The sequence below is a fragment of the Equus caballus genome, chromosome 6 (genome assembly GCF_041296265.1).
Source record: "Equus caballus isolate H_3958 breed thoroughbred chromosome 6, TB-T2T, whole genome shotgun sequence".
Classification (NCBI taxonomy): Eukaryota; Metazoa; Chordata; class Mammalia; order Perissodactyla; family Equidae; genus Equus; species Equus caballus.
Genome location: NC_091689.1, coordinates 33,673,788 through 33,810,511, shown reverse-complemented (window position 1 = coordinate 33,810,511; position 136,724 = coordinate 33,673,788).

Sequence of the window (136,724 nt, the reverse complement as noted above, 5' to 3'; positions counted from 1 at the left end):
GGGCAATGGAGCACACCCAGAGCAGAAGTCCTACTTCAGCGAGATCAGTCCTGCAAAGAGACTGCGTTTCACAGGCCTTTGGAAGAGATGTTCCCGGTAGGCTGTAAGAGCACTGTGCAGAGCGAGTTGTTTCTTAGCTTCCCAAAGAGCTGGAAGCAAGATGCTGTGGGGCCCAACTCGCCCTTTGGAAAGAAGCCTGCACGTTGTGCCTTTCAGCTCTAGGGCAATGGAGCACACCCAGAGCAGAAGTCCTACTTCAGCCAGATCAGGCCTGCAAAGAAACTGCGTTTCACAGGCCTTTGGAAGAGATGCTCCCGGTCGGCTGTAAGAGCACTGTGCAGACCGAGTTGTTTCTTAGCTTCCCAAAGAGCTGGAAGCAAGATGCTGTGGGGCCCAACTCGCCCTTTGGAAAGAAGCCTGCACGTTGTGCCTTTCAGCTCTAGGGCAATGGAGCACACCCAGAGCAGAAGTCCTACTTCAGCCAGATGAGGCCTGCAAAGAAACTGCGTTTCACAGGCCTTTGGAAGAGATGTTCCCGGTAGGCTGTAAGAGCACTGTGCAGAGCGAGTTGTTTCTTACCTTCCCAAAGAGCTGGAAGCAAGATGCTGTGGGGCCCAACTCGCCCTTTGGAAAGAAGCCTGCACGTTGTGCCTTTCAGCTCTAGGGCAATGGAGCACACCCAGAGCAGAAGTCCTACTTCAGCCAGATCAGGCCAGCAAAGACTCTGCGTTTCTCAGGCCTTTGGAAGAGATGTTCCCGGTAGGCTGTAAGAGCACTGTGCAGAGCGAGTTGTTTCTTAGCTTCCCAAAGAGCTGGAAGCAAGATGCTGTGGGACCCAAACTGCCCTTTGGAAAGAAGCCTGCACGTTGTGCCTTTCAGCTCTAGGTCAATGTAGCACACCCAGAACAGAAGTCCTGCTTCAGCCAGATCAGGCCTGCAAAGAAACTGCGTTTCAGAGGCCTTTGGAAGAGCTGTTCCCGGAAGGCTGTAAGAGCACTGTGCAGAGCGAGTTGTTTCTTAGCTTCCCAAAGAGCTGGAAGCAAGATGCTGTGGGGCCCAACTCGCCCTCTGGAAAGAAGCCTGCACGTTGAGCCTTTCAGCTCTCGGGCAATGGAGCACACCCAGAGCAGAAGTCCTACTTCAGCCATATCAGTCCTGCAAAGAAACTGCGTTTCACAGGCCTTTGGAAGAGATGTTCCCGGTAGGCTGTAAGAGCACTGTGCAGAGCGAGTTGTTTCTTAGCTTCCCAAAGAGCTGGAAGCAAGATGCTGTGGGGCCCAACTCGCCCTTTGGAAAGAAGCCTGCACGTTGTGCCTTTCAGCTCTAGGGCAATGGAACACACCCAGAGCAGAAGTCCTACTTCAGCCAGATCAGGCCTGCAAAGAAACTGCGTTTCACAGGCCTTTGGAAGAGATGCTCCCGGTAGGCTGTAAGAGCACTGTGCAGAGCGAGTTGTTTCTTATCTTCCCAAAGAGCTGGAAGCAAGATGCTGTGGGGCCCAACTCGCCCTTTGGAAAGAAGCCTGCACGTTGTGCCTTTCAGCTCTAGGGCAGTGTACCACACCCAGAGCAGAAGTGCTACTTCAGCCAGATCAGGCCTGCAAATAAACTGCGTTTCACAGGCCTTTGGAAGAGATGTTCCCGGTAGGCTGTAAGAGCACTGTGCAGAGCGAGTTGTTTCTTAGCTTCCCAAAAAGCTGGAAGCAAGATTCTTTGGGGCCCAACTCGCCCTTTGTAAAGAAGCCTGCACGTTGTGCCTTTCAGCTCTAGGGCAATAGAGCACACCCAGAGCAGAAGTTCTCATTCAGCCAGATCAGGCCTGCAAAGAAACTGCGTTTCACAGGCCTTTGGAAGATATGTTCCCGGTAGGATGTAAGAGCACTGCGCACAGCGAGTTGTTTCTTAGCTTCCCAAAGAGCTGGAAGCAAGATGTTGTTGGGCCCAACTCGCCCTTTGGAACGAAGCCTGCACGTTGTTCCTTTCAGCTCTAGGGCTATGGAGCACACCCAGAGCAGAAGTCCTACTTCAGCCAGATCAGGCCTGCAAAGAAACTGCGTTTCACAGGCCTTTGGAAGAGATGTTCCAGGTAGGCTGTAAGAGCACTGTGCAGAGCGAGTTGTTTCTTAGCTTCCCAAAGAGCTGGAAGCAAGATGCTGTGGGGCCCAACTCGCCCTTTGGAAAGAAAGCTGCACGTTGTGCCTTTCAGCTCTAGGGCAATGGAGCACACCCAGAGCAGAAGTCCTACTTCAGCCAGATCAGGCCTGCAAAGAGACTGCGTTTCACAGGCCTTTGGAAGAGATGTTCCCGGTAGGCTGTAAGAGCACTGTGCAGAGCGAGTTGTTTCTTAGCTTCCCAAAGAGCTGGAAGCAAGATGCTGTGGGGCCCAACTCGCCCTTTGGAAAGAAGCCTGCACGTTGTGCCTTTCAGCTCTAGGGCAATGCAGCACACCCAGAGCAGAAGTCCTACTTCAGCCAGATCAGGCCTGCAAAGAAACTGCGTTTCACAGGCCTTTGGAAGAGATGCTCCCGGTAGGCTGTAAGAGCACTGGGCAGAGCGAGTTGTTTCTTAGCTTCCCAATGAGCTGGAAGCAAGATGCTGTGGGGCCCAACTGCCCTTTGGAAAGATGCCTGCACGTTTTGCCTTTCATGTCTAGGGCAATGGAGCACACCCAGAGCAGAAGTCCTACTTCAGCCAGATCAGGCCTGCAAAGAAACTGCGTTTCAGAGGCCTTTGGAAGAGATGCTCCCGGTAGGCTGTAAGAGCACTGTGCAGAGCGAGTTGTTTCTTAGCTTCCCAAAGAGCTGGAAGCAAGATGCTGTGGGGCCCAACTCGCCCTTTGGAAAGAAGCCTGCACGTTGTGCCTTTCAGATCTAGGGCAATGGAGCACACCCAGAGCAGAAGTCCTACTTCAGCCAGATCAGGCCTGCAAAGAAACTGCGTTTCACAGGCCTTTGGAAGAGATGTTCCCGGTAGGCTGTAAGAGCACTGTGCAGAGCGAGTTGTTTCTTAGCTTCCCAAAGAGCTGGAAGCAAGATGCTGTGGAGCCCAACTCGCCCCTTGCAAAGAAGCCTGTGCCTTGTCCCTTTCAGCTCTAGGGCAATGTAGCACCCCGAGAGCAGATGTCCTACTTCAGCCAGATCAGGCCTGCAAAGAAACTGCGTTTCACAGGCCTTTGGAAGAGATGCTCCCGGTAGGCTGTAAGAGCACTGTGCAGAGCGAGTTGTTTATTAGCTTCCCAAAGAGCTGGAAGCAAGATGCTGTGGGGCCCAACTCGCCCTTTGGAAAGAAGCCTGCACGTTGTGCCTTTCATCTCTAGGGCAATGGAGCACACCCAGAGCAGAAGTCCTACTTCAGCGAGATCAGTCCTGCAAAGAGACTGCGTTTCACAGGCCTTTGGAAGAGATGTTCCCGGTAGGCTGTAAGAGCACTGTGCAGAGCGAGTTGTTTCTTAGCTTCCCAAAGATCTGGAATCAAGATGCTGTGGGGCCCAACTCGCCCTTTGGAAAGAAGCCTGCACGTTGTGCCTTTCAGCTCTAGGGCAATGGAGCACACCCAGAGCAGAAGTCCTACTTCAGCCAGATCAGGCATGCAAAGAAACTGCGTTTCACAGGCGTTTGGAAGAGATGCTCCCGGTAGGCTGTAAGAGCACTGTGCAGAGCGAGTTGTTTCTTAGCTTCCCAAAGAGCTGGAAGCAAGATGCTGTGGGGCCCAACTCGCCCTTTGGAAAGAAGCCTGCACGTTGTGCCTTTCAGCTCTAGGGCAGTGTACCACACCCAGAGCAGAAGTCCTACTTCAGCCATATCAGGCCTGCAAAGAAACTGCGTTTCACAGGCCTTTGGAAGAGATGTTCCCGGTAGGCTGTAAGAGCACTGTGCAGAGCGAGTTGTTGCTTAGCTTAGCAAAGAGCTGGAAACAAGATGCTGTGGGGTCCAACTCGCCCTTTGGAAAGAAGCCTGCACGTTGTGCCTTTCAGCTCTAGGGCAGTGTACCACACCCAGAGCAGAAGTGCTACGTCAGCCAGATCAGGCCTGCAAATAAACTGCGTTTCACAGGCCTTTGGAAGAGATGTTCCCGGTAGGCTGTAAGAGCACTGTGCAGAGCGAGTTGTTTCTTAGCTTCCCAAAGAGCTGGAAGCAAGATGCTGTGGGGCCCAACTCGCCTTTGGAAAGAAGCCTGCACGTTGTGCCTTTCAGCTCTAGGGCAATGGAGCACACCAAGTGCAGAAGTCCTACTTCAGCCACATCAGGCCAGCAAAGACTCTGCGTTTCTCAGGCCTTTGGAAGTGATGTTCCCGGTAGGCTGTAAGAGCACTGTGCAGAGCGAGTTGTTTCTTAGCTCCCAAAGAGCTGGAAGCAAGATGCTGTGGGGCCCAACTCGCACTTTGGAAAGAAGCCTGCACGTTGTGCCTTTCAGCTCTAGGGCAATGGAGCACACCCAGAGCAGAAGTCCTACTTCAGCCAGATCAGGCCTGCAAAGAAACTGCGTTTCACAGGCCTTTGGAAGAGATTTTCCCGGTAGGCTGTAAGAGCACTGTGCAGAGCGTGTTGTTTCTTAGCTTCCCCAAGAGCTGGAAGCAAGATGCTGTGGGGCCCAACTCGCCCTTTGGAAAGAAGCCTGCACTTTGTGCCTTTCAGCTCTAGGGCAATGGAGCACACCCAGAGCAGAAGTCCTACTTCAGCCAGATCAGGCCTGCAAAGAAACTGCGTTTCAGAGGCCTTTGGAAGAGCTGTTCCCGGTAGGCTGTAAGAGCACTGTGCAGAGCGAGTTGTTTCTTAGCTTCCCAAAGAGCTGGAAGCAAGATGCTGTGGGACCCAAACTGCCCTTTGGAAAGAAGCCTGCACGTTGTGCCTTTCAGCTCTAGGGCAATGGAGCACACCCAGAACAGAAGTCCTGCTTCAGCCAGATCAGGCCTGCAAAGAAACTGCGTTTCACAGGCCTTTGGAAGAGATGCTCCCGGTAGGCTGTAAGAGCACTGTGCAGAGCGAGTTGTTTCTTAGCTTCCCAAAGAGCTGGAAGCAAGATGCTGTGGGGCCCAACTCGCCCTTGGAAAGAAGCCTGCACGTTGTGTCTTTCAGCTCTAGGGCAATGGAGCACACCCAGAGCAGAAGTCCTACTTCAGCCAGATCAGGCCTGCAAAGAAACTGCGTTTCAGAGGCCTTTGGAAGAGATGCTCCCGGTAGGCTGTAAGAGCACTGTGCTGAGCGAGTTGTTTCTTACCTTCCCAAAGAGCTGGAAGCAAGATGCTGTGGGGCCCAACTCGCCTTTGGAAAGAAGCCTGCACGTTGAGCCTTTCAGCTCTAGGGCAAAGGAGCACACCCAGAGCAGAATGCCTACTTCAGCCAGATCAGGCCTGCAAAGAAACTGCGTTTCACAGGCCTTTGGAAGAGATGTTCCCGGTAGGCTGTAAGAGCACTGTGCAGAGCGAGTTGTTTCTTACCTTCCCAAAGAGCTGCAAGCAAGATGATGTGGGGCCCAACTCGCCCTTTGGAAAGAAGCCTGCACGTTGTGTCTTTCAGCGCTAGGTCAGTGTACCACACCCAGAGCAGAAGTCCTACTTCAGCCAGATCAGGCCTGCAAAGAAACTGCTTTTCACAGGCCTTTGGAAGAGATGCTCCCGGTAGTCTGTAACAGCACTGTGCAGAGCGAGTTGTTTCTTAGCTTCCCAAAGAGCTGGAAGCAAGATGCTGTGGGGCCCAACTCGCCTTTGGAAAGAAGCCTGCACGTTGTGCCTTTCAGCTCTAGGGCAATGGAGCACACCAAGTGCAGAAGTCCTACTTCAGCCAGATCAGGCCTGCAAAGACTCTGCGTTTCTCAGGCCTTTGGAAGTGATGCTCCCGGTAGGCTGTAAGAGCACTGTGCAGAGCGAGTTGTTTCTTAGCTTCCCAAAGAGCTGGAAGCAAGATGCTGTGGGGCCCAACTCGCCCTTTGGAAAGAAGCCTGCACGTTGTGCCTTTCAGCTCTAGGGCAATGGAGCACACCCAGAGCAGAAGTCCTACTTCAGCCAGATCAGGCCTGCAAAGAAACTGCGTTTCACAGGCCTTTGGAAGAGATGTTCCCGGTAGGCTGTAAGAGCACTGTGCAGAGCGAGTTGTTTCTTAGCTTCCCAAAGAGCTGGAAGCAAGATGCTGTGGGGCCCAACTCGCCCTTCGGAAAGGAGCCTGCACGTTGTGCCTTTCAGCTCTAGGGCAATGGAGTACAGCCATAGCAGAAGTCCTACTTCAGCCAGATCAGGCCTGCAAAGACTCTGCGTTTCTCATGCCTTTGGAAGAGATGTTCCCGGTAGGCTGTAAGAGCACTGTGCAGAGCGAGTTGTTTCTTAGCTTCCCAAAGAGCTGGAAGCAAGATGCTGTGGGACCCAACTCGCCCTTTGGAAAGAAGCCTGCACGTTGTGCCTTTCAGCTCTAGGGCAATGTAGCACACCCAGAGCAGAATTCCTACTTCAGCCAGATCAGGCCTGCAAAGAAACTGCGTTTCACAGGCCTTTGGAAGAGATGTTCCCGGTATGCTGTAAGAGCACTGAGCAGAGCGAGTTTTTTCTTAGCTTCCCAAAGAGCTGGAAGCAAGATGCTGTGGGGCCCAACTCGCCCGTTGGAAAGAAGCCTGCACGTTGTGCCTTTCAGCTCTAGGGCAATGGAGCACACCCAGAGCAGAAGTCCTACTTCAGCCAGATCAGGCCTGCAAAGAAACTGCGTTTCACAGGCCTTTGGAAGAGATGTTCCCGGTAGGCTGTAAGAGCACTGTGCAGAGCGAGTTGTCTCTTAGCTTCCCAAAGAGCTGGAAGCAAGATGCTGTGGGGCCCAACTCGCCCTTTGGAAAGAAGCCTGCACGTTGTGCCTTTCAGCTCTAGGGCAATGGAGCACACCCAGAGCAGAAGTCCTACTTCAGCCAGATCAGGCCTGCAAAGAAACTGCGTTTCACAGGCCTTTGGAAGAGATCCTCCCGGTAGGCTGTAAGAGCACTGTGCAGAGCGAGTTGTTTCTTAGCTTGCCAAAGAGCTGGAAGCAAGATGCTGTGGGGCCCAACTCGCCCTTTGGAAAGAAGCCTGCACGTTGTGCCTTTCAGCTCTAGGGCAATGGAGCACACCCAGAGCAGAAGTCCTACTTCAGCCAGATCAGGCCTGCAAAGACTCTGCGTTTCTCAGGCCTTTGGAAGAGATGTTCCCGGTAGGCTGTAAGAGCACTGTGCAGAGCGAGTTGTTTCTTAGTTTCCCAAAGAGCTGGAAGCAAGATGCTGTTTGGCCCAACTCACCCTTTGGAAAGAAGCCTGCACGTTGTGCCTTTCAGCTCTAGGACAATGGAGCACACCCAGAGCAGAATTCCTACTTCAGCCAGATCAGGCCTGCAAAGAATCTGCATTTCAGACGCCTTTGGAAGAGATGCTCCCGGTAGGCTGTAAGAGCACTGTGCAGAGCGAGTTGTTTCTTAGCTTCCCAATGAGCTGGAAGCAAGATGCTGTGGGGCCCAACTCGCCCTTTGGAAAGAAGCCTGCACGTTGTGCCTTTCAGCTCTAGGGCAATGGAGCACACCCAGAGCAGAAGTCCTACTTCAGCCAGATCAGCCCTGCAAAGAAAATTCGTTTCAGAGGCCTTTGGAAGAGATGCTCCCGGTAGGCTATAAGAGCACTGTGCAGAGCGAGTTGTTTCTTAGCTTCCCAAAGAGCTGGAAGCAAGATGCTGTGGGGCCCAACTCGCCCTTTGGAAAGAAGCCTGCACGTTGTGCCTTTCAGCTCTAGGGCAATGGAGCACACCCAGAGCAGAAGTCCTACTTCAGCCATATCAGGCCTGCAAAGAAACTGCGTTTCACAGGCCTTTGGAAGAGATGTTCCCAGTAGGCTGTAAGAGCTCTCGCAGAGCGAGTTGTTTCTTAGCTTCCCAAAGAGCTGGAAGCAAGATGCTGTGGGGCCCAACTCGCCCTTTGGAAAGAAGCCTGCACGTTGTGCCTTTCAGCTCTAGGGCAATGGAGCACACCCAGAGCAGAAGTCCTACTTCAGCCAGATCAGGCCTGCAAAGAAACTGCGTTTCACAGGCCTTTGGAAGAGATGCTCCCGGTAGGCTGTAAGAGCACTGTGCAGAGCGAGTTGTTTCTTAGCTTCCCAAAGAGCTGGAAGCAAGATGCTGTGGGGCCCAACTCGCCCTTTGGAAAGAAGCCTGCACGTTGTGTCTTTCAGCTCTAGGGCAATGGAGCACACCCAGAGCAGAAGTCCTACTTCAGCCAGATCAGGCCTGCAAAGAAACTGCATTTCAGAGGCCTTTGGAAGAGATGCTCCCGGTAGGCTGTAAGAGCACTGTGCTGAGCGAGTTGTTTCTTACATTCCCAAAGAGCTGGAAGCAAGATGCTGTGGGGCCCAACTCGCCTTTGGAAAGAAGCCTGCACGTTGAGCCTTTCAGCTCTAGGGCAAAGGAGCACACCCAGAGCAGAATGCCTACTTCAGCCAGATCAGGCCTGCAAAGAAACTGCGTTTCACAGGCCTTTGGAAGAGATGTTCCCGGTAGGCTGTAAGAGCACTGTGCAGAGCGAGTTGTTTCTTACCTTCCCAAAGAGCTGCAAGCAAGATGCTGTGGGGCCCAACTCGCCCTTTGGAAAGAAGCCTGCACGTTGTGTCTTTCAGCTCTAGGTCAGTGTACCAGACCCAGAGCAGAAGTCCTACTTCAGCCAGATCAGGCCAGCAAAGAAACTGCTTTTCACAGGCCTTTGGAAGAGATGCTCCCGGTAGGCTGTAACAGCACTGTGCAGAGCGAGTTGTTTCTTAGCTTCCCAAAGAGCTGGAAGCAAGATGCTGTGGGGCCCAACTCGCCCTCTGGAAAGAAGCCTGCACATTGAGCCTTTCAGCTCTAGGGCAATGGAGCACACCCAGAGCAGAAGTCCTACTTCAGCCATATCAGTCCTGCAAAGAAACTGCGTTTCACAGGCCTTTGGAAGAGATGTTCCCGGTAGGCTGTAAGAGAACTGTGCAGAGCGAGTTGTTTCTTAGCTTCCCAAAGAGCTGGAAGCAAGATGCTGTGGGGCCCAACTCGCCCTTTGGAAAGAAGCCTGCACGTTGTGCCTTTCAGCTCTAGGGCAATGGAACACACCCAGAGCAGAAGTCCTACTTCAGCCAGATCAGGCCTGCAAAGAAACTGCGTTTCACAGGCCTTTGGAAGATATGCTCCCGGTAGGCTGTAACAGCACTGTGCAGAGCGAGTTGTTTCTTAGCTTCCCAAAGAGCTGGAAGCAAGATGCTGTGGGGCCCAACTCGCCCTTTGGAAAGAAGCCTGCATGTTGTGCCTTTCAGCTCTAGGGCAATGGAGCACACCCAGAGCAGAAGTCCTACTTCAGCCAGATCAGGCCTGCAAAGAAAGTGCGTTTCACAGGCCTTTGGAAGAGATGTTCCCGGTAGGCTGTAAGAGCACTGTGCAGAGCGAGTTGTTGCTTAGCTTCCCAAAGAGCTGGAAGCAAGATGCTGTGGAGCCCAACTCGCCCCTTGCAAAGAAGCCTGTGCCTTGTCCCTTTCAGCTCTAGGGCAATGTAGCACACCGAGAGCAGATGTCCTACTTCAGCCAGATCAGGCCTGCAAAGAAACTGCGTTTCACAGGCCTTTGGAAGAGATGTTCCCGGTAGGCTGTAAGAGCACTGTGCAGAGCGAGTTGTTTATTAGCTTCCCAAAGAGCTGGAAGCAAGATGCTGTGGGGCCCAACTCGCCCTTTGGAAAGAAGCCTGCACGTTGTGCCTTTCAGCTCTAGGGCAGTGTACCAAACCCAGAGCAGAAGTCCTACTTCAGCCATATCAGGCCTGCAAAGAAACTGCGTTTCACAGGCCTTTGGAAGAGATGTTCCCGGTAGGCTGTAAGAGCACTGTGCAGAGCGAGTTGTTTCTTAGCTTAGCAAAGAGCTGGAAACAAGATGCTGTGGGGTCCAACTCGCCCTTTGGAAAGAAGCCTGCACGTTGTGCCTTTCAGCTCTAGGGCAGTGTACCACACCCAGAGCAGAAGTGCTACTTCAGCCAGATCAGGCCTGCAAATAAACTGCGTTTCACAGGCCTTTGGAAGAGATGTTCCCGGTAGGCTGTAAGAGCACTGTGCAGAGCGAGTTGTTTCTTAGCTTCCCAAAAAGCTGGAAGCAAGATTCTGTGGGGCCCAACTCGCCCTTTGTAAAGAAGCCTGCACGTTGTGCCTTTCAGCTCTAGGGCAATAGAGCACACCCAGAGCAGAAGTTCTCCTTCAGCCAGATCAGGCCTGCAAAGAAACTGCGTTTCACAGGCCTTTGGAAGATATGTTCCCGGTAGGATGTAAGAGCACTGCGCACAGCGAGTTGTTTCTTAGCTTCCCAAAGAGCTGGAAGCAAGATGTTGTGGGGCCCAACTCGCCCTTTGGAACGAAGCCTGCACGTTGTTCCTTTCAGCTCTAGGGCTATGGAGCACACCCAGAGCAGAAGTCCTACTTCAGCCAGATCAGGCCTGCAAAGAAACTGCGTTTCACAGGCCTTTGGAAGAGATGTTCCAGGTAGGCTGTAAGAGCACTGTGCAGAGCGAGTTGTTTCTTAGCTTCCCAAAGAGCTGGAAGCAAGATGCTGTGGGGCCCAACTCGCCCTTTGGAAAGAAAGCTGCACGTTGTGCCTTTCAGCTCTAGGGCAATGGAGCACACCCAGAGCAGAAGTCCTACTTCAGCCAGATCAGGTCTGCAAAGAGACTGCGTTTCACAGGCCTTTGGAAGAGATGTTCCCGGTAGGCTGTAAGAGCACTGTGCAGAGCGAGTTGTTTCTTAGCTTCCCAAAGAGCTGGAAGCAAGATGCTGTGGGGCCCAACTCGCCCTTTGGAAAGAAGCCTGCACGTTGTGCCTTTCAGCTCTAGGGCAATGCAGCACACCCAGAGCAGAAGTCCTACTTCAGCCAGATCAGGCCTGCAATGAAACTGCGTTTCACAGGCCTTTGGAAGAGATGTTCCCGGTAGGCTGTAAGAGCACTGTGGAGAGCGAGTTGTTTCTTAGCTTCACAAAGAGCTGGAAGCAAGATGCTGTGGGGCCCAACTCGCCCTTTGGAAAGAAGCCTGCACGTTGTGCCTTTCAGCTCTAGGGCAATGGAGCACACCCAGAGCAGAAGTCCTACTTCAGCCAGATCAGGCCTGCAAAGAAACTGCGTTTCAGAGTCCTTTGGAAGAGATGTTCCCGGTAGGCTGTAAGAGCAAGGTGCAGAGCGAGTTGATTCTTAGCTTCCCAAAGAGCTGGAGCAAGATGCTGTGGGGCCCAACTCGCCCATTGGAAAGACGCCTGCACGTTGTGCCTTTCAGCTCTAGGGCAATGGAGCACACGCAGAGCAGAAGTCCTACTTCAGCCAGAACAGGCCTCCAAAGAAACTGCGTTTCACAGGCCTTTGGAGGAGATGTTCCCGGTAGAGTGTAAGAGCACTGTGCAGAGCGAGTTGTTTCTTAGCTTCCCAAAGAGCTGGAAGCAAGATGCTGTGGGGCCCAACTCGCCCTTTGGAAAGAAGCCTGCACGTTGTGCCTTTCAGCTCTATGGCAATGCAGCACACCCAGAGCAGAAGTCCTACTTCAGCCAGATCAGGCCTGCAAAGAAACTGCGTTTCACAGGCCTTTGGAAGAGATGCTCCCGGTAGGCTGTAAGAGCACTGGGCAGAGGGAGTTGTTTCTTAGCTTCCCAATGAGCTGGAAGCAAGATGCTGTGGGGCCCAACTGCCCTTTGGAAAGATGCCTGCACGTTGTGCCTTTCATGTCTAGGGCAATGGAGCACACCCAGAGCAGAAGTCCTACTTCAGCCAGATCAGGCCTGCAAAGAAACTGAGTTTCAGAGGCCTTTGGAAGAGATGCTCCCGGTAGGCTGTAAGAGCACTGTGCAGAGCGAGTTGTTTCTTAGCTTCCCAAAGATCTGGAATCAAGATGCTGTGGGGCCCAACTCGCCCTTTGGAAAGAAGTCTGCACGTTGTGCCTTTCAGATCTAGGGCAATGGAGCACACCCAGAGCAGAAGTCCTACTTCAGCCAGATCAGGCCTGCAAAGAAACTGCGTTTCACAGGCCTTTGGAAGAGATGTTCCCGGTAGGCTGTAAGAGCACTGTGCAGAGCGAGTTGTTTCTTAGCTTCCCAAAGAGCTGGAAGCAAGATGCTGTGGAGCCCAACTCGCCCTTTGGAACGAAGCCTGCACGTTGTTCCTTTCAGCTCTAGGGCTATGCAGCACACCCAGAGCAGAAGTCCTACTTCAGCCAGATCAGGCCTGCAAAGAAACTGCGTTTCACAGGCCTTTGGAAGAGATGTTCCAGGTAGGCTGTAAGAGCACTGTGCAGAGCGAGTTGTTGCTTAGCTTCCCAAAGAGCTGGAAGCAAGATGCTCTGGGGCCCAACTCGCACTTTGGAAAGAAGCCTGCACGTTGTGCCTTTCATCTCTAGGGCAATGGAGCACACCCAGAGCAGAAGTCCTACTTCAGCGAGATCAGTCCTGCAAAGAGACTGCGTTTCACAGGCCTTTGGAAGAGATGTTCCCGGTAGGCTGTAAGAGCACTGTGCAGAGCGAGTTGTTTCTTAGCTTCCCAAAGAGCTGGAAGCAAGATGCTGTGGGGCCCAACTCGCCCTTTGGAAAGAAGCCTGCACGTTGTGCCTTTCAGCTCTAGGGCAATGGAGCACACCCAGAGCAGAAGTCCTACTTCAGCCAGATCAGGCCTGCAAAGAAACTGCGTTTCACAGGCCTTTGGAAGAGTTGCTCCCAGTAGGCTGTAAGAGCACTGTGCAGACCGAGTTGTTTCTTAGCTTCCCAAAGAGCTGGAAGCAAGATGCTGTGGGGCCCAACTCTCCCTTTGGAAAGAAGCCTGCACGTTGTGCCTTTCAGCTCTAGGGCAATGGAGCACACCCAGAGCAGAAGTCCTACTTCAGCCAGATCAGGCCTGCAAAGAAACTGCGTTTCACAGGCCTTTGGAAGAGATGTTCCCGGTAGGCTGTAAGAGCACTGTGCAGAGCGAGTTGTTTCTTACCTTCCCAAAGAGCTGGAAGCAAGATGCTGTGGGGCCCAACTCGCCCTTTGGAAAGAAGCCTGCACGTTGTGCCTTTCAGCTCTAGGGCAATGGAGCACACCCAGAGCAGAAGTCCTACTTCAGCCAGATCAGGCCAGCAAAGACTCTGCGTTTCTCAGGCCTTTGGAAGAGATGTTCCCGGTAGGCTGTAAGAGCACTGTGCAGAGCGAGTTGTTTCTTAGCTTCCCAAAGAGCTGGAAGCAAGATGCTGTGGGACCCAAACTGCCCTTTGGAAAGAAGCCTGCACGTTGTGCCTTTCAGCTCTAGGTCAATGTAGCACACCCAGAACAGAAGTCCTGCTTCAGCCAGATCAGGCCTGCAAAGAAACTGCGTTTCAGAGGCCTTTGGAAGAGCTGTTCCCGGAAGGCTGTAAGAGCACTGTGCAGAGCGAGTTGTTTCTTAGCTTCCCAAAGAGCTGGAAGCAAGATGCTGTGGGGCCCAACTCGCCCTCTGGAAAGAAGCCTGCACGTTGAGCCTTTCAGCTCTCGGGCAATGGAGCACACCCAGAGCAGAAGTCCTACTTCAGCCATATCAGTCCTGCAAAGAAACTGCGTTTCACAGGCCTTTGGAAGAGATGTTCCCGGTAGGCTGTAAGAGCACTGTGCAGAGCGAGTTGTTTCTTAGCTTCCCAAAGAGCTGGAAGCAAGATGCTGTGGGGCCCAACTCGCCCTTTGGAAAGAAGCCTGCACGTTGTGCCTTTCAGCTCTAGGGCAATGGAACACACCCAGAGCAGAAGTCCTACTTCAGCCAGATCAGGCCTGCAAAGAAACTGCGTTTCACAGGCCTTTGGAAGAGATGCTCCCGGTAGGCTGTAAGAGCACTGTGCAGAGCGAGTTGTTTCTTATCTTCCCAAAGAGCTGGAAGCAAGATGCTATGGGGCCCAACTCGCCCTTTGGAAAGAAGCCTGCATGTTGTGCCTTTCAGCTCTAGGGCAATGGAGCACACCCAGAGCAGAAGTCCTACTTCAGCCAGATCAGGCCTGCAAAGAAAGTGCGTTTCACAGGCCTTTGGAAGAGATGTTCCCGGTAGGCTGTAAGAGCACTGTGCAGAGCGAGTTGTTGCTTAGCTTCCCAAAGAGCTGGAAGCAAGATGCTGTGGGGCCCAACTCGCCCTTTGGAAAGAAGCCTGCACGTTGTGCCTTTCAGCTCTAGGGCAGTGTACCACACCCAGAGCAGAAGTGCTACTTCAGCCAGATCAGGCCTGCAAATAAACTGCGTTTCACAGGCCTTTGGAAGAGATGTTCCCGGTAGGCTGTAAGAGCACTGTGCAGAGCGAGTTGTTTCTTAGCTTCCCAAAAAGCTGGAAGCAAGATTCTGTGGGGCCCAACTCGCCCTTTGTAAAGAAGCCTGCACGTTGTGCCTTTCAGCTCTAGGGCAATAGAGCACACCCAGAGCAGAAGTTCTCCTTCAGCCAGATCAGGCCTGCAAAGAAACTGCGTTTCACAGGCCTTTGGAAGATATGTTCCCGGTAGGATGTAAGAGCACTGCGCACAGCGAGTTGTTTCTTAGCTTCCCAAAGAGCTGGAAGCAAGATGTTGTGGGGCCCAACTCGCCCTTTGGAACGAAGCCTGCACGTTGTTCCTTTCAGCTCTAGGGCTATGGAGCACACCCAGAGCAGAAGTCCTACTTCAGCCAGATCAGGCCTGCAAAGAAACTGCGTTTCACAGGCCTTTGGAAGAGATGTTCCAGGTAGGCTGTAAGAGCACTGTGCAGAGCGAGTTGTTTCTTAGCTTCCCAAAGAGCTGGAAGCAAGATGCTGTGGGGCCCAACTCGCCCTTTGGAAAGAAAGCTGCACGTTGTGCCTTTCAGCTCTAGGGCAATGGAGCACACCCAGAGCAGAAGTCCTACTTCAGCCAGATCAGGCCTGCAAAGAGACTGCGTTTCACAGGCCTTTGGAAGAGATGTTCCCGGTAGGCTGTAAGAGCACTGTGCAGAGCGAGTTGTTTCTTAGCTTCCCAAAGAGCTGGAAGCAAGATGCTGTGGGGCCCAACTCGCCCTTTGGAAAGAAGCCTGCACGTTGTGCCTTTCAGCTCTAGGGCAATGCAGCACACCCAGAGCAGAAGTCCCACTTCAGCCAGATCAGGCCTGCAATGAAACTGCGTTTCACAGGCCTTTGGAAGAGATGTTCCCGGTAGGCTGTAAGAGCACTGTGGAGAGCGAGTTGTTTCTTAGCTTCCCAAAGAGCTGGAAGCAAGATGCTGTGGGGCCCAACTCGCCCTTTGGAAAGAAGCCTGCACGTTGTGCCTTTCAGCTCTAGGGCAATGGAGCACACCCAGAGCAGAAGTCCTACTTCAGCCAGATCAGGCCTGCAAAGAAACTGCGTTTCAGAGTCCTTTGGAAGAGATGTTCCCGGTAGGCTGTAAGAGCAAGGTGCAGAGCGAGTTGATTCTTAGCTTCCCAAAGAGCTGGAGCAAGATGCTGTGGGGCCCAACTCGCCCATTGGAAAGAAGCCTGCACGTTGTGCCTTTCAGCTCTAGGGCAATGGAGCACACGCAGAGCAGAAGTCCTACTTCAGCCAGAACAGGCCTCCAAAGAAACTGCGTTTCACAGGCCTTTGGAGGAGATGTTCCCGGTAGAGTGTAAGAGCACTGTGCAGAGCGAGTTGTTTCTTAGCTTCCCAAAGAGCTGGAAGCAAGATGCTGTGGGGCCCAACTCGCCCTTTGGAAAGAAGCCTGCACGTTGTGCCTTTCAGCTCTATGGCAATGCAGCACAACCAGAGCAGAAGTCCTACTTCAGCCAGATCAGGCCTGCAAAGAAACTGCGTTTCACAGGCCTTTGGAAGAGATGCTCCCGGTAGGCTGTAAGAGCACTGGGCAGAGGGAGTTGTTTCTTAGCTTCCCAATGAGCTGGAAGCAAGATGCTGTGGGGCCCAACTGCCCTTTGGAAAGATGCCTGCACGTTGTGCCTTTCATGTCTAGGGCAATGGAGCACACCCAGAGCAGAAGTCCTACTTCAGCCAGATCAGGCCTGCAAAGACACTGAGTTTCAGAGGCCTTTGGAAGAGATGCTCCCGGTAGGCTGTAAGAGCACTGTGCAGAGCGAGTTGTTTCTTAGCTTCCCAAAGATCTGGAATCAAGATGCTGTGGGGCCCAACTCGCCCTTTGGAAAGAAGTCTGCACGTTGTGCCTTTCAGATCTAGGGCAATGGAGCACACCCAGAGCAGAAGTCCTACTTCAGCCAGATCAGGCCTGCAAAGAAACTGCGTTTCACAGGCCTTTGGAAGAGATGTTCCCGGTAGGCTGTAAGAGCACTGTGCAGAGCGAGTTGTTTCTTAGCTTCCCAAAGAGCTGGAAGCAAGATGCTGTGGGGCCCAACTCGCCCTTTGGAAAGAAGCCTGCACGTTGTTCCTTTCAGCTCTAGGGCTATGCAGCACACCCAGAGCAGAAGTCCTACTTCAGCCAGATCAGGCCTGCAAAGAAACTGCGTTTCACAGGCCTTTGGAAGAGATGTTCCAGGTAGGCTGTAAGAGCACTGTGCAGAGCGAGTTGTTGCTTAGCTTCCCAAAGAGCTGGAAGCAAGATGCTGTGGGGCCCAACTCGCCCTTTGGAAAGAAGCCTGCACGTTGTGCCTTTCAGCTCTAGGGCAGTGTACCACACCCAGAGCAGAAGTGCTACTTCAGCCAGATCAGGCCTGCAAATAAACTGCGTTTCACAGGCCTTTGGAAGAGATGTTCCCGGTAGGCTGTAAGAGCACTGTGCAGAGCGAGTTGTTTTAGCTTCCCAAAAAGCTGGAAGCAAGATTCTGTGGGGCCCAACTCGCCCTTTGTAAAGAAGCCTGCACGTTGTGCCTTTCAGCTCTAGGGCAATAGAGCACACCCAGAGCAGAAGTTCTCCTTCAGCCAGATCAGGCCTGCAAAGAAACTGCGTTTCACAGGCCTTTGGAAGATATGTTCCCGGTAGGATGTAAGAGCACTGCGCACAGCGAGTTGTTTCTTAGCTTCCCAAAGAGCTGGAAGCAAGATGTTGTGGGGCCCAACTCGCCCTTTGGAACGAAGCCTGCACGTTGTTCCTTTCAGCTCTAGGGCTATGGAGCACACCCAGAGCAGAAGTCCTACTTCAGCCAGATCAGGCCTGCAAAGAAACTGCGTTTCACAGGCCTTTGGAAGAGATGTTCCAGGTAGGCTGTAAGAGCACTGTGCAGAGCGAGTTGTTTCTTAGCTTCCCAAAGAGCTGGAAGCAAGATGCTGTGGGGCCCAACTCGCCCTTTGGAAAGAAAGCTGCACGTTGTGCCTTTCAGCTCTAGGGCAATGGAGCACACCCAGAGCAGAAGTCCTACTTCAGCCAGATCAGGCCTGCAAAGAGACTGCGTTTCACAGGCCTTTGGAAGAGATGTTCCCGGTAGGCTGTAAGAGCACTGTGCAGAGCGAGTTGTTTCTTAGCTTCCCAAAGAGCTGGAAGCAAGATGCTGTGGGGCCCAACTCGCCCTTTGGAAAGAAGCCTGCACGTTGTGCCTTTCAGCTCTAGGGCAATGCAGCACACCCAGAGCAGAAGTCCTACTTCAGCCAGATCAGGCCTGCAATGAAACTGCGTTTCACAGGCCTTTGGAAGAGATGTTCCCGGTAGGCTGTAAGAGCACTGTGGAGAGCGAGTTGTTTCTTAGCTTCCCAAAGAGCTGGAAGCAAGATGCTGTGGGGCCCAACTCGCCCTTTGGAAAGAAGCCTGCACGTTGTGCCTTTCAGCTCTAGGGCAATGGAGCACACCCAGAGCAGAAGTCCTACTTCAGCCAGATCAGGCCTGCAAAGAAACTGCGTTTCAGAGTCCTTTGGAAGAGATGTTCCCGGTAGGCTGTAAGAGCAAGGTGCAGAGCGAGTTGATTCTTAGCTTCCCAAAGAGCTGGAGCAAGATGCTGTGGGGCCCAACTCGCCCATTGGAAAGAAGCCTGCACGTTGTGCCTTTCAGCTCTAGGGCAATGGAGCACACGCAGAGCAGAAGTCCTACTTCAGCCAGAACAGGCCTCCAAAGAAACTGCGTTTCACAGGCCTTTGGAGGAGATGTTCCCGGTAGAGTGTAAGAGGACTGTGCAGAGCGAGTTGTTTCTTAGCTTCCCAAAGAGCTGGAAGCAAGATGCTGTGGGGCCCAACTCGCCCTTTGGAAAGAAGCCTGCACGTTGTGCCTTTCAGCTCTATGGCAATGCAGCACAACCAGAGCAGAAGTCCTACTTCAGCCAGATCAGGCCTGCAAAGAAACTGCGTTTCACAGGCCTTTGGAAGAGATGCTCCCGGTAGGCTGTAAGAGCACTGGGCAGAGGGAGTTGTTTCTTAGCTTCCCAATGAGCTGGAAGCAAGATGCTGTGGGGCCCAACTGCCCTTTGGAAAGATGCCTGCACGTTGTGCCTTTCATGTCTAGGGCAATGGAGCACACCCAGAGCAGAAGTCCTACTTCAGCCAGATCAGGCCTGCAAAGACACTGAGTTTCAGAGGCCTTTGGAAGAGATGCTCCCGGTAGGCTGTAAGAGCACTGTGCAGAGCGAGTTGTTTCTTAGCTTCCCAAAGATCTGGAATCAAGATGCTGTGGGGCCCAACTCGCCCTTTGGAAAGAAGTCTGCACGTTGTGCCTTTCAGATCTAGGGCAATGGAGCACACCCAGAGCAGAAGTCCTACTTCAGCCAGATCAGGCCTGCAAAGAAACTGCGTTTCACAGGCCTTTGGAAGAGATGTTCCCGGTAGGCTGTAAGAGCACTGTGCAGAGCGAGTTGTTTCTTAGCTTCCCAAAGAGCTGGAAGCAAGATGCTGTGGGGCCCAACTCGCCCTTTGGAAAGAAGCCTGCACGTTGTTCCTTTCAGCTCTAGGGCTATGCAGCACACCCAGAGCAGAAGTCCTACTTCAGCCAGATCAGGCCTGCAAAGAAACTGCGTTTCACAGGCCTTTGGAAGAGATGTTCCAGGTAGGCTGTAAGAGCACTGTGCAGAGCGAGTTGTTGCTTAGCTTCCCAAAGAGCTGGAAGCAAGATGCTCTGGGGCCCAACTCGCACTTTGGAAAGAAGCCTGCACGTTGTGCCTTTCATCTCTAGGGCAATGGAGCACACCCAGAGCAGAAGTCCTACTTCAGCGAGATCAGTCCTGCAAAGAGACTGCGTTTCACAGGCCTTTGGAAGAGATGTTCCCGGTAGGCTGTAAGAGCACTGTGCAGAGCGAGTTGTTTCTTAGCTTCCCAAAGAGCTGGAAGCAAGATGCTGTGGGGCCCAACTCGCCCTTTGGAAAGAAGCCTGCACGTTGTGCCTTTCAGCTCTAGGGCAATGGAGCACACCCAGAGCAGAAGTCCTACTTCAGCCAGATCAGGCCTGCAAAGAAACTGCGTTTCACAGGCCTTTGGAAGAGATGCTCCCAGTAGGCTGTAAGAGCACTGTGCAGACCGAGTTGTTTCTTAGCTTCCCAAAGAGCTGGAAGCAAGATGCTGTGGGGCCCAACTCTCCCTTTGGAAAGAAGCCTGCACGTTGTGCCTTTCAGCTCTAGGTCAATGTAGCACACCCAGAACAGAAGTCCTGCTTCAGCCAGATCAGGCCTGCAAAGAAACTGCGTTTCAGAGGCCTTTGGAAGAGCTGTTCCCGGAAGGCTGTAAGAGCACTGTGCAGAGCGAGTTGTTTCTTAGCTTCCCAAAGAGCTGGAAGCAAGATGCTGTGGGGCCCAACTCGCCCTCTGGAAAGAAGCCTGCACGTTGAGCCTTTCAGCTCTCGGGCAATGGAGCACACCCAGAGCAGAAGTCCTACTTCAGCCATATCAGTCCTGCAAAGAAACTGCGTTTCACAGGCCTTTGGAAGAGATGTTCCCGGTAGGCTGTAAGAGCACTGTGCAGAGCGAGTTGTTTCTTAGCTTCCCAAAGAGCTGGAAGCAAGATGCTGTGGGGCCCAACTCGCCCTTTGGAAAGAAGCCTGCACGTTGTGCCTTTCAGCTCTAGGGCAATGGAACACACCCAGAGCAGAAGTCCTACTTCAGCCAGATCAGGCCTGCAAAGAAACTGCGTTTCACAGGCCTTTGGAAGAGATGCTCCCGGTAGGCTGTAAGAGCACTGTGCAGAGCGAGTTGTTTCTTATCTTCCCAAAGAGCTGGAAGCAAGATGCTATGGGGCCCAACTCGCCCTTTGGAAAGAAGCCTGCATGTTGTGCCTTTCAGCTCTAGGGCAATGGAGCACACCCAGAGCAGAAGTCCTACTTCAGCCAGATCAGGCCTGCAAAGAAAGTGCGTTTCACAGGCCTTTGGAAGAGATGTTCCCGGTAGGCTGTAAGAGCACTGTGCAGAGCGAGTTGTTGCTTAGCTTCCCAAAGAGCTGGAAGCAAGATGCTGTGGGGCCCAACTCGCCCTTTGGAAAGAAGCCTGCACGTTGTGCCTTTCAGCTCTAGGGCAGTGTACCACACCCAGAGCAGAAGTGCTACTTCAGCCAGATCAGGCCTGCAAATAAACTGCGTTTCACAGGCCTTTGGAAGAGATGTTCCCGGTAGGCTGTAAGAGCACTGTGCAGAGCGAGTTGTTTCTTAGCTTCCCAAAAAGCTGGAAGCAAGATTCTGTGGGGCCCAACTCGCCCTTTGTAAAGAAGCCTGCACGTTGTGCCTTTCAGCTCTAGGGCAATAGAGCACACCCAGAGCAGAAGTTCTCCTTCAGCCAGATCAGGCCTGCAAAGAAACTGCGTTTCACAGGCCTTTGGAAGATATGTTCCCGGTAGGATGTAAGAGCACTGCGCACAGCGAGTTGTTTCTTAGCTTCCCAAAGAGCTGGAAGCAAGATGTTGTGGGGCCCAACTCGCCCTTTGGAACGAAGCCTGCACGTTGTTCCTTTCAGCTCTAGGGCTATGGAGCACACCCAGAGCAGAAGTCCTACTTCAGCCAGATCAGGCCTGCAAAGAAACTGCGTTTCACAGGCCTTTGGAAGAGATGTTCCAGGTAGGCTGTAAGAGCACTGTGCAGAGCGAGTTGTTTCTTAGCTTCCCAAAGAGCTGGAAGCAAGATGCTGTGGGGCCCAACTCGCCCTTTGGAAAGAAAGCTGCACGTTGTGCCTTTCAGCTCTAGGGCAATGGAGCACACCCAGAGCAGAAGTCCTACTTCAGCCAGATCAGGCCTGCAAAGAGACTGCGTTTCACAGGCCTTTGGAAGAGATGTTCCCGGTAGGCTGTAAGAGCACTGTGCAGAGCGAGTTGTTTCTTAGCTTCCCAAAGAGCTGGAAGCAAGATGCTGTGGGGCCCAACTCGCCCTTTGGAAAGAAGCCTGCACGTTGTGCCTTTCAGCTCTAGGGCAATGGAGCACACCCAGAGCAGAAGTCCTACTTCAGCCAGATCAGGCCTGCAAAGAAACTGCGTTTCACAGGCCTTTGGAAGAGATGCTCCCAGTAGGCTGTAAGAGCACTGTGCAGACCGAGTTGTTTCTTAGCTTCCCAAAGAGCTGGAAGCAAGATGCTGTGGGGCCCAACTCTCCCTTTGGAAAGAAGCCTGCACGTTGTGCCTTTCAGCTCTAGGGCAATGGAGCACACCCAGAGCAGAAGTCCTACTTCAGCCAGATCAGGCCTGCAAAGAAACTGCGTTTCACAGGCCTTTGGAAGAGATGTTCCCGGTAGGCTGTAAGAGCACTGTGCAGAGAGAGTTGTTTCTTACCTTCCCAAAGAGCTGGAAGCAAGATGCTGTGGGGCCCAACTCGCCCTTTGGAAAGAAGCCTGCACGTTGTGCCTTTCAGCTCTAGGGCAATGGAGCACACCCAGAGCAGAAGTCCTACTTCAGCCAGATCAGGCCAGCAAAGACTCTGCGTTTCTCAGGCCTTTGGAAGAGATGTTCCCGGTAGGCTGTAAGAGCACTGTGCAGAGCGAGTTGTTTCTTAGCTTCCCAAAGAGCTGGAAGCAAGATGCTGTGGGACCCAAACTGCCCTTTGGAAAGAAGCCTGCAAGTTGTGCCTTTCAGCTCTAGGTCAATGTAGCACACCCAGAACAGAAGTCCTGCTTCAGCCAGATCAGGCCTGCAAAGAAACTGCGTTTCAGAGGCCTTTGGAAGAGCTGTTCCCGGAAGGCTGTAAGAGCACTGTGCAGAGCGAGTTGTTTCTTAGCTTCCCAAAGAGCTGGAAGCAAGATGCTGTGGGGCCCAACTCGCCCTCTGGAAAGAAGCCTGCACGTTGAGCCTTTCAGCTCTCGGGCAATGGAGCACACCCAGAGCAGAAGTCCTACTTCAGCCATATCAGTCCTGCAAAGAAACTGCATTTCACAGGCCTTTGGAAGAGATGTTCCCGGTAGGCTGTAAGAGCACTGTGCAGAGCGAGTTGTTTCTTAGCTTCCCAAAGAGCTGGAAGCAAGATGCTGTGGGGCCCAACTCGCCCTTTGGAAAGAAGCCTGCACGTTGTGCCTTTCAGCTCTAGGGCAATGGAACACACCCAGAGCAGAAGTCCTACTTCAGCCAGATCAGGCCTGCAAAGAAACTGCGTTTCACAGGCCTTTGGAAGAGATGCTCCCGGTAGGCTGTAAGAGCACTGTGCAGAGCGAGTTGTTTCTTATCTTCCCAAAGAGCTGGAAGCAAGATGCTATGGGGCCCAACTCGCCCTTTGGAAAGAAGCCTGCATGTTGTGCCTTTCAGCTCTAGGGCAATGGAGCACACCCAGAGCAGAAGTCCTACTTCAGCCAGATCAGGCCTGCAAAGAAAGTGCGTTTCACAGGCCTTTGGAAGAGATGTTCCCGGTAGGCTGTAAGAGCACTGTGCAGAGCGAGTTGTTGCTTAGCTTCCCAAAGAGCTGGAAGCAAGATGCTGTGGGGCCCAACTCGCCCTTTGGAAAGAAGCCTGCACGTTGTGCCTTTCAGCTCTAGGGCAGTGTACCACACCCAGAGCAGAAGTGCTACTTCAGCCAGATCAGGCCTGCAAATAAACTGCGTTTCACAGGCCTTTGGAAGAGATGTTCCCGGTAGGCTGTAAGAGCACTGTGCAGAGCGAGTTGTTTCTTAGCTTCCCAAAAAGCTGGAAGCAAGATTCTGTGGGGCCCAACTCGCCCTTTGTAAAGAAGCCTGCACGTTGTGCCTTTCAGCTCTAGGGCAATAGAGCACACCCAGAGCAGAAGTTCTCCTTCAGCCAGATCAGGCCTGCAAAGAAACTGCGTTTCACAGGCCTTTGGAAGATATGTTCCCGGTAGGATGTAAGAGCACTGCGCACAGCGAGTTGTTTCTTAGCTTCCCAAAGAGCTGGAAGCAAGATGTTGTGGGGCCCAACTCGCCCTTTGGAACGAAGCCTGCACGTTGTTCCTTTCAGCTCTAGGGCTATGGAGCACACCCAGAGCAGAAGTCCTACTTCAGCCAGATCAGGCCTGCAAAGAAACTGCGTTTCACAGGCCTTTGGAAGAGATGTTCCAGGTAGGCTGTAAGAGCACTGTGCAGAGCGAGTTGTTTCTTAGCTTCCCAAAGAGCTGGAAGCAAGATGCTGTGGGGCCCAACTCGCCCTTTTGAAAGAAAGCTGCACGTTGTGCCTTTCAGCTCTAGGGCAATGGAGCACACCCAGAGCAGAAGTCCTACTTCAGCCAGATCAGGCCTGCAAAGAGACTGCGTTTCACAGGCCTTTGGAAGAGATGTTCCCGGTAGGCTGAAAGAGCACTGTGCAGAGCGAGTTGTTTCTTAGCTTCCCAAAGAGCTGGAAGCAAGATGCTGTGGGGCCCAACTCGCCCTTTGGAAAGAAGCCTGCACGTTGTGCCTTTCAGCTCTAGGGCAATGCAGCACACCCAGAGCAGAAGTCCTACTTCAGCCAGATCAGGCCTGCAAAGAAACTGCGTTTCACAGGCCTTTGGAAGAGATGTTCCCGGTAGGCTGTAAGAGCACTGTGGAGAGCGAGTTGTTTCTTAGCTTCCCAAAGAGCTGGAAGCAAGATGCTGTGGGGCCCAACTCGCCCTTTGGAAAGAAGACTGCACGTTGTGCCTTTCAGCTCTAGGGCAATGGAGCACACCCAGAGCAGAAGTCCTACTTCAGCCAGATCAGGCCTGCAAAGAAACTGCGTTTCAGAGTCCTTTGGAAGAGATGTTCCCGGTAGGCTGTAAGAGCAATGTGCAGAGCGAGTTGATTCTTAGCTTCCCAAAGAGCTGGAGCAAGATGCTGTGGGGCCAAACTCGCCCATTGGAAAGAAGCCTGCACGTTGTGCCTTTCAGCTCTAGGGCAATGGAGCACACGCAGAGCAGAAGTCCTACTTCAGCCAGAACAGGCCTCCAAAGAAACTGCGTTTCACAGGCCTTTGGAGGAGATGTTCCCGGTAGAGTGTAAGAGCACTGTGCAGAGCGAGTTGTTTCTTAGCTTCCCAAAGAGCTGGAAGCAAGATGCTGTGGGGCCCAACTCGCCCTTTGGAAAGAAGCCTGCACGTTGTGCCTTTCAGCTCTATGGCAATGCAGCACAACCAGAGCAGATGTCCTACTTCAGCCAGATCAGGCCTGCAAAGAAACTGCGTTTCACAGGCCTTTGGAAGAGATGTTCCCGGTAGGCTGTAAGAGCTCTGTGCAGTGCGAGTTGTTTCTTAGCTTCCCAAAGAGCTGGAAGCAAGATTCTGTGGGGCCCAACTCGCCCTTTGGAAAGAAGCCTGCACGTTGTGCCTTTCAGCTCTAGGGCAATGGAGCACACCCAGAGCAGAAGTCCTACTTCAGCCAGATCAGGCCTGCAAAGAAACAGCGTTTCACAGGCCTTTGGAAGAGATGCTCCCGGTAGGCTGTAAGAGCACTGGGCAGAGCGAGTTGTTTCTTAGCTTCCCAATGAGCTGGAAGCAAGATGCTGTGGGGCCCAACTGCCCTTTGGAAAGATGCCTGCACGTTTTGCCTTTCATGTCTAGGGCAATGGAGCACACCCAGAGCAGAAGTCCTACTTCAGCCAGATCAGGCCTGCAAAGAAACTGCGTTTCAGAGGCCTTTGGAAGAGATGCTCCCGGTAGGCTGTAAGAGCACTGTGCAGAGCGAGTTGTTTCTTAGCTTCCCAAAGATCTGGAATCAAGATGCTGTGGGGCCCAACTCGCCCTTTGGAAAGAAGCCTGCACGTTGTGCCTTTCAGATCTAGGGCAATGGAGCACACCCAGAGCAGAAGTCCTACTTCAGCCAGATCAGGCCTGCAAAGAAACTGCGTTTCACAGGCCTTTGGAAGAGATGTTCCCGGTAGGCTGTAAGAGCACTGTGCAGAGCGAGTTGTTTCTTAGCTTCCCAAAGAGCTGGAAGCAAGATGCTGTGGAGCCCAACTCGCCCCTTGCAAAGAAGCCTGTGCCTTGTCCCTTTCAGCTCTAGGGCAATGTAGCACCCCGAGAGCAGATGTCCTACTTCAGCCAGATCAGGCCTGCAAAGAAACTGCGTTTCACAGGCCTTTGGAAGAGATGCTCCCGGTAGGCTGTAAGAGCACTGTGCAGAGCGAGTTGTTTATTAGCTTCCCAAAGAGCTGGAAGCAAGATGCTGTGGGGCCCAACTCGCCCTTTGGAAAGAAGCCTGCACGTTGTGCCTTTCATCTCTAGGGCAATGGAGCACACCCAGAGCAGAAGTCCTACTTCAGCGAGATCAGTCCTGCAAAGAGACTGCGTTTCACAGGCCTTTGGAAGAGATGTTCCCAGTAGGCTGTAAGAGCACTGTGCAGAGCGAGTTGTTTCTTAGCTTCCCAAAGAGCTGGAAGCAAGATGCTGTGGGGCCCAACTCGCCCTTTGGAAAGAAGCCTGCACGTTGTGCCTTTCAGCTCTAGGGCAATGGAGCACACCCAGAGCAGAAGTCCTACTTCAGCCAGATCAGGCCTGCAAAGAAACTGCGTTTCACAGGCGTTTGGAAGAGATGCTCCCGGTAGGCTGTAAGAGCACTGTGCAGAGCGAGTTGTTTCTTAGCTTCCCAAAGAGCTGGAAGCAAGATGCTGTGGGGCCCAACTCGCCCTTTGGAAAGAAGCCTGCACGTTGTGCCTTTCAGCTCTAGGGCAGTGTACCACACCCAGAGCAGAAGTCCTACTTCAGCCATATCAGGCCTGCAAAGAAACTGCGTTTCACAGGCCTTTGGAAGAGATGTTCCCGGTAGGCTGTAAGAGCACTGTGCAGAGCGAGTTGTTTCTTAGCTTAGCAAAGAGCTGGAAACAAGATGCTGTGGGGTCCAACTCACCCTTTGGAAAGAAGCCTGCACGTTGTGCCTTTCAGCTCTAGGGCAGTGTACCACACCCAGAGCAGAAGTGCTACTTCAGCCAGATCAGGCCTGCAAATAAACTGCGTTTCACAGGCCTTTGGAAGAGATGTTCCCGGTAGGCTGTAAGAGCACTGTGCAGAGCGAGTTGTTTCTTAGCTTCCCAAAAAGCTGGAAGCAAGATTCTGTGGGGCCCAACTCGCCCTTTGTAAAGAAGCCTGCACGTTGTGCCTTTCACCTCTAGGGCAATAGAGCACACCCAGAGCAGAAGTTCTCCTTCAGCCAGATCAGGCCTGCAAAGAAACTGCGTTTCACAGGCCTTTGGAAGATATGTTCCCGGTAGGATGTAAGAGCACTGCGCACAGCGAGTTGTTTCTTAGCTTCCCAAAGAGCTGGAAGCAAGATGTTGTGGGGCCCAACTCGCCCTTTGGAACAAAGCCTGCACGTTGTTCCTTTCAGCTCTAGGGCTATGGAGCACACCCAGAGCAGAAGTCCTACTTCAGCCAGATCAGGCCTGCAAAGAAACTGCGTTTCACAGGCCTTTGGAAGAGATGTTCCAGGTAGGCTGTAAGAGCACTGTGCAGAGCGAGTTGTTTCTTAGCTTCCCAAAGAGCTGGAAGCAAGATGCTGTGGGGCCCAACTCGCCCTTTGGAAAGAAAGCTGCACGTTGTGCCTTTCAGCTCTAGGGCAATGGAGCACACCCAGAGCAGAAGTCCTACTTCAGCCAGATCAGGCCTGCAAAGAAACTGCGTTTCACAGGCCTTTGGAAGAGATGTTCCCGGTAGGCTGTAAGAGCACTATGGAGAGCGAGTTGTTTCTTAGCTTCCCAAAGAGCTGGAAGCAAGATGCTGTGGGGCCCAACTCGCCCTTTGGAAAGAAGACTGCACGTTGTGCCTTTCAGCTCTAGGGCAATGGAGCACACCCAGAGCAGAAGTCCTACTTCAGCCAGATCAGGCCTGCAAAGAAACTGCGTTTCACAGGCCTTTGGAAGAGATGTTCCCGGTAGGCTGTAAGAGCAATGTGCAGAGCGAGTTGATTCTTAGCTTCCCAAAGAGCTGGAGCAAGATGCTGTGGGGCCCAACTCGCCCATTGGAAAGAAGCCTGCACGTTGTGCCTTTCAGCTCTAGGGCAATGGAGCACACGCAGAGCAGAAGTCCTACTTCAGCCAGAACAGGCCTCCAAAGAAACTGCGTTTCACAGGCCTTTGGAGGAGATGTTCCCGGTAGAGTGTAAGAGCACTGTGCAGAGCGAGTTGTTTCTTAGCTTCCCAAAGAGCTGGAAGCAAGATGCTGTGGGGCCCAACTCGCCCTTTGGAAAGAAGCCTGCACGTTGTGCCTTTCAGCTCTAGGGCAATGGAACACACCCAGAGCAGAAGTCCTACTTCAGCCAGATCAGGCCTGCAAAGAAACTGCGTTTCACAGGCCTTTGGAAGAGATGCTCCCGGTAGGCTGTAAGAGCACTGTGCAGAGCGAGTTGTTTCTTAGCTTCCCAAAGAGCTGGAAGCAAGATGTTGTGGGGCCCAACTCGCCCTTTGGAAAGAAGCCTGCATGTTGTGCCTTTCAGCTCTAGGGCAATAGAGCACACCCAGAGCAGAAGTCCTACTTCAGCCAGATCAGGCCTGCAAAGAAAGTGCGTTTCACAGGCCTTTGGAAGAGATGTTCCCGGTAGGCTGTAAGAGCACTGTGCAGAGCGAGTTGTTGCTTAGCTTCCCAAAGAGCTGGAAGCAAGATGCTGTGGGGCCCAACTCGCCCTTTGGAAAGAAGCCTGCACGTTGTGCCTTTCAGCTCTAGGGCAATGGAGCACACCCAGAGCAGAAGTCCTACTTCAGCCAGATCAGGCCTGCAAAGAAACTGCGTTTCACAGGCCTTTGGAAGAGATGTTCCCGGTAGGCTGTAAGAGCACTGTGCAGAGCGAGTTGTTTCTTAGCTTCCCAAAGAGCTGGAAGCAAGATGCTGTGGAGCCCAACTCGCCCCTTGCAAAGAAGCCTGTGCCTTGTCCCTTTCAGCTCTAGGGCAATGTAGCACACCGAGAGCAGATGTCCTACTTCAGCCAGATCAGGCCTGCAAAGAAAGTGCGTTTCACAGGCCTTTGGAAGAGATGTTCCCGGTAGGCTGTAAGAGCACTGTGCAGAGCGAGTTGTTTATTAGCTTCCCAAAGAGCTGGAAGCAAGATGCTGTGGGGCCCAACTCGCCCTTTGGAAAGAAGCCTGCACGTTGTGCCTTTCAGCTCTAGGGCAATGCAGCACACCCAGAGCAGAAGTCCTACTTCAGCGAGATCAGTCCTGCAAAGAGACTGCGTTTCACAGGCCTTTGGAAGAGATGTTCCCAGTAGGCTGTAAGAGCACTGTGCAGAGCGAGTTGTTTCTTAGCTTCCCAAAGAGCTGGAAGCAAGATGCTGTGGGGCCCAACTCGCCCTTTGGAAAGAAGCCTGCACGTTGTGCCTTTCAGCTCTAGGGCAATGGAGCACACCCAGAGCAGAAGTCCTACTTCAGCCAGATCAGGCCTGCAAAGAAACTGCGTTTCACAGGCGTTTGGAAGAGATGCTCCCGGTAGGCTGTAAGAGCACTGTGCAGAGCGAGTTGTTTCTTAGCTTCCCAAAGAGCTGGAAGCAAGATGCTGTGGGGCCCAACTCGCCCTTTGGAAAGAAGCCTGCACGTTGTGCCTTTCAGCTCTAGGGCAGTGTACCACACCCAGAGCAGAAGTCCTACTTCAGCCATATCAGGCCTGCAAAGAAACTGCGTTTCACAGGCCTTTGGAAGAGATGTTCCCGGTAGGCTGTAAGAGCACTGTGCAGAGCGAGTTGTTTCTTAGCTTAGCAAAGAGCTGGAAACAAGATGCTGTGGGGTCCAACTCACCCTTTGGAAAGAAGCCTGCACGTTGTGCCTTTCAGCTCTAGGGCAGTGTACCACACCCAGAGCAGAAGTGCTACTTCAGCCAGATCAGGCCTGCAAATAAACTGCGTTTCACAGGCCTTTGGAAGAGATGTTCCCGGTAGGCTGTAAGAGCACTGTGCAGAGCGAGTTGTTTCTTAGCTTCCCAAAAAGCTGGAAGCAAGATTCTGTGGGGCCCAACTCGCCCTTTGTAAAGAAGCCTGCACGTTGTGCCTTTCACCTCTAGGGCAATAGAGCACACCCAGAGCAGAAGTTCTCCTTCAGCCAGATCAGGCCTGCAAAGAAACTGCGTTTCACAGGCCTTTGGAAGATATGTTCCCGGTAGGATGTAAGAGCACTGCGCACAGCGAGTTGTTTCTTAGCTTCCCAAAGAGCTGGAAGCAAGATGTTGTGGGGCCCAACTCGCCCTTTGGAACAAAGCCTGCACGTTGTTCCTTTCAGCTCTAGGGCTATGGAGCACACCCAGAGCAGAAGTCCTACTTCAGCCAGATCAGGCCTGCAAAGAAACTGCGTTTCACAGGCCTTTGGAAGAGATGTTCCAGGTAGGCTGTAAGAGCACTGTGCAGAGCGAGTTGTTTCTTAGCTTCCCAAAGAGCTGGAAGCAAGATGCTGTGGGGCCCAACTCGCCCTTTGGAAAGAAAGCTGCACGTTGTGCCTTTCAGCTCTAGGGCAATGGAGCACACCCAGAGCAGAAGTCCTACTTCAGCCAGATCAGGCCTGCAAAGAAACTGCGTTTCACAGGCCTTTGGAAGAGATGTTCCCGGTAGGCTGTAAGAGCACTATGGAGAGCGAGTTGTTTCTTAGCTTCCCAAAGAGCTGGAAGCAAGATGCTGTGGGGCCCAACTCGCCCTTTGGAAAGAAGACTGCACGTTGTGCCTTTCAGCTCTAGGGCAATGGAGCACACCCAGAGCAGAAGTCCTACTTCAGCCAGATCAGGCCTGCAAAGAAACTGCGTTTCACAGGCCTTTGGAAGAGATGTTCCCGGTAGGCTGTAAGAGCAATGTGCAGAGCGAGTTGATTCTTAGCTTCCCAAAGAGCTGGAGCAAGATGCTGTGGGGCCCAACTCGCCCATTGGAAAGAAGCCTGCACGTTGTGCCTTTCAGCTCTAGGGCAATGGAGCACACGCAGAGCAGAAGTCCTACTTCAGCCAGAACAGGCCTCCAAAGAAACTGCGTTTCACAGGCCTTTGGAGGAGATGTTCCCGGTAGAGTGTAAGAGCACTGTGCAGAGCGAGTTGTTTCTTAGCTTCCCAAAGAGCTGGAAGCAAGATGCTGTGGGGCCCAACTCGCCCTTTGGAAAGAAGCCTGCACGTTGTGCCTTTCAGCTCTAGGGCAATGGAACACACCCAGAGCAGAAGTCCTACTTCAGCCAGATCAGGCCTGCAAAGAAACTGCGTTTCACAGGCCTTTGGAAGAGATGCTCCCGGTAGGCTGTAAGAGCACTGTGCAGAGCGAGTTGTTTCTTAGCTTCCCAAAGAGCTGGAAGCAAGATGCTGTGGGGCCCAACTCGCCCTTTGGAAAGAAGCCTGCATGTTGTGCCTTTCAGCTCTAGGGCAATAGAGCACACCCAGAGCAGAAGTCCTACTTCAGCCAGATCAGGCCTGCAAAGAAAGTGCGTTTCACAGGCCTTTGGAAGAGATGTTCCCGGTAGGCTGTAAGAGCACTGTGCAGAGCGAGTTGTTGCTTAGCTTCCCAAAGAGCTGGAAGCAAGATGCTGTGGGGCCCAACTCGCCCTTTGGAAAGAAGCCTGCACGTTGTGCCTTTCAGCTCTAGGGCAATGGAGCACACCCAGAGCAGAAGTCCTACTTCAGCCAGATCAGGCCTGCAAAGAAACTGCGTTTCACAGGCCTTTGGAAGAGATGTTCCCGGTAGGCTGTAAGAGCACTGTGCAGAGCGAGTTGTTTCTTAGCTTCCCAAAGAGCTGGAAGCAAGATGCTGTGGAGCCCAACTCGCCCCTTGCAAAGAAGCCTGTGCCTTGTCCCTTTCAGCTCTAGGGCAATGTAGCACACCGAGAGCAGATGTCCTACTTCAGCCAGATCAGGCCTGCAAAGAAAGTGCGTTTCACAGGCCTTTGGAAGAGATGTTCCCGGTAGGCTGTAAGAGCACTGTGCAGAGCGAGTTGTTTATTAGCTTCCCAAAGAGCTGGAAGCAAGATGCTGTGGGGCCCAACTCGCCCTTTGGAAAGAAGCCTGCACGTTGTGCCTTTCAGCTCTAGGGCAATGCAGCACACCCAGAGCAGAAGTCCTACTTCAGCCAGATCAGGCCTGCAAAGAAACTGCGTTTCACAGGCCTTTGGAAGAGATGTTCCCGGTAGGCTGTAAGAGCACTGTGGAGAGCGAGTTGTTTCTTAGCTTCCCAAAGAGCTGGAAGCAAGATGCTGTGGGGCCCAACTCGCCCTTTGGAAAGAAGCCTGCACGTTGTGCCTTTCATCTCTAGGGCAATGGAGCACACCCAGAGCAGAAGTCCTACTTCAGCCAGATCAGGCCTGCAAAGAAACTGCGTTTCACAGGCGTTTGGAAGAGATGCTCCCGGTAGGCTGTAAGAGCACTGTGCAGAGCGAGTTGTTTCTTAGCTTCCCAAAGAGCTGGAAGCAAGATGCTGTGGGGCCCAACTCGCCCTTTGGAAAGAAGCCTGCACGTTGTGCCTTTCAGCTCTAGGGCAATGGAGCACACCCAGAGCAGAAGTCCTACTTCAGCCAGATCAGGCCAGCAAAGACTCTGCGTTTCTCAGGCCTTTGGAAGAGATGTTCCCGGTAGGCTGTAAGAGCACTGTGCAGAGCGAGTTGTTTCTTAGCTTCCCAAAGAGCTGGAAGCAAGATGCTGTGGGACCCAAACTGCCCTTTGGAAAGAAGCCTGCACGTTGTGCCTTTCAGCTCTAGGTCAATGTAGCACACCCAGAACAGAAGTCCTGCTTCAGCCAGATCAGGCCTGCAAAGAAACTGCGTTTCAGAGGCCTTTGGAAGAGCTGTTCCCGGAAGGCTGTAAGAGCACTGTGCAGAGCGAGTTGTTTCTTAGCTTCCCAAAGAGCTGGAAGCAAGATGCTGTGGGGCCCAACTCGCCCTCTGGAAAGAAGCCTGCACGTTGAGCCTTTCAGCTCTCGGGCAATGGAGCACACCCAGAGCAGAAGTCCTACTTCAGCCATATCAGTCCTGCAAAGAAACTGCGTTTCACAGGCCTTTGGAAGAGATGTTCCCGGTAGGCTGTAAGAGCACTGTGCAGAGCGAGTTGTTTCTTAGCTTCCCAAAGAGCTGGAAGCAAGATGCTGTGGGGCCCAACTCGCCCTTTGGAAAGAAGCCTGCACGTTGTGCCTTTCAGCTCTAGGGCAATGGAACACACCCAGAGCAGAAGTCCTACTTCAGCCAGATCAGGCCTGCAAAGAAACTGCGTTTCACAGGCCTTTGGAAGAGATGCTCCCGGTAGGCTGTAAGAGCACTGTGCAGAGCGAGTTGTTTCTTATCTTCAAAAAGAGCTGGAAGCAAGATGCTGTGGGGCCCAACTCGCCCTTTGGAAAGAAGCCTGCACGTTGTGCCTTACAGCTCTAGGGCAAAGTAGCACACCCAGAGCAGAAGTCCTACTTCAGCCAGATCAGGCCTGCAAAGAAAGTGCGTTCCACAGGCCTTTGGAAGAGATGTTCCCGGTAGGCTGTAAGAGCACTGTGCAGAGCGAGTTGTTTCTTAGCTTCCCAAAGAGCTGGAAGCAAGATGCTGTGGGGCCCAACTCGCCCTTTGGAAAGAAGCCTGCACGTTGTGCCTTTCAGCTCTAGGGCAATGGAGCACACCCAGAGCAGAAGTCCTACTTCAGCCAGATCAGGCCTGCAAAGAAACTGCGTTTCACAGGCCTTTGGAAGAGATGTTCCCGGTAGGCTGTAAGAGCACTGTGCAGAGCGAGTTGTTTCTTAGCTTCCCAAAGAGCTGGAAGCAAGATGCTGTGGAGCCCAACTCGCCCCTTGCAAAGAAGCCTGTGCCTTGTCCCTTTCAGCTCTAGGGCAATGTAGCACACCGAGAGCAGATGTCCTACTTCAGCCAGATCAGGCCTGCAAAGAAACTGCGTTTCACAGGCCTTTGGAAGAGATGTTCCCGGTAGGCTATAAGAGCACTGTGCAGAGCGAGTTGTTTATTAGCTTCCCAAAGAGCTGGAAGTAAGATGCTGTGGGGCCCAACTCGCCCTTTGGAAAGAAGCCTGCACGTTGTGCCTTTCATCTCTAGGGCAATGGAGCACACCCAGAGCAGAAGTCCTACTTCAGCGAGATCAGTCCTGCAAAGAGACTGCGTTTCACAGGCCTTTGGAAGAGATGTTCCCGGTAGGCTGTAAGAGCACTGTGCAGAGCGAGTTGTTTCTTAGCTTCCCAAAGAGCTGGAAGCAAGATGCTGTGGGGCCCAACTCGCCATTTGGAAAGAAGCCTGCACGTTGTGCCTTTCAGCTCTAGGGCAATGGAGCACACCCAGAGCAGAAGTCCTACTTCAGCCAGATCAGGCATGCAAAGAAACTGCGTTTCACAGGCGTTTGGAAGAGATGCTCCCGGTAGGCTGTAAGAGCACTGTGCAGAGCGAGTTGTTTCTTAGCTTCCCAAAGAGCTGGAAGCAAGATGCTGTGGGGCCCAACTCGCCCTTGGGAAAGAAGCCTGCACGTTGTGCCTTTCAGCTCTAGGGCAGTGTACCACACCCAGAGCAGAAGTCCTACTTCAGCCATATCAGGCCTGCAAAGAAACTGCGTTTCACAGGCCTTTGGAAGAGATGTTCCCGGTAGGCTGTAAGAGCACTGTGCAGAGCGAGTTGTTTCTTAGCTTCCCAAAGAGCTGGAAGCAAGATGCTGTGGGGCCTAACTCGCCCTTTGGAAAGAAGCCTGCACGTTGTGCCTTTCAGCTCTAGGGCAATGGAGCACACCCAGAGCAGAAGTCCTACTTCAGCCAGATCAGGCCAGCAAAGACTCTGCGTTTCTCAGGCCTTTGGAAGAGATGTTCCCGGTAGGCTGTAAGAGCACTGTGCAGAGCGAGTTGTTTCTTAGCTTCCCAAAGAGCTGGAAGCAAGATGCTGTGGGACCCAAACTGCCCTTTGGAAAGAAGCCTGCACGTTGTGCCTTTCAGCTCTAGGGCAATGGAGCACACCCAGAACAGAAGTCCTACTTCAGCCAGATCAGGCCTGCAATGAAACTGCGTTTCAGAGGCCTTTGGAAGAGCTGTTCCCTGAAGGCTGTAAGAGCACTGTGCAGAGCGAGTTGTTTCTTAGCTTCCCAAAGAGCTGGAAGCAAGATGCTGTGGGGCCCAACTCGCCCTCTGGAAAGAAGCCTGCACGTTGAGCCTTTCAGCTCTCGGGCAATGGAGCACACCCAGAGCAGAAGTCCTACTTCAGCCATATCAGTCCTGCAAAGAAACTGCGTTTCACAGGCCTTTGGAAGAGATGTTCCCGGTAGGCTGTAAGAGCACTGTGCAGAGCGAGTTGTTTCTTAGCTTCCCAAAGAGCTGGAAGCAAGATGCTGTGGGGCCCAACTCGCCCTTTGGAAAGAAGCCTGCACGTTGTGCCTTTCAGCTCTAGGGCAATGGAACACACCCAGAGCAGAAGTCCTACTTCAGCCAGATTAGGCCTGCAAAGAAACTGCGTTTCACAGGCCTTTGGAAGAGATGATCCCGGTAGGCTGTAAGAGCACTGTGCAGAGCGAGTTGTTTCTTAGCTTCCCAAAGAGCTGGAAGCAAGATGCTGTGGGGCCCAACTCGCCCTTTGGAAAGAAGCCTGCATGTTGTGCCTTTCAGCTCTAGGGCAATGGAGCACACCCAGAGCAGAAGTCCTACTTCAGCCAGATCAGGCCTTCAAAGAAAGTGCGTTTCACAGGCCTTTGGAAGAGATGTTCCCGGTAGGCTGTAAGAGCACTGTGCAGAGCGAGTTGTTGCTTAGCTTCCCAAAAAGCTGGAAGCAAGATGCTGTGGGGCCCAACTCGCCCTTTGGAAAGAAGCCTGCACGTTGTGCCTTTCAGCTCTAGGGCAATGGAGCACACCCAGAGCAGAAGTCCTACTTCAGCCAGATCAGGCCTGCAAAGAAACTGCGTTTCACAGGCCTTTGGAAGGGATGTTCCCGGTAGGCTGTAAGAGCACTGTGCAGAGCGAGTTGTTTCTTAGCTTCCCAAAGAGCTGGAAGCAAGATGCTGTGGAGCCCAACTCGCCCCTTGCAAAGAAGCCTGTGCCTTGTCCCTTTCAGCTCTAGGGCAATGTAGCACACCGAGAGCAGATGTCCTACTTCAGCCAGATCAGGCCTGCAAAGAAACTGCGTTTCACAGGCCTTTGGAAGAGATGTTCCCGGTAGGCTGTAAGAGCACTGTGCAGAGCGAGTTGTTTATTAGCTTCCCAAAGAGCTGGAAGTAAGATGCTGTGGGGCCCAACTCGCCCTTTGGAAAGAAGCCTGCACGTTGTGCCTTTCATCTCTAGGGCAATGGAGCACACCCAGAGCAGAAGTCCTACTTCAGCGAGATCAGTCCTGCAAAGAGACTGCGTTTCACAGGCCTTTGGAAGAGATGTTCCCGGTAGGCTGTAAGAGCACTGCGCAGAGCGAGTTGTTTCTTAGCTTCCCAAAGAGCTGGAAGCAAGATGCTGTGGGGCCCAACTCGCCCTTTGGAAAGAAGCCTGCACGTTGTGCCTTTCAGCTCTAGGGCAATGGAGCACACCCAGAGCAGAAGTCCTACTTCAGCCAGATCAGGCATGCAAAGAAACTGCGTTTCACAGGCGTTTGGAAGAGATGCTCCCGGTAGGCTGTAAGAGCACTGTGCAGAGCGAGTTGTTTCTTAGCTTCCCAAAGAGCTGGAAGCAAGATGCTGTGGGGCCCAACTCGCCCTTTGGAAAGAAGCCTGCACGTTGTGCCTTTCAGCTCTGGGGAAGTGTACCACACCCAGAGCAGAAGTCCTACTTCAGCCATATCAGGCCTGCAAAGAAACTGCGTTTCACAGGCCTTTGGAAGAGATGTTCCCGGTAGGCTGTAAGAGCACTGTGCAGAGCGAGTTGTTTCTTAGCTTAGCACCGAGCTGGAAACAAGATGCTGTGGGGTCCAACTCGCCCTTTGGAAAGAAGCCTGCACGTTGTGCCTTTCAGCTCTAGGGCAGTGTACCACACCCAGAGCAGAAGTGCTACTTCAGCCAGATCAGGCCTGCAAATAAACTGCGTTTCACAGGCCTTTGGAAGAGATGTTCCCGGTAGGCTGTAAGAGCACTGTGCAGAGCGAGCTGTTTCTTAGCTTAACAAAAAGCTGGAAGCAAGATTCTGTGGGGCCCAACTCGCCCTTTGTAAAGAAGCCTGCACGTTGTGCCTTTCAGCTCTAGGGCAATAGAGCACACCCAGAGCAGAAGTTCTCCTTCAGCCAGATCAGGCCTGCAAAGAAACTGCGTTTCACAGGCCTTTGGAAGATATGTTCCCGGTAGGATGTAAGAGCACTGCGCACAGCGAGTTGTTTCTTAGCTTCCCAAAGAGCTGGAAGCAAGATGTTGTGGGGCCCAACTCGCCCTTTGGAACGAAGCCTGCACGTTGTTCCTTTCAGCTCTAGGGCTATGGAGCACACCCAGAGCAGAAGTCCTACTTCAGCCAGATCAGGCCTGCAAAGAAACTGCGTTTCACAGGCCTTTGGAAGAGATGTTCCAGGTAGGCTGTAAGAGCACTGTGCAGAGCGAGTTGTTGCTTAGCTTCCCAAGGAGCTGGAAGCAAGATGCTGTGGGGCCCAACTCGCCCTTTGGAAAGTAGCCTGCACGTTGTGCCTTTCAGCTCTAGGGCAATGGAGCACACCCAGAGCAGAAGTCCTACTTCAGCCATATCAGGCCTGCAAAGAAACTGCGTTTCACAGGCCTTTGGAAGAGATGTTCCCGGTAGGCTGTAAGAGCACTGTGAAGAGCGAGTTGTTTCTTAGCTTCCCAAAGAGCTGGAAGCAAGATGCTGTGGAGCCCAACTCGCCCCTTGCAAAGAAGCCTGTGCCTTGTCCCTTTCAGCTCTAGGGCAATGTAGCACACCCAGAGCAGAAGTCCCTCTTCAGCCAGATCAGGCCTGCAAAGAAACTGCGTTTCACAGGCCTTTGGAAGAGATGTTCCCGGTAGGCTGTAAGAGCACTGTGCAGAGCGAGTTGTTTATTAGCTTCCCAAAGAGCTGGAAGCAAGATGCTGTGGGGCCCAACTCGCCCTTTGGAAAGAAGCCTGCACGTTGTGCCTTTCATCTCTAGGGCAATGGAGCACACCCAGAGCAGAAGTCCTACTTCAGCGAGATCAGTCCTGCAAAGAGACTGCGTTTCACAGGCCTTTGGAAGAGATGTTCCCGGTAGGCTGTAAGAGCACTGTGCAGAGCGAGTTGTTTCTTAGCTTCCCAAAGAGCTGGAAGCAAGATGCTGTGGGGCCCAACTCGCCCTTTGGAAAGAAGCCTGCACGTTGTGCCTTTCAGCTCTAGGGCAATGGAGCACACCCAGAGCAGAAGTCCTACTTCAGCCAGATCAGGCATGCAAAGAAACTGCGTTTCACAGGCGTTTGGAAGAGATGCTCCCGGTAGGCTGTAAGAGCACTGTGCAGAGCGAGTTGTTTCTTAGCTTCCCAAAGATCTGGAATCAAGATGCTGTGGGGCCCAACTCGCCCTTTGGAAAGAAGCCTGCACGTTGTGCCTTTCAGCTCTAGGGCAGTGTACCACACCCAGAGCAGAAGTCCTACTTCAGCCATATCAGGCCTGCAAAGAAACTGCGTTTCACAGGCCTTTGGAAGAGATGTTCCCGGTAGGCTGTAAGAGCACTGTGCAGAGCGAGTTGTTTCTTAGCTTAGCAAAGAGCTGGAAACAAGATGCTGTGGGGTCCAACTCGCCCTTTGGAAAGAAGCCTGCACGTTGTGCCTTTCAGCTCTAGGGCAGTGTACCACACCCAGAGCAGAAGTGCTACTTCAGCCAGATCAGGCCTGCAAAGAAACTGCGTTTCACAGGCCTTTGGAAGATATGTTCCCGGTAGGATGTAAGAGCACTGCGCACAGCGAGTTGTTTCTTAGCTTCCCAAAGAGCTGGAAGCAAGATGTTGTGGGGCCCAACTCGCCCTTTGGAACGAAGCCTGCACGTTGTTCCTTTCAGCTCTAGGGCTATGGAGCACACCCAGAGCAGAAGTCCTACTTCAGCCAGATCAGGCCTGCAAAGAAACTGCGTTTCACAGGCCTTTGGAAGAGATGTTCCAGGTAGGCTGCAAGAGCACTGTGCAGAGCGAGTTGTTTCTTAGCTTCCCAAAGAGCTGGAAGCAAGATGCTGTGGGGCCCAACTCGCCCTTTGGAAAGAAAGCTGCACGTTGTGCCTTTCAGCTCTAGGGCAATGGAGCACACCCAGAGCAGAAGTCCTACTTCAGCCAGATCAGGCCTGCAAAGAGACTGCGTTTCACAGGCCTTTGGAAGAGATGTTCCCGGTAGGCTGTAAGAGCACTGTGCAGAGCGAGTTGTTTCTTAGCTTCCCAAAGAGCTGGAAGCAAGATGCTGTGGGGCACAACTCGCCCTTTGGAAAGAAGCCTGCACGTTGTGCCTTTCAGCTCTATGGCAATGCAGCACAACCAGAGCAGAAGTCCTACTTCAGCCAGATCAGGCCTGCAAAGAAACTGCGTTTCACAGGCCTTTGGAAGAGATGTTCCCGGTAGGCTGTAAGAGCTCTGTGCAGTGCGAGTTGTTTCTTAGCTTCCCAAACAGCTGGAAGCAAGATTCTGTGGGGCCCAACTCGCCCTTTGGAAAGAAGCCTGCACGTTGTGCCTTTCAGCTCTAGGGCAATGGAGCACACCCAGAGCAGAAGTCCTACTTCAGCCAGATCAGGCCTGCAAAGAAACTGCGTTTCACAGGCCTTTGGAAGAGATGCTCCCGGTAGGCTGTAAGAGCACTGGGCAGAGCGAGTTGTTTCTTAGCTTCCCAATGAGCTGGAAGCAAGATGCTGTGGGGCCCAACTGCCCTTTGGAAAGATGCCTGCACGTTGTGCCTTTCATGTCTAGGGCAATGGAGCACACCCAGAGCAGAAGTCCTACTTCAGCCAGATCAGGCCTGCAAAGAAACTTCGTTTCAGAGGCCTTTGGAAGAGATGCTCCCGGTAGGCTGTAAGAGCACTGTGCAGAGCGAGTTGTTTCTTAGCTTCCCAAAGATCTGGAATCAAGATGCTGTGGGGCCCAACTCGCCCTTTGGAAAGAAGCCTGCACGTTGTGCCTTTCAGATCTAGGGCAATGGAGCACACCCAGAGCAGTAGTCCTACTTCAGCCAGATCAGGCCTGCAAAGAAACTGCGTTTCACAGGCCTTTGGAAGAGATGTTCCCGGTAGGCTGTAAGAGCACTGTGCAGAGCGAGTTGTTTCTTACCTTCCCAAAGAGCTGGAAGCAAGATGCTGTGGGGCCCAACTCGCCCTCTGGAAAGAAGCCTGCACGTTGTGCCTTTCAGCTCTCGGGCAATGGAGCACACCCAGAGCAGAAGTCGTACTTCAGCCAGATCAGGCCTGCAAAGAAACTGCGTTTCACAGGCCTTTGGAAGAGATGTTCCCGGTAGGCTGTAAGAGCACTGTGCAGAGCGAGTTGTTTCTTAGCTTCCCAAAGAGCTGGAAGCAAGATGCTGTGGGGCACAACTCGCCCTTTGGAAAGAAGCCTGCACGTTGTGCCTTTCAGCTCTATGGCAATGCAGCACAACCAGAGCAGAAGTCCTACTTCAGCCAGATCAGGCCTGCAAAGAAACTGCGTTTCACAGGCCTTTGGAAGAGATGTTCCCGGTAGGCTGTAAGAGCTCTGTGCAGTGCGAGTTGTTTCTTAGCTTCCCAAACAGCTGGAAGCAAGATTCTGTGGGGCCCAACTCGCCCTTTGGAAAGAAGCCTGCACGTTGTGCCTTTCAGCTCTAGGGCAATGGAGCACACCCAGAGCAGAAGTCCTACTTCAGCCAGATCAGGCCTGCAAAGAAACTGCGTTTCACAGGCCTTTGGAAGAGATGCTCCCGGTAGGCTGTAAGAGCACTGGGCAGAGCGAGTTGTTTCTTAGCTTCCCAATGAGCTGGAAGCAAGATGCTGTGGGGCCCAACTGCCCTTTGGAAAGATGCCTGCACGTTGTGCCTTTCATGTCTAGGGCAATGGAGCACACCCAGAGCAGAAGTCCTACTTCAGCCAGATCAGGCCTGCAAAGAAACTTCGTTTCAGAGGCCTTTGGAAGAGATGCTCCCGGTAGGCTGTAAGAGCACTGTGCAGAGCGAGTTGTTTCTTAGCTTCCCAAAGATCTGGAATCAAGATGCTGTGGGGCCCAACTCGCCCTTTGGAAAGAAGCCTGCACGTTTTGCCTTTCAGATCTAGGGCAATGGAGCACACCCAGAGCAGAAGTCCTACTTCAGCCAGATCAGGCCTGCAAAGAAACTGCGTTTCACAGGCCTTTGGAAGAGATGTTCCCGGTAGGCTGTAAGAGCACTGTGCAGAGCGAGTTGTTTCTTACCTTCCCAAAGAGCTGGAAGCAAGATGCTGTGGGGCCCAACTCGCCCTCTGGAAAGAAGCCTGCACGTTGTGCCTTTCAGCTCTCGGGCAATGGAGCACACCCAGAGCAGAAGTCGTACTTCAGCCAGATCAGGCCTGCAAAGAAACTGCGTTTCACAGGCCTTTGGAAGAGATGTTCCCGGTAGGCTGTAAGAGCACTGTGCAGAGCGAGTTGTTTCTTAGCTTCCCAAAGAGCTATAAGCAAGATGCTGTGGGACCCAACCTGCCCTTTGGAAAGAAGCCTGCACGTTGTGCCTTTCAGCTCTAGGGCAATGTAGCACACCCAGAGCAGAAGTCCTACTTCAGCCAGATCAGGCCTGCAAAGTAACTGCGTTTCAGAGGCCTTTGGAAGAGCTGTTCCCGGAAGGCTGTAAGAGCACTGTGCAGAGCGAGTTGTTTCTTTGCTTCCCAAAGAGCTGGAAGCAAGATGCTGTGGGGCCCAACTCGCCCTTTGGAAAGAAGCCTGCACGTTGTGCCTTTCAGCTCTAGGGCAATGGAGCACACCCAGAGCAGAAGTCCTACTTCAGCCAGATCAGGCCTGCAAAGAAACTGCGTTTCACAGGCCTTTGGAAGAGATGTTCCCGGTAGGCTGTAAGAGCACTGTGCAGAGCGAGTTGTTTCTTAGCTTCCCAAAGAGCTGGAAGCAACATGCTGTGGGGCGCAACTCGCCCTTTGGAAAGAAGCCTGCACGTTGTGCCTTTCAGCTCTAGGGCAATGGAGCACACCCAGAGCAGAAGTCCTACATCAGCCAGATCAGGCCTGCAAAGAAACTGCGTTCCACAGGCCTTTGGAAGAGATGTTCCCGGTAGGCTGTAAGAGCACTGTGCAGAGCGAGTTGTTTCTTAGCTTCCCAAAGAGCTGGAAGCAAGATGCTGTGGGGCCCAACTCGCCCTTTGGAAAGAAGCCTGCCCGTTGTGCCTTTCAGCTCTAGGGCAATGCAGCACACCCAGAGCAGAAGTCCTACTTCAGCCAGATCAGGCCTGCAAAGAGACTGCGTTTCACAGGCCTTTGGAAGAGATGTTCCCGGTAGGCTGTAAGAGCACTGTGCAGAGCGAGTTGTTTCTTAGCTTCCCAAAGAGCTGGAAGCAAGATGCTGAGGGGCCCAACTCGCCCTTTGGAAAGAAGCCTGCACGTTGTGCCTTTCAGCTCTAGGGCAATGGAGCACACCCAGAGCAGAAGTCCTACTTCAGCCAGATCAGGCCTGCAAAGAAACTGCGTTTCACAGGCCTTTGGAGGAGATGTTCCCGGTAGAGTGTAAGAGCACTGTGCAGAGCGAGTTGTTTCTTAGCTTCCCAAAGATCTGGAATCAAGATGCTGTGGGGCCCAACTCGCCCTTTGGAAAGAATCCTGCACGTTGTGCCTTTCAGATCTAGGGCAATGGAGCACACCCAGAGCAGAAGTCCTACTTCAGCCACATCAGGCCTGCAAAGAAACTGCGTTTCACAGGCCTTTGGAAGAGAAGTTCCCGGTAGGCTGTAAGAGCACTGTGCAGAGCGAGTTGTTTCTTACCTTCCCAAAGAGCTGGAAGCAAGATGCTGTGGGGCCCAACTCGCCCTCTGGAAAGAATCCTGCACGTTGTGCCTTTCAGCTCTCGGGCAATGGAGCACACCCAGAGCAGAAGTCCTACTTCAGCCAGATCAGGCCTGCAAAGAAACTGCGTTTCACAGGCCTTTGGAAGAGATGTTCCCGGTAGGCTGTAAGAGCACTGTGCAGAGCGAGTTGTTTCTTAGCTTCCCAAAGAGCTGTAAGCAAGATGCTGTGGGACCCAACCTGCCCTTTGGAAAGAAGCCTGCACGTTGTGCCTTTCAGCTCTAGGGCAATGTAGCACACCCAGAGCAGAAGTCCTACTTCAGCCAGATCAGGCCTGCAAAGAAACTGCGTTTCACAGGCCTTTGGAAGAGCTTTTCCCGGAAGGCTGTAAGAGCACTGTGCAGAGCGAGTTGTTTCTTAGCTTCCCAAAGAGCTGGAAGCAAGATGCTGTGGGGCCCAACTCGCCCTTTGGAAAGAAGCCTGCACGTTGTGCCATTCAGCTCTAGGGCAATGGAGCACACCCAGAGCAGAAGTCCTACTTCAGCCAGATCAGTCCTGCAAAGAAACTGCGTTTCACATTCCTTTGGAAGAGATGTTCCCGGTAGGCTGTAAGAGCACTGTGCAGAGCGAGTTGTCTCTTAGCTTCCCAAAGAGCTAGAAGCAAGATGCTGTGGGGCCCAACTCGCCCTTTGGAAAGAAGCCTGCACGTTGTGCCTTTCAGCTCTAGGGCAATGGAGCACACCCAGAGCAGAAGTCCTACATCAGCCAGATCAGGCCTGCAAAGAAACTGCGTTCCACAGGCCTTTGAAAGAGATGTTCCCGGTAGGCTGTAAGAGCACTGTGCAGAGCGAGTTGTTTCTTAGCTTCCCAAAGAGCTGGAAGCAAGATGCTGTGGGGCCCAACTCGCCCTTTGGAAAGAAGCCTGCACGTTGTGCCTTTCAACTCTAGGGCAATGGAGCACACCCATAGCAGAAGTCCTACTTCAGCCAGATCAGGCCTGCAAAGAAACTGCGTTTCAGAGTCCTTTGGAGGAGATGTTCCCGGTAGGCTGTAAGAGCACTGTGCAGAGCGAGTTGTTTCTTACCTTCCCAAAGACCTGGAAGCAAGATGCTGTGGGGCCCAACTCGCCCTTTGGAAAGAAGCCTGCACGTTGTGCCTTTCAGCTCTAGGGCAATGGAGCACACCCAGAGCAGAAGTCCTACTTCAGCCAGATCAGGCCTGCAAAGAAACTGCGTTTCACAGGCCTTTGGAAGAGATGCTCCCGGTAGGCTGTAAGAGCACTGTGCAGAGCGAGTTGTTTCTTATCTTCCCAAAGAGCTGGAAGCAAGATGCTGTGGGGCCCAACTCGCCCTTTTGAAAGAAGCCTGCACGTTGTGCCTTTCAGCTCTAGGGCAATGGAGCACACCCAGAGCAGAAGTCCTACTTCAGCCAGATCAGGCCTGCAAAGAAACTGCGTTTCAGAGGCCTTTGGAAGAGATGCTCCCGGTAGGCTGTAAGAGCACTGTGCAGAGCGAGTTGTTTGTTAGCTTCCCAAAGAGCTGGAAGCAAGATGCTGTGGGGCCCAACTCGCCCTTTGGAAAGAAGCCTGCACGTTGTGCCTTTCAGCTCTAGGGCAATGCAGCACACCCAGAGCAGAAGTCCTACTTCAGCCAGATCAGGCCCGCAAAGAAACTGCGTTTCAGAGGCCTTTGGAAGAGATGCTCCCGGTAGGCTGTAAGAGAACTGTGCAGAGCGAGTTGTTTCTTACCTTCCCAAAAAGCTGGAAGCCAGATGCTGTGGGGCCCAACTCGCCCTTTGGAAAGAAGCCTGCACGTTGTGCCTTTCAGCTCTAGGGAAATGGAGCACACCCAGAGCAGAAGTCCTACTTCAGCCAGATCAGGCCTGCAAAGAAACTGCGTTTCACAGGCCTTTGGAAGAGATGTTCCCGGTAGGCTGTAAGAGCACTGTGCAGAGCGAGTTGTTTCTTAGCTTCCCAAAGAGCTGGAAGCAAGATGCTGTGGGGCCCAACTCGCCCTTTGGAAAGAAGCCTGCACGTTGTGCCTTTCAGCTCTAGGGCAATGGAGCACACCCAGAGCAGAAGTCCTACTTCAGCCAGATCAGTCCTGCAAAGAAACTGTGTTTCACAGGCCTTTGGAAGAGATGTTCCCGGTAGGCTGTAAGAGCACTGTGCAGAGCGAGTTGTTTCTTAGCTTCCCAAAGAGCTGGAAGCAAGATGCTGTGGGGCCCAACTCGCCCTTTGGAAAGAAGCCTGCACGTTGTGCCTTTCAGCTCTAGGGCAATGGAGCACACCCAGAGCAGAAGTCCTACATCAGCCAGATCAGGCCTGCAAAGAAACTGCGTTCCACAGGCCTTTGGAAGAGATGTTCCCGGTAGGCTGTAAGAGCACTGTGCAGAGCGAGTTGTTTCTTAGCTTCCCAAAGAGCTGGAAGCAAGATGCTGTGGGGCCCAACTCGCCCTTTGGAAAGAAGCCTGCACGTTGTGCCTTTCAGCTCTAGGGCAATGGAGCACACCCATAGCAGAAGTCCTACTTCAGCCAGATCAGGCCTGCAAAGAAACTGCGTTTCAGAGGCCTTTGGAGGAGATGTTCCTGGTAGGCTGTAAGAGCACTGTGCAGAGCGAGTTGTTTCTTAGCTTCCCAAAGAGCTGGAAGCAAGATGCTGTGGGGCCCAACTCGCCCGTTGGAAAGAAGCCTGCACGTTGTGCCTTTCAGCTCTAGGGCAATGGAGCACACCCAGAGCAGAAGTCCTACTTCAGCCAGATCAGGCCTGCAAAGAAACTGCGTTTCAGAGGCCTTTGGAAGAGATGCTCCCGGTAGGCTGTAAGAGCACTGTGCAGAGCGAGTTGTTTCTTAGCTTCCCAAAGAGCTGGAAGCAAGATGCTGTGGGGCCCAACTCGCCCTTTGGAAAGAAGCCTGCACGTTGTGCCTTTCAGCTCTAGGGCAATGCAGCACACCCAGAGCAGAAGTCCTACTTCAGCCAGATCAGGCCTGCAAAGAAACTGCGTTTCACAGGCCTTTGGAAGAGATGCTCCGGCAGGCTGTAAGAGCACTGTGCAGAGCGAGTTGTTACTTAGCTTCCCAAAGAGCTGGAAGCAAGATGCTGTGGGGCCCAACTCGCCTTTGGAAAGAAGCCTGCACATTGTGCCTTTCAGCTCTAGGGCAATGGAGCACACCCAGAGCAGAAGTCCTACTTCAGCCAGATCAGGCCTGCAAAGAAACTGCGTTTCACAGGCCTTTGGAAGAGATGTTCCTGGTAGGCTGTAAGAGCACTGTGCAGAGCGAGTTGTTTCTTACCTTCCCAAAGAGCTGCAAGCAAGATGCTGTGGGGCCCAACTCGCCCTTTGGAAAGAAGCCTGCACGTTGTGTCTTTCAGCTCTAGGGCAATGGAGCACAACCAGAGCAGAAGTCCTACTTCAGCCAGATCAGGCCTGCAAAGACTCTGCGTTTCTCTGGCCTTTGGAAGTGATGTTCCCGGTAGGCTGTAAGAGCACTGTGCAGAGCGAGTTGTTTCTTAGCTTCCCAAAGAGCTGGAAGCAAGATGCTGTGGGACCCAACCTGCCCTTTGGAAAGAAGCCTGCACGTTGTGCCTTTCAGCTCTAGGGCAATGGAGCACACCCAGAGCATAAGTCCTACTTCAGCCAGATCAGGCCTGCAAAGAAACTGCGGTTCACAGGCCTTTGGAAGAGATGTTCCCGGTAGGCTGTAAGAGCACTGTGCAGAGCGAGTTGGTTCTTAGCTTCCCAAAGAGCTGGAAGCAAGATGCTGTGGAGCCCAACTCGCCCTTTGGAAAGAAGCCTGCACGTTGTGCCTTTCAGCTCTAGGGCAATGGAGCACACCCAGAGCAGAAGTTCTCCTTCAGCCAGATCAGGCCGGCAAAGAAACTGCGTTTCACAGGCCTTTGGAAGAGATGTTCCCGGTAGGCTGTAAGAGCACTGTGCAGAGCGAGTTGATTCTTAGCTTCCCAAAAGAGCTGGGCGCGTTGCTGTGGGGCCCAACTCGCCCTTTGGAAAGAAGCCTGCACGTTGTGCCTTTCAGATCTAGGGCAATGGAGCACACCCAGAGCAGAAGTCCTACTTCAGCCAGATCAGGCCTGCAAAGAAACTGCGTTTCACAGGCCTTTGGAAGAGCTGTTCCCTGTAGGCTGTAAGAGCACTGTGCAGAGCGAGTTGGTTCTTAGCTTCCCAAAGAGCTGGAAGCAAGATGCTGTGGGGCCCAACTCGCCCTTTGGAAAGAAGCCTGAACGTTGTGCCTTTCAGCTCTAGGGCAATGGAGCACACCCAGAGCAGAAGTCCTACTTCAGCCAGATCAGGCCTGCAAAGAAACTGCGTTTCACAGGCCTTTGGAAGAGATGTTCCCGGTAGGCTGTAAGAGCACTGTGCAGAGCGAGTTGTTTCTTAGCTTCCCAAAGAGCTGGAAGCAAGACGCTGTGGGGCCCAACTCGCCCTTTGGAAAGAAGCCTGCACGTTGTGCGTTTCAGCTCTAGGGCAATGCAGCACACCCAGAGCAGAAGTCCTACTTCAGCCACATCAGGCCTGCAAAGAAACTGCGTTTCACAGGCCTTTGGAAGAGATGCTCCCGGCAGGCTGTAAGAGCACTGTGCAGAGCGAGTTGTTTCATAGCTTCCCAAAGAGCTGGAAGCAATTTGCTGTGGGACCCAAGCTGCCCTTTGGAAAAAAGCCTGCACGTTGTGCCTTTCAGCTCTAGGGCAATGGAGCACACCCAGGGCAGAAGTCCTACTTCAGCCAGATCAGGCCTTCAAAGAAACTGCGTTTCAGAGGCCTTTGGAAGAGATGCTCCCGGTAGGCTGTAAGAGCACTGTGCAGAGCGAGTTGTTTCTTAGCTTCCCAAAGAGCTGGAAGCAAGATGCTGTGGGGCCCAACTCGCCCTTTGGAAAGAAGCCTGCACGTTGTGCCTTTCAGCTCTAGGGCAATGGAGCACACCCAGAGCAGAAGTCCTACTTCAGCCAGATCAGGCCTGCAAAGAAACTGCGTTTCAGAGGCCTTTGGAAGAGATGCTCCCGGTAGGCTGTAAGAGCACTGTGCAGAGCGAGTTGTTTCTTAGCTTCCCAAAGATCTGGAAGCAAGATGCTGTGGGGCCCAACTCGCCCTTTGGAAAGAAGCCTGCACGTTGTGCCTTTCAGCTCTAGGGCAATGCAGCACACCCAGAGCAGAAGTCCTACTTCAGCCAGATGAGGCCTGCAAAGAAACTGCGTTTCACAGGCCTTTGGAAGAGATGCTCCGGCAGGCTGTAAGAGCACTGTGCAGAGCGAGTTGTTACTTAGCTTCCCAAAGAGCTGGAAGCAAGATGCTGTGGGGCCCAACTCGCCTTTGGAAAGAAGCCTGCACATTGTGCCTTTCAGCTCTAGGGCAATGGAGCACACCCAGAGCAGAAGTCCTACTTCAGCCAGATCAGGCCTGCAAAGAAACTGCGTTTCACAGGCCTTTGGAAGAGATGTTCCTGGTAGGCTGTAAGAGCACTGTGCAGAGCGAGTTGTTTCTTACCTTCCCAAAGAGCTGGAAGCAAGATGCTGTGGGGCCCAACTCGCCCTTTGGAAAGAAGCCTGCACGTTGTGTCTTTCAGCTCTAGGGCAATGGAGCACAACCAGAGCAGAAGTCCTACTTCAGCCAGATCAGGCCTGCAAAGACTCTGCGTTTCTCTGGCCTTTGGAAGTGATGTTCCCGGTAGGCTGTAAGAGCACTGTGCAGAGCGAGTTGTTTCTTAGCTTCCCAAAGAGCTGGAAGCAAGATGCTGTGGGACCCAACCTGCCCTTTGGAAAGAAGCCTGCACGTTGTGCCTTTCAGCTCTAGGGCAATGGAGCACACCCAGAGCATAAGTCCTACTTCAGCCAGATCAGGCCTGCAAAGAAACTGCGGTTCACAGGCCTTTGGAAGAGATGTTCCCGGTAGGCTGTAAGAGCACTGTGCAGAGCGAGTTGGTTCTTAGCTTCCCAAAGAGCTGGAAGCAAGATGCTGTGGGGCCCAACTCGCCCTTTGGAAAGAAGCCTGCACGTTGTGCCTTTCAGCTCTAGGGCAATGGAGCACACCCAGAGAAGAAGTTCTCCTTCAGCCAGATCAGGCCGGCAAAGAAACTGCGTTTCACAGGCCTTTGGAAGAGATGTTCCCGGTAGGCTGTAAGAGCACTGTGCAGAGCGAGTTGATTCTTAGCTTCCCAAAAGAGCTGGGCGCGTTGCTGTGGGGCCCAACTCGCCCTTTGGAAAGAAGCCTGCACGTTGTGCCTTTCAGCTCTAGGGCAATGGAGCACACCCAGAGCAGAAGTCCTACTTCAGCCAGATCAGGCCTGCAAAGAAACTGCGTTTCACAGGCCTTTGGAAGAGCTGTTCCCAGTAGGCTGTAAGAGCAGTGTGCAGAGCGAGTTGGTTCTTAGCTTCCCAAAGAGCTGGAAGCAAGATGCTGTGGGGCCCAACTCGCCCTTTGGAAAGAAGCCTGCACGTTGTGCCTTTCAGCTCTAGGGCAATGGAGCACACCAGAGCAGAAGTCCTACTTCAGCCAGATCAGGCCTGCAAAGAAACTGCGTTTCACAGGCCTTTGGAAGAGATGCTCCCGGCAGGCTGTAAGAGCACTGTGCAGAGCGAGTTGTTTCTTAGCTTCCCAAAGAGCTGGAAGCAAGATGCTGTGGGGCCCAACTCGCCCTCTGGAAAGAAGCCTGCACGTTGTGCCTTTCAGCTCTAGGGCAATGGAGCACACCCAGAGCAGAAGTCCTACTTCAGCCCGATCAGGCCTGCAAAGAAACTGCGTTTCGCAGGCCTTTGGAAGAGATGTTCCCGGCAGGCTGTAAGAGCACTGTGCAGAGCGAGTTGTTTCTTAGCTTCCCAAAGAGCTGGAAGCAAGATGCTGTGGGGCCCAACTCGCCTTTGGAAAGAAGCCTGCACGTTGTGCCTTTCAGCTCTAGGGCAATGGAGCACACCCAGAGCAGAAGTCCTACTTCAGCCAGATCAGGCATGCAAAGAAACTGCATTTCAGAGGCCTTTGGAAGAGATGCTCCCGGTAGGCTGTAAGAGCACTGTGCAGAGCGAGTTGTTTCTTACCTTCCCAAAAAGCTATAAGCAAGATGCTGTGGGGCCCAACTCGCCCTTTGGAAAGAAGCCTGCACGTTGTGCCTTTCAGCTCTAGGGAAATGGAGCACACCCAGAGCAGAAGTCCTACTTCAGCCACATCAGGCCTGCAAAGAAACTGCGTTTCACAGGCCTTTGGAAGAGATGCTCGCGGCAGGCTGTAAGAGCACTGTGCAGAGCGAGTTGTTTCTTAGCTTCCCAAAGAGCTGGAAGCAAGATGCTGTGGGCCCCAAGCTGCCCTTTGGAAAAAAGCCTGCACGTTGTGCCTTTCAGCTCTAGGGCAATGGAGCACACCCAGGGCAGAAGTCCTACTTCAGCCAGATCAGGCCTTCAAAGAAACTGCGGTTCACAGGCCTTTGGAAGAGATGTTCCCGGTAGGCTGTAAGAGCACTGAGCAGAGCGAGTTGTTTCTTAGCTTCCCAAAGAGCTGGAGCAAGATGCTGTGGGGCCCAACTCGCCCTTTGGAAAGAAGCCTGCACGTTGTGCCTTTCAGCTCTAGGGCAATGGAGCACACCCAGAGCAGAAGTCCTACTTCAGCCAGATCAGGCCTGCAAAGAAACTGCGTTTCAGAGGCCTTTGGAAGAGATGCTCCCGGTAGGCTGTAAGAGCACTGTGCAGAGCGAGTTGTTTCTTAGCTTCCCAAAGAGCTGGAAGCAAGATGCTGTGGGGCCCAACTCGCCCTTGGGAAAGAAGCCTGCACGTTGTGCCTTTCAGCTCTAGGGCAATGGAGCACACCCAGAGCAGAAGTCCTACTTCAGCCAGATCAGGCCAGCAAAGACTCTGCGTTTCTCAGGCCTTTGGAAGAGATGTTCCCCGTAGGCTGTAAGAGCACTGTGCAGAGCGAGTTGTTTCTTAGCTTCCCAAAGAGCTGGAAGCAAGATGCTGTGGGACCCAAACTGCCCTTTGGAAAGAAGCCTGCACGTTGTGCCTTTCAGCTCTAGGGCAATGGAGCACACCCAGAGCAGAAGTCCTACTTCAGCCAGATCAGGCCTGCAAAGAAACTGCGTTTCACAGGCCTTTGGAAGAGATGTTCCCGGTAGGCTGTAAGAGCACTGTGCAGAGCGAGTTGTTTCTTAGCTTCCCAAAGAGCTGGAAGCAAGATGCTGTGGGGCCCAACTCGCCCTTTGGAAAGAAGCCTGCACGTTGTGGCTTTCAGCTCTAGGGCAATGGAGCACACCCAGAGCAGAAGTCCTACTTCAGCCAGATCAGGCCTGCAAAGAAACTGCATTTCAGAGGCCTTTGGAAGAGATGCTCCCGGTAGGCTGTAAGAGCTCTGTGCAGAGCGAGTTGTTTCTTAGCTTCCCAAAGAGCTGGAAGCAAGATGCTGTGGGGCCCAACTCGCCCTTTGGAAAGAAGCCTGCACGTTGTGCCTTTCAGCTCTAGGGCAATGGAGCACACCCAGAGCAGAAGTCCTACTTCAGCCAGATCAGGCCTGTAAAGAAACTGCGTTTCAGAGGCCTTTGGAAGAGATGCTCCCGGTAGGCTGTAAGAGCACTGTGCAGAGCGAGTTGTTTCTTAGCTTCCCAAAGAGCTGGAAGCAAGATGCTGTGGGGCCCAACTCGCCCTTTGATAAGAATCCTGCACGTTGTGCCTTTCAGCTCTAGGGCAATGGAGCACACCCAGAGCAGAAGTCCTACTTCAGCCAGATCAGGCCTGCAAAGAAACTGCGTTTCACAGGCCTTTGGAAGAGATGTTCCCGGTAGGCTGTAACAGCACTGTGCAGAGCGAGTTGTTTCTTAGCTTCCCAAAGAGCTGGAAGCAAGATGCTGTGGGGCCCAACTCGCCCTTTGGAAAGAAGCCTGCACGTTGTGGCTTTCAGCTCTAGGGCAATGGAGCACACCCAGAGCAGAAGTCCTACTTCAGCCAGATCAGGCCTGCAAAGACTCTGCGTTTCTCAGGCCTTTGGAAGAGATGTTCCCGGTAGGCTGTAAGAGCACTGTGCAGAGCGAGTTGTTTCTTAGCTTCCCAAAGAGCTGGAAGCAAGATGCTGTGGGGCCAAACTCGCCCTTTGGAAAGAAGCCTGCACGTTGTGCCTTTCAGATCTAGGGCAATGGAGCACACCCAGAGCAGAAGTCCTACTTCAGCCAGATCAGGCCTGCAAAGAAACTGCGTTTCACAGGCCTTTGGAAGAGATGTTCCTGGTAGGCTGTAAGAGCACTGTGCAGAGCGAGTTGTTTCTTAGCTTCCCAAAGAGCTGTAAGCAAGATGCTGTGGGGCCCAACTCGCCCTTTGGAAAGAAGCCTGCACGTTGTGCGTTTCAGCTCTAGGGCAATGCAGCACACCCAGAGCAGAAGTCCTACTTCAGCCACATCAGGCCTGCAAAGAAACTGCGTTTCGCAGGCCTTTGGAAGAGATGCTCCCGGCAGGCTGTAAGAGCACTGTGCAGAGCGAGTTGTTTCTTAGCTTCCCAAAGAGCTGGAAGCAAGATGCTGTGGGACCCAAGCTGCCCTTTGGAAAAAAGCCTGCACGTTGTGCCTTTCAGCTCTAGGGCAATGGAGCACACCCAGGGCTGAAGTCCTACTTCAGCCAGATCAGGCCATCAAAGAAACTGCGGTTCACAGGCCTTTGGAAGAGATGTTCCCGGTAGGCTGTAAGAGCACTGAGCAGAGTGAGTTGTTTCTTAGCTTCCCAAAGTGCTGGAAGCAAGATGCTGTGGGGCCCAACTCGCCCTTTGGAAAGAAGCCTGCACGTTGTGCCTTTCAGCTCTAGGGCAATGGAGCACACCCAGAGCAGAAGTCCTACTTCAGCCAGATCAGGCCTGCAAAGAAACTGCGTTTCTGAGGCCTTTGGAAGATATGCTCCCGGTAGGCTGTAAGAGCACTGTGCAGAGCGAGTTGTTTCTTAGCTTCCCAAAGAGCTGGAAGCAAGATGCTGTGGGGCCCAACTCGCCCTTTGGAAAGAAGCCTGCACGTTGTGCCTTTCAGCTCTAGGGCAATGGAGCACACCCAGAGCAGAAGTCCTCCTTCAGCCAGATGAGGCCTGCAAAGAAACTGCGTTTCACAGGCCTTTGGAAGAGATGTTCCCGGTAGGCTGTAAGAGCACTGTGCAGAGCGAGTTGTTTCTTAGCTTCCCAAAGAGCTGGAAGCAAGATGCTGTGGGGCCCAACTCGCCCTTTGGAAAGAAGCCTGCACGTTGTGCCTTTCAGCTCTAGGGCAATGGAGCACACCCAGAGCAGAAGTCCTACTTCAGCCAGATCAGGCCTGCAAAGAAACTGCATTTCAGAGGCCTTTGGAAGAGCTGGTCCCGGTAGGCTGTAAGAGCACTGTGCAGCGCGAGTTGTTTCTTAGCTTCCCAAAGAGCTGGAAGCAAGATGCTGTGGGGCCCAACTCGCCCTTTGGAAAGAAGCCTGCACGTTATGCCTTTCAGCTCTAGGGCAATGGAGCACACCCAGAGCAGAAGTCCCACTTCAGCCAGATCAGGCCTGCAAAGAAACTGCGTTTCACAGGCCTTTGGAAGAGATGTTCCCGGTAGGCTGTAAGAGCACTGTGCAGAGCGAGTTGTTTCTTACCTTCCCAAAGAGCTGGAAGCAAGATGCTGTGGGGCCCAACTCGCCCTTTGGAAAGAAGCCTGCACGTTGTGCCTTTCAGCTCTAGGGCAATGGAGCACACCCAGAGCAGAAGTCCTACTTCAGCCAGATCAGGCCAGCAAAGACTCTGCGTTTCTCAGGCCTTTGGAAGAGATGTTCCCGGTAGGCTGTAAGAGCACTGTGCAGAGCGAGTTGTTTCTTAGCTTCCCAAAGAGCAGGAAGCAAGATGCTGTGGGACCCAAACTGCCCTTTGGAAAGAAGCCTGCACGTTGTGCCTTTCAGCTCTAGGGCAATGTAGCACACCCAGAACAGAAGTCCTACTTCAGCCAGATCAGGCCTGCAAAGAAACTGCGGTTCACAGGCCTTTGGAAGAGATGTTCCCGGTAGGCTGTAAGAGCACTGTGCAGAGCGAGTTGTTTCTTAGCTTCCCAAAGAGCTGGAAGCAAGATGCTGTGGGGCCCAATTCGCCCTTTGGAAAGAAGCCTGCACGTTGTGCCTTTCAGCTCTAGGGCAATGGAGCACACCCAGAGCAGAAGTCCCACTTCAGCCAGATCAGGCCTAGAAAGAAACTGCGTTTCACAGGCCTTTGGAAGAGATGTTCCCGGTAGGCTGTAAGAGCACTGTGCAGAGCGAGTTGTTTCTTAGCTTCCCAAAGAGCTGGAAGCAAGATGCTGTGGGGCCCAACTCGCCCTTTGGAAAGAAGCCTGCACGTTGTGCCTTTCAGCTCTAGGGCAATGGAGCACACCCAGAGCAGAAGTCCTACTTCAGCCAGATCAGGCCAGCAAAGACTCTGCGTTTCTCAGGCCTTTGGAAGAGATGTTCCCCGTAGGCTGTAAGAGCACTGTGCAGAGCGAGTTGTTTCTTAGCTTCCCAAAGAGCTGGAAGCAAGATGCTGTGGGACCCAAACTGCCCTTTGGAAAGAAGCCTGCACGTTGTGCCGTTCAGCTCTAGGGAAATGGAGCACACCCAGAGCAGAAGTCCTACTTCAGCCAGATCAGTCCTGCAAAGAAACTGCGTTTCACAGGCCTTTGGAAGAGATGTTCCCGGTAGGCTGTAAGAGCACTGTGCAGAGCGAGTTGTTTCTTAGCTTCCCAAAGAGCTGGAAGCAAGATGTTGTGGGGCCCAACTCGCCCTTTGGAGAGAAGCCTGCACGTTGTGCCTTTCAGCTCTAGGGCAATGGAGCACACCCAGAGCAGAAGTCCTACTTCAGCCAGATCAGGCCTGCAAAGAAACTGCATTTCAGAGGCCTTTGGAAGAGATGCTCCCGGTAGGCTGTAAGAGCACTGTGCAGAGCGAGTTGTTTCTTAGCTTCCCAAAGAGCTGGAAGCAAGATGCTGTGGGGCCCAACTCGCCCTTTGGAAAGAAGCCTGCACGTTGTGCCTTTCAGCTCTAGGGCAATGGAGCACACCCAGAGCAGAAGTCCTACTTCAGCCAGATCAGGCCTGCAAAGAAACTGCGTTTCACAGGCCTTTGGAAGAGATGCTCCCGGTAGGCTGTAAGAGCACTGTGCAGAGCGAGTTGTTTCTTAGCTTCCCAAAGAGCTGGAAGCAAGATGCTGTGGGGCCCAACTCGCCCTTTGATAAGAATCCTGCACGTTGTGCCTTTCAGCTCTAGGGCAATGGAGCACACCCAGAGCAGAAGTCCTACTTCAGCCAGATCAGGCCTGCAAAGAAACTGCGTTTCACAGGCCCTTGGAAGAGATGTTCCCGGTAGGCTGTAAGAGCACTGTGCAGAGCGAGTTGTTTCTTAGCTTCCCAAAGAGCTGGAAGCAAGATGCTGTGGGGCCCAACTCGCCCTTTGGAAAGAAGCCTGCACGTTGTGGCTTTCAGCTCTAGGGCAATGGAGCACACCCAGAGCAGAAGTCCTACTTCAGCCAGATCAGGCCTGCAAAGACTCTGCGTTTCTCAGGCCTTCGGAAGAGATGTTCCCGGTAGGCTGTAAGAGCACTGTGCAGAGCGAGTTGTTTCTTAGCTTCCCAAAGAGCTGGAAGCAAGATGCTGTGGGGCCCAACTCGCCCTTTGGAAAGAAGCCTGCACGTTGTGCCTTTCAGCTCGAGGGCAATGGAGCACACCCAGAGCAGAAGTCCTACTTCAGCCAGATCAGGCCTGCAAAGAAACTGCGTTTCACAGGCCTTTGGAAGAGATGTTCCCGGTAGGCTGTAAGAGCACTGTGCAGAGCGAGTTGTTTCTTAGCTTCCCAAAGAGCTGTAAGCAAGATGCTGTGGGGCCCAACTCGCCCTTTGGAAAGAAGCCTGCACGTTGTGCGTTTCAGCTCTAGGGCAATGCAGCACACCCAGAGCAGAAGTCCTACTTCAGCCACATCAGGCCTGCAAAGAAACTGCGTTTCACAGGCCTTTGGAAGAGATGCTCCCGGCAGGCTGTAAGAGCACTGTGCAGAGCGAGTTGTTTCTTAGCTTCCCAAAGAGCTGGAAGCAAGATGCTGTGGGACCCAAGCTGCCCTTTGGAAAAAAGCCTGCACGTTGTGCCTTTCAGCTCTAGGGCAATGGAGCACACCCAGGGCTGAAGTCCTACTTCAGCCAGATCAGGCCTTCAAAGAAACTGCGGTTCACAGGCCTTTGGAAGAGATGTTCCCGGTAGGCTGTAAGAGCACTGAGCAGCGCGAGTTGTTTCTTAGCTTCCCAAAGAGCTGGAAGCAAGATGCTGTGGGGCCCAACTCGCCCTTTGGAAAGAAGCCTGCACGTTGTGCCTTTCAGCTCTAGGGCAATGGAGCACACCCAGAGCAGAAGTCCTACTTCAGCCAGATCAGGCCTGCAAAGAAACTGCGTTTCAGAGGCCTTTGGAAGAGATGCTCCCGGTAGGCTGTAAGAGCACTGTGCAGAGCGAGTTGTTTCTTAGCTTCCCAAAGAGCTGGAAGAAAGATGCTGTGGGGCCCAACTCGCCCTTTGTAAAGAAGCCTGCACGTTGTGCCTTTCAGCTCTAGGGCAATGGAGCACACCCAGAGCAGAATGCCTACTTCAGCCAGATGAGGCCTGCAAAGAAACTGCGTTTCACAGGCCTTTGGAAGAGATGTTCCCGGTAGGCTGTAAGAGCACTGTGCAGAGCGAGTTGTTTCTTAGCTTCCCAAAGAGCTGGAAGCAAGATGCTGTGGGGCCCAACTCGCCCTTTGGAAAGAAGCCTGCACGTTGTGCCTTTCAGCTCTAGGGCAATGGAGCACACCCAGAGCAGAAGTCCTACTTCAGCCAGATCAGGCCTGCAAAGAAACTGCATTTCAGAGGCCTTTGGAAGAGCTGTTCCCGGTAGGCTGTAAGAGCACTGTGCAGAGCGAGTTGTTTCTTAGCTTCCCAAAGAGCTGGAAGCAAGATGCTGTGGGGCCCAACTCGCCCTTTGGAAAGAAGCCTGCACGTTATGCCTTTCAGCTCTAGGGCAATGGAGCACACCCAGAGCAGAAGTCCCACTTCAGCCAGATCAGGCCTGCAAAGAAACTGCGTTTCACAGGCCTTTGGAAGTGATGTTCCCGGTAGGCTGTAAGAGCACTGTGCAGAGCGAGTTGTTTCTTACCTTCCCAAAGAGCTGGAAGCAAGATGCTGTGGGGCCCAACTCGCCCTTTGGAAAGAAGCCTGCACGTTGTGCCTTTCAGCTCTAGGGCAATGGAGCACACCCAGAGCAGAAGTCCTACTTCAGCCAGATCAGGCCAGCAAAGACTCTGCGTTTCTCAGGCCTTTGGAAGAGATGTTCCCGGTAGGCTGTAAGAGCACTGTGCAGAGCGAGTTGTTTCTTAGCTTCCCAAAGAGCAGGAAGCAAGATGCTGTGGGACCCAAACTGCCCTTTGGAAAGAAGCCTGCACGTTGTGCCTTTCAGCTCTAGGGCAATGTAGCACACCCAGAACAGAAGTCCTACTTCAGCCAGATCAGGCCTGCAAAGAAACTGCGGTTCACAGGCCTTTGGAAGAGATGTTCCCGGTAGGCTGTAAGAGCACTGTGCAGAGCGAGTTGTTTCTTAGCTTCCCAAAGAGCTGGAAGCAAGATGCTGTGGGGCCCAACTCGCCCTTTGGAAAGAAGCCTGCACGTTGTGCCTTTCAGCTCTAGGGCAATGGAGCACACCCAGAGCAGAAGTCCTACTTCAGCCAGATCAGGCCTGCAAAGAAACTGCATTTCAGAGGCCTTTGGAAGAGATGCTCCCGGTAGGCTGTAAGAGCACTGTGCAGAGCGAGTTGTTTCTTAGCTTCCCAAAGAGCTGGAAGCAAGATGCTGTGGGGCCCAACTCTCCCTTTGGAAAGAAGCCTGCACGTTGTGCCTTTCAGCTCTAGGGCAATGGAGCACACCCAGAGCAGAAGTCCTACTTCAGCCAGATCAGGCCAGCAAAGACTCTGCGTTTCTCAGGCCTTTGGAAGAGATGTTCCCGGTAGGCTGTAAGAGCACTGTGCAGAGCGAGTTGTTTCTTAGCTTCCCAAAGAGCAGGAAGCAAGATGCTGTGGGACCCAAACTGCCCTTTGGAAAGAAGCCTGCACGTTGTGCCTTTCAGCTCTAGGGCAATGTAGCACACCCAGAACAGAAGTCGTACTTCAGCCAGATCAGGCCTGCAAAGAAACTGCGGTTCACAGGCCTTTGGAAGAGATGTTCCCGGTAGGCTGTAAGAGCACTGTGCAGAGCGAGTTGTTTCTTAGCTTCCCAAAGAGCTGGAAGCAAGATGCTGTGGGGCCCAACTCGCCCTTTGGAAAGAAGCCTGCACGTTGTGCCTTTCAGCTCTAGGGCAATGGAGCACACCCAGAGCAGAAGTCCTACTTCAGCCAGATCAGGCCTGCAAAGAAACTGCATTTCAGAGGCCTTTGGAAGAGATGCTCCCGGTAGGCTGTAAGAGCACTGTGCAGAGCGAGTTGTTTCTTAGCTTCCCAAAGAGGTGGAAGCAAGATGCTGTGGGGCCCAAATCGCCCTTTGGAAAGAAGCCTGCACGTTGTGCCTTTCAGCTCTAGGGCAATGGAGCACACCCAGAGCAGAAGTCCTACTTCAGCCAGATCAGGCCTGCAAAGAAACTGCGTTTCAGAGGCCTTTGAAAGAGATGCTCCCGGTAGGCTGTAAGAGCACTGTGCAGAGCGAGTTGTTTCTTAGCTTCCCAAAGAGCTGGAAGCAAGATGCTGTGGGGCCCAACTCGCCCTTTGGAAAGAAGCCTGCACGTTGTGCCTTTCAGCTCTAGGGCAATGGAGCACACCCAGAGCAGAAGTCCTACTTCAGCCAGATCAGGCCTGCAAAGAAACTGCGTTTCACAGGCCTTTGGAAGAGATGTTCCCGGTAGGCTGTAACAGCACTGTGCAGAGCGAGTTGTTTCTTAGCTTCCCAAAGAGCTGGAAGCAAGATGCTGTGGGGCCCAACTCGCCCTTTGGAAAGAAGCCTGCACGTTGTGGCTTTCAGCTCTAGGGCAATGGAGCACAACCAGAGCAGAAGTCCTACTTCAGCCAGATCAGGCCTGCAAAGACTCTGCGTTTCTCAGGACTTTGGAAGAGATGTTCCCGGTAGGCTGTAAGAGCACTGTGCAGAGCGAGTTGTTTCTTAGCTTCCCAAAGAGCTGGAAGCAAGATGCTGTGGGACCCAACCTGCCCTTTGGAAAGAAGCCTGCACGTTGTGCCTTTCAGCTCTAGGGCAGTGTAGCACACCCAGACCAGAAGTCCTACTTCAGCCAGATCAGGCCTGCAAAGAAACTGCGTTTCACAGGCCTTTGGAAGAGATGTTCCCGGTAGGCTGTAAGAGCACTGAGCAGAGCGAGTTGTTTCTTAGCTTCCCAAAGAGCTGGAAGCAAGATGCTGTGGGCCCCAACTAGCCCTTTGGAAAGAAGACTGCACGTTGTGCCTTTCAGCTCTAGGGCAATGGAGCACACCCAGAGCAGAAGTCCTACTTCAGCCAGATCAGGCCTGCAAGGAAACTGCGTTTCACAGGCCTTTGAAGAGATGTTCCCGGTAGGCTGTAAGAGCACTGTGCAGAGCGAGTTGTTTCTTAGCTTCCCAAAGAGCTGGAAGCAAGATGCTGTGGGGCCCAACTCGCCCTTTGGAAAGAAGCCTGCACGTTGTGCCTTTCAGCTCTAGGGCAATGGAGCACACCCAGAGCAGAAGTCCTACTTCAGCCAGATCAAGCCTGCAAAGAAACTGCGGTTCACAGGCCTTTGGAAGTGATGTTCCCAGTAGGCTGTAAGAGCACTGTGCAGAGCGAGTTGGTTCTTAGCTTCCCAAAGAGCTGGAATCAAGATGCTGTGGGGCCCAACTCGCCCTTTGGAAAGAATCCTGCACGTTGTGCCTTTCAGATCTAGGGCAATGGAGCACACCCAGAGCAGAAGTCCTACTTCAGCCACATCAGGCCTGCAAAGAAACTGCGTTTCACAGGCCTTTGGAAGAGAAGTTCCCGGTAGGCTGTAAGAGCACTGTGCAGAGCGAGTTGTTTCTTACCTTCCCAAAGAGCTGGAAGCAAGATGCTGTGGGGCCCAACTCGCCCTCTGGAAAGAAGCCTGCACGTTGTGCCTTTCAGCTCTCGGGCAATGGAGCACACCCAGAGCAGAAGTCGTACTTCAGCCAGATCAGGCCTGCAAAGAAACTGCGTTTCACAGGCCTTTGGAAGAGATGTTCCCGGTAGGCTGTAAGAGCACTGTGCAGAGCGAGTTGTTTCTTAGCTTCCCAAAGAGCTGTAAGCAAGATGCTGTGGGACCCAACCTGCCCTTTGGAAAGAAGCCTGCACGTTGTGCCTTTCAGCTCTAGGGCAATGTAGCACACCCAGAGCAGAAGTCCTACTTCAGCCAGATCAGGCCTGCAAAGAAACTGCGTTTCACAGGCCTTTGGAAGAGCTTTTCCCGGAAGGCTGTAAGAGCACTGTGCAGAGCGAGTTGTTTCTTAGCTTCCCAAAGAGCTGGAAGCAAGATGCTGTGGGGCCCAACTCGCCCTTTGGAAAGAAGCCTGCACGTTGTGCCATTCAGCTCTAGGGCAATGGAGCACACCCAGAGCAGAAGTCCTACTTCAGCCAGATCAGTCCTGCAAAGAAACTGCGTTTCACATTCCTTTGGAAGAGATGTTCCCGGTAGGCTGTAAGAGCACTGTGCAGAGCGAGTTGTCTCTTAGCTTCCCAAAGAGCTAGAAGCAAGATGCTGTGGGGCCCAACTCGCCCTTTGGAAAGAAGCCTGCACGTTGTGCCTTTCAGCTCTAGGGCAATGGAGCACACCCAGAGCAGAAGTCCTACATCAGCCAGATCAGGCCTGCAAAGAAACTGCGTTCCACAGGCCTTTGGAAGAGATGTTCCCGGTAGGCTGTAAGAGCACTGTGCAGAGCGAGTTGTTTCTTAGCTTCCCAAAGAGCTGGAAGCAAGATGCTGTGGGGCCCAACTCGCCCTTTGGAAAGAAGCCTGCACGTTGTGCCTTTCAACTCTAGGGCAATGGAGCACACCCATAGCAGAAGTCCTACTTCAGCCAGATCAGGCCTGCAAAGAAACTGCGTTTCAGAGTCCTTTGGAGGAGATGTTCCCGGTAGGCTGTAAGAGCACTGTGCAGAGCGAGTTGTTTCTTACCTTCCCAAAGACCTGGAAGCAAGATGCTGTGGGGCCCAACTCGCCCTTTGGAAAGAAGCCTGCACGTTGTGCCTTTCAGCTCTAGGGCAATGGAGCACACCCAGGGCTGAAGTCCTACTTCAGCCAGATCAGGCCATCAAAGAAACTGCGGTTCACAGGCCTTTGGAAGAGATGTTCCCGGTAGGCTGTAAGAGCACTGAGCAGAGTGAGTTGTTTCTTAGCTTCCCAAAGAGCTGGAAGCAAGATGCTGTGGGGCCCAACTCGCCCTTTGGAAAGAAGCCTGCACGTTGTGCCTTTCAGCTCTAGGGCAATGGAGCACACCCAGAGCAGAAGTCCTACTTCAGCCAGATCAGGCCTGCAAAGAAACTGCGTTTCAGAGGCCTTTGGAAGAGATGCTCCCGGTAGGCTGTAAGAGCACTGTGCAGAGCGAGTTGTTTCTTAGCTTCCCAAAGAGCTGGAAGCAAGATGCTGTGGGGCCCAACTCGCCCTTTGGAAAGAAGCCTGCACGTTGTGCCTTTCAGCTCTAGGGCAATGGAGCACACCCAGAGCAGAAGTCCTCCTTCAGCCAGATGAGGCCTGCAAAGAAACTGCGTTTCACAGGCCTTTGGAAGAGATGTTCCCGGTAGGCTGTAAGAGCACTGTGCAGAGCGAGTTGTTTCTTACCTTCCCAAAGAGCTGGAAGCAAGATGCTGTGGGGCCCAACTCGCCCTTTGGAAAGAAGCCTGCACGTTGTGCCTTTCAGCTCTAGGGCAATGGAGCACACCCAGAGCAGAAGTCCTACTTCAGCCAGATCAGGCCTGCAAAGAAACTGCATTTCAGAGGCCTTTGGAAGAGCTGGTCCCGGTAGGCTGTAAGAGCACTGTGCAGAGCGAGTTGTTTCTTAGCTTCCCAAAGAGCTGGAAGCAAGATGCTGTGGGGCCCAACTCGCCCTTTGGAAAGAAGCCTGCACGTTATGCCTTTCAGCTCTAGGGCAATGGAGCACACCCAGAGCAGAAGTCCCACTTCAGCCAGATCAGGCCTGCAAAGAAACTGCGTTTCACAGGCCTTTGGAAGAGATGTTCCCGGTAGGCTGTAAGAGCACTGTGCAGAGCGAGTTGTTTCTTACCTTCCCAAAGAGCTGGAAGCAAGATGCTGTGGGGCCCAACTCGCCCTTTGGAAAGAAGCCTGCACGTTGTGCCTTTCAGCTCTAGGGCAATGGAGCACACCCAGAGCAGAAGTCCTATTTCAGCCAGATCAGGCCAGCAAAGACTCTGCGTTTCTCAGGCCTTTGGAAGAGATGTTCCCGGTAGGCTGTAAGAGCACTGTGCAGAGCGAGTTGTTTCTTAGCTTCCCAAAGAGCAGGAAGCAAGATGCTGTGGGACCCAAACTGCCCTTTGGAAAGAAGCCTGCACGTTGTGCCTTTCAGCTCTAGGGCAATGTAGCACACCCAGAACAGAAGTCCTACTTCAGCCAGATCAGGCCTGCAAAGAAACTGTGGTTCACAGGCCTTTGGAAGAGATGTTCCCGGTAGGCTGTAAGAGCACTGTGCAGAGCGAGTTGTTTCTTAGCTTCCCAAAGAGCTGGAAGCAAGATGCTGTGGGGCCCAACTCGCCCTTTGGAAAGAAGCCTGCACGTTGTGCCTTTCAGCTCTAGGGCAATGGAGCACACCCAGAGCAGAAGTCCCACTTCAGCCAGATCAGGCCTAGAAAGAAACTGCGTTTCACAGGCCTTTGGAAGAGATGTTCCCGGTAGGCTGTAAGAGCACTGTGCAGAGCGAGTTGTTTCTTAGCTTCCCAAAGAGCTGGAAGCAAGATGCTGTGGGGCCCAACTCGCCCTTTGGAAAGAAGCCTGCACGTTGTGCCTTTCAGCTCTAGGGCAATGGAGCACACCCAGAGCAGAAGTCCTACTTCAGCCAGATCAGGCCAGCAAAGACTCTGCGTTTCTCAGGCCTTTGGAAGAGATGTTCCCGGTAGGCTGTAAGAGCACTGTGCAGAGCGAGTTGTTTCTTAGCTTCCCAAAGAGCAGGAAGCAAGATGCTGTGGGACCCAAACTGCCCTTTGGAAAGAAGCCTGCACGTTGTGCCTTTCAGCTCTAGGGCAATGTAGCACACCCAGAACAGAAGTCGTACTTCAGCCAGATCAGGCCTGCAAAGAAACTGCGGTTCACAGGCCTTTGGAAGAGATGTTCCCGGTAGGCTGTAAGAGCACTGTGCAGAGCGAGTTGTTTCTTAGCTTCCCAAAGAGCTGGAAGCAAGATGCTGTGGGGCCCAACTCGCCCTTTGGAAAGAAGCCTGCACGTTGTGCCTTTCAGCTCTAGGGCAATGGAGCACACCCAGAGCAGAAGTCCTACTTCAGCCAGATCAGGCCTGCAAAGAAACTGCATTTCAGAGGCCTTTGGAAGAGATGCTCCCGGTAGGCTGTAAGAGCACTGTGCAGAGCGAGTTGTTTCTTAGCTTCCCAAAGAGGTGGAAGCAAGATGCTGTGGGGCCCAAATCGCCCTTTGGAAAGAAGCCTGCACGTTGTGCCTTTCAGCTCTAGGGCAATGGAGCACACCCAGAGCAGAAGTCCTACTTCAGCCAGATCAGGCCTGCAAAGAAACTGCGTTTCAGAGGCCTTTGGAAGAGATGCTCCCGGTAGGCTGTAAGAGCACTGTGCAGAGCGAGTTGTTTCTTAGCTTCCCAAAGAGCTGGAAGCAAGATGCTGTGGGGCCCAACTCGCCCTTTGGAAAGAAGCCTGCACGTTGTGCCTTTCAGCTCTAGGGCAATGGAGCACACCCAGAGCAGAAGTCCTACTTCAGCCAGATCAGGCCTGCAAAGAAACTGCGTTTCACAGGCCTTTGGAAGAGATGTTCCCGGTAGGCTGTAACAGCACTGTGCAGAGCGAGTTGTTTCTTAGCTTCCCAAAGAGCTGGAAGCAAGATGCTGTGGGGCCCAACTCGCCCTTTGGAAAGAAGCCTGCACGTTGTGGCTTTCAGCTCTAGGGCAATGGAGCACAACCAGAGCAGAAGTCCTACTTCAGCCAGATCAGGCCTGCAAAGACTCTGCGTTTCTCAGGACTTTGGAAGAGATGTTCCCGGTAGGCTGTAAGAGCACTGTGCAGAGCGAGTTGTTTCTTAGCTTCCCAAAGAGCTGGAAGCAAGATGCTGTGGGACCCAACCTGCCCTTTGGAAAGAAGCCTGCACGTTGTGCCTTTCAGCTCTAGGGCAGTGTAGCACACCCAGACCAAAAGTCCTACTTCAGCCAGATCAGGCCTGCAAAGAAACTGCGTTTCACAGGCCTTTGGAAGAGATGTTCCCGGTAGGCTGTAAGAGCACTGAGCAGAGCGAGTTGTTTCTTAGCTTCCCAAAGAGCTGGAAGCAAGATGCTGTGGGCCCCAACTAGCCCTTTGGAAAGAAGACTGCACGTTGTGCCTTTCAGCTCTAGGGCAATGGAGCACACCCAGAGCAGAAGTCCTACTTCAGCCAGATCAGGCCTGCAAGGAAACTGCGTTTCACAGGCCTTTGAAGAGATGTTCCCGGTAGGCTGTAAGAGCACTGTGCAGAGCGAGTTGTTTCTTAGCTTCCCAAAGAGCTGGAAGCAAGATGCTGTGGGGCCCAACTCGCCCTTTGGAAAGAAGCCTGCACGTTGTGCCTTTCAGCTCTAGGGCAATGGAGCACACCCAGAGCAGAAGTCCTACTTCAGCCAGATCAAGCCTGCAAAGAAACTGCGGTTCACAGGCCTTTGGAAGTGATGTTCCCAGTAGGCTGTAAGAGCACTGTGCAGAGCGAGTTGGTTCTTAGCTTCCCAAAGAGCTGGAATCAAGATGCTGTGGGGCCCAACTCGCCCTTTGGAAAGAATCCTGCACGTTGTGCCTTTCAGATCTAGGGCAATGGAGCACACCCAGAGCAGAAGTCCTACTTCAGCCACATCAGGCCTGCAAAGAAACTGCGTTTCACAGGCCTTTGGAAGAGAAGTTCCCGGTAGGCTGTAAGAGCACTGTGCAGAGCGAGTTGTTTCTTACCTTCCCAAAGAGCTGGAAGCAAGATGCTGTGGGGCCCAACTCGCCCTCTGGAAAGAAGCCTGCACGTTGTGCCTTTCAGCTCTCGGGCAATGGAGCACACCCAGAGCAGAAGTCGTACTTCAGCCAGATCAGGCCTGCAAAGAAACTGCGTTTCACAGGCCTTTGGAAGAGATGTTCCCGGTAGGCTGTAAGAGCACTGTGCAGAGCGAGTTGTTTCTTAGCTTCCCAAAGAGCTGTAAGCAAGATGCTGTGGGACCCAACCTGCCCTTTGGAAAGAAGCCTGCACGTTGTGCCTTTCAGCTCTAGGGCAATGTAGCACACCCAGAGCAGAAGTCCTACTTCAGCCAGATCAGGCCTGCAAAGAAACTGCGTTTCACAGGCCTTTGGAAGAGCTTTTCCCGGAAGGCTGTAAGAGCACTGTGCAGAGCGAGTTGTTTCTTAGCTTCCCAAAGAGCTGGAAGCAAGATGCTGTGGGGCCCAACTCGCCCTTTGGAAAGAAGCCTGCACGTTGTGCCATTCAGCTCTAGGGCAATGGAGCACACCCAGAGCAGAAGTCCTACTTCAGCCAGATCAGTCCTGCAAAGAAACTGCGTTTCACATTCCTTTGGAAGAGATGTTCCCGGTAGGCTGTAAGAGCACTGTGCAGAGCGAGTTGTCTCTTAGCTTCCCAAAGAGCTAGAAGCAAGATGCTGTGGGGCCCAACTCGCCCTTTGGAAAGAACCCTGCACGTTGTGCCTTTCAGCTCTAGGGCAATGGAGCACACCCAGAGCAGAAGTCCTACATCAGCCAGATCAGGCCTGCAAAGAAACTGCGTTCCACAGGCCTTTGGAAGAGATGTTCCCGGTAGGCTGTAAGAGCACTGTGCAGAGCGAGTTGTTTCTTAGCTTCCCAAAGAGCTGGAAGCAAGATGCTGTGGGGCCCAACTCGCCCTCTGGAAAGAAGCCTGCACGTTGTGCCTTTCAACTCTAGGGCAATGGAGCACACCCATAGCAGAAGTCCTACTTCAGCCAGATCAGGCCTGCAAAGAAACTGCGTTTCAGAGTCCTTTGGAGGAGATGTTCCCGGTAGGCTGTAAGAGCACTGTGCAGAGCGAGTTGTTTCTTACCTTCCCAAAGACCTGGAAGCAAGATGCTGTGGGGCCCAACTCGCCCTTTGGAAAGAAGCGTGCACGTTGTGCCTTTCAGCTCTAGGGCAATGGAGCACACCCAGGGCTGAAGTCCTACTTCAGCCAGATCAGGCCATCAAAGAAACTGCGGTTCACAGGCCTTTGGAAGAGATGTTCCCGGTAGGCTGTAAGAGCACTGAGCAGAGTGAGTTGTTTCTTAGCTTCCCAAAGAGCTGGAAGCAAGATGCTGTGGGGCCCAACTCGCCCTTTGGAAAGAAGCCTGCACGTTGTGCCTTTCAGCTCTAGGGCAATGGAGCACACCCAGAGCAGAAGTCCTACTTCAGCCAGATCAGGCCTGCAAAGAAACTGCGTTTCAGAGGCCTTTGGAAGAGATGCTCCCGGTAGGCTGTAAGAGCACTGTGCAGAGCGAGTTGTTTCTTAGCTTCCCAAAGAGCTGGAAGCAAGATGCTGTGGGGCCCAACTCGCCCTTTGGAAAGAAGCCTGCACGTTGTGCCTTTCAGCTCTAGGGCAATGGAGCACACCCAGAGCAGAAGTCCTCCTTCAGCCAGATGAGGCCTGCAAAGAAACTGCGTTTCACAGGCCTTTGGAAGAGATGTTCCCGGTAGGCTGTAAGAGCACTGTGCAGAGCGAGTTGTTTCTTAGCTTCCCAAAGAGCTGGAAGCAAGATGCTGTGGGGCCCAACTCGCCCTTTGGAAAGAAGCCTGCACGTTGTGCCTTTCAGCTCTAGGGCAATGGAGCACACCCAGAGCAGAAGTCCTACTTCAGCCAGATCAGGCCTGCAAAGAAACTGCATTTCAGAGGCCTTTGGAAGAGCTGGTCCCGGTAGGCTGTAAGAGCACTGTGCAGAGCGAGTTGTTTCTTAGCTTCCCAAAGAGCTGGAAGCAAGATGCTGTGGGGCCCAACTCGCCCTTTGGAAAGAAGCCTGCACGTTATGCCTTTCAGCTCTAGGGCAATGGAGCACACCCAGAGCAGAAGTCCCACTTCAGCCAGATCAGGCCTGCAAAGAAACTGCGTTTCACAGGCCTTTGGAAGAGATGTTCCCGGTAGGCTGTAAGAGCACTGTGCAGAGCGAGTTGTTTCTTACCTTCCCAAAGAGCTGGAAGCAAGATGCTGTGGGGCCCAACTCGCCCTTTGGAAAGAAGCCTGCACGTTGTGCCTTTCAGCTCTAGGGCAATGGAGCACACCCAGAGCAGAAGTCCTATTTCAGCCAGATCAGGCCAGCAAAGACTCTGCGTTTCTCAGGCCTTTGGAAGAGATGTTCCCGGTAGGCTGTAAGAGCACTGTGCAGAGCGAGTTGTTTCTTAGCTTCCCAAAGAGCAGGAAGCAAGATGCTGTGGGACCCAAACTGCCCTTTGGAAAGAAGCCTGCACGTTGTGCCTTTCAGCTCTAGGGCAATGTAGCACACCCAGAACAGAAGTCCTACTTCAGCCAGATCAGGCCTGCAAAGAAACTGCGGTTCACAGGCCTTTGGAAGAGATGTTCCCGGTAGGCTGTAAGAGCACTGTGCAGAGCGAGTTGTTTCTTAGCTTCCCAAAGAGCTGGAAGCAAGATGCTGTGGGGCCCAACTCGCCCTTTGGAAAGAAGCCTGCACGTTGTGCCTTTCAGCTCTAGGGCAATGGAGCACACCCAGAGCAGAAGTCCCACTTCAGCCAGATCAGGCCTAGAAAGAAACTGCGTTTCACAGGCCTTTGGAAGAGATGTTCCCGGTAGGCTGTAAGAGCACTGTGCAGAGCGAGTTGTTTCTTAGCTTCCCAAAGAGCTGGAAGCAAGATGCTGTGGGGCCCAACTCGCCCTTTGGAAAGAAGCCTGCACGTTGTGCCTTTCAGCTCTAGGGCAATGGAGCACACCCAGAGCAGAAGTCCTACTTCAGCCAGATCAGGCCAGCAAAGACTCTGCGTTTCTCAGGCCTTTGGAAGAGATGTTCCCCGTAGGCTGTAAGAGCACTGTGCAGAGCGAGTTGTTTCTTAGCTTCCCAAAGAGCTGGAAGCAAGATGCTGTGGGACCCAAACTGCCCTTTGGAAAGAAGCCTGCACGTTGTGCCGTTCAGCTCTAGGGAAATGGAGCACACCCAGAGCAGAAGTCCTCCTTCAGCCAGATGAGGCCTGCAAAGAAACTGCGTTTCACAGGCCTTTGGAAGAGATGTTCCCGGTAGGCTGTAAGAGCACTGTGCAGAGCGAGTTGTTTCTTAGCTTCCCAAAGAGCTGGAAGCAAGATGCTGTGGGGCCCAACTCGCCCTTTGGAAAGAAGCCTGCACGTTGTGCCTTTCAGCTCTAGGGCAATGGAGCACACCCAGAGCAGAAGTCCTACTTCAGCCAGATCAGGCCTGCAAAGAAACTGCGTTTCACAGGCCTTTGGAAGAGATGTTCCCGGAAGGCTGTAAGAGCACTGTGCAGAGCGAGTTGTTTCTTAGCTTCCCAAAGAGCTGGAATCAAGATGCTGTGGGGCCCAACTCGCCCTTTGGAAAGAATCCTGCACGTTGTGCCTTTCAGATCTAGGGCAATGGAGCACACCCAGAGCAGAAGTCCTACTTCAGCCACATCAGGCCTGCAAAGAAACTGCGTTTCACAGGCCTTTGGAAGAGAAGTTCCCGGTAGGCTGTAAGAGCACTGTGCAGAGCGAGTTGTTTCTTACCTTCCCAAAGAGCTGGAAGCAAGATGCTGTGGGGCCCAACTCGCCCTCTGGAAAGAAGCCTGCACGTTGTGCCTTTCAGCTCTCGGGCAATGGAGCACACCCAGAGCAGAAGTCGTACTTCAGCCAGATCAGGCCTGCAAAGAAACTGCGTTTCACAGGCCTTTGGAAGAGATGTTCCCGGTAGGCTGTAAGAGCACTGTGCAGAGCCAGTTGTTTCTTAGCTTCCCAAAGAGCTGTAAGCAAGATGCTGTGGGACCCAACCTGCCCTTTGGAAAGAAGCCTGCACGTTGTGCCTTTCAGCTCTAGGGCAATGTAGCACACCCAGAGCAGAAGTCCTACTTCAGCCAGATCAGGCCTGCAAAGAAACTGCGTTTCACAGGCCTTTGGAAGAGCTTTTCCCGGAAGGCTGTAAGAGCACTGTGCAGAGCGAGTTGTTTCTTAGCTTCCCAAAGAGCTGGAAGCAAGATGCTGTGGGGCCCAACTCGCCCTTTGGACAGAAGCCTGCACGTTGTGCCATTCAGCTCTAGGGCAATGGAGCACACCCAGAGCAGAAGTCCTACTTCAGCCAGATCAGTCCTGCAAAGAAACTGCGTTTCACATTCCTTTGGAAGAGATGTTCCCGGTAGGCTGTAAGAGCACTGTGCAGAGCGAGTTGTCTCTTAGCTTCCCAAAGAGCTAGAAGCAAGATGCTGTGGGGCCCAACTCGCCCTTTGGAAAGAAGCCTGCACGTTGTGCCTTTCAGCTCTAGGGCAATGGAGCACACCCAGAGCAGAAGTCCTACATCAGCCAGATCAGGCCTGCAAAGAAACTGCGTTCCACAGGCCTTTGGAAGAGATGTTCCCGGTAGGCTGTAAGAGCACTGTGCAGAGCGAGTTGTTTCTTAGCTTCCCAAAGAGCTGGAAGCAAGATGCTGTGGGGCCCAACTCGCCCTTTGGAAAGAAGCCTGCACGTTGTGCCTTTCAACTCTAGGGCAATGGAGCACACCCATAGCAGAAGTCCTACTTCAGCCAGATCAGGCCTGCAAAGAAACTGCGTTTCAGAGTCCTTTGGAGGAGATGTTCCCGGTAGGCTGTAAGAGCACTGAGCAGAGCGAGTTGTTTCTTACCTTCCCAAAGACCTGGAAGCAAGATGCTGTGGGGCCCAACTCGCCCTTTGGAAAGAAGCCTGCACGTTGTGCCTTTCAGCTCTAGGGCAATGGAGCACACCCAGGGCTGAAGTCCTACTTCAGCCAGATAAGGCCATCAAAGAAACTGCGGTTCACAGGCCTTTGGAAGAGATGTTCCCGGTAGGCTGTAAGAGCACTGAGCAGAGTGAGTTGTTTCTTAGCTTCCCAAAGAGCTGGAAGCAAGATGCTGTGGGGCCCAACTCGCCCTTTGGAAAGAAGCCTGCACGTTGTGCCTTTCAGCTCTAGGGCAATGGAGCACACCCAGAGCAGAAGTCCTACTTCAGCCAGATCAGGCCTGCAAAGAAACTGCGTTTCAGAGGCCTTTGGAAGAGATGCTCCCGGTAGGCTGTAAGAGCACTGTGCAGAGCGAGTTGTTTCTTAGCTTCCCAAAGAGCTGGAAGCAAGATGCTGTGGGGCCCAACTCGCCCTTTGGAAAGAAGCCTGCACGTTGTGCCTTTCAGCTCTAGGGCAATGGAGCACACCCAGAGCAGAAGTCCTACTTCAGCCAGATCAGGCCTGCAAAGAAACTGCATTTCAGAGGCCTTTGGAAGAGCTGGTCCCGGTAGGCTGTAAGAGCACTGTGCAGAGCGAGTTGTTTCTTAGCTTCCCAAAGAGCTGGAAGCAAGATGCTGTGGGGCCCAACTCGCCCTTTGGAAAGAAGCCTGCACATTATGCCTTTCAGCTCTAGGGCAATGGAGCACACCCAGAGCAGAAGTCCCACTTCAGCCAGATCAGGCCGGCAAAGAAACTGCGTTTCACAGGCCTTTGGAAGAGATGTTCCCGGTAGGCTGTAAGAGCACTGTGCAGAGCGAGTTGTTTCTTACCTTCCCAAAGAGCTGGAAGCAAGATGCTGTGGGGCCCAACTCGCCCTTTGGAAAGAAGCCTGCACGTTGTGCCTTTCAGCTCTAGGGCAATGGAGCACACCCAGAGCAGAAGTCCTATTTCAGCCAGATCAGGCCAGCAAAGACTCTGCGTTTCTCAGGCCTTTGGAAGAGATGTTCCCGGTAGGCTGTAAGAGCACTGTGCAGAGCGAGTTGTTTCTTAGCTTCCCAAAGAGCAGGAAGCAAGATGCTGTGGGACCCAAACTGCCCTTCGGAAAGAAGCCTGCACGTTGTGCCTTTCAGCTCTAGGGCAATGTAGCACACCCAGAACAGAAGTCCTACTTCAGCCAGATCAGGCCTGCAAAGAAACTGCGGTTCACAGGCCTTTGGAAGAGATGTTCCCGGTAGGCTGTAAGAGCACTGTGCAGAGCGAGTTGTTTCTTAGCTTCCCAAAGAGCTGGAAGCAAGATGCTGTGGGGCCCAACTCGCCCTTTGGAAAGAAGCCTGCATGTTGTGCCTTTCAGCTCTAGGGCAATGGAGCACACCCAGAGCAGAAGTCCCACTTCAGCCAGATCAGGCCTAGAAAGAAACTGCGTTTCACAGGCCTTTGGAAGAGATGTTCCCGGTAGGCTGTAAGAGCACTGTGCAGAGCGAGTTGTTTCTTAGCTTCCCAAAGAGCTGGAAGCAAGATGCTGTGGGGCCCAACTCGCCCTTTGGAAAGAAGCCTGCACGTTGTGCCTTTCAGCTCTAGGGCAATGGAGCACACCCAGAGCAGAAGTCCTACTTCAGCCAGATCAGGCCAGCAAAGACTCTGCGTTTCTCAGGCCTTTGGAAGAGATGTTCCCCGTAGGCTGTAAGAGCACTGTGCAGAGCGAGTTGTTTCTTAGCTTCCCAAAGAGCTGGAAGCAAGATGCTGTGGGACCCAAACTGCCCTTTGGAAAGAAGCCTGCACGTTGTGCCGTTCAGCTCTAGGGAAATGGAGCACACCCAGAGCAGAAGTCCTCCTTCAGCCAGATGAGGCCTGCAAAGAAACTGCGTTTCACAGGCCTTTGGAAGAGATGTTCCCGGTAGGCTGTAAGAGCACTGTGCAGAGCGAGTTGTTTCTTAGCTTCCCAAAGAGCTGGAAGCAAGATGCTGTGGGGCCCAACTCGCCCTTTGGAAAGAAGCCTGCACGTTGTGCCTTTCAGCTCTAGGGCAATGGAGCACACCCAGAGCAGAAGACCTACTTCAGCCAGATCAGGCCTGCAAAGAAACTGCATTTCAGAGGCCTTTGGAAGAGATGCTCCCGGTAGGCTGTAAGAGCACTGTGCAGAGCGAGTTGTTTCTTAGCTTCCCAAAGAGCTGGAAGCAAGATGCTGTGGGGCCCAACTCGCCCTTTGGAAAGAAGCCTGCACGTTGTGCCTTTCAGCTCTAGGGCAATGGAGCACACCCAGAGCAGAAGTCCTACTTCAGCCAGATCAGGCCTGCAAAGAAACTGCGTTTCACAGGCCTTTGGAAGAGATGCTCCCGGTAGGCTGTAAGAGCACTGTGCAGAGCGAGTTGTTTCTTAGCTTCCCAAAGAGCTGGAAGCAAGATGCTGTGGGGCCCAACTCGCCCTTTGATAAGAATCCTGCACGTTGTGCCTTTCAGCTCTAGGGCAATGGAGCACACCCAGAGCAGAAGTCCTACTTCAGCCAGATCAGGCCTGCAAAGAAACTGCGTTTCACAGGCCTTTGGAAGAGATGTTCCCGGTAGGCTGTAAGAGCACTGTGCAGAGCGAGTTGTTTCTTAGCTTCCCAAAGAGCTGGAAGCAAGATGCTGTGGGGCCCAACTCGCCCTTTGGAAAGAAGCCTGCACGTTGTGGCTTTCAGCTCTAGGGCAATGGAGCACACTCAGAGCAGAAGTCCTACTTCAGCCAGATCAGGCCTGCAAAGAAACTGCGTTTCACAGGCCTTTGGAAGAGATGTTCCCGGCAGGCTGTAAGAGCACTGTGCAGAGCGAGTTGTTTCTTAGCTTCCCAAAGAGCTGGAAGCAAGATGCTGTGGGGCCCAACTCGCCCTTTGGAAAGAAGCCTGCACGTTGTGCCTTTCAGCTCTAGGGCAATGGAGCACACCCAGAGCAGAAGTCCTACTTCAGCCAGATCAGGCCAGCAAAGACTCTGCGTTTCTCAGGCCTTTGGAAGAGCTGTTCCCGGTAGGCTGTAAGAGCACTGTGCAGAGCGAGTTGTTTCTTAGCTTCCCAAAGAGCTGGAAGCAAGATGCTGTGGGGCCCAACTCGCCCTTTGATAAGAATCCTGCACGTTGTGCCTTTCAGCTCTAGGGCAATGGAGCACACCCAGAGCAGAAGTCCTACTTCAGCCAGATCAGGCCTGCAAAGAAACTGCGTTTCACAGGCCTTTGGAAGAGATGTTCCCGGTAGGCTGTAAGAGCACTGTGCAGAGCGAGTTGTTTCTTAGCTTCCCAAAGAGCTGGAAGCAAGATGCTGTGGGGCCCAACTCGCCCTTTGGAAAGAAGCCTGCACGTTGTGGCTTTCAGCTCTAGGGCAATGGAGCACACTCAGAGCAGAAGTCCTACTTCAGCCAGATCAGGCCTGCAAAGAAACTGCGTTTCACAGGCCTTTGGAAGAGATGTTCCCGGCAGGCTGTAAGAGCACTGTGCAGAGCGAGTTGTTTCTTAGCTTCCCAAAGAGCTGGAAGCAAGATGCTGTGGGGCCCAACTCGCCCTTTGGAAAGAAGCCTGCACGTTGTGCCTTTCAGCTCTAGGGCAATGGAGCACACCCAGAGCAGAAGTCCTACTTCAGCCAGATCAGGCCAGCAAAGACTCTGCGTTTCTCAGGCCTTTGGAAGAGCTGTTCCCGGTAGGCTGTAAGAGCACTGTGCAGAGCGAGTTGTTTCTTAGCTTCCCAAAGAGCTGGAAGCAAGATGCTGTGGGACCCAAACTGCCCTTTGGAAAGAAGCCTGCACGTTGTGCCTTTCAGCTCTAGGGCAATGGAGCACACCCAGAGCAGAAGTCCTACTTCAGCCAGATCAGGCCTGCAAAGAAACTGCGTTTCACAGGCCTTTGGAAGAGATGTTCCCGGAAGGCTGTAAGAGCACTGTGCAGAGCGAGTTGTTTCTTAGCTTCCCAAAGAGCTGGAATCAAGATGCTGTGGGGCCCAACTCGCCCTTTGGAAAGAATCCTGCACGTTGTGCCTTTCAGATCTAGGGCAATGGAGCACACCCAGAGCAGAAGTCCTACTTCAGCCACATCAGGCCTGCAAAGAAACTGCGTTTCACAGGCCTTTGGAAGAGAAGTTCCCGGTAGGCTGTAAGAGCACTGTGCAGAGCGAGTTGTTTCTTACCTTCCCAAAGAGCTGGAAGCAAGATGCTGTGGGGCCCAACTCGCCCTCTGGAAAGAAGCCTGCACGTTGTGCCTTTCAGCTCTCGGGCAATGGAGCACACCCAGAGCAGAAGTCGTACTTCAGCCAGATCAGGCCTGCAAAGAAACTGCGTTTCACAGGCCTTTGGAAGAGATGTTCCCGGTAGGCTGTAAGAGCACTGTGCAGAGCGAGTTGTTTCTTAGCTTCCCAAAGAGCTGTAAGCAAGATGCTGTGGGACCCAACCTGCCCTTTGGAAAGAAGCCTGCACGTTGTGCCTTTCAGCTCTAGGGCAATGTAGCACACCCAGAGCAGAAGTCCTACTTCAGCCAGATCAGGCCTGCAAAGAAACTGCGTTTCACAGGCCTTTGGAAGAGCTTTTCCCGGAAGGCTGTAAGAGCACTGTGCAGAGCGAGTTGTTTCTTAGCTTCCCAAAGAGCTGGAAGCAAGATGCTGTGGGGCCCAACTCGCCCTTTGGAAAGAAGCCTGCACGTTGTGCCATTCAGCTCTAGGGCAATGGAGCACACCCAGAGCAGAAGTCCTACTTCAGCCAGATCAGTCCTGCAAAGAAACTGCGTTTCACATTCCTTTGGAAGAGATGTTCCCGGTAGGCTGTAAGAGCACTGTGCAGAGCGAGTTGTCTCTTAGCTTCCCAAAGAGCTAGAAGCAAGATGCTGTGGGGCCCAACTCGCCCTTTGGAAAGAAGCCTGCATGTTGTGCCTTTCAGCTCTAGGGCAATGGAGCACACCCAGAGCAGAAGTCCTACATCAGCCAGATCAGGCCTGCAAAGAAACTGCATTCCACAGGCCTTTGGAAGAGATGTTCCCGGTAGGCTGTAAGAGCACTGTGCAGAGCGAGTTGTTTCTTAGCTTCCCAAAGAGCTGGAAGCAAGATGCTGTGGGGCCCAACTCGCCCTTTGGAAAGAAGCCTGCACGTTGTGCCTTTCAACTCTAGGGCAATGGAGCACACCCATAGCAGAAGTCCTACTTCAGCCAGATCAGGCCTGCAAAGAAACTGCGTTTCACAGGCCTTTGGAAGAGCTGTTCCCGGTAGGCTGTAAGAGCACTGTGCAGAGCGAGTTGTTTCTTACCTTCCCAAAGACCTGGAAGCAAGATGCTGTGGGGCCCAACTCGCCCTTTGGAAAGAAGCCTGCACGTTGTGCCTTTCAGCTCTAGGGCAATGGAGCACACCCAGGGCTGAAGTCCTACTTCAGCCAGATGAGGCCATCAAAGAAACTGCGGTTCACAGGCCTTTGGAAGAGATGTTCCCGGTAGGCTGTAAGAGCACTGAGCAGAGTGAGTTGTTTCTTAGCTTCCCAAAGAGCTGGAAGCAAGATGCTGTGGGGCCCAACTCGCCCTTTGGAAAGAAGCCTGCACGTTGTGCCTTTCAGCTCTAGGGCAATGGAGCACACCCAGAGCAGAAGTCCTACTTCAGCCAGATCAGGCCTGCAAAGAAACTGCGTTTCAGAGGCCTTTGGAAGAGATGCTCCCGGTAGGCTGTAAGAGCACTGTGCAGAGCGAGTTGTTTCTTAGCTTCCCAAAGAGCTGGAAGCAAGATGCTGTGGGGCCCAACTCGCCCTTTGGAAAGAAGCCTGCACGTTGTGCCTTTCAGCTCTAGGGCAATGGAGCACACCCAGAGCAGAAGTCCTCCTTCAGCCAGATGAGGCCTGCAAAGAAACTGCGTTTCACAGGCCTTTGGAAGAGATGTTCCCGGTAGGCTGTAAGAGCACTGTGCAGAGCGAGTTGTTTCTTAGCTTCCCAAAGAGCTGGAAGCAAGATGCTGTGGGGCCCAACTCGCCCTTTGGAAAGAAGCCTGCACGTTGTGCCTTTCAGCTCTAGGGCAATGGAGCACACCCAGAGCAGAAGTCCTACTTCAGCCAGATCAGGCCTGCAAAGAAACTGCATTTCAGAGGCCTTTGGAAGAGCTGGTCCCGGTAGGCTGTAAGAGCACTGTGCAGAGCGAGTTGTTTCTTAGCTTCCCAAAGAGCTGGAAGCAAGATGCTGTGGGGCCCAACTCGCCCTTTGGAAAGAAGCCTGCACGTTATGCCTTTCAGCTCTAGGGCAATGGAGCACACCCAGAGCAGAAGTCCCACTTCAGCCAGATCAGGCCTGCAAAGAAACTGCGTTTCACAGGCCTTTGGAAGAGATGTTCCCGGTAGGCTGTAAGAGCACTGTGCAGAGCGAGTTGTTTCTTACCTTCCCAAAGAGCTGGAAGCAAGATGCTGTGGGGCCCAACTCGCCCTTTGGAAAGAAGCCTGCACGTTGTGCCTTTCAGCTCTAGGGCAATGGAGCACACCCAGAGCAGAAGTCCTACTTCAGCCAGATCAGGCCAGCAAAGACTCTGCGTTTCTCAGGCCTTTGGAAGAGATGTTCCCGGTAGGCTGTAAGAGCACTGTGCAGAGCGAGTTGTTTCTTAGCTTCCCAAAGAGCAGGAAGCAAGATGCTGTGGGACCCAAACTGCCCTTTGGAAAGAAGCCTGCACGTTGTGCCTTTCAGCTCTAGGGCAATGTAGCACACCCAGAACAGAAGTCCTACTTCAGCCAGATCAGGCCTGCAAAGAAACTGCGGTTCACAGGCCTTTGGAAGAGATGTTCCCGGTAGGCTGTAAGAGCACTGTGCAGAGCGAGTTGTTTCTTAGCTTCCCAAAGAGCTGGAAGCAAGATGCTGTGGGGCCCAACTCGCCCTTTGGAAAGAAGCCTGCACGTTGTGCCTTTCAGCTCTAGGGCAATGGAGCACACCCAGAGCAGAAGTCCTACTTCAGCCAGATCAGGCCTGCAAAGAAACTGCGGTTCACAGGCCTTTGGAAGAGATGTTCCCGGTAGGCTGTAAGAGCACTGTGCAGAGCGAGTTGTTTCTTAGCTTCCCAAAGAGCTGGAAGCAAGATGCTGTGGGGCCCAACTCGCCCTTTGGAAAGAAGCCTGCACGTTGTGGCTTTCAGCTCTAGGGCAATGGAGCACACCCAGAGCAGAAGTCCTACTTCAGCCAGATCAGGCCTGCAAAGACTCTGCGTTTCTCAGGCCTTCGGAAGAGATGTTCCCGGTAGGCTGTAAGAGCACTGTGCAGAGCGAGTTGTTTCTTAGCTTCCCAAAGAGCAGGAAGCAAGATGCTGTGGGGCCCAACTCGCCCTTTGGAAAGAAGCCTGCACGTTGTGCCTTTCAGCTCGAGGGCAATGGAGCACACCCAGAGCAGAAGTCCTACTTCAGCCAGATCAGGCCTGCAAAGAAACTGCGGTTCACAGGCCTTTGGAAGAGATGTTCCCGGTAGGCTGTAAGAGCACTGTGCAGAGCGAGTTGTTTCTTAGCTTCCCAAAGAGCTGTAAGCAAGATGCTGTGGGGCCCAACTCGCCCTTTGGAAAGAAGCCTGCACGTTGTGCGTTTCAGCTCTAGGGCAATGCAGCACACCCAGAGCAGAAGTCCTACTTCAGCCACATCAGGCCTGCAAAGAAACTGCGTTTCACAGGCCTTTGGAAGAGATGCTCCCGGCAGGCTGTAAGAGCACTGTGCAGAGCGAGTTGTTTCTTAGCTTCCCAAAGAGCTGGAAGCAAGATGCTGTGGGACCCAAGCTGCCCTTTGGAAAAAAGCCTGCACGTTGTGCCTTTCAGCTCTAGGGCAATGGAGCACACCCAGGGCTGAAGTCCTACTTCAGCCAGATCAGGCCTTCAAAGAAACTGCGGTTCACAGGCCTTTGGAAGAGATGTTCCCGGTAGGCTGTAAGAGCACTGAGCAGAGCGAGTTGTTTCTTAGCTTCCCAAAGAGCTGGAAGCAAGATGCTGTGGGGCCCAACTCGCCCTTTGGAAAGAAGCCTGCACGTTGTGCCTTTCAGCTCTAGGGCAATGGAGCACACCCAGAGCAGAAGTCCTACTTCAGCCAGATCAGGCCTGCAAAGAAACTGCGTTTCAGAGGCCTTTGGAAGAGATGCTCCCGGTAGGCTGTAAGAGCACTGTGCAGAGCGAGTTGTTTCTTAGCTTCCCAAAGAGCTGGAAGCAAGATGCTGTGGGGCCCAACTCGCCCTTTGGAAAGAAGCCTGCACGTTGTGCCTTTCAGCTCTAGGGCAATGGAGCACACCCAGAGCAGAATGCCTACTTCAGCCAGATGAGGCCTGCAAAGAAACTGCGTTTCACAGGCCTTTGGAAGAGATGTTCCCGGTAGGCTGTAAGAGCACTGTGCAGAGCGAGTTGTTTCTTAGCTTCCCAAAGAGCTGGAAGCAAGATGCTGAGGGGCCCAACTCGCCCTTTGGAAAGAAGCCTGCACGTTGTGCCTTTCAGCTCTAGGGCAATGGAGCACACCCAGAGCAGAAGTCCTACTTCAGCCAGATCAGGCCTGCAAAGAAACTGCATTTCAGAGGCCTTTGGAAGAGCTGTTCCCGGTAGGCTGTAAGAGCACTGTGCAGAGCGAGTTGTTTCTTAGCTTCCCAAAGAGCTGGAAGCAAGATGCTGTGGGGCCCAACTCGCCCTTTGGAAAGAAGCCTGCACGTTATGCCTTTCAGCTCTAGGGCAATGGAGCACACCCAGAGCAGAAGTCCCACTTCAGCCAGATCAGGCCTGCAAAGAAACTGCGTTTCACAGGCCTTTGGAAGTGATGTTCCCGGTAGGCTGTAAGAGCACTGTGCAGAGCGAGTTGTTTCTTACCTTCCCAAAGAGCTGGAAGCAAGATGCTGTGGGGCCCAACTCGCCCTTTGGAAAGAAGCCTGCACGTTGTGCCTTTCAGCTCTAGGGCAATGGAGCACACCCAGAGCAGAAGTCCTACTTCAGCCAGATCACGCCAGCAAAGACTCTGCGTTTCTCAGGCCTTTGGAAGAGATGTTCCCGGTAGGCTGTAAGAGCACTGTGCAGAGCGAGTTGTTTCTTAGCTTCCCAAAGAGCAGGAAGCAAGATGCTGTGGGACCCAAACTGCCCTTTGGAAAGAAGCCTGCACGTTGTGCCTTTCAGCTCTAGGGCAATGTAGCACACCCAGAACAGAAGTCCTACTTCAGCCAGATCAGGCCTGCAAAGAAACTGCGGTTCACAGGCCTTTGGAAGAGATGTTCCCGGTAGGCTGTAAGAGCACTGTGCAGAGCGAGTTGTTTCTTAGCTTCCCAAAGAGCTGGAAGCAAGATGCTGTGGGGCCCAACTCGCCCTTTGGAAAGAAGCCTGCACGTTGTGCCTTTCAGCTCTAGGGCAATGGAGCACACCCAGAGCAGAAGTCCTACTTCAGCCAGATCAGGCCTGCAAAGAAACTGCATTTCAGAGGCCTTTGGAAGAGATGCTCCCGGTAGGCTGTAAGAGCACTGTGCAGAGCGAGTTGTTTCTTAGCTTCCCAAAGAGCTGGAAGCAAGATGCTGTGGGGCCCAACTCGCCCTTTGGAAAGAAGCCTGCACGTTGTGCCTTTCAGCTCTAGGGCAATGGAGCACACCCAGAGCAGAAGTCCTACTTCAGCCAGATCAGGCCTGCAAAGAAACTGCGTTTCAGAGGCCTTTGGAAGAGATGCTCCCGGTAGGCTGTAAGAGCACTGTGCAGAGCGAGTTGTTTCTTAGCTTCCCAAAGAGCTGGAAGCAAGATGCTGTGGGGCCCAACTCGCCCTTTGGAAAGAAGCCTGCACGTTGTGCCTTTCAGCTCTAGGGCAATGGAGCACACCCAGAGCAGAAGTCCTACTTCAGCCAGATCAGGCCTGCAAAGAAACTGCGTTTCACAGGCCTTTGGAAGAGATGTTCCCGGTAGGCTGTAACAGCACTGTGCAGAGCGAGTTGTTTCTTAGCTTCCCAAAGAGCTGGAAGCAAGATGCTGTGGGGCCCAACTCGCCCTTTGGAAAGAAGCCTGCACGTTGTGGCTTTCAGCTCTAGGGCAATGGAGCACAACCAGAGCAGAAGTCCTACTTCAGCCAGATCAGGCCTGCAAAGACTCTGCGTTTCTCAGGCCTTTGGAAGAGATGTTCCCGGTAGGCTGTAAGAGCACTGTGCAGAGCGAGTTCTTTCTTAGCTTCCCAAAGAGCTGGAAGCAAGATGCTGTGGGACCCAACCTGCCCTTTGGAAAGAAGCCTGCACGTTGTGCCTTTCAGCTCTAGGGCAGTGTAGCACACCCAGACCAGAAGTCCTACTTCAGCCAGATCAGGCCTGCAAAGAAACTGCGTTTCACAGGCCTTTGGAAGAGATGTTCCCGGTAGGCTGTAAGAGCACTGAGCAGAGCGAGTTGTTTCTTAGCTTCCCAAAGAGCTGGAAGCAAGATGCTGTGGGCCCCAACTAGCCCTTTGGAAAGAAGACTGCACGTTGTGCCTTTCAGCTCTAGGGCAATGGAGCACACCCAGAGCAGAAGTCCTACTTCAGCCAGATCAGGCCTGCAAGGAAACTGCGTTTCACAGGCCTTTGAAGAGATGTTCCCGGTAGGCTGTAAGAGCACTGTGCAGAGCGAGTTGTTTCTTAGCTTCCCAAAGAGCTGGAAGCAAGATGCTGTGGGGCCCAACTCGCCCTTTGGAAAGAAGCCTGCACGTTGTGCCTTTCAGCTCTAGGGCAATGGAGCACACCCAGAGCAGAAGTCCTACTTCAGCCAGATCAAGCCTGCAAAGAAACTGCGGTTCACAGGCCTTTGGAAGTGATGTTCCCAGTAGGCTGTAAGAGCACTGTGCAGAGCGAGTTGGTTCTTAGCTTCCCAAAGAGCTGGAAGCAAGATGCTGTGGGGCCCAACTCGCCCTTTGGAAAGAAGCCTGAACGTTGTGCCTTTCAGCTCTAGGGCAATGGAGCACACCCAGAGCAGAAGTTCTCCTTCAGCCAGATCAGGCCGGCAAAGAAACTGCGTTTCACAGGCCTTTGGAAGAGATGTTCCCGGTAGGCTGTAAGAGCACTGTGCAGAGCGAGTTGATTCTTAGCTTCCCAAAGAGCTGGGCGCGTTGCTGTGGGGCCCAACTCTCCCTTAGGAAAGAAGCCTGCACGTTGTGCCTTTCAGCTCTAGGGCAATGGAGCACACTCAGAGCAGAAGTCCTACTTCAGCCAGATCAGGCCTGCAAAGAAACTGCGTTTCACAGGCCTTTGGAAGAGATGTTCCCGGCAGGCTGTAAGAGCACTGTGCAGAGCGAGTTGTTTCTTAGCTTCCCAAAGAGCTGGAAGCAAGATGCTGTGGGGCCCAACTCGCCCTTTGGAAAGAAGCCTGCACGTTGTGCCTTTCAGCTCTAAGGCAATGGAGCACACCCAGAGCAGAAGTCCTACTTCAGCCAGATCAGGCCAGCAAAGACTCTGCGTTTCTCAGGCCTTTGGAAGAGCTGTTCCCGGTAGGCTGTAAGAGTACTGTGCAGAGCGAGTTGTTTCTTAGCTTCCCAAAGAGCTGGAAGCAAGATGCTGTGGGACCCAAACTGCCCTTTGGAAAGAAGCCTGCACGTTGTGCCTTTCAGCTCTAGGGCAATGGAGCACACCCAGAGCAGAAGTCCTACTTCAGCCAGATCAGGCCTGCAAAGAAACTGCGTTTCACAGGCCTTTGGAAGAGATGTTCCCGGAAGGCTGTACGAGCACTGTGCAGAGCGAGTTGTTTCTTAGCTTCCCAAAGAGCTGGAATCAAGATGCTGTGGGGCCCAACTCGCCCTTTGGAAAGAATCCTGCACGTTGTGCCTTTCAGATCTAGGGCAATGGAGCACACCCAGAGCAGAAGTCCTACTTCAGCCACATCAGGCCTGCAAAGAAACTGCGTTTCACAGGCCTTTGGAAGAGAAGTTCCTGGTAGGCTGTAAGAGCACTGTGCAGAGCGAGTTGTTTCTTACCTTCCCAAAGAGCTGGAAGCAAGATGCTGTGGGGCCCAACTCGCCCTCTGGAAAGAAGCCTGCACGTTGTGCCTTTCAGCTCTCGGGCAATGGAGCACACCCAGAGCAGAAGTCGTACTTCAGCCAGATCAGGCCTGCAAAGAAACTGCGTTTCACAGGCCTTTGGAAGAGATGTTCCCGGTAGGCTGTAAGAGCACTGTGCAGAGCGAGTTGTTTCTTAGCTTCCCAAAGAGCTGTAAGCAAGATGCTGTGGGACCCAACCTGCCCTTTGGAAAGAAGCCTGCACGTTGTGCCTTTCAGCTCTAGGGCAATGTAGCACACCCAGAGCAGAAGTCCTACTTCAGCCAGATCAGGCCTGCAAAGAAACTGCGTTTCACAGGCCTTTGGAAGAGCTTTTCCCGGAAGGCTGTAAGAGCACTGTGCAGAGCGAGTTGTCTCTTAGCTTCCCAAAGAGCTAGAAGCAAGATGCTGTGGGGCCCAACTCGCCCTTTGGAAAGAAGCCTGCACGTTGTGCCTTTCAGCTCTAGGGCAATGGAGCACACCCAGAGCAGAAGTCCTACATCAGCCAGATCAGGCCTGCAAAGAAACTGCGTTCCACAGGCCTTTGGAAGAGATGTTCCCGGTAGGCTGTAAGAGCACTGTGCAGAGCGAGTTGTTTCTTAGCTTCCCAAAGAGCTGGAAGCAAGATGCTGTGGGGCCCAACTCGCCCTTTGGAAAGAAGCCTGCACGTTGTGCCTTTCAACTCTAGGGCAATGGAGCACACCCATAGCAGAAGTCCTACTTCAGCCAGATCAGGCCTGCAAAGAAACTGCGTTTCAGAGTCCTTTGGAGGAGATGTTCCCGGTAGGCTGTAAGAGCACTGTGCAGAGCGAGTTGTTTCTTACCTTCCCAAAGACCTGGAAGCAAGATGCTGTGGGGCCCAACTCGCCCTTTGGAAAGAAGCCTGCACGTTGTGCCTTTCAGCTCTAGGGCAATGGAGCACACCCAGAGCAGAAGTCCTACTTCAGCCAGATCAGGCCTGCAAAGAAACTGCGTTTCACAGGCCTTTGGAAGAGATGCTCCCGGTAGGCTGTAAGAGCACTGTGCAGAGCGAGTTGTTTCTTATCTTCACAAAGAGCTGGAAGCAAGATGCTGTGGGGCCCAACTCGCCCTTTGGAAAGAAGCCTGCACGTTGTGCCTTTCAGCTCTAGGGCAATGGAGCACACCCAGAGCAGAAGTCCTACTTCAGCCAGATCAGGCCTGCAAAGAAACTGCGTTTCAGAGGCCTTTGGAAGAGATGCTCCCGGTAGGCTGTAAGAGCACTGTGCAGAGCGAGTTGTTTGTTAGCTTCCTAAAGAGCTGGAAGCAAGATGCTGTGGGGCCCAACTCGCCCTTTGGAAAGAAGCCTGCACGTTGTGCCTTTCAGCTCTAGGGCAATGCAGCAAACCCAGAGCAGAAGTCCTACTTCAGCCAGATCAGGCCCGCAAAGAAACTGCGTTTCAGAGGCCTTTGGAAGAGATGCTCCCGGTAGGCTGTAAGAGAACTGTGCAGAGCGAGTTGTTTCTTACCTTCCCAAAAAGCTGGAAGCAAGATGCTGTGGGGCCCAACTCGCCCTTTGGAAAGAAGCCTGCACGTTGTGCCTTTCAGCTCTAGGGAAATGGAGCACACCCAGAGCAGAAGTCCTACTTCAGCCAGATCAGGCCTGCAAAGAAACTGCGTTTCACAGGCCTTTGGAAGAGATGTTCCCGGTAGGCTGTAAGAGCACTGTGCAGAGCGAGTTGTTTCTTAGCTTCCCAAAGAGCTGGAAGCAAGATGCTGTGGGGCCCAACTCGCCCTTTGGAAAGAAGCCTGCACGTTGTGCCTTTCAGCTCTAGGGCAATGGAGCACACCCAGAGCAGAAGTCCTACTTCAGCCAGATCAGTCCTGCAAAGAAACTGCGTTTCACAGGCCTTTGGAAGAGATGTTCCCGGTAGGCTGTAAGAGCACTGTGCAGAGCGAGTTGTTTCTTAGCTTCCCAAAGAGCTGGAAGCAAGATGCTGTGGGGCCCAACTCGCCCTTTGGAAAGAAGCCTGCACGTTGTGCCTTTCAGCTCTAGGGCAATGGAGCACACCCAGAGCAGAAGTCCTACATCAGCCAGATCAGGCCTGCAAAGAAACTGCGTTCCACAGGCCTTTGGAAGAGATGTTCCCGGTAGGCTGTAAGAGCACTGTGCAGAGCGAGTTGTTTCTTAGCTTCCCAAAGAGCTGGAAGCAAGATGCTGTGGGGCCCAACTCGCCCTTTGGAAAGAAGCCTGCACGTTGTGCCTTTCAGCTCTAGGGCAATGGAGCACACCCATAGCAGAAGTCCTACTTCAGCCAGATCAGGCCTGCAAAGAAACTGCGTTTCAGAGGCCTTTGGAGGAGATGTTCCTGGTAGGCTGTAAGAGCACTGTGCAGAGCGAGTTGTTTCTTAGCTTCCCAAAGAGCTGGAAGCAAGATGCTGTGGGGCCCAACTCGCCCTTTGGAAAGAAGCCTGCACGTTGTGCCTTTCAGCTCTAGGGCAATGGAGCACACCCAGAGCAGAAGTCCTACTTCAGCCAGATCAGGCCTGCAAAGAAACTGCGTTTCAGAGGCCTTTGGAAGAGATGCTCCCGGTAGGCTGTAAGAGCACTGTGCAGAGCGAGTTGTTTCTTAGCTTCCCAAAGAGCTGGAAGCAAGATGCTGTGGGGCCCAACTCGCCCTTTGGAAAGAAGCCTGCACGTTGTGCCTTTCAGCTCTAGGGCAATGCTGCACACCCAGAGCAGAAGTCCTACTTCAGCCAGATGAGGCCTGCAAAGAAACTGCGTTTCACAGGACTTTGGAAGAGATGCTCCGGCAGGCTGTAAGAGCACTGTGCAGAGCGAGTTGTTTCTTAGCTTCCCAAAGAGCTGGAAGCAAGATGCTGTGGGGCACAACTCGCCTTTCGAAAGAAGCCTGCACATTGTGCCTTTCAGCTCTAGGGCAATGGAGCACACCCAGAGCAGAAGTCCTACTTCAGCCAGATCAGGCCTGCAAAGAAACTGCGTTTCACAGGCCTTTGGAAGAGATGTTCCTGGTAGGCTGTAAGAGCACTGTGCAGAGCGAGTTGTTTCTTACCTTCCCAAAGAGCTGCAAGCAAGATGCTGTGGGGCCCAACTCGCCCTTTGGAAAGAAGCCTGCACGTTGTGTCTTTCAGCTCTAGGGCAATGGAGCACAACCAGAGCAGAAGTCCTACTTCAGCCAGATCAGGCCTGCAAAGACTCTGCGTTTCTCTGGCCTTTGGAAGTGATGTTCCCGGTAGGCTGTAAGAGCACTGTGCAGAGCGAGTTGTTTCTTAGCTTCCCAAAGAGCTGGAAGCAAGATGCTGTGGGACCCAACCTGCCCTTTGGAAAGAAGCCTGCACGTTGTGCCTTTCAGCTCTAGGGCAATGGAGCACACCCAGAGCATAAGTCCTACTTCAGCCAGATCAGGCCTGCAAAGAAACTGCGGTTCACAGGCCTTTGGAAGAGATGTTCCCGGTAGGCTGTAAGAGCACTGTGCAGAGCGAGTTGGTTCTTAGCTTCCCAAAGAGCTGGAAGCAAGATGCTGTGGAGCCCAACTCGCCCTTTGGAAAGAAGCCTGCACGTTGTGCCTTTCAGCTCTAGGGCAATGGAGCACACCCAGAGCAGAAGTTCTCCTTCAGCCAGATCAGGCCGGCAAAGAAACTGCGTTTCACAGGCCTTTGGAAGAGATGTTCCCGGTAGGCTGTAAGAGCACTGTGCAGAGCGAGTTGATTCTTAGCTTCCCAAAAGAGCTGGGCGCGTTGCTGTGGGGCCCAACTCGCCCTTTGGAAAGAAGCCTGCACGTTGTGCCTTTCAGCTCTAGGGCAATGGAGCACACCCAGAGCAGAAGTCCTACTTCAGCCAGATCAGGCCTGCAAAGAAACTGCGGTTCACAGGCCTTTGGAAGAGATGTTCCCGGTAGGCTGTAAGAGCACTGTGCAGAGCGAGTTGGTTCTTAGCTTCCCAAAGAGCTGGAAGCAAGATGCTGTGGAGCCCAACTCGCCCTTTGGAAAGAAGCCTGCACGTTGTGCCTTTCAGCTCTAGGGCAATGGAGCACACCCAGGGCTGAAGTTCTCCTTCAGCCAGATCAGGCCGGCAAAGAAACTGCGTTTCACAGGCCTTTGGAAGAGATGTTCCCGGTAGGCTGTAAGAGCACTGTGCAGAGCGAGTTGATTCTTAGCTTCCCAAAAGAGCTAGGCGCGTTGCTGTGGGGCCCAACTCGCCCTTTGGAAAGAAGCCTGCACGTTGTGCCTTTCAGCTCTAGGGCAATGGAGCACACCCAGAGCAGAAGTCCTACTTCAGCCAGATGAGGCCTGCAAAGAAACTGCGTTTCACAGGCCTTTGGAAGAGCTGTTCCCTGTAGGCTGTAAGAGCACTGTGCAGAGCGAGTTGTTTCTTAACTTCCCAAAGAGCTGGAAGCAAGACGCTGTGGGGCCCAACTCGCCCTTTGGAAAGAAGCCTGCACGTTGTGCGTTTCAGCTCTAGGGCAATGCAGCACACCCAGAGCAGAAGTCCTACTTCAGCCACATCAGGCCTGCAAAGAAACTGCGTTTCACAGGCCTTTGGAAGAGATGCTCCCGGCAGGCTGTAAGAGCACTGTGCAGAGCGAGTTGTTTCATAGCTTCCCAAAGAGCTGGAAGCAATTTGCTGTGGGACCCAAGCTGCCCTTTGGAAAAAAGCCTGCACGTTGTGCCTTTCAGCTCTAGGGCAATGGAGCACACCCAGGGCAGAAGTCCTACTTCAGCCAGATCAGGCCTTCAAAGAAACCGCGTTTCAGAGGCCTTTGGAAGAGATGCTCCCGGTAGGCTGTAAGAGCACTGTGCAGAGCGAGTTGTTTCTTAGCTTCCCAAAGAGCTGGAAGCAAGATGCTGTGGGGCCCAACTCGCCCTTTGGAAAGAAGCCTGCTCGTTGTGCCTTTCAGCTCTAGGGCAATGGAGCACACCCATAGCAGAAGTCCTACTTCAGCCAGATCAGGCCTGCAAAGAAACTGCGTTTCAGAGTCCTTTGGAAGAGATGCTCCCGGTAGGCTGTAAGAGCACTGTGCAGAGCGAGTTGTTTCTTAGCTTCCCAAAGATCTGGAAGCAAGATGCTGTGGGGCCCAACTCGCCCTTTGGAAAGAAGCCTGCACGTTGTGCCTTTCAGCTCTAGGGCAATGCAGCACACCCAGAGCAGAAGTCCTACTTCAGCCAGATGAGGCCTGCAAAGAAACTGCGTTTCACAGGCCTTTGGAAGAGATGCTCCGGCAGGCTGTAAGAGCACTGTGCAGAGCGAGTTGTTACTTAGCTTCCCAAAGAGCTGGAAGCAAGATGCTGTGGGGCCCAACTCGCCTTTGGAAAGAAGCCTGCACATTGTGCCTTTCAGCTCTAGGGCAATGGAGCACACCCAGAGCAGAAGTCCTACTTCAGCCAGATCAGGCCTGCAAAGAAACTGCGTTTCACAGGCCTTTGGAAGAGATGTTCCTGGTAGGCTGTAAGAGCACTGTGCAGAGAGAGTTGTTTCTTACCTTCCCAAAGAGCTGGAAGCAAGATGCTGTGGGGCCCAACTCGCCCTTTGGAAAGAAGCCTGCACGTTGTGTCTTTCAGCTCTAGGGCAATGCAGCACAACCAGAGCAGAAGTCCTACTTGAGCCAGATCAGGCCTGCAAAGACTCTGCGTTTCTCTGGCCTTTGGAAGTGATGTTCCCGGTAGGCTGTAAGAGCACTGTGCAGAGCGAGTTGTTTCTTAGCTTCCCAAAGAGCTGGAAGCAAGATGCTGTGGGACCCAACCTGCCCTTTGGAAAGAAGCCTGCACGTTGTGCCTTTCAGCTCTAGGGCAATGGAGCACACCCAGAGCATAAGTCCTACTTCAGCCAGATCAGGCCTGCAAAGAAACTGCGGTTCACAGGCCTTTGGAAGAGATGTTCCCGGTAGGCTGTAAGAGCACTGTGCAGAGCGAGTTGGTTCTTAGCTTCCCAAAGAGCTGGAAGCAAGATGCTGTGGGGCCCAACTCGCCCTTTGGAAAGAAGCCTGCACGTTGTGCCTTTCAGCTCTAGGGCAATGGAGCACACCCAGAGAAGAAGTTCTCCTTCAGCCAGATCAGGCCGGCAAAGAAACTGCGTTTCACAGGCCTTTGGAAGAGATGTTCCCGGTAGGCTGTAAGAGCACTGTGCAGAGCGAGTTGATTCTTAGCTTCCCAAAAGAGCTGGGCGCGTTGCTCTGGGGCCCAACTCGCCCTTTGGAAAGAAGCCTGCACGTTGTGCCTTTCAGCTCTAGGGCAATGGAGCACACCCAGAGCAGAAGTCCTACTTCAGCCAGATCAGGCCTGCAAAGAAACTGCGTTTCACAGGCCTTTGGAAGAGCTGTTCCCAGTAGGCTGTAAGAGCAGTGTGCAGAGCGAGTTGGTTCTTAGCTTCCCAAAGAGCTGGAAGCAAGATGCTGTGGGGCCCAACTCGCCCTTTGGAAAGAAGCCTGCACGTTGTGCCTTTCAGCTCTAGGGCAATGGAGCACACCAGAGCAGAAGTCCTACTTCAGCCAGATCAGGCCTGCAAAGAAACTGCGTTTCACAGGCCTTTGGAAGAGATGCTCCCGGCAGGCTGTAAGAGCACTGTGCAGAGCGAGTTGTTTCTTAGCTTCCCAAAGAGCTGGAAGCAAGATGCTGTGGGGCCCAACTCGCCCTCTGGAAAGAAGCCTGCACGTTGTGCCTTTCAGCTCTAGGGCAATGGAGCACACCCAGAGCAGAAGTCCTACTTCAGCCCGATCAGGCCTGCAAAGAAACTGCGTTTCACAGGCCTTTGGAAGAGATGTTCCCGGCAGGCTGTAAGAGCACTGTGCAGAGCGAGTTGTTTCTTAGCTTCCCAAAGAGCTGGAAGCAAGATGCTGTGGGGCCCAACTCGCCTTTGGAAAGAAGCCTGCACGTTGTGCCTTTCAGCTCTAGGGCAATGGAGCACACCCAGAGCAGAAGTCCTACTTCAGCCAGATCAGGCCTGCAAAGAAACTGCGTTTCACAGGCCTTTGGAAGAGATGTTCCTGGTAGGCTGTAAGAGCACTGTGCAGAGCGAGTTGTTTCTTACCTTCCCAAAGAGCTGCAAGCAAGATGCTGTGGGGCCCAACTCGCCCTTTGGAAAGAAGCCTGCACGTTGTGTCTTTCAGCTCTAGGGCAATGGAGCACAACCAGAGCAGAAGTCCTACTTCAGCCAGATCAGGCCTGCAAAGACTCTGCGTTTCTCTGGCCTTTGGAAGTGATGTTCCCGGTAGGCTGTAAGAGCACTGTGCAGAGCGAGTTGTTTCTTAGCTTCCCAAAGAGCTGGAAGCAAGATGCTGTGGGACCCAACCTGCCCTTTGGAAAGAAGCCTGCACGTTGTGCCTTTCAGCTCTAGGGCAATGGAGCACACCCAGAGCATAAGTCCTACTTCAGCCAGATCAGGCCTGCAAAGAAACTGCGGTTCACAGGCCTTTGGAAGAGATGTTCCCGGTAGGCTGTAAGAGCACTGTGCAGAGCGAGTTGGTTCTTAGCTTCCCAAAGAGCTGGAAGCAAGATGCTGTGGAGCCCAACTCGCCCTTTGGAAAGAAGCCTGCACGTTGTGCCTTTCAGCTCTAGGGCAATGGAGCACACCCAGAGCAGAAGTTCTCCTTCAGCCAGATCAGGCCGGCAAAGAAACTGCGTTTCACAGGCCTTTGGAAGAGATGTTCCCGGTAGGCTGTAAGAGCACTGTGCAGAGCGAGTTGATTCTTAGCTTCCCAAAAGAGCTGGGCGCGTTGCTGTGGGGCCCAACTCGCCCTTTGGAAAGAAGCCTGCACGTTGTGCCTTTCAGCTCTAGGGCAATGGAGCACACCCAGAGCAGAAGTCCTACTTCAGCCAGATCAGGCCTGCAAAGAAACTGCGGTTCACAGGCCTTTGGAAGAGATGTTCCCGGTAGGCTGTAAGAGCACTGTGCAGAGCGAGTTGGTTCTTAGCTTCCCAAAGAGCTGGAAGCAAGATGCTGTGGAGCCCAACTCGCCCTTTGGAAAGAAGCCTGCACGTTGTGCCTTTCAGCTCTAGGGCAATGGAGCACACCCAGAGCAGAAGTTCTCCTTCAGCCAGATCAGGCCGGCAAAGAAACTGCGTTTCACAGGCCTTTGGAAGAGATGTTCCCGGTAGGCTGTAAGAGCACTGTGCAGAGCGAGTTGATTCTTAGCTTCCCAAAAGAGCTAGGCGCGTTGCTGTGGGGCCCAACTCGCCCTTTGGAAAGAAGCCTGCACGTTGTGCCTTTCAGCTCTAGGGCAATGGAGCACACCCAGAGCAGAAGTCCTACTTCAGCCAGATGAGGCCTGCAAAGAAACTGCGTTTCACAGGCCTTTGGAAGAGCTGTTCCCTGTAGGCTGTAAGAGCACTGTGCAGAGCGAGTTGTTTCTTAGCTTCCCAAAGAGCTGGAAGCAAGACGCTGTGGGGCCCAACTCGCCCTTTGGAAAGAAGCCTGCACGTTGTGCGTTTCAGCTCTAGGGCAATGCAGCACACCCAGAGCAGAAGTCCTACTTCAGCCACATCAGGCCTGCAAAGAAACTGCGTTTCACAGGCCTTTGGAAGAGATGCTCCCGGCAGGCTGTAAGAGCACTGTGCAGAGCGAGTTGTTTCATAGCTTCCCAAAGAGCTGGAAGCAATTTGCTGTGGGACCCAAGCTGCCCTTTGGAAAAAAGCCTGCACGTTGTGCCTTTCAGCTCTAGGGCAATGGAGCACACCCAGGGCAGAAGTCCTACTTCAGCCAGATCAGGCCTTCAAAGAAACCGCGTTTCAGAGGCCTTTGGAAGAGATGCTCCCGGTAGGCTGTAAGAGCACTGTGCAGAGCGAGTTGTTTCTTAGCTTCCCAAAGAGCTGGAAGCAAGATGCTGTGGGGCCCAACTCGCCCTTTGGAAAGAAGCCTGCTCGTTGTGCCTTTCAGCTCTAGGGCAATGGAGCACACCCATAGCAGAAGTCCTACTTCAGCCAGATCAGGCCTGCAAAGAAACTGCGTTTCAGAGTCCTTTGGAAGAGATGCTCCCGGTAGGCTGTAAGAGCACTGTGCAGAGCGAGTTGTTTCTTAGCTTCCCAAAGATCTGGAAGCAAGATGCTGTGGGGCCCAACTCGCCCTTTGGAAAGAAGCCTGCACGTTGTGCCTTTCAGCTCTAGGGCAATGCAGCACACCCAGAGCAGAAGTCCTACTTCAGCCAGATGAGGCCTGCAAAGAAACTGCGTTTCACAGGCCTTTGGAAGAGATGCTCCGGCAGGCTGTAAGAGCACTGTGCAGAGCGAGTTGTTACTTAGCTTCCCAAAGAGCTGGAAGCAAGATGCTGTGGGGCCCAACTCGCCTTTGGAAAGAAGCCTGCACATTGTGCCTTTCAGCTCTAGGGCAATGGAGCACACCCAGAGCAGAAGTCCTACTTCAGCCAGATCAGGCCTGCAAAGAAACTGCGTTTCACAGGCCTTTGGAAGAGATGTTCCTGGTAGGCTGTAAGAGCACTGTGCAGAGAGAGTTGTTTCTTACCTTCCCAAAGAGCTGGAAGCAAGATGCTGTGGGGCCCAACTCGCCCTTTGGAAAGAAGCCTGCACGTTGTGTCTTTCAGCTCTAGGGCAATGCAGCACAACCAGAGCAGAAGTCCTACTTCAGCCAGATCAGGCCTGCAAAGACTCTGCGTTTCTCTGGCCTTTGGAAGTGATGTTCCCGGTAGGCTGTAAGAGCACTGTGCAGAGCGAGTTGTTTCTTAGCTTCCCAAAGAGCTGGAAGCAAGATGCTGTGGGACCCAACCTGCCCTTTGGAAAGAAGCCTGCACGTTGTGCCTTTCAGCTCTAGGGCAATGGAGCACACCCAGAGCATAAGTCCTACTTCAGCCAGATCAGGCCTGCAAAGAAACTGCGGTTCACAGGCCTTTGGAAGAGATGTTCCCGGTAGGCTGTAAGAGCACTGTGCAGAGCGAGTTGGTTCTTAGCTTCCCAAAGAGCTGGAAGCAAGATGCTGTGGGGCCCAACTCGCCCTTTGGAAAGAAGCCTGCACGTTGTGCCTTTCAGCTCTAGGGCAATGGAGCACACCCAGAGAAGAAGTTCTCCTTCAGCCAGATCAGGCCGGCAAAGAAACTGCGTTTCACAGGCCTTTGGAAGAGATGTTCCCGGTAGGCTGTAAGAGCACTGTGCAGAGCGAGTTGATTCTTAGCTTCCCAAAAGAGCTGGGCGCGTTGCTCTGGGGCCCAACTCGCCCTTTGGAAAGAAGCCTGCACGTTGTGCCTTTCAGCTCTAGGGCAATGGAGCACACCCAGAGCAGAAGTCCTACTTCAGCCAGATCAGGCCTGCAAAGAAACTGCGTTTCACAGGCCTTTGGAAGAGCTGTTCCCAGTAGGCTGTAAGAGCAGTGTGCAGAGCGAGTTGGTTCTTAGCTTCCCAAAGAGCTGGAAGCAAGATGCTGTGGGGCCCAACTCGCCCTTTGGAAAGAAGCCTGCACGTTGTGCCTTTCAGCTCTAGGGCAATGGAGCACACCAGAGCAGAAGTCCTACTTCAGCCAGATCAGGCCTGCAAAGAAACTGCGTTTCACAGGCCTTTGGAAGAGATGCTCCCGGCAGGCTGTAAGAGCACTGTGCAGAGCGAGTTGTTTCTTAGCTTCCCAAAGAGCTGGAAGCAAGATGCTGTGGGGCCCAACTCGCCCTCTGGAAAGAAGCCTGCACGTTGTGCCTTTCAGCTCTAGGGCAATGGAGCACACCCAGAGCAGAAGTCCTACTTCAGCCCGATCAGGCCTGCAAAGAAACTGCGTTTCACAGGCCTTTGGAAGAGATGTTCCCGGCAGGCTGTAAGAGCACTGTGCAGAGCGAGTTGTTTCTTAGCTTCCCAAAGAGCTGGAAGCAAGATGCTGTGGGGCCCAACTCGCCTTTGGAAAGAAGCCTGCACGTTGTGCCTTTCAGCTCTAGGGCAATGGAGCACACCCAGAGCAGAAGTCCTACTTCACCCAGATCAGGCATGCAAAGAAACTGCATTTCAGAGGCCTTTGGAAGAGATGCTCCCGGTAGGCTGTAAGAGCACTGTGCAGAGCGAGTTGTTTCTTACCTTCCCAAAAAGCTATAAGCAAGATGCTGTGGGGCCCAACTCGCCCTTTGGAAAGAAGCCTGCACGTTGTGTCTTTCAGCTCTAGGGAAATGGAGCACACCCAGAGCAGAAGTCCTACTTCAGCCACATCAGGCCTGCAAAGAAACTGCGTTTGACAGGCCTTTGGAAGAGATGCTCCCGGCAGGCTGTAAGAGCACTGTGCAGAGCGAGTTGTTTCTTAGCTTCCCAAAGAGCTGGAAGCAAGATGCTGTGGGACCCAAGCTGCCCTTTGGAAAAAAGCCTGCACGTTGTGCCTTTCAGCTCTAGGGCAATGGAGCACACCCAGGGCTGAAGTCCTACTTCAGCCAGATCAGGCCATCAAAGAAACTGCGGTTCACAGGCCTTTGGAAGAGATGTTCCCGGTAGGCTGTAAGAGCACTGAGCAGAGTGAGTTGTTTCTTAGCTTCCCAAAGAGCTGGAAGCAAGATGCTGTGGGGCCCAACTCGCCCTTTGGAAAGAAGCCTGCACGTTGTGCCTTTCAGCTCTAGGGCAATGGAGCACACCCAGAGCAGAAGTCCTACTTCAGCCAGATCAGGCCTGCAAAGAAACTGCGTTTCAGAGGCCTTTGGAAGAGATGCTCCCGGTAGGCTGTAAGAGCACTGTGCAGAGCGAGTTGTTTCTTAGCTTCCCAAAGAGCTGGAAGCAAGATGCTGTGGGGCCCAACTCGCCCTTTGGAAAGAAGCCTGCAGGTTGTGCCTTTCAGCTCTAGGGCAATGGAGCACACCCAGAGCAGAAGTCCTCCTTCAGCCAGATGAGGCCTGCAAAGAAACTGCGTTTCACAGGCCTTTGGAAGAGATGTTCCCGGTAGGCTGTAAGAGCACTGTGCAGAGCGAGTTGTTTCTTAGCTTCCCAAAGAGCTGGAAGCAAGATGCTGTGGGGCCCAACTCGCCCTTTGGAAAGAAGCCTGCACGTTATGCCTTTCAGCTCTAGGGCAATGGAGCACACCCAGAGCAGAAGTCCTACTTCAGCCAGATCAGGCCTGCAAAGAAACTGCATTTCAGAGGCCTTTGGAAGAGCTGGTCCCGGTAGGCTGTAAGAGCACTGTGCAGAGCGAGTTGTTTCTTAGCTTCCCAAAGAGCTGGAAGCAAGATGCTGTGGGGCCCAACTCGCCCTTTGGAAAGAAGCCTGCACGTTATGCCTTTCAGCTCTAGGGCAATGGAGCACACCCAGAGCAGAAGTCCCACTTCAGCCAGATCAGGCCTGCAAAGAAACTGCGTTTCACAGGCCTTTGGAAGAGATGTTCCCGGTAGGCTGTAAGAGCACTGTGCAGAGCGAGTTGTTTCTTACCTTCCCAAAGAGCTGGAAGCAAGATGCTGTGGGGCCCAACTCGCCCTTTGGAAAGAAGCCTGCACGTTGTGCCTTTCAGCTCTAGGGCAATGGAGCACACCCAGAGCAGAAGTCCTACTTCAGCCAGATCAGGCCAGCAAAGACTCTGCGTTTCTCAGGCCTTTGGAAGAGATGTTCCCGGTAGGCTGTAAGAGCACTGTGCAGAGCGAGTTGTTTCTTAGCTTCCCAAAGAGCAGGAAGCAAGATGCTGTGGGACCCAAACTGCCCTTTGGAAAGAAGCCTGCACGTTGTGCCTTTCAGCTCTAGGGCAATGTAGCACACCCAGAACAGAAGTCCTACTTCAGCCAGATCAGGCCTGCAAAGAAACTGCGGTTCACAGGCCTTTGGAAGAGATGTTCCCGGTAGGCTGTAAGAGCACTGTGCAGAGCGAGTTGTTTCTTAGCTTCCCAAAGAGCTGGAAGCAAGATGCTGTGGGGCCCAACTCGCCCTTTGGAAAGAAGCCTGCACGTTGTGCCTTTCAGCTCTAGGGCAATGGAGCACACCCAGAGCAGAAGTCCCACTTCAGCCAGATCAGGCCTAGAAAGAAACCGCGTTTCACAGGCCTTTGGAAGAGATGTTCCCGGTAGGCTGTAAGAGCACTGTGCAGAGCGAGTTGTTTCTTAGCTTCCCAAAGAGCTGGAAGCAAGATGCTGTGGGGCCCAACTCGCCCTTTGGAAAGAAGCCTGCACGTTGTGCCTTTCAGCTCTAGGTCAATGGAGCACACCCAGAGCAGAAGTCCTACTTCAGCCAGATCAGGCCAGCAAAGACTCTGCGTTTCTCAGGCCTTTGGAAGAGATGTTCCCCGTAGGCTGTAAGAGCACTGTGCAGAGCGAGTTGTTTCTTAGCTTCCCAAAGTGCTGGAAGCAAGATGCTGTGGGACCCAAACTGCCCTTTGGAAAGAAGCCTGCACGTTGTGCCGTTCAGCTCTAGGGAAATGGAGCACACCCAGAGCAGAAGTCCTCCTTCAGCCAGATGAGGCCTGCAAAGAAACTGCGTTTCACAGGCCTTTGGAAGAGATGTTCCCGGTAGGCTGTAAGAGCACTGTGCAGAGCGAGTTGTTTCTTAGCTTCCCAAAGAGCTGGAAGCAAGATGCTGTGGGGCCCAACTCGCCCTTTGGAAAGAAGCCTGCACGTTGTGCCTTTCAGCTCTAGGGCAATGGAGCACACCCAGAGCAGAAGTCCTACTTCAGCCAGATCAGGCCTGCAAAGAAACTGCATTTCAGAGGCCTTTGGAAGAGATGCTCCCGGTAGGCTGTAAGAGCACTGTGCAGAGCGAGTTGTTTCTTAGCTTCCCAAAGAGCTGGAAGCAAGATGCTGTGGGGCCCAACTCGCCCTTTGGAAAGAAGCCTGCACGTTGTGCCTTTCAGCTCTAGGGCAATGGAGCACACCCAGAGCAGAAGTCCTACTTCAGCCAGATCAGGCCTGCAAAGAAATTGCGTTTCACAGGCCTTTGGAAGAGATGCTCCCGGTAGGCTGTAAGAGCACTGTGCAGAGCGAGTTGTTTCTTAGCTTCCCAAAGAGCTGGAAGCAAAATGCTGTGGGGCCCAACTCGCCCTTTGATAAGAATCCTGCACGTTGTGCCTTTCAGCTCTAGGGCAATGGAGCACACCCAGAGCAGAAGTCCTACTTCAGCCAGATCAGGCCTGCAAAGAAACTGCGTTTCACAGGCCTTTGGAAGAGATGTTCCCGGTAGGCTGTAAGAGCACTGTGCAGAGCGAGTTGTTTCTTAGATTCCCAAAGAGCTGGAAGCAAGATGCTGTGGGGCCCAACTCGCCCTTTGGAAAGAAGCCTGCACGTTGTGGCTTTCAGCTCTAGGGCAATGGAGCACACCCAGAGCAGAAGTCCTACTTCAGCCAGATCAGGCCTGCAAAGACTCTGCGTTTCTCAGGCCTTCGGAAGAGATGTTCCCGGTAGGCTGTAAGAGCACTGTGCAGAGCGAGTTGTTTCTTAGCTTCCCAAAGAGCTGGAAGCAAGATGCTGTGGGGCCCAACTCGCCCTTTGGAAAGAAGCCTGCACGTTGTGCCTTTCAGCTCGAGGGCAATGGAGCACACCCAGAGCAGAAGTCCTACTTCAGCCAGATCAGGCCTGCAAAGAAACTGCGTTTCACAGGCCTTTGGAAGAGATGTTCCCGGTAGGCTGTAAGAGCACTGTGCAGAGCGAGTTGTTTCTTAGCTTCCCAAAGAGCTGTAAGCAAGATGCTGTGGGGCCCAACTCGCCCTTTGGAAAGAAGCCTGCACGTTGTGCGTTTCAGCTCTAGGGCAATGCAGCACACCCAGAGCAGAAGTCCTACTTCAGCCACATCAGGCCTGCAAAGAAACTGCGTTTCACAGGCCTTTGGAAGAGATGCTCCCGGCAGGCTGTAAGAGCACTGTGCAGAGCGAGTTGTTTCTTAGCTTCCCAAAGAGCTGGAAGCAAGATGCTGTGGGACCCAAGCTGCCCTTTGGAAAAAAGCCTGCACGTTGTGCCTTTCAGCTCTAGGGCAATGGAGCACACCCAGGGCTGAAGTCCTACTTCAGCCAGATCAGGCCTTCAAAGAAACTGCGGTTCACAGGCCTTTGGAAGAGATGTTCCCGGTAGGCTGTAAGAGCACTGAGCAGAGCGAGTTGTTTCTTAGCTTCCCAAAGAGCTGGAAGCAAGATGCTGTGGGGCCCAACTCGCCCTTTGGAAAGAAGCCTGCACGTTGTGCCTTTCAGCTCTAGGGCAATGGAGCACACCCAGAGCAGAAGTCCTACTTCAGCCACATCAGGCCTGCAAAGAAACTGCGTTTCACAGGCCTTTGGAAGAGATGCTCCCGGTAGGCTGTAAGAGCACTGTGCAGAGCGAGTTGTTTCTTAGCTTCCCAAAGAGCTGGAAGCAAGATGCTGTGGGGCCCAACTCGCCCTTTGGAAAGAAGCCTGCACGTTGTGCCTTTCAGCTCTAGGGCAATGGAGCACACCCAGAGCAGAATGCCTACTTCAGCCAGATGAGGCCTGCAAAGAAACTGCGTTTCACAGGCCTTTGGAAGAGATGTTCCCGGTAGGCTGTAAGAGCACTGTGCAGAGCGAGTTGTTTCTTAGCTTCCCAAAGAGCTGGAAGCAAGATGCTGTGGGGCCCAACTCGCCCTTTGGAAAGAAGCCTGCACGTTGTGCCTTTCAGCTCTAGGGCAATGGAGCACACCCAGAGCAGAAGTCCTACTTCAGCCAGATCAGGCCTGCAAAGAAACTGCATTTCAGAGGCCTTTGGAAGAGCTGTTCCCGGTAGGCTGTAAGAGCACTGTGCAGAGCGAGTTGTTTCTTAGCTTCCCAAAGAGCTGGAAGCAAGATGCTGTGGGGCCCAACTCGCCCTTTGGAAAGAAGCCTGCACGTTATGCCTTTCAGCTCTAGGGCAATGGAGCACACCCAGAGCAGAAGTCCCACTTCAGCCAGATCAGGCCTGCAAAGAAACTGCGTTTCACAGGCCTTTGGAAGTGATGTTCCCGGTAGGCTGTAAGAGCACTGTGCAGAGCGAGTTGTTTCTTACCTTCCCAAAGAGCTGGAAGCAAGATGCTGTGGGACCCAACTCGCCCTTTGGAAAGAAGCCTGCACGTTGTGCCTTTCAGCTCTAGGGCAATGGAGCACACCCAGAGCAGAAGTCCTACTTCAGCCAGATCAGGCCAGCAAAGACTCTGCGTTTCTCAGGCCTTTGGAAGAGATGTTCCCGGTAGGCTGTAAGAGCACTGTGCAGAGCGAGTTGTTTCTTAGCTTCCCAAAGAGCAGGAAGCAAGATGCTGTGGGACCCAAACTGCCCTTTGGAAAGAAGCCTGCACGTTGTGCCTTTCAGCTCTAGGGCAATGTAGCACACCCAGAACAGAAGTCCTACTTCAGCCAGATCAGGCCTGCAAAGAAACTGCGGTTCACAGGCCTTTGGAAGAGATGTTCCCGGTAGGCTGTAAGAGCACTGTGCAGAGCGAGTTGTTTCTTAGCTTCCCAAAGAGCTGGAAGCAAGATGCTGTGGGGCCCAACTCGCCCTTTGGAAAGAAGCCTGCACGTTGTGCCTTTCAGCTCTAGGGCAATGGAGCACACCCAGAGCAGAAGTCCTACTTCAGCCAGATCAGGCCTGCAAAGAAACTGCATTTCAGAGGCCTTTGGAAGAGATGCTCCCGGTAGGCTGTAAGAGCACTGTGCAGAGCGAGTTGTTTCTTAGCTTCCCAAAGAGCTGGAAGCAAGATGCTGTGGGGCCCAACTCGCCCTTTGGAAAGAAGCCTGCACGTTGTGGCTTTCAGCTCTAGGGCAATGGAGCACAACCAGAGCAGAAGTCCTACTTCAGCCAGATCAGGCCTGCAAAGACTCTGCGTTTCTCAGGCCTTTGGAAGAGATGTTCCCGGTAGGCTGTAAGAGCGCTGTGCAGAGCGAGTTGTTTCTTAGCTTCCCAAAGAGCTGGAAGCAAGATGCTGTGGGACCCAACCTGCCCTTTGGAAAGAAGCCTGCACGTTGTGCCTTTCAGCTCTAGGGCAGTGTAGCACACCCAGACCAGAAGTCCTACTTCAGCCAGATCAGGCCTGCAAAGAAACTGCGTTTCACAGGCCTTTGGAAGAGATGTTCCCGGTAGGCTGTAAGAGCACTGAGCAGAGCGAGTTGTTTCTTAGCTTCCCAAAGAGCTGGAAGCAAGATGCTGTGGGCCCCAACTAGCCCTTTGGAAAGAAGACTGCACGTTGTGCCTTTCAGCTCTAGGGCAATGGAGCACACCCAGAGCAGAAGTCCTACTTCAGCCAGATCAGGCCTGCAAGGAAACTGCGTTTCACAGGCCTTTGAAGAGATGTTCCCGGTAGGCTGTAAGAGCACTGTGCAGAGCGAGTTGTTTCTTAGCTTCCCAAAGAGCTGGAAGCAAGATGCTGTGGGGCCCAACTCGCCCTTTGGAAAGAAGCCTGCACGTTGTGCCTTTCAGCTCTAGGGCAATGGAGCACACCCAGAGCAGAAGTCCTACTTCAGCCAGATCAAGCCTGCAAAGAAACTGCGGTTCACAGGCCTTTGGAAGTGATGTTCCCAGTAGGCTGTAAGAGCACTGTGCAGAGCGAGTTGGTTCTTAGCTTCCCAAAGAGCTGGAAGCAAGATGCTGTGGGGCCCAACTCGCCCTTTGGAAAGAAGCCTGAACGTTGTGCCTTTCAGCTCTAGGGCAATGGAGCACACCCAGAGCAGAAGTTCTCCTTCAGCCAGATCAGGCCGGCAAAGAAACTGCGTTTCACAGGCCTTTGGAAGAGATGTTCCCGGTAGGCTGTAAGAGCACTGTGCAGAGCGAGTTGATTCTTAGCTTCCCAAAGAGTTGGGCGCGTTGCTGTGGGGCCCAACTCTCCCTTAGGAAAGAAGCCTGCACGTTGTGCCTTTCAGCTCTAGGGCAATGGAGCACACTCAGAGCAGAAGTCCTACTTCAGCCAGATCAGGCCTGCAAAGAAACTGCGTTTCACAGGCCTTTGGAAGAGATGTTCCCGGCAGGCTGTAAGAGCACTGTGCAGAGCGAGTTGTTTCTTAGCTTCCCAAAGAGCTGGAAGCAAGATGCTGTGGGGCCCAACTCGCCCTTTGGAAAGAAGCCTGCACGTTGTGCCTTTCAGCTCTAAGGCAATGGAGCACACCCAGAGCAGAAGTCCTACTTCAGCCAGATCAGGCCAGCAAAGACTCTGCGTTTCTCAGGCCTTTGGCAGAGCTGTTCCCGGTAGGCTGTAAGAGCACTGTGCAGAGCGAGTTGTTTCTTAGCTTCCCAAAGAGCTGGAAGCAAGATGCTGTGGGACCCAAACTGCCCTTTGGAAAGAAGCCTGCACGTTGTGCCTTTCAGCTCTAGGGCAATGGAGCACACCCAGAGCAGAAGTCCTACTTCAGCCAGATCAGGCCTGCAAAGAAACTGCGTTTCACAGGCCTTTGGAAGAGATGTTCCCGGAAGGCTGTAAGAGCACTGTGCAGAGCGAGTTGTTTCTTAGCTTCCCAAAGAGCTGGAAGCAAGATGCTGTGGGGCCCAACTCGCCCTTTGGAAAGAAGCCTGCACGTTGTGCCTTTCAGCTCTAGGGCAATGGAGCACACCCAGAGCAGAAGTCCTACTTCAGCCAGATCAGGCCTGCAAAGAAACTGCATTTCAGAGGCCTTTGGAAGAGATGCTCCCGGTAGGCTGTAAGAGCACTGTGCAGAGCGAGTTGTTTCTTAGCTTCCCAAAGAGCTGGAAGCAAGATGCTGTGGGGCCCAACTCGCCCTTTGGAAAGAAGCCTGCACGTTGTGCCTTTCAGCTCTAGGGCAATGGAGCACACCCAGAGCAGAAGTCCTACTTCAGCCAGATCAGGCCTGCAAAGAAACTGCGTTTCAGAGGCCTTTGGAAGAGATGCTCCCGGTAGGCTGTAAGAGCACTGTGCAGAGCGAGTTGTTTCTTAGCTTCCCAAAGAGCTGGAAGCAAGATGCTGTGGGGCCCAACTCGCCCTTTGGAAAGAAGCCTGCACGTTGTGCCTTTCAGCTCTAGGGCAATGGAGCACACCCAGAGCAGAAGTCCTACTTCAGCCAGATCAGGCCTGCAAAGAAACTGCGTTTCACAGGCCTTTGGAAGAGATGTTCCCGGTAGGCTGTAAGAGCACTGTGCAGAGCGAGTTGTTTCTTAGCTTCCCAAAGAGCTGGAAGCAAGATGCTGTGGGGCCCAACTCGCCCTTTGGAAAGAAGCCTGCACGTTGTGGCTTTCAGCTCTAGGGCAATGGAGCATAACCAGAGCAGAAGTCCTACTTCAGCCAGATCAGGCCTGCAAAGACTCTGCGTTTCTCAGGCCTTTGGAAGAGATGTTCCCGGTAGGCTGTAAGAGCACTGTGCAGAGCGAGTTGTTTCTTAGCTTCCCAAAGAGCTGGAAGCAAGATGCTGTGGGACCCAACCTGCCCTTTGGAAAGAAGCCTGCACGTTGTGCCTTTCAGCTCTAGGGCAGTGTAGCACACCCAGACCAGAAGTCCTACTTCAGCCAGATCAGGCCTGCAAAGAAACAGCGGTTCACAGGCCTTTGGAAGAGATGTTCCCGGTAGGCTGTAAGAGCACTGAGCAGAGCGAGTTGTTTCTTAGCTTCCCAAAGAGCTGGAAGCAAGATGCTGTGGGCCCCAACTAGCCCTTTGGAAAGAAGACTGCACGTTGTGCCTTTCAGCTCTAGGGCAATGGAGCACACCCAGAGCAGAAGTCCTACTTCAGCCAGATCAGGCCTGCAAGGAAACTGCGTTTCACAGGCCTTTGAAGAGATGTTCCCGGTAGGCTGTAAGAGCACTGTGCAGAGCGAGTTGTTTCTTAGCTTCCCAAAGAGCTGGAAGCAAGATGCTGTGGGGCCCAACTCGCCCTTTGGAAAGAAGCCTGCACGTTGTGCCTTTCAGCTCTAGGGCAATGGAGCACACCCAGAGCAGAAGTCCTACTTCAGCCAGATCAAGCCTGCAAAGAAACTGCGGTTCACAGGCCTTTGGAAGTAATGTTCCCAGTAGGCTGTAAGAGCACTGTGCAGAGCGAGTTGGTTCTTAGCTTCCCAAAGAGCTGGAAGCAAGATGCTGTGGGGCCCAACTCGCCCTTTGGAAAGAAGCCTGAACGTTGTGCCTTTCAGCTCTAGGGCAATGGAGCACACCCAGAGCAGAAGTTCTCCTTCAGCCAGATCAGGCCGGCAAAGAAACTGCGTTTCACAGGCCTTTGGAAGAGATGTTCCCGGTAGGCTGTAAGAGCACTGTGCAGAGCGAGTTGATTCTTAGCTTCCCAAAGAGCTGGGCGCGTTGCTGTGGGGCCCAACTCTCCCTTAGGAAAGAAGCCTGCACGTTGTGCCTTTCAGCTCTAGGGCAATGGAGCACACCCAGAGCAGAAGTCCTACTTCAGCCAGATCAGGCCTGCAAAGAAACTGCGTTTCACAGGCCTTTGGAAGAGATGTTCCCGGCAGGCTGTAAGAGCACTGTGCAGAGCGAGTTGTTTCTTAGCTTCCCAAAGAGCTGGAAGCAAGATGCTGTGGGGCCCAACTCGCCCTTTGGAAAGAAGCCTGCACGTTGTGCCTTTCAGCTCTAGGGCAATGGAGCACACCCAGAGCAGAAGTCCTACTTCAGCCAGATCAGGCCAGCAAAGACTCTGCGTTTCTCAGGCCTTTGGAAGAGCTGTTCCCGGTAGGCTGTAAGAGCACTGTGCAGAGCGAGTTGTTTCTTAGCTTCCCAAAGAGCTGGAAGCAAGATGCTGTGGGACCCAAACTGCCCTTTGGAAAGAAGCCTGCACGTTGTGGCTTTCAGCTCTAGGGCAATGGAGCACACCCAGAGCAGAAGTCCTACTTCAGCCATATCAGGCCTGCAAAGAAACTGCGTTTCACAGGCCTTTGGAAGAGATGTTCCCGGAAGGCTGTAAGAGCACTGTGCAGAGCGAGTTGTTTCTTAGCTTCCCAAAGAGCTGGAAGCAAGATGCTGTGGGGCCCAACTCGCCCTTTGGAAAGAAGCCTGCACGTTGTGCCTTTCAGCTCTAGGGCAATGGAGCACACCCAGAGCAGAAGTCCTACTTCAGCCAGATCAGGCCTGCAAAGAAACTGCATTTCAGAGGCCTTTGGAAGAGATGCTCCCGGTAGGCTGTAAGAGCACTGTGCAGAGCGAGTTGTTTCTTAGCTTCCCAAAGAGCTGGAAGCAAGATGCTGTGGGGCCCAACTCGCCCTTTGGAAAGAAGCCTGCACGTTGTGCCTTTCAGCTCTAGGGCAATGGAGCACACCCAGAGCAGAAGTCCTACTTCAGCCAGATCAGGCCTGCAAAGAAACTGCGTTTCAGAGGCCTTTGGAAGAGATGCTCCCGGTAGGCTGTAAGAGCACTGTGCAGAGCGAGTTGTTTCTTAGCTTCCCAAAGAGCTGGAAGCAAGATGCTGTGGGGCCCAACTCGCCCTTTGGAAAGAAGCCTGCACGTTGTGCCTTTCAGCTCTAGGGCAATGGAGCACACCCAGAGCAGAAGTCCTACTTCAGCCAGATCAGGCCTGCAAAGAAACTGCGTTTCACAGGCCTTTGGAAGAGATGTTCCCGGTAGGCTGTAAGAGCACTGTGCAGAGCGAGTTGTTTCTTAGCTTCCCAAAGAGCTGGAAGCAAGATGCTGTGGGGCCCAACTCGCCCTTTGGAAAGAAGCCTGCACGTTGTGGCTTTCAGCTCTAGGGCAATGGAGCATAACCAGAGCAGAAGTCCTACTTCAGCCAGATCAGGCCTGCAAAGACTCTGCGTTTCTCAGGCCTTTGGAAGAGATGTTCCCGGTAGGCTGTAAGAGCACTGTGCAGAGCGAGTTGTTTCTTAGCTTCCCAAAGAGCTGGAAGCAAGATGCTGTGGGACCCAACCTGCCCTTTGGAAAGAAGCCTGCACGTTGTGCCTTTCAGCTCTAGGGCAGTGTAGCACACCCAGACCAGAAGTCCTACTTCAGCCAGATCAGGCCTGCAAAGAAACTGCGGTTCACAGGCCTTTGGAAGAGATGTTCCCGGTAGGCTGTAAGAGCACTGAGCAGAGCGAGTTGTTTCTTAGCTTCCCAAAGAGCTGGAAGCAAGATGCTGTGGGCCCCAACTAGCCCTTTGGAAAGAAGACTGCACGTTGTGCCTTTCAGCTCTAGGGCAATGGAGCACACCCAGAGCAGAAGTCCTACTTCAGCCAGATCAGGCCTGCAAAGAAACTGCGTTTCACAGGCCTTTGGAAGAGATGTTCCCGGTAGGCTGTAAGAGCACTATGCAGACGAGTTGTTCCTTAGCTTCCCAAAGAGCTGGAAGCAAGATGCTGTGGGGCCCAACTCGCCCTTTGGAAAGAAGCCTGCACGTTGTGCCTTTCAGATCTAGGGCAATGGAGCACACCCAGAGCAGAAGTCCTACTTCAGCCAGATCAGGCCTGCAAAGAAACTGCGGTTCACAGGCCTTTGGAAGAGATGTTCCCAGTAGGCTGTAAGAGCACTGTGCAGAGCGAGTTGGTTCTTAGCTTCCCAAAGAGCTGGAAGCAAGATGCTGTGGGGCCCAACTCGCCCTTTGGAAAGAAGCCTGAGCGTTGTGCCTTTCAGCTCTAGGGCAATGGAGCACACCCAGAGCAGAAGTTCTCCTTCAGCCAGATCAGGCCGGCAAAGAAACTGCGTTTCACAGGCCTTTGGAAGAGATGTTCCCGGTAGGCTGTAAGAGCACTGTGCAGAGCGAGTTGATTCTTAGCTTCCCAAAGAGCTGGGCGCGTTGCTGTGGGGCCCAACTCTCCCTTTGGAAAGAAGCCTGCACGTTGTGCCTTTCAGCTCTAGGGCAATGGAGCACACCCAGAGCAGAAGTCCTACTTCAGCCAGATCAGGCCTGCAAAGCAACTGCGTTTCAGAGGCCTTAGGAAGAGCTGTTCCCGGTAGGCTGTAAGAGCACTGTGCAGAGCGAGTTGGTTCTTAGCTTCCCAAAGAGCTGGAAGCAAGATGCTGTGGGGCCCAACCCGCCCTTTGGAAAGAAGCCTGCACGTTGTGCCTTTCAGCTCTAGGGCAATGGAGCACACCCAGAGCAGAAGTCCTACTTCAGCCAGATCAGGCCAGCAAAGACTCTGCGTTTCTCAGGCCTTTGGAAGAGCTGTTCCCGGTAGGCTGTAAGAGCACTGTGCAGAGCGAGTTGTTTCTTAGCTTCCCAAAGAGCTGGAAGCAAGATGCTGTGGGACCCAACCTGCCCTTTGGAAAGAAGCCTGCACGTTGTGCCTTTCAGCTCTAGGGCAATGGAGCACACCCAGAGCAGAAGTCCTACTTCAGCCAGATCAGGCCTGCAAAGAAACTGCGTTTCACAGGCCTTTGGAAGAGATGTTCCCGGAAGGCTGTAAGAGCACTGTGCAGAGCGAGTTGTTTCTTAGCTTCCCAAAGAGCTGGAAGCAAGATGCTGTGGGGCCCAACTCGCCCTTTGGAAAGAAGCCTGCACGTTGTGCCTTTCAGCTCTAGGGCAATGGAGCACACCCAGAGCAGAAGTCCTACTTCAGCCAGATCAGGCCTGCAAAGAAACTGCGTTTCACAGTCCTTTGGAAGAGATGCTCCCGGTAGGCTGTAAGAGCACTGTGCAGAGCGAGTTGTTTCTTAGCTTCCCAAAGAGCTGGAAGCAAGATGCTGTGGGGCCCAACTCGCCCTTTGGAAAGAAGCCTGCACGTTGTGCCTTTCAGCTCTAGGGCAATGGAGCACACCCAGAGCAGAAGTCCTACTTCAGCCAGATCAGGCCTGCAAAGAAACTGCGTTTCAGAGGCCTTTGGAAGAGATGCTCCCGGTAGGCTGTAAGAGCACTGTGCAGAGCGAGTTGTTTCTTAGCTTCCCAAAGAGCTGGAAGCAAGATGCTGTGGGGCCCAACTCGCCCTTTGGAAAGAAGCCTGCACGTTGTGCCTTTCAGCTCTAGGGCAATGGAGCACACCCAGAGCAGAAGTCCTACTTCAGCCAGATCAGGCCTGCAAAGAAACTGCGTTTCACAGGCCTTTGGAAGAGATGTTCCCGGTAGGCTGTAAGAGCACTGTGCAGAGCGAGTTGTTTCTTAGCTTCCCAAAGAGCTGGAAGCAAGATGCTGTGGGGCCCAACTCGCCCTTTGGAAAGAAGCCTGAGCGTTGTGCCTTTCAGCTCTAGGGCAATGGAGCACACCCAGAGCAGAAGTTCTCCTTCAGCCAGATCAGGCCGGCAAAGAAACTGCGTTTCACAGGCCTTTGGAAGAGATGTTCCCGGTAGGCTGTAAGAGCACTGTGCAGAGCGAGTTGATTCTTAGCTTCCCAAAGAGCTGGGCGCGTTGCTGTGGGGCCCAACTCTCCCTTTGGAAAGAAGCCTGCACGTTGTGCCTTTCAGCTCTAGGGCAATGGAGCACACCCAGAGCAGAAGTCCTACTTCAGCCAGATCAGGCCTGCAAAGCAACTGCGTTTCAGAGGCCTTAGGAAGAGCTGTTCCCGGTAGGCTGTAAGAGCACTGTGCAGAGCGAGTTGGTTCTTAGCTTCCCAAAGAGCTGGAAGCAAGATGCTGTGGGGCCCAACCCGCCCTTTGGAAAGAAGCCTGCACGTTGTGCCTTTCAGCTCTAGGGCAATGGAGCACACCCAGAGCAGAAGTCCTACTTCAGCCAGATCAGGCCAGCAAAGACTCTGCGTTTCTCAGGCCTTTGGAAGAGCTGTTCCCGGTAGGCTGTAAGAGCACTGTGCAGAGCGAGTTGTTTCTTAGCTTCCCAAAGAGCTGGAAGCAAGATGCTGTGGGACCCAAACTGCCCTTTGGAAAGAAGCCTGCACGTTGTGCCTTTCAGCTCTAGGGCAATGGAGCACACCCAGAGCAGAAGTCCTACTTCAGCCAGATCAGGCCTGCAAAGAAACTGCGTTTCACAGGCCTTTGGAAGAGATGTTCCCGGAAGGCTGTAAGAGCACTGTGTAGAGCGAGTTGTTTCTTAGCTTCCCAAAGAGCTGGAAGCAAGATGCTGTGGGGCCCAACTCGCCCTTTGGAAAGAAGCCTGCACGTTGTGCCTTTCAGCTCTAGGGCAATGGAGCACACCCAGAGCAGAAGTCCTACTTCAGCCAGATCAGGCCTGCAAAGAAACTGCGTTTCACAGTCCTTTGGAAGAGATGCTCCCGGTAGGCTGTAAGAGCACTGTGCAGAGCGAGTTGTTTCTTAGCTTCCCAAAGAGCTGGAAGCAAGATGCTGTGGGGCCCAACTCGCCCTTTGGAAAGAAGCCTGCACGTTGTGGCTTTCAGCTCTAGGGCAATGGAGCATAACCAGAGCAGAAGTCCTACTTCAGCCAGATCAGGCCTGCAAAGACTCTGCGTTTCTCAGGCCTTTGGAAGAGATGTTCCCGGTAGGCTGTAAGAGCACTGTGCAGAGCGAGTTGTTTCTTAGCTTCCCAAAGAGCTGGAAGCAAGATGCTGTGGGACCCAACCTGCCCTTTGGAAAGAAGCCTGCACGTTGTGCCTTTCAGCTCTAGGGCAGTGTAGCACACCCAGACCAGAAGTCCTACTTCAGCCAGATCAGGCCTGCAAAGAAACTGCGGTTCACAGGCCTTTGGAAGAGATGTTCCCGGTAGGCTGTAAGAGCACTGAGCAGAGCGAGTTGTTTCTTAGCTTCCCAAAGAGCTGGAAGCAAGATGCTGTGGGCCCCAACTAGCCCTTTGGAAAGAAGACTGCACGTTGTGCCTTTCAGCTCTAGGGCAATGGAGCACACCCAGAGCAGAAGTCCTACTTCAGCCAGATCAGGCCTGCAAAGAAACTGCGTTTCACAGGCCTTTGGAAGAGATGTTCCCGGAAGGCTGTAAGAGCACTGTGCAGAGCGAGTTGTTTCTTAGCTTCCCAAAGAGCTGGAAGCAAGATGCTGTGGGGCCCAACTCGCCCTTTGGAAAGAAGCCTGCACGTTGTGCCTTTCAGCTCTAGGGCAATGGAGCACACCCAGAGCAGAAGTCCTACTTCAGCCAGATCAGGCCTGCAAAGAAACTGCGTTTCACAGTCCTTTGGAAGAGATGCTCCCGGTAGGCTGTAAGAGCACTGTGCAGAGCGAGTTGTTTCTTAGCTTCCCAAAGAGCTGGAAGCAAGATGCTGTGGGGCCCAACTCGCCCTTTGGAAAGAAGCCTGCACGTTGTGCCTTTCAGCTCTAGGGCAATGGAGCACACCCAGAGCAGAAGTCCTACTTCAGCCAGATCAGGCCTGCAAAGAAACTGCGTTTCAGAGGCCTTTGGAAGAGATGCTCCCGGTAGGCTGTAAGAGCACTGTGCAGAGCGAGTTGTTTCTTAGCTTCCCAAAGAGCTGGAAGCAAGATGCTGTGGGGCCCAACTCGCCCTTTGGAAAGAAGCCTGCACGTTGTGCCTTTCAGCTCTAGGGCAATGGAGCACACCCAGAGCAGAAGTCCTACTTCAGCCAGATCAGGCCTGCAAAGAAACTGCGTTTCACAGGCCTTTGGAAGAGATGTTCCCGGTAGGCTGTAAGAGCACTGTGCAGAGCGAGTTGTTTCTTAGCTTCCCAAAGAGCTGGAAGCAAGATGCTGTGGGGCCCAACTCGCCCTTTGGAAAGAAGCCTGAGCGTTGTGCCTTTCAGCTCTAGGGCAATGGAGCACACCCAGAGCAGAAGTTCTCCTTCAGCCAGATCAGGCCGGCAAAGAAACTGCGTTTCACAGGCCTTTGGAAGAGATGTTCCCGGTAGGCTGTAAGAGCACTGTGCAGAGCGAGTTGATTCTTAGCTTCCCAAAGAGCTGGGCGCGTTGCTGTGGGGCCCAACTCTCCCTTTGGAAAGAAGCCTGCACGTTGTGCCTTTCAGCTCTAGGGCAATGGAGCACACCCAGAGCAGAAGTCCTACTTCAGCCAGATCAGGCCTGCAAAGCAACTGCGTTTCAGAGGCCTTAGGAAGAGCTGTTCCCGGTAGGCTGTAAGAGCACTGTGCAGAGCGAGTTGGTTCTTAGCTTCCCAAAGAGCTGGAAGCAAGATGCTGTGGGGCCCAACCCGCCCTTTGGAAAGAAGCCTGCACGTTGTGCCTTTCAGCTCTAGGGCAATGGAGCACACCCAGAGCAGAAGTCCTACTTCAGCCAGATCAGGCCAGCAAAGACTCTGCGTTTCTCAGGCCTTTGGAAGAGCTGTTCCCGGTAGGCTGTAAGAGCACTGTGCAGAGCGAGTTGTTTCTTAGCTTCCCAAAGAGCTGGAAGCAAGATGCTGTGGGACCCAAACTGCCCTTTGGAAAGAAGCCTGCACGTTGTGCCTTTCAGCTCTAGGGCAATGGAGCACACCCAGAGCAGAAGTCCTACTTCAGCCAGATCAGGCCTGCAAAGAAACTGCGTTTCACAGGCCTTTGGAAGAGATGTTCCCGGAAGGCTGTAAGAGCACTGTGTAGAGCGAGTTGTTTCTTAGCTTCCCAAAGAGCTGGAAGCAAGATGCTGTGGGGCCCAACTCGCCCTTTGGAAAGAAGCCTGCACGTTGTGCCTTTCAGCTCTAGGGCAATGGAGCACACCCAGAGCAGAAGTCCTACTTCAGCCAGATCAGGCCTGCAAAGAAACTGCGTTTCACAGTCCTTTGGAAGAGATGCTCCCGGTAGGCTGTAAGAGCACTGTGCAGAGCGAGTTGTTTCTTAGCTTCCCAAAGAGCTGGAAGCAAGATGCTGTGGGGCCCAACTCGCCCTTTGGAAAGAAGCCTGCACGTTGTGGCTTTCAGCTCTAGGGCAATGGAGCATAACCAGAGCAGAAGTCCTACTTCAGCCAGATCAGGCCTGCAAAGACTCTGCGTTTCACAGGCCTTTGGAAGAGATGTTCCCGGTAGGCTGTAAGAGCACTGTGCAGAGCGAGTTGTTTCTTAGCTTCCCAAAGAGCTGGAAGCAAGATGCTGTGGGACCCAACCTGCCCTTTGGAAAGAAGCCTGCACGTTGTGCCTTTCAGCTCTAGGGCAGTGTAGCACACCCAGACCAGAAGTCCTACTTCAGCCAGATCAGGCCTGCAAAGAAACTGCGGTTCACAGGCCTTTGGAAGAGATGTTCCCGGTAGGCTGTAAGAGCACTGAGCAGAGCGAGTTGTTTCTTAGCTTCCCAAAGAGCTGGAAGCAAGATGCTGTGGGCCCCAACTAGCCCTTTGGAAAGAAGACTGCACGTTGTGCCTTTCAGCTCTAGGGCAATGGAGCACACCCAGAGCAGAAGTCCTACTTCAGCCAGATCAGGCCTGCAAAGAAACTGCGTTTCACAGGCCTTTGGAAGAGATGTTCCCGGTAGGCTGTAAGAGCACTATGCAGACGAGTTGTTCCTTAGCTTCCCAAAGAGCTGGAAGCAAGATGCTGTGGGGCCCAACTCGCCCTTTGGAAAGAAGCCTGCACGTTGTGCCTTTCAGATCTAGGGCAATGGAGCACACCCAGAGCAGAAGTCCTACTTCAGCCAGATCAGGCCTGCAAAGAAACTGCGGTTCACAGGCCTTTGGAAGAGATGTTCCCAGTAGGCTGTAAGAGCACTGTGCAGAGCGAGTTGGTTCTTAGCTTCCCAAAGAGCTGGAAGCAAGATGCTGTGGGGCCCAACTCGCCCTTTGGAAAGAAGCCTGAGCGTTGTGCCTTTCAGCTCTAGGGCAATGGAGCACACCCAGAGCAGAAGTTCTCCTTCAGCCAGATCAGGCCGGCAAAGAAACTGCGTTTCACAGGCCTTTGGAAGAGATGTTCCCGGTAGGCTGTAAGAGCACTGTGCAGAGCGAGTTGATTCTTAGCTTCCCAAAGAGCTGGGCGCGTTGCTGTGGGGCCCAACTCTCCCTTTGGAAAGAAGCCTGCACGTTGTGCCTTTCAGCTCTAGGGCAATGGAGCACACCCAGAGCAGAAGTCCTACTTCAGCCAGATCAGGCCTGCAAAGCAACTGCGTTTCAGAGGCCTTAGGAAGAGCTGTTCCCGGTAGGCTGTAAGAGCACTGTGCAGAGCGAGTTGGTTCTTAGCTTCCCAAAGAGCTGGAAGCAAGATGCTGTGGGGCCCAACCCGCCCTTTGGAAAGAAGCCTGCACGTTGTGCCTTTCAGCTCTAGGGCAATGGAGCACACCCAGAGCAGAAGTCCTACTTCAGCCAGATCAGGCCAGCAAAGACTCTGCGTTTCTCAGGCCTTTGGAAGAGCTGTTCCCGGTAGGCTGTAAGAGCACTGTGCAGAGCGAGTTGTTTCTTAGCTTCCCAAAGAGCTGGAAGCAAGATGCTGTGGGACCCAAACTGCCCTTTGGAAAGAAGCCTGCACGTTGTGCCTTTCAGCTCTAGGGCAATGGAGCACACCCAGAGCAGAAGTCCTACTTCAGCCAGATCAGGCCTGCAAAGAAACTGCGTTTCACAGGCCTTTGGAAGAGATGTTCCCGGAAGGCTGTAAGAGCACTGTGCAGAGCGAGTTGTTTCTTAGCTTCCCAAAGAGCTGGAAGCAAGATGCTGTGGGGCCCAACTCGCCCTTTGGAAAGAAGCCTGCACGTTGTGCCTTTCAGCTCTAGGGCAATGGAGCACACCCAGAGCAGAAGTCCTACTTCAGCCAGATCAGGCCTGCAAAGAAACTGCGTTTCACAGTCCTTTGGAAGAGATGCTCCCGGTAGGCTGTAAGAGCACTGTGCAGAGCGAGTTGTTTCTTAGCTTCCCAAAGAGCTGGAAGCAAGATGCTGTGGGGCCCAACTCGCCCTTTGGAAAGAAGCCTGCACGTTGTGCCTTTCAGCTCTAGGGCAATGGAGCACACCCAGAGCAGAAGTCCTACTTCAGCCAGATCAGGCCTGCAAAGAAACTGCGTTTCAGAGGCCTTTGGAAGAGATGCTCCCGGTAGGCTGTAAGAGCACTGTGCAGAGCGAGTTGTTTCTTAGCTTCCCAAAGAGCTGGAAGCAAGATGCTGTGGGGCCCAACTCGCCCTTTGGAAAGAAGCCTGCACGTTGTGCCTTTCAGCTCTAGGGCAATGGAGCACACCCAGAGCAGAAGTCCTACTTCAGCCAGATCAGGCCTGCAAAGAAACTGCGTTTCACAGGCCTTTGGAAGAGATGTTCCCGGTAGGCTGTAAGAGCACTGTGCAGAGCGAGTTGTTTCTTAGCTTCCCAAAGAGCTGGAAGCAAGATGCTGTGGGGCCCAACTCGCCCTTTGGAAAGAAGCCTGAGCGTTGTGCCTTTCAGCTCTAGGGCAATGGAGCACACCCAGAGCAGAAGTTCTCCTTCAGCCAGATCAGGCCGGCAAAGAAACTGCGTTTCACAGGCCTTTGGAAGAGATGTTCCCGGTAGGCTGTAAGAGCACTGTGCAGAGCGAGTTGATTCTTAGCTTCCCAAAGAGCTGGGCGCGTTGCTGTGGGGCCCAACTCTCCCTTTGGAAAGAAGCCTGCACGTTGTGCCTTTCAGCTCTAGGGCAATGGAGCACACCCAGAGCAGAAGCCCTACTTCAGCCAGATCAGGCCTGCAAAGCAACTGCGTTTCAGAGGCCTTAGGAAGAGCTGTTCCCGGTAGGCTGTAAGAGCACTGTGCAGAGCGAGTTGGTTCTTAGCTTCCCAAAGAGCTGGAAGCAAGATGCTGTGGGGCCCAACCCGCCCTTTGGAAAGAAGCCTGCACGTTGTGCCTTTCAGCTCTAGGGCAATGGAGCACACCCAGAGCAGAAGTCCTACTTCAGCCAGATCAGGCCAGCAAAGACTCTGCGTTTCTCAGGCCTTTGGAAGAGCTGTTCCCGGTAGGCTGTAAGAGCACTGTGCAGAGCGAGTTGTTTCTTAGCTTCCCAAAGAGCTGGAAGCAAGATGCTGTGGGACCCAAACTGCCCTTTGGAAAGAAGCCTGCACGTTGTGCCTTTCAGCTCTAGGGCAATGGAGCACACCCAGAGCAGAAGTCCTACTTCAGCCAGATCAGGCCTGCAAAGAAACTGCGTTTCACAGGCCTTTGGAAGAGATGTTCCCGGAAGGCTGTAAGAGCACTGTGCAGAGCGAGTTGTTTCTTAGCTTCCCAAAGAGCTGGAAGCAAGATGCTGTGGGGCCCAACTCGCCCTTTGGAAAGAAGCCTGCACGTTGTGCCTTTCAGCTCTAGGGCAATGGAGCACACCCAGAGCAGAAGTCCTACTTCAGCCAGATCAGGCCTGCAAAGAAACTGCGTTTCACAGTCCTTTGGAAGAGATGCTCCCGGTAGGCTGTAAGAGCACTGTGCAGAGCGAGTTGTTTCTTAGCTTCCCAAAGAGCTGGAAGCAAGATGCTGTGGGGCCCAACTCGCCCTTTGGAAAGAAGCCTGCACGTTGTGCCTTTCAGCTCTAGGGCAATGGAGCACACCCAGAGCAGAAGTCCTACTTCAGCCAGATCAGGCCTGCAAAGAAACTGCGTTTCAGAGGCCTTTGGAAGAGATGCTCCCGGTAGGCTGTAAGAGCACTGTGCAGAGCGAGTTGTTTCTTAGCTTCCCAAAGAGCTGGAAGCAAGATGCTGTGGGGCCCAACTCGCCCTTTGGAAAGAAGCCTGCACGTTGTGCCTTTCAGCTCTAGGGCAATGGAGCACACCCAGAGCAGAAGTCCTACTTCAGCCAGATCAGTCCTGCAAAGAAACTGCGTTTCACAGGCCTTTGGAAGAGATGTTCCCGGTAGGCTGTAAGAGCACTGTGCAGAGCGAGTTGTTTCTTAGCTTCCCAAAGAGCTGGAAGCAAGATGCTGTGGGGCCCAACTCGCCCTTTGGAAAGAAGCCTGCACGTTGTGGCTTTCAGCTCTAGGGCAATGGAGCATAACCAGAGCAGAAGTCCTACTTCAGCCAGATCAGGCCTGCAAAGACTCTGCGTTTCTCAGGCCTTTGGAAGAGATGTTCCCGGTAGGCTGTAAGAGCACTGTGCAGAGCGAGTTGTTTCTTAGCTTCCCAAAGAGCTGGAAGCAAGATGCTGTGGGACCCAACCTGCCCTTTGGAAAGAAGCCTGCACGTTGTGCCTTTCAGCTCTAGGGCAGTGTAGCACACCCAGACCAGAAGTCCTACTTCAGCCAGATCAGGCCTGCAAAGAAACTGCGGTTCACAGGCCTTTGGAAGAGATGTTCCCGGTAGGCTGTAAGAGCACTGAGCAGAGCGAGTTGTTTCTTAGCTTCCCAAAGAGCTGGAAGCAAGATGCTGTGGGCCCCAACTAGCCCTTTGGAAAGAAGACTGCACGTTGTGCCTTTCAGCTCTAGGGCAATGGAGCACACCCAGAGCAGAAGTCCTACTTCAGCCAGATCAGGCCTGCAAAGAAACTGCGTTTCACAGGCCTTTGGAAGAGATGTTCCCGGTAGGCTGTAAGAGCACTGTGCAGACGAGTTGTTCCTTAGCTTCCCAAAGAGCTGGAAGCAAGATGCTGTGGGGCCCAACTCGCCCTTTGGAAAGAAGCCTGCACGTTGTGCCTTTCAGCTCTAGGGCAATGGAGCACACCCAGAGCAGAAGTCCTACTTCAGCCAGATCAGGCCTGCAAAGAAACTGCGGTTCACAGGCCTTTGGAAGAGATGTTCCCAGTAGGCTGTAAGAGCACTGTGCAGAGCGAGTTGGTTCTTAGCTTCCCAAAGAGCTGGAAGCAAGATGCTGTGGGGCCCAACTCGCCCTTTGGAAAGAAGCCTGAGCGTTGTGCCTTTCAGCTCTAGGGCAATGGAGCACACCCAGAGCAGAAGTTCTCCTTCAGCCAGATCAGGCCGGCAAAGAAACTGCATTTCACAGGCCTTTGGAAGAGATGTTCCCGGTAGGCTGTAAGAGCACTGTGCAGAGCGAGTTGATTCTTAGCTTCCCAAAGAGCTGGGCGCGTAGCTGTGGGGCCCAACTCTCCCTTTGGAAAGAAGCCTGCACGTTGTGCCTTTCAGCTCTAGGGCAATGGAGCACACCCAGAGCAGAAGTCCTACTTCAGCCAGATCAGGCCTGCAAAGCAACTGCGTTTCAGATGCCTTAGGAAGAGCTGTTCCCGGTAGGCTGTAAGAGCACTGTGCAGAGCGAGTTGGTTCTTAGCTTCCCAAAGAGCTGGAAGCAAGATGCTGTGGGGCCCAACCCGCCCTTTGGAAAGAAGCCTGCACGTTGTGCCTTTCAGCTCTAGGGCAATGGAGCACACCCAGAGCAGAAGTCCTACTTCAGCCAGATCAGGCCAGCAAAGACTCTGCGTTTCTCAGGCCTTTGGAAGAGCTGTTCCCGGTAGGCTGTAAGAGCACTGTGCAGAGCGAGTTGTTTCTTTGCTTCCCAAAGAGCTGGAAGCAAGATGCTGTGGGACCCAAACTGCCCTTTGGAAAGAAGCCTGCACGTTGTGCCTTTCAGCTCTAGGGCAATGGAGCACACCCAGATCAGAAGTCCTACTTCAGCCAGATCAGGCCTGCAAAGAAACTGCGTTTCACAGGCCTATGGAAGAGATGTTCCCGGTAGGCTGTAAGAGCACTGTGCAGAGCGAGTTGTTTCTTAGCTTCCCAAAGAGCTGGAAGCAAGATGCTGTGGGGCCCAACTCGCCCTTTGGAAAGAAGCCTGCACGTTGTGCCTTTCAGCTCTAGGGCAATGGAGCACACCCAGAGCAGAAGTCCTACTTCAGCCAGATCAGGCCTGCAAAGAAACTGCGTTTCACAGGCCTTTGGAAGAGATGTTCCCGGTAGGCTGTAACAGCACTGTGCAGAGCGAGTTGTTTCTTAGCTTCCCAAAGAGCTGGAAGCAAGATGCTGTGGGGCCCAACTCGCCCTTTGGAAAGAAGCCTGCACGTTGTGGCTTTCAGCTCTAGGGCAATGGAGCACAACCAGAGCAGAAGTCCTACTTCAGCCAGATCAGGCCTGCAAAGACTCTGCGTTTCTCAGGCCTTTGGAAGAGATGTTCCCGGTAGGCTGTAAGAGCACTGTGCAGAGCGAGTTGTTTCTTAGCTTCCCAAAGAGCTGGAAGCAAGATGCTGTGGGACCCAACCTGCCCTTTGGAAAGAAGCCTGCACGTTGTGCCTTTCAGCTCTAGGGCAGTGTAGCACACCCAGACCAGAAGTCCTACTTCAGCCAGATCAGGCCTGCAAAGAAACTGCGGTTCACAGGCCTTTGGAAGAGATGTTCCCGGTAGGCTGTAAGAGCACTGAGCAGAGCGAGTTGTTTCTTAGCTTCCCAAAGAGCTGGAAGCAAGATGCTGTGGGCCCCAACTAGCCCTTTGGAAAGAAGCCTGCACGTTGTGCCTTTCAGCTCTAGGGCAATGGAGCACACCCAGAGCAGAAGTCCTACTTCAGCCAGATCAGGCCTGCAAGGAAACTGCGTTTCACAGGCCTTTGGAAGAGATGTTCCCGGTAGGCTGTAAGAGCACTGTGCAGAGCGAGTTGTTTCTTGGCTTCCCAAAGAGCTGGAAGCAAGATGCTGTGGGACCCAAACTGCCCTTTGGAAAGAAGCCTGCACGTTGTGCCTTTCAGCTCTAGGGCAAAGGAGCACACCCAGAGCAGAAGTCCTACTTCAGCCACATCAGGCCTGCAAAGAAACTGCGTTTCACAGGCCTTTGGAAGAGATGTTCCCGGTAGGCTGTAAGAGCACTGTGCAGAGCGAGTTGTTTCTTAGCTTCCCAAAGAGCTGGAAGCAAGATGCTGTGGGGCCCAACTCGCCCTTTGGAAAGAAGCCTGCACGTTGTGCCTTTCAGCTCTAGGGCAATGGAGCACACCCAGAGCAGAAGTCCTACTTCAGCCAGATCAGGCCTGCAAAGAAACTGCATTTCAGAGGCCTTTGGAAGAGATGCTCCCGGTTGGCTGTAAGAGCACTGTGCAGAGCGAGTTGTTTCTTAGCTTCCCAAAGAGCTGGAAGCAAGATGCTGTGGGGCCCAACTCGCCCTTTGGAAAGAAGCCTGCACGTTGTGCCTTTCAGCTCTAGGGCAATGGAGCACACCCAGAGCAGAAGTCCTACTTCAGCCAGATCAGGCCTGCAAAGAAACTGCGTTTCAGAGGCCTTTGGAAGAGATGCTCCCGGTAGGCTGTAAGAGCACTGTGCAGAGCGAGTTGTTTCTTAGCTTCCCAAAGAGCTGGAAGCAAGATGCTGTGGGGCCCAACTCGCCCTTTGGAAAGAAGCCTGCACGTTGTGCCTTTCAGCTCTAGGGCAATGGAGCACACCCAGAGCAGAAGTCCTACTTCAGCCAGATCAGGCCTGCAAAGAAACTGCGTTTCACAGGCCTTTGGAAGAGATGTTGCCGGTAGGCTGTAAGAGCACTGTGCAGAGCGAGTTGTTTCTTAGCTTCCCAAAGAGCTGGAAGCAAGATGCTGTGGGGCCCAACTCGCCCTTTGGAAAGAAGCCTGCACGTTGTGGCTTTCAGCTCTAGGGCAATGGATCATAACCAGAGCAGAAGTCCTACTTCAGCCAGATCAGGCCTGCAAAGAAACTGCGTTTCACAGGCCTTTGGAAGAGATGTTCCCAGTAGGCTGTAAGAGCACTGTGCAGAGCGAGTTGGTTCTTAGCTTCCCAAAGAGCTGGAAGCAAGATGCTGTGGGGCCCAACTTGCCCTTTGGAAAGAAGCCTGAGCGTTGTGCCTTTCAGCTCTAGGGCAATGGAGCACACCCAGAGCAGAAGTCCTACTTCAGCCAGATCAGGCCGGCAAAGAAACTGCGTTTCACAGGCCTTTGGAAGAGATGTTCCCGGTAGGCTGTAAGAGCACTGTGCAGAGCGAGTTGATTCTTAGCTTCCCAAAGAGCTGGGCGCGTTGCTGTGGGGCCCAACTCTCCCTTTGGAAAGAAGCCTGCACGTTGTGCCTTTCAGCTCTAGGGCAATGGAGCACACCCAGAGCAGAAGTCCTACTTCAGCCAGATCAGGCCTGCAAAGCAACTGCGTTTCAGAGGCCTTAGGAAGAGCTGTTCCCGGTAGGCTGTAAGAGCACTGTGCAGAGCGAGTTGTTTCTTAGCTTCCCAAAGAGCTGGAAGCAAGATGCTGTGGGGCCCAACCCGCCCTTTGGAAAGAAGCCTGCACGTTGTGCCTTTCAGCTCTAGGGCAATGGAGCACACCCAGAGCAGAAGTCCTACTTCGGCCAGATCAGGCCAGCAAAGACTCTGCGTTTCTCAGGCCTTTGGAAGAGATGTTCCCGGTAGGCTGTAAGAGCACTGTGCAGAGCGAGTTGTTTCTTAGCTTCCCAAAGAGCTGGAAGCAAGATGCTGTGGGACCCAAACTGCCCTTTGGAAAGAAGCCTGCACGTTGTGCCTTTCAGCTCTAGGGCAATGGAGCACACCCAGAGCAGAAGTCCTACTTCAGCCAGATCAGGCCTGCAAAGTAACTGCGTTTCACAGGCCTTTGGAAGAGATGTTCCCGGTAGGCTGTAAGAGCACTGTGCAGAGCGAGTTGTTTCTTAGCTTCCCAAAGAGCTGGAAGCAAGATGCTGTGGGGCCCAACTCGCCCTTTGGAAAGAAGCCTGCACGTTGTGCCTTTCAGCTCTAGGGCAATGGAGCACACCCAGAGCAGAAGTCCTACTTCAGCCAGATCAGGCCTGCAAAGAAACTGCATTTCAGAGGCCTTTGGAAGAGATGCTCCCGGTAGGCTGTAAGAGCACTGTGCAGAGCGAGTTGTTTCTTAGCTTCCCAAAGAGCTGGAAGCAAGATGCTGTGGGGCCCAACTCGCCCTTTGGAAAGAAGCCTGCACGTTGTGCCTTTCAGCTCTAGGGCAATGGAGCACACCCAGAGCAGAAGTCCTACTTCAGCCAGATCAGGCCTGCAAAGAAACTGCGTTTCAGAGGCCTTTGGAAGAGATGCTCCCGGTAGGCTGTAAGAGCACTGTGCAGAGCGAGTTGTTTCTTAGCTTCCCAAAGAGCTGGAAGCAAGATGCTGTGGGGCCCAACTCGCCCTTTGGAAAGAAGCCTGCACGTTGTGCCTTTCAGCTCTAGGGCAGTGGAGCACACCCAGAGCAGAAGTCCTACTTCAGCCAGATCAGGCCTGCAAAGAAACTGCGTTTCACAGGCCTTTGGAAGAGATGTTCCCGGTAGGCTGTAAGAGCACTGTGCAGAGCGAGTTGTTTCTTAGCTTCCCAAAGAGCTGGAAGCAAGATGCTGTGGGGCCCAACTCGCCCTTTGGAAAGAAGCCTGCACGTTGTGGCTTTCAGCTCTAGGGCAATGGAGCACAACCAGAGCAGAAGTCCTACTTCAGCCAGATCAGGCCTGCAAAGACTCTGCGTTTCTCAGGCCTTTGGAAGAGATGTTCCCGGTAGGCTGTAAGAGCACTGTGCAGAGCGAGTTGTTTCTTAGCTTCCCAAATAGCTGGAAGCAAGATGCTGTGGGACCCAACCTGCCCTTTGAAAAGAAGCCTGCACGTTGTGCCTTTCAGCTCTAGGGCAGTGTAGCACACCCAGAGCAGAAGTCCTACTTCAGCCAGATCAGGCCTGCAAAGCAACTGCGTTTCAGAGGCCTTAGGAAGAGCTGTTCCCGGTAGGCTGTAAGAGCACTGTGCAGAGCGAGTTGGTTCTTAGCTTCCCAAAGAGCTGGAAGCAAGATGCTGTGGGGCCCAACCCGCCCTTTGGAAAGAAGCCTGCACGTTGTGCCTTTCAGCTCTAGGGCAATGGAGCACACCCAGAGCAGAAGTCCTACTTCAGCCAGATCAGGCCTGCAAAGTAACTGCGTTTCACAGGCCTTTGGAAGAGATGCTCCCGGCAGGCTGTAAGAGCACTGTGCAGAGCGAGTTGTTTCTTAGCTTCCCAAAGAGCTGGAAGCAAGATGCTGTGGGGCCCAACTCGCCTTTGGACAGAAGCCTGCATGTTGTGCCTTTCAGCTCTAGGGCAATGGAGCACACCCAGAGCAGAAGTTCTCCTTCAGCCAGATCAGGCCGGCAAAGAAACTGCGTTTCACAGGCCTTTGGAAGAGATGTTCCCGGTAGGCTGTAAGAGCACTGTGCAGAGCGAGTTGATTCTTAGCTTCCCAAAGAGCTGGGCGCGTTGCTGTGGGGCCCAACTCTCCCTTAGGAAAGAAGCCTGCACGTTGTGCCTTTCAGCTCTAGGGCAATGGAGCACACCCAGAGCAGAAGTCCTACTTCAGCCAGATCAGGCCTGCAAAGAAACTGCGTTTCACAGGCCTTTGGAAGAGATGTTCCCGGCAGGCTGTAAGAGCACTGTGCAGAGCGAGTTGTTTCTTAGCTTCCCAAAGAGCTGGAAGCAAGATGCTGTGGGGCCCAACTCGCCCTTTGGAAAGAAGCCTGCACGTTGTGCCTTTCAGCTCTAGGGCAATGGAGCACACCCAGAGCAGAAGTCCTACTTCAGCCAGATCAGGCCAGCAAAGACTCTGCGTTTCTCAGGCCTTTGGAAGAGATGTTCCCGGTAGGCTGTAAGAGCACTGTGCAGAGCGAGTTGTTTCTTAGCTTCCCAAAGAGCTGGAAGCAAGATGCTGTGGGACCCAAACTGCCCTTTGGAAAGAAGCCTGCACGTTGTGCCTTTCAGCTCTAGGGCAATGGAGCACACCCAGAGCAGAAGTCCTACTTCAGCCAGATCAGGCCTGCAAAGAAACTGCATTTCAGAGGCCTTTGGAAGAGATGCTCCCGGTTGGCTGTAAGAGCACTGTGCAGAGCGAGTTGTTTCTTAGCTTCCCAAAGAGCTGGAAGCAAGATGCTGTGGGGCCCAACTCGCCCTTTGGAAAGAAGCCTGCACGTTGTGCCTTTCAGCTCTAGGGCAATGGAGCACACCCAGAGCAGAAGTCCTACTTCAGCCAGATCAGGCCTGCAAAGAAACTGCGTTTCACAGGCCTTTGGAAGAGATTTTCCCGGTAGGCTGTAAGAGCACTGTGCAGAGCGAGTTGTTTCTTAGCTTCCCAAAGAGCTGGAAGCAAGATGCTGTGGGGCCCAACTCGCCCTTTGGAAAGAAGCCTGCACGTTGTGGCTTTCAGCTCTAGGGCAATGGAGCATAACCAGAGCAGAAGTCCTACTTCAGCCAGATCAGGCCTGCAAAGACTCTGCGTTTCTCAGGCCTTTGGAAGAGATGTTCCCGGTAGGCTGTAAGAGCACTGTGCAGAGCGAGTTGTTTCTTAGCTTCCCAAAGAGCTGGAAGCAAGATGCTGTGGGACCCAACCTGCCCTTTGGAAAGAAGCCTGCACGTTGTGCCTTTCAGCTCTAGGGCAGTGTAGCACACCCAGACCAGAAGTCCTACTTCAGCCAGATCAGGCCTGCAAAGAAACTGCGGTTCACAGGCCTTTGGAAGAGATGTTCCCGGTAGGCTGTAAGAGCACTGAGCAGAGCGAGTTGTTTCTTAGCTTCCCAAAGAGCTGGAAGCAAGATGCTGTGGGCCCCAACTAGCCCTTTGGAAAGAAGACTGCACGTTGTGCCTTTCAGCTCTAGGGCAATGGAGCACACCCAGAGCAGAAGTCCTACTTCAGCCAGATCAGGCCTGCAAAGAAACTGCGTTTCACAGGCCTTTGGAAGAGATGTTCCCGGCAGGCTGTAAGAGCACTGTGCAGAGCGAGTTGTTTCTTAGCTTCCCAAAGAGCTGGAAGCAAGATGCTGTGGGGCCCAACTCGCCCTTTGGAAAGAAGCCTGCACGTTGTGCCTTTCAGCTCTAGGGCAATGGAGCACACCCAGAGCAGAAGTCCTACTTCAGCCAGATCAGGCCTGCAAAGAAACTGCGTTTCACAGGCCTTTGGAAGAGATGTTCCCAGTAGGCTGTAAGAGCACTGTGCAGAGCGAGTTGGTTCTTAGCTTCCCAAAGAGCTGGAAGCAAGATGCTGTGGGGCCCAACTCGCCCTTTGGAAAGAAGCCTGAGCGTTGTGCCTTTCAGCTCTAGGGCAATGGAGCACACCCAGAGCAGAAGTTCTCCTTCAGCCAGATCAGGCCGGCAAAGAAACTGCGTTTCACAGGCCTTTGGAAGAGATGTTCCCGGTAGGCTGTAAGAGCACTGTGCAGAGCGAGTTGATTCTTAGCTTCCCAAAGAGCTGGGCGCGTTGCTGTGGGGCCCAACTCTCCCTTTGGAAAGAAGCCTGCACGTTGTGCCTTTCAGCTCTAGGGCAATGGAGCACACCCAGAGCAGAAGTCCTACTTCAGCCAGATCAGGCCTGCAAAGCAACTGCGTTTCAGAGGCCTTAGGAAGAGCTGTTCCCGGTAGGCTGTAAGAGCACTGTGCAGAGCGAGTTGGTTCTTAGCTTCCCAAAGAGCTGGAAGCAAGATGCTGTGGGGCCCAACCCGCCCTTTGGAAAGAAGCCTGCACGTTGTGCCTTTCAGCTCTAGGGCAATGGAGCACACCCAGAGCAGAAGTCCTACTTCAGCCAGATCAGGCCAGCAAAGACTCTGCGTTTCTCAGGCCTTTGGAAGTGATGTTCCCGGTAGGCTGTAAGAGCACTGTGCAGAGCGAGTTGTTTCTTAGCTTCCCAAAGAGCTGGAAGCAAGATGCTGTGGGACCCAAACTGCCCTTTGGAAAGAAGCCTGCACGTTGTGCCTTTCAGCTCTAGGGCAATGGAGCACACCCAGAGCAGAAGTCCTACTTCAGCCAGATCAGGCCTGCAAAGTAACTGCGTTTCACAGGCCTTTGGAAGAGATGTTCCCGGTAGGCTGTAAGAGCACTGTGCAGAGCGAGTTGTTTCTTAGCTTCCCAAAGAGCTGGAAGCAAGATGCTGTGGGGCCCAACTCGCCCTTTGGAAAGAAGCCTGCACGTTGTGCCTTTCAGCTCTAGGGCAATGGAGCACACCCAGAGCAGAAGTCCTACTTCAGCCAGATCAGGCCTGCAAAGAAACTGCATTTCAGAGGCCTTTGGAAGAGATGCTCCCGGTAGGCTGTAAGAGCACTGTGCAGAGCGAGTTGTTTCTTAGCTTCCCAAAGAGCTGGAAGCAAGATGCTGTGGGGCCCAACTCGCCCTTTGGAAAGAAGCCTGCACGTTGTGCCTTTCAGCTCTAGGGCAATGGAGCACACCCAGAGCAGAAGTCCTACTTCAGCCAGATCAGGCCTGCAAAGAAACTGCGTTTCAGAGGCCTTTGGAAGAGATGTTCCCGGTAGGCTGTAACAGCACTGTGCAGAGCGAGTTGTTTCTTAGCTTCCCAAAGAGCTGGAAGCAAGATGCTGTGGGGCCCAACTCGCCCTTTGGAAAGAAGCCTGCACGTTGTGCCTTTCAGCTCTAGGGCAGTGGAGCACACCCAGAGCAGAAGTCCTACTTCAGCCAGATCAGGCCTGCAAAGAAACTGCGTTTCACAGGCCTTTGGAAGAGATGTTCCCGGTAGGCTGTAAGAGCACTGTGCAGAGCGAGTTGTTTCTTAGCTTCCCAAAGAGCTGGAAGCAAGATGCTGTGGGGCCCAACTCGCCCTTTGGAAAGAAGCCTGCACGTTGTGGCTTTCAGCTCTAGGGCAATGGAGCACAACCAGAGCAGAAGTCCTACTTCAGCCAGATCAGGCCTGCAAAGACTCTGCGTTTCTCAGGCCTTTGGAAGAGATGTTCCCGGTAGGCTGTATGAGCACTGTGCAGAGCGAGTTGTTTCTTAGCTTCCCAAAGAGCTGGAAGCAAGATGCTGTGGGACCCAACCTGCCCTTTGAAAAGAAGCCTGCACGTTGTGCCTTTCAGCTCTAGGGCAGTGTAGCACACCCAGAGCAGAAGTCCTACTTCAGCCAGATCAGGCCTGCAAAGCAACTGCGTTTCAGAGGCCTTAGGAAGAGCTGTTCCCGGTAGGCTGTAAGAGCACTGTGCAGAGCGAGTTGGTTCTTAGCTTCCCAAAGAGCTGGAAGCAAGATGCTGTGGGGCCCAACCCGCCCTTTGGAAAGAAGACTGCACGTTGTGCCTTTCAGCTCTAGGGCAATGGAGCACACCCAGAGCAGAAGTCCTACTTCAGCCAGATCAGGCCTGCAAAGTAACTGCGTTTCACAGGCCTTTGGAAGAGATGCTCCCGGCAGGCTGTAAGAGCACTGTGCAGAGCGAGTTGTTTCTTAGCTTCCCAAAGAGCTGGAAGCAAGATGCTGTGGGGCCCAACTCGCCTTTGGACAGAAGCCTGCACGTTGTGCCTTTCAGCTCTAGGGCAATGGAGCACACCCAGATCAGAAGTCCTACTTCATCCAGATCAGGCCTGCAAAGAAACTGCGTTTCACAGGCCTTTGGAAGAGATGTTCCCGGCAGGCTGTAAGAGCACTGTGCAGAGCGAGTTGTTTCTTAGCTTCCCAAAGAGCTGGAAGCAAGATGCTGTGGGGCCCAACTCGCCCTTTGGAAAGAAGCCTGCACGTTGTGCCTTTCAGCTCTAGGGCAATGGAGCACACCCAGAGCAGAAGTCCTACTTCAGCCAGATCAGGCCTGCAAAGAAACTGCGGTTCACAGGCCTTTGGAAGTGATGTTCCCAGTAGGCTGTAAGAGCACTGTGCAGAGCGAGTTGGTTCTTAGCTTCCCAAAGAGCTGGAAGCAAGATGCTGTGGGGCCCAACTCGCCCTTTGGAAAGAAGCCTGAACGTTGTGCCTTTCAGCTCTAGGGCAATGGAGCACACCCAGAGCAGAAGTTCTGCTTCAGCCAGATCAGGCCGGCAAAGAAACTGCGTTTCACAGGCCTTTGGAAGAGATGTTCCCGGTAGGCTGTAAGAGCACTGTGCAGAGCGAGTTGATTCTTAGCTTCCCAAAGAGCTGGGCGCGTTGCTGTGGGGCCCAACTCTCCCTTAGGAAAGAAGCCTGCACGTTGTGCCTTTCAGCTCTAGGGCAATGGAGCACACCCAGAGCAGAAGTCCTACTTCAGCCAGATCAGGCCTGCAAAGAAACTGCGTTTCACAGGCCTTTGGAAGAGATGCTCCCGGCAGGCTGTAAGAGCACTGTGCAGAGCGCGTTGTTTCTTAGCTTACCAAAGAGCTGGAAGCAAGATGCTGTGGGGCCCAACTCGCCCTTTGGAAAGAAGCCTGCACGTTGTGCCTTTCAGCTCTAGGGCAATGGAGCACACCCAGAGCAGAAGTCCTACTTCAGCCAGATCAGGCCAGCAAAGACTCTGCGTTTCTCAGGCCTTTGGAAGAGATGTTCCCGGTAGGCTGTAAGAGCACTGTGCAGAGCGAGTTGTTTCTTAGCTTCCCAAAGAGCTGGAAGCAAGATGCTGTGGGACCCAAACTGCCCTTTGGAAAGAAGCCTGCACGTTGTGCCTTTCAGCTCTAGGGCAATGGAGCACACCCAGAGCAGAAGTCCTACTTCAGCCAGATCAGGCCTGCAAAGAAACTGCATTTCAGAGGCCTTTGGAAGAGATGCTCCCGGTTGGCTGTAAGAGCACTGTGCAGAGCGAGTTGTTTCTTAGCTTCCCAAAGAGCTGGAAGCAAGATGCTGTGGGGCCCAACTCGCCCTTTGGAAAGAAGCCTGCACGTTGTGCCTTTCAGCTCTAGGGCAATGGAGCACACCCAGAGCAGAAGTCCTACTTCAGCCAGATCAGGCCTGCAAAGAAACTGCGTTTCACAGGCCTTTGGAAGAGATTTTCCCGGTAGGCTGTAAGAGCACTGTGCAGAGCGAGTTGTTTCTTAGCTTCCCAAAGAGCTGGAAGCAAGATGCTGTGGGGCCCAACTCGCCCTTTGGAAAGAAGCCTGCACGTTGTGGCTTTCAGCTCTAGGGCAATGGAGCATAACCAGAGCAGAAGTCCTACTTCAGCCAGATCAGGCCTGCAAAGACTCTGCGTTTCTCAGGCCTTTGGAAGAGATGTTCCCGGTAGGCTGTAAGAGCACTGTGCAGAGCGAGTTGTTTCTTAGCTTCCCAAAGAGCTGGAAGCAAGATGCTGTGGGACCCAACCTGCCCTTTGGAAAGAAGCCTGCACGTTGTGCCTTTCAGCTCTAGGGCAGTGTAGCACACCCAGACCAGAAGTCCTACTTCAGCCAGATCAGGCCTGCAAAGAAACTGCGGTTCACAGGCCTTTGGAAGAGATGTTCCCGGTAGGCTGTAAGAGCACTGAGCAGAGCGAGTTGTTTCTTAGCTTCCCAAAGAGCTGGAAGCAAGATGCTGTGGGCCCCAACTAGCCCTTTGGAAAGAAGACTGCACGTTGTGCCTTTCAGCTCTAGGGCAATGGAGCACACCCAGAGCAGAAGTCCTACTTCAGCCAGATCAGGCCTGCAAAGAAACTGCGTTTCACAGGCCTTTGGAAGAGATGTTCCCGGCAGGCTGTAAGAGCACTGTGCAGAGCGAGTTGTTTCTTAGCTTCCCAAAGAGCTGGAAGCAAGATGCTGTGGGGCCCAACTCGCCCTTTGGAAAGAAGCCTGCACGTTGTGCCTTTCAGCTCTAGGGCAATGGAGCACACCCAGAGCAGAAGTCCTACTTCAGCCAGATCAGGCCAGCAAAGACTCTGCGTTTCTCAGGCCTTTGGAAGAGATGTTCCCGGTAGGCTGTAAGAGCACTGTGCAGAGCGAGTTGTTTCTTAGCTTCCCAAAGAGCTGGAAGCAAGATGCTGTGGGACCCAAACTGCCCTTTGGAAAGAAGCCTGCACGTTGTGCCTTTCAGCTCTAGGGCAATGGAGCACACCCAGAGCAGAAGTCCTACTTCAGCCAGATCAGGCCTGCAAAGAAACTGCGTTTCACAGGCCTTTGGAAGAGATGTTCCCGGTAGGCTGTAAGAGCACTGTGCAGAGCGAGTTGTTTCTTAGCTTCCCAAAGAGCTGGAAGCAAGATGCTGTGGGGCCCAACTCGCCCTTTGGAAAGAAGCCTGCACGTTGTGCCTTTCAGCTCTAGGGCAATGGAGCACACCCAGAGCAGAAGTCCTACTTCAGCCAGATCAGGCCTGCAAAGAAACTGCATTTCAGAGGCCTTTGGAAGAGATGCTCCCGGTTGGCTGTAAGAGCACTGTGCAGAGCGAGTTGTTTCTTAGCTTCCCAAAGAGCTGGAAGCAAGATGCTTTGGGGCCCAACTCGCCCTTTGGAAAGAAGCCTGCACGTTGTGCCTTTCAGCTCTAGGGCAATGGAGCACACCCAGAGCAGAAGTCCTACTTCAGCCAGATCAGGCCTGCAAAGAAACTGCGTTTCACAGGCCTTTGGAAGAGATTTTCCCGGTAGGCTGTAAGAGCACTGTGCAGAGCGAGTTGTTTCTTAGCTTCCCAAAGAGCTGGAAGCAAGATGCTGTGGGGCCCAACTCGCCCTTTGGAAAGAAGCCTGCACGTTGTGGTTTTCAGCTCTAGGGCAATGGAGCATAACCAGAGCAGAAGTCCTACTTCAGCCAGATCAGGCCTGCAAAGACTCTGCGTTTCTCAGGCCTTTGGAAGAGATGTTCCCGGTAGGCTGTAAGAGCACTGTGCAGAGCGAGTTGTTTCTTAGCTTCCCAAAGAGCTGGAAGCAAGATGCTGTGGGACCCAACCTGCCCTTTGGAAAGAAGCCTGCACGTTGTGCCTTTCAGCTCTAGGGCAGTGTAGCACACCCAGACCAGAAGTCCTACTTCAGCCAGATCAGGCCTGCAAAGAAACTGCGGTTCACAGGCCTTTGGAAGAGATGTTCCCGGTAGGCTGTAAGAGCACTGAGCAGAGCGAGTTGTTTCTTAGCTTCCCAAAGAGCTGGAAGCAAGATGCTGTGGGCCCCAACTAGCCCTTTGGAAAGAAGACTGCACGTTGTGCCTTTCAGCTCTAGGGCAATGGAGCACACCCAGAGCAGAAGTCCTACTTCAGCCAGATCAGGCCTGCAAAGAAACTGCGTTTCACAGGCCTTTGGAACAGATGTTCCCGGTAGGCTGTAAGAGCACTGTGCAGACGAGTTGTTCCTTAGCTTCCCAAAGAGCTGGAAGCAAGATGCTGTGGGGCCCAACTCGCCCTTTGGAAAGAAGCCTGCACGTTGTGCCTTTCAGCTCTAGGGCAATGGAGCACACCCAGAGCAGAAGTCCTACTTCAGCCAGATCAGGCCTGCAAAGAAACTGCGTTTCACAGGCCTTTGGAAGAGATGTTCCCAGTAGGCTGTAAGAGCACTGTGCAGAGCGAGTTGGTTCTTAGCTTCCCAAAGAGCTGGAAGCAAGATGCTGTGGGGCCCAAGTCGCCCTTTGGAAAGAAGCCTGAGCGTTGTGCCTTTCAGCTCTAGGGCAATGGAGCACACCCAGAGCAGAAGTTCTCCTTCAGCCAGATCAGGCCGGCAAAGAAACTGCGTTTCACAGGCCTTTGGAAGAGATGTTCCCGGTAGGCTGTAAGAGCACTGTGCAGAGCGAGTTGATTCTTAGCTTCCCAAAGAGCTGGGCGCGTTGCTGTGGGGCCCAACTCTCCCTTTGGAAAGAAGCCTGCACGTTGTGCCTTTCAGCTCTAGGGCAATGGAGCACACCCAGAGCAGAAGTCCTACTTCAGCCAGATCAGGCCTGCAAAGCAACTGCGTTTCAGAGGCCTTAGGAAGAGCTGTTCCCGGTAGGCTGTAAGAGCACTGTGCAGAGCGAGTTGGTTCTTAGCTTCCCAAAGAGCTGGAAGCAAGATGCTGTGGGGCCCAACCCGCCCTTTGGAAAGAAGCCTGCACGTTGTGCCTTTCAGCTCTAGGGCAATGGAGCACACCCAGAGCAGAAGTCCTACTTCAGCCAGATCAGGCCAGCAAAGACTCTGCGTTTCTCAGGCCTTTGGAAGAGATGTTCCCGGTAGGCTGTAAGAGCACTGTGCAGAGCGAGTTGTTTCTTAGCTTCCCAAAGAGCTGGAAGCAAGATGCTGTGGGACCCAAACTGCCCTTTGGAAAGAAGCCTGCACGTTGTGCCTTTCAGCTCTAGGGCAATGGAGCACACCCAGAGCAGAAGTCCTACTTCAGCCAGATCAGGCCTGCAAAGAAACTGCGTTTCACAGGCCTTTGGAAGAGATGTTCCCGGCAGGCTGTAAGAGCACTGTGCAGAGCGAGTTGTTTCTTAGCTTCCCAAAGAGCTGGAAGCAAGATGCTGTGGGGCCCAACTCGCCTTTGGACAGAAGCCTGCACGTTGTGCCTTTCAGCTCTAGGGCAATGGAGCACACCCAGAGCAGAAGTCCTACTTCAGCCAGATCAGGCCTGCAAAGAAACTGCGTTTCACAGGCCTTTGGAAGAGATGTTCCCGGCAGGCTGTAAGAGCACTGTGCAGAGCGAGTTGTTTCTTAGCTTCCCAAAGAGCTGGAAGCAAGATGCTGTGGGGCCCAACTCGCCTTTGGAAAGAAGCCTGCACGTTGTGCCTTTCAGCTCTAGGGCAATGGAGCACACCCAGAGCAGAAGTCCTACTTCAGCCAGATCAGGCCTGCAAAGAAACTGCGTTTCACAGGCCTTTGGAAGAGATGTTCCCGGTAGGCTGTAAGAGCACTGTGCAGAGCGAGTTGTTTCTTAGCTTCCCAAAGAGCTGGAAGCAAGATGCTGTGGGGCCCAACTCGCCCTTTGGAAAGAAGCCTGCACGTTGTGCCTTTCAGCTCTAGGGCAATGGAGCACACCCAGAGCAGAAGTTCTCCTTCAGCCAGATGAGGCCTGCAAAGAAACTGCGTTTCACAGGCCTTTGGAAGAGATGTTCCCGGTAGGCTGTAAGAGCACTGTGCAGAGCGAGTTGTTTCTTAGCTTCCCAAAGAGCTGGAAGCAAGATGCTGTGGGGCCCAACTCGCCCTTTGGAAAGAAGCCTGCACGTTGTGCCTTTCAGCTCTAGGGCAATGGAGCACACCCACTGCAGAAGTCCTACTTCAGCCAGATCAGGCCTGCAAAGAAACTGCATTTCAGAGGACTTTGGAAGAGATGCTCCCGGTAGGCTGTAAGAGCACTGTGCAGAGCGAGTTGTTTCTTAGCTTCCCAAAGAGCTGGAAGCAAGATGCTGTGGGGCCCAACTCGCCCTTTGGAAAGTAGCCTGCACGTTGTGCCTTTCAGCTCTAGGGCAATGGAGCACACCCAGAGCAGAAGTCCTACTTCAGCCAGATCAGGCCAGCAAAGACTCTGCGTTTCTCAGGCCTTTGGAAGAGATGTTCCCGGTAGGCTGTAAGAGCACTGTGCAGAGCGAGTTGTTTCTTAGCTTCCCAAAGAGCAGGAAGCAAGATGCTGTGGGACCCAAACTGCCCTTTGGAAAGAAGCCTGCACGTTGTGCCTTTCAGCTCTAGGGCAATTTAACACACCCAGAGCAGAAGTCCTACTTCAGCCAGATCAGGCCTGCAAAGAAACTGCGGTTCACAGGCCTTTGGAAGAGATGTTCCCGGTAGGCTGTAAGAGCACTGAGCAGAGCGAGTTGTTTCTTAGCTTCCCAAAGAGCTGGAAGTCAGATGCTGTGGGGCCCAACTAGCCCTTTGGAAAGAAGCCTGCACGTTGTGCCTTTCAGCTCTAGGGCAATGGAGCACACCCAGAGCAGAAGTCCTACTTCAGCCACATCAGGCCTGCAAAGAAACTGCGTTTCACAGGCCTTTGGAAGAGATGTTCCCGGTAGGCTGTAACAGCACTGTGCAGAGCGAGTTGTTTCTTAGCTTCCCAAAGAGCTGGAAGCAAGATGCTGTGGGGCCCAACTCGCCCTTTGGAAAGAAGCCTGCACGTTGTGCCTTTCAGCTCTAGGGCGATGGAGCACACCCAGAGCAGAAGTCCTACTTCAGCCAGATCAGGCCTGCAAGAAACTGAATTTCAGAGGCTTTGGAAGAGATGCTCCCGGTAGGCTGTAAGAGCACTGTGCAGAGCGAGTTGTTTCTTAGCTTCCCAAAGAGCTGGAAGCAAGATGCTGTGGGGCCCAACTCGCCCTTTGGAAAGAAGCCTGCACGTTGTGCCTTTCAGCTCTAGGGCAAAGTAGCACACCCAGAGCAGAAGTCCTACTTCAGCCAGATCAGGCCTGCAATGAAACTACATTTCAGAGGCCTTTGGAAGAGATGCTCCCGGTAGGCTGTAAGAGCACTGTGCACAGCGAGTTGTTTCTTAGCTTCCCAATGAGCTGGAAGCAAGACGCTGTGGGGCCCAACTCGCCCTTTGGAAAGAAGCCTGCACGTTGTGCCTTTCAGCTCTAGGGCAATGGAGCACACCCAGAGCAGAAGTCCTACTTCAGCCAGATCAGGCCTGCAAAGAAACTGCGTTTCACAGGCCTTTGGAAGAGATGTTCCCGGTAGGCTGTACGAGCACTGTGCAGAGCGAGTTGTTTCTTACCTTCCCAAAGAGCTGGAAGCAAGATGCTGTGGGGCCCAACTCGCCCTTTGGAAAGAAGCCTGCACGTTGTGCCTTTCAGCTCTAGGGCAATGGAGCACACCCAGAGCAGAAGTCCTACTTCAGCTAGATCAGGCCTGCAAAGAAACTGCATTTCAGAGGCCTTTGGAAGAGATGTTCCCGGTAGGCTGTAAGAGCACTGTGCAGAGCGAGTTGTTTCTTAGCTTCCCAAAGAGCTGGAAGCAAGATGCTGTGGGGCCCAACTCGCCCTTTGGAAAGAAGCCTGCACGTTGTGCCTTTCAGCTCTAGGGCAATGGAGCACACCCAGAGCAGAAGTCGTACTTCAGCCAGATCAGGCCTGCAAAGAAACTGCGTTTCACAGGCCTTTGGAAGAGATGTTCCCGGTAGGCAGTAAGAGCACTGTGCAGAGCGAGTTGTTTCTTAGCTTCCCAAAGAGCTGGAAGCAAGATGCTGTGGGGCCCAACTCGCCCTTTGGAAAGAAGCCTGCACGTTGTGCCTTTCAGCTCTAGGGCAATGGAGAACACCCAGAGCAGAAGTCCCTCTTCAGCCAGATCAGGCCAGCAAAGACTCTGCGTTTCTCAGGCCTTTGGAAGAGATGTTCCCGGTAGGCTGTAAGAGCACTGTGCAGAGCGAGTTGTTTCTTAGCTTCCCAAAGAGCTGGAAGCAAGATGCTGTGGGGCCCAACTCGCCCTTTGGAAAGAAGCCTGCACGTTGTGCCTTTCAGCTCTAGGGCAATGGAGCACACCCACAGCAGAAGTCCTACTTCAGCCAGATCAGGCCTGCAAAGAAACTGCATTTCAGAGGCCTTTGGAAGAGATGCTTCCGGTAGGCTGTAAGAGCACTGTGCAGAGCGAGTTGTTTCTTAGCTTCCCAAAGAGCTGGAAGCAAGATGCTGTGGGGCCCAACTCGCCCTTTGGAAAGAAGCCTGCACGTTGTGCCTTTCAGCTCTAGGGCAATGGAGCACAGCCAGAGCAGAAGTCCTACGTCAGCCAGATCAGGCCTGCAAAGAAACTGCGTTTCACAGGCCTTTGGAAGTGATGCTCCCGGCAGGCTGTAAGAGCACTGTGCAGAGCGATTTGTTTCTTAGCTTCCCAAAGAGCTGGAAGCAAGATGCTGTGGGGCCCAACTCGCCTTTGGAAAGAAGCCTGCACGTTGAGCCTTTCAGCTCTAGGGCAAAGGAGCACACCCAGAGCAGAATGCCTACTTCAGCCAGATCAGGCCTGCAAAGAAACTGCGTTTCACAGGCCTTTGGAAGAGCTGTTCCCGGTAGGCTGTAAGAGCACTGTGCAGAGCGAGTTGTTTCTTACCTTCCCAAAGAGCTGCAAGCAAGATGCTGTGGGGCCCAACTCGCCCTTTGGAAAGAAGCCTGCACATGGTGCCTTTCAGCTCTAGGGCAATGGAGCACACCCAGAGCAGAAGTCCTACTTCAGCCAGATCAGGCCTGCAAAGAAACTGCGTTTCACAGGCCTTTGGAAGAGATGTTCCCGGTAGGCTGTAACAGCACTGTGCAGAGCGAGTTGTTTCTTAGCTTCGCAAAGAGCTGGAAGCAAGATGCTGTGGGGCCCAACTCACCCTTTGGAAAGAAGCCTGCACGTTGTGCCTTTCAGCTCTAGGGCAATGGAGCACACCCAGAGCAGAAGTCGTACTTCAGCCAGATCAGGCCTGCAAAGAAACTGCGTTTCACAGGCCTTTGGAAGAGATGTTCCCGGTAGGCTGTAAGAGCACTGTGCAGAGCGAGTTGTTTCTTAGCTTCCCAAAGAGCTGGAAGCAAGATGCTGTGGGGCCCAACTCGCCCTTTGGAAAGAAGCCTGCAGGTTGTGCCTTTCAGCTCTAGGGCAATGGAGCACACCCAGAGCAGAAGTCCTACTTCAGCCAGATCAGGCCTGCAAAGAAAGTGCGTTTCACAGGCCTTTGGAAGAGATGTTCCCGGTAGGCTGTAAGAGCACTGTGCAGAGCGAGTTGTTGCTTAGCTTCCCAAAGAGCTGGAAGCAAGATGCTGTGGGGCCCAACTCGCCCTTTGTAAAGAAGCCTGCAAGTTGTGCCTTTCAGCTCTAGGGCAATGGAGCACACCCAGAGCAGAAGTCCTACTTCAGCCAGATCAGGCCTGCAAAGAAACTGCGTTTCACAGGCCTTTGGAAGAGATGTTCCCGGTAGGCTGTAAGAGCACTGTGCAGAGCGAGTTGTTTCTTAGCTTCCCAAAGAGCTGGAAGCAAGATGCTGTGGGGCCCAACTCGCCCTTTGGAAAGAAGGCTGCACGCTGTGCCTTTCAGCTCTAGGGCAATGGAGCACACCCAGAGCAGAAGTCCTACTTCAGCCAGATCAGGCCTGCAAAGAAACTGCGTTTCAGAGGCCTTTGGAAGTGCTGTTCCCGGTAAGCTGTAAGAGCACTGTGCAGAGCGAGTTGTTTCTTAGCTTCCCAAAGAGCTGGAAGCAAGATGCTGTGGGGCCCAACTCGCCCTTTGGAAAGAAGCCTGCACGTTGTGCCTTTCAGCTCTAGGGCAATGGAGCACACCCAGAGCAGAAGTCCTACTTCAGCCACATCAGGCCTGCAAAGAAACTGCGTTTCACAGGCCTTTGGAAGAGATGTTCCCGGTAGGCTCTAAGAGCACTGTGCAGAGCGAGTTGTTTCTTAGCTTCCCAAAGAGCTGGAAGCAAGATTCTGTGGGGCCCAACTCGCCCCTTGCAAAGAAGCCTGTACCTTGTGCCTTTCAGCTCTAGGGCAATGTAGCACACCGAGAGCAGAAGTCCTACTTCAGCCAGATCAGGCCTGCAAAGAAACTGCGTTTCACAGGCCTTTGGAAGAGATGTTCCCGGTAGGCTGTAACAGCACTGTGCAGAGCGAGTTGTTTCTTAGCTTCCCAAAGAGCTGGAAGCAAGATGCTGTGGGGCCCAACTCGCCCTTTGGAAAGAAGCCTGCACGTTGTGCCTTTCAGCTCTAGGGCAATGGAGCACACCCAGAGCAGAAGTCCTACTTCAGCCAGATCAGGCCTGCAAAGAAACTGCGTTTCACAGGCCTTTGGAAGTGATGTTCCCGGTAGGCTGTAAGAGCACTGTGCAGAGCGAGTTGTTTCTTAGCTTCCCAAAGAGCTGGAAGCAAGATGCTGTGGGACCCAACCTGCCCTTTGGAAAGAAGCCTGCACGTTGTGCCTTTCAGCTCTAGGGCAATGGAGCACACCCAGAGCAGAAGTCCTACTTCAGCCAGATCAGGCCTGCAAAGAAACTGCGGTTCACAGGCCTTTGGAAGAGATGTTCCTGGTAGGCTGTAAGAGCACTGAGCAGAGCGAGTTGTTTCTTAGCTTCCCAAAGGGCTGGAAGCAAGATGCTGTGGGGCCCTACTCGCCCTTTGGAAAGAAGCCTGCACGTTGTGCCTTTCAGCTCTAGGGCAATGGAGGACACCCAGAGCAGAAGTCCTACTTCAGCCAGATCAGGCCTGCAAAGAAACTGCGTTTCACAGGCCTTTGAAAGAGATGTTCCCGGTAGGCTGTAAGAGCACTGTGCAGAGCGAGTTGTTTCTTAGCTTCCCAAAGAGCTGGAAGCAACATGCTGTGGGGCCCAACTCGCCCTTTGGAAAGAAGCCTGCACGTTGTGCCTTTCAGCTCTAGGGCAATGGAGCACACCGAGAGCAGAAGTCCTACTTCAGCCAGATCAGGCCTGCAAAGAAACTGCTTTTCACAGGCCTTTGGAAGAGATGTTCCCGGTAGGCTGTAAGAGCACTGTGCAGAGCGAGTTGTTTCTTAGCTTCCCAAAGAGCTGGAAGCAAGATGCTGTGGGGCCCAACTCGCCCTTTGGAAAGAAGCCTGCACGTTGTGCCTTTCAGCTCTAGGGCAATGGAGCACACCCAGAGCAGAAGTCCTACTTCAGCCAGATCAGGCCTGCAAAGAAACTGCATTTCAAAGGCCTTTGGAAGAGATGCTCCCGGTAGGCTGTAAGAGCACTGTGCAGAGCGAGTTGTTTCTTAGCTTCCCAAAGAGCTGGAAGCAAGATGCTGTGGGGCCCAACTCGCCCTTTGGAAAGAAGCCTGCACGTTGTGCCTTTCAACTCTAGGGCAATGGAGCACACCCAGAGCAGAAGTCCCACTTCAGCCAGATCAGGCCTGCAAAGAAACTGCGTTTCACAGGCCTTTGGAAGAGATGTTCCCGGTAGGCTGTAAGAGCACTGTGCAGAGCGAGTTGTTTCTTAGCTTCCCAAAGAGCTGGAAGCAAGATGCTGTGGGGCCCAACTCGCCCTTTGGAAAGAAGCCTGCACGTTGTGCCTTTCAGCTCTAGGGCAATGGAGCACACCCAGAGCAGAAGTCCTACTTCAGCCAGATCAGGCCAGCAAAGACTCTGCGTCTCTCAGGCCTTGGAAGAGATGTTCCCGGTAGGCTGGAAGAGCACTGTGCAGAGCGAATTGTTTCTTAGCTTCCCAAAGAGCTGGAAGCAAGATGCTGTGGGACCCAAACTGCCCTTTGGAAAGATGCCTGCACGTTGTGCCTTTCAGCTCTAGGGCAATGGAGCACACCCAGAGCAGAAGTCCTACTTCAGCCAGATCAGGCCTGCAAAGAAACTGCGTTTCACAGGCCTTTGGAAGAGATGTTCCCGGTAGGCTGTAAGAGCACTGTGCAGAGCGAGTTGTTTCTTAGCTTCCCAAAGGGCTGGAAGCAAGATGCTGTGGGGCCCTACTCGCCCTTTGGAAAGAAGCCTGCACGTTGTGCCTTTCAGCTCTAGGGCAATGGAGCACACCCAGAGCAGAAGTCCTACTTCAGCGAGATCAGGCCTGCAAAGAAACTGCGTTTCACAGGCCTTTGAAAGAGATGTTCCCGGTAGGCTGTAAGAGCACTGTGCAGAGCGAGTTGTTTCTTAGCTTCCCAAAGAGCTGGAAGCAAGATGCTGTGGGGCACAACTCGCCCTTTGGAAAGAAGCCTGCACGTTGTGCCTTTCAGCTCTAGGGCAATGGAGCACACCCAGATCAGAAGTTCTCCTTCAGCCAGATCAGGCCTGCAAAGAAACTGCGTTTCACAGGCCTTTGGAAGAGATGTTCCCGGTAGGCTGTAAGAGCACTGTGCAGAGCGAGTTGTTTCTTAGCTTCCCAAAGAGCTGGAAGCAAGATGCTGTGGGGCCCAACTCGCCCTTTGGAAAGAAGCCTGAACGTTGTGCCTTTCAGCTCTAGGGCAATGGAGCACACCGAGAGCAGAAGTCCTACTTCAGCCAGATCAGGCCTGCAAAGAAACTGCTTTTCACAGGCCTTTGGAAGAGATGTTCCCGGTAGGCTGTAAGAGCACTGTGCAGAGCGAGTTGTTTCTTAGCTTCCCAAAGAGCTGGAAGCAAGATGCTGTGGGGCCCAACTCGCCCTTTGGAAAGAAGCCTGCACGTTGTGCCTTTCAGCTCTAGGGCAATGGAGCACACCCAGAGCAGAAGTCCTACTTCAGCCAGATCAGGCCTGCAAAGAAACTGCATTTCAAAGGCCTTTGGAAGAGATGCTCCCGGTAGGCTGTAAGAGCACTGTGCAGAGCGAGTTGTTTCTTAGCTTCCCAAAGAGCTGGAAGCAAGATGCTGTGGGGCCCAACTCGCCCTTTGGAAAGAAGCCTGCACGTTGTGCCTTTCAACTCTAGGGCAATGGAGCACACCCAGAGCAGAAGTCCTACTTCAGCCAGATCAGGCCTGCAAAGAAACTGCGTTTCACAGGCCTTTGGAAGAGATGTTCCCGGCAGGCTGTAAGAGCACTGTGCAGAGCGAGTTGTTTCTTAGCTTCCCAAAGAGCTGGAAGCAAGATGCTGTGGGGCCCAACTCGCCCTTTGGAAAGAAGCCTGCACGTTGTGCCTTTCAGCTCTAGGGCAATGGAGCACACCCAGAGCAGAAGTCCTACTTCAGCCAGATCAGGCCAGCAAAGACTCTGCGTTTCTCAGGCCTTTGGAAGAGATGTTCCCGGTAGGCTGTAAGAGCACTGTGCAGAGCGAGTTGTTTCTTAGCTTCCCAAAGAGCTGGAAGCAAGATGCTGTGGGGCCCAAACTGCCCTTTGGAAAGATGCCTGCACGTTGTGCCTTTCAGCTCTAGGGCAATGGAGCACACCCAGAGCAGAAGTCCTACTTCAGCCAGATCAGGCCTGCAAAGAAACTGCATTTCACAGGCCTTTGGAAGAGATGTTCCCGGTAGGCTGTAAGAGCACTGTGCAGAGCGAGTTGTTTCTTAGCTTCCCAAAGAGCTGGAAGCAAGATGCTGTGGGGCCCAACTCGCCCTTTGGAAAGAAGCCTGCACGTTGTGCCTTTCAGCTCTAGGGCAATGGAGCACACCCAGAGCAGAAGTCCTACTTCAGCCAGATCAGGCCTGCAAAGAAACTGCATTTCAAAGGCCTTTGGAAGAGATGCCCCCGGTAGGCTGTAAGAGCACTGTGCAGAGCGAGTTGTTTCTTAGCTTCCCAAAGAGCTGGAAGCAAGATGCTGTGGGGCCCAACTCGCCCTTTGGAAAGAAGCCTGCACGTTGTGCCTTTCAGCTCTAGGGCAATGGAGCACACCCAGAGCAGAAGTCCCACTTCAGCCAGATCAGGCCTGCAAAGAAACTGCGTTTCACAGGCCTTTGGAAGAGATGTTCCCGGTAGGCTGTAAGAGCACTGTGCAGAGCGAGTTGTTTCTTAGCTTCCCAAAGAGCTGGAAGCAAGATGCTGGGGGGCCCAACTCGCCCTTTGGAAAGAAGCCTGCACGTTGTGCCTTTCAGCTCTAGGGCAATGGAGCACACCCAGAGCAGAAGTCCTACTTCAGCCAGATCACGCCAGCAAAGACTCTGCGTTTCTCAGGCCTTTGGAAGAGATGTTCCCGGTAGGCTGTAAGAGCACTGTGCAGAGCGAGTTGTTTCTTAGCTTCCCAAAGAGCTGGAAGCAAGATGCTGTGGGACCCAAACTGCCCTTTGGAAAGATGCCTGCACGTTGTGCCTTTCAGCTCTAGGGCAATGGAGCACACCCAGAGCAGGAGTCCTACTTCAGCCAGATCAGGCCTGCAAAGAAACTGCGTTTCACAGGCCTTTGGAAGAGATGTTCCCGGGAGGCTGTAAGAGCACTGTGCAGAGCGAGTTGTTTCTTAGCTTCCCAAAGAGCTGGAAGCAAGATGCTGTGGGGCCCAACTCGCCCTTTGGAAAGAAGCCTGCACGTTGTGCCTTTCAGCTCTAGGGCAATGGAGCACACCCAGAGCAGAAGTCCTACTTCAGCCAGATCAGGCCTGCAAAGAAACTGCATTTCAGAGGCCTTTGGAAGAGATGCTCCCGGTAGGCTGTAAGAGCACTGTGCAGAGCGAGTTGTTTCTTAGCTTCCCAAAGAGCTGGAAGCAAGATGCTGTGGGGCCCAACTCGCCCTCTGGAAAGAAGCCTGCACGTTGTGCCTTTCAGCTCTCGGGCAATGGAGCACACC